The sequence below is a fragment of the Oncorhynchus mykiss genome, chromosome 23 (assembly GCF_057628025.1).
Source record: "Oncorhynchus mykiss isolate SJ-2025 chromosome 23, ASM5762802v1, whole genome shotgun sequence".
NCBI lineage: Eukaryota > Metazoa > Chordata > Actinopteri > Salmoniformes > Salmonidae > Oncorhynchus > Oncorhynchus mykiss.
In genome coordinates, this window is record NC_143044.1 from 53,030,896 (window position 1) to 53,175,074 (window position 144,179).

A 144,179-nucleotide genomic window follows, 5' to 3' on the forward strand; every position below is an offset into this window, starting at 1 on the left:
AAACCCTGGGCCAACATGTCGACTCAAGCATAAAATACCTTTTAAAAGTCTGTCATCTGTGTTATAACACGCCTTGAATTGAATCCCGGCCCTTGTCTCATACCACTGTTCCAACATCAGAAGGAACAACTAGGGCCAATCAGAAGCTGAAACAATAACAAAGTGTGATCCCTGTTGTCTTGGTAATAAGCTGAGGGAGGGGCTGACCATCCATGATATCAACTTAGAGTTTTGTATATGTTTTAGACTGTATAGTGTTACTTACATTTACTTAGTTTACAAACATTGAGATAAAAAAGGTTAAATTTGGGGTTCTGATGGGGTACAACCGTTAAACTACGCTCTTTAATAATTAATAAGTTATATTCTTCAGGAATCAATGGGTAGATATAATTCATACGTGTACAAAAATGAATGTAGCAACTACCGGTTGCCCGTTTGTGCTCAGCAAAAAAATAACCATAAAATGGTTGACATAAATCTAGTAAAGTGATGATCGGAAGACACCCACCCCTCTCTTACTTGAGGACATCTATACATATGTAGAATAGATGGAAGACAGTGAGAACATCATTAACATGAACACTAGAAAATGTTGTCTCTCTCTGAGACTCCTTGTCTCATGTCATTTTTCCAACATCAGATAAAAGTCAGGAAATATTAATATGAACAACGTGATGTGTTTTCTACTTTCTCTTTCAGAATAGATATTGGTTCTAATAATGTTAGCAAAGTGATGATCTTTAGGCACTACTTACTCCTCTCCTCCCTGATGTCATCTGTAAACATGTAGAGTAGAAGGAAGACAGTGAGAACATCATTAACATGAACACTGTGTCACGTCTACTCCTGCTCCTCCCCTCCGGCGTGCGGTGTCTTCGGAATACTAACCACCGGTCCTGGGAATCGTCATCATGCACACCTGGCACTCATCATTATGCTCACCTGGCACTCATCATTATGCCACCTGGCACTCATCATTATGCACACCTGGCACTCATCATTATGCACACCTGGCACTCATCATTATGCTCACCTGGCACTCATCATTATGCTCACCTGGCACTCATCATTATGCACACCTGGCACTCATCATTATGCTCACCTGGCACTCATCATTATGCACACCTGGCACTCATCATTATGCTCACCTGGCACTCATCATTATGCACACCTGGCGCTCATCATTATGCACACCTGGCACTCATCATTATGCTCACCTGGCACTCATCATTATGCACACCTGGCACTCATCATTATGCTCACCTGGCACTCATCATTATGCTCACCTGGCACTCATCATTATGCTCAACTGGCACTCATCATTATGCTCACCTGGCACTCATCATTATGCCCACCTGGCACTCATCATTATGTTCACCTGGCACTCATCATTATGCTCACCTGGCACTCATCATTATGCTCACCTGGCACTCATCATTATGCTCACCTGGCACTCATCATTATGTCCACCTGGCACTCATCATTATCCTCACCTGGCACTCATCATTATGCACACCTGGCACTCATCATTATGCTCACCTGGCACTCATCATTATGCTCACCTGGCACTCATCATTATGCCCACCTGGCACTTTTCATTATGCTCACCTGGCACTCATCGTTATGATTCACACCTGGACCTCTTTACCTCCCCTTTATAGGTCCCTTCTTTTTGTTCATTCCTCAGTTGGTATTGCACCTGTGTTCAGTTTACCTCACTTCTGTTATACTGTCTTGTTGCATGTTTGTTGTTTTCATTAAACCTTTTACCTGCTTCTTGACTCACGGCGTCATCGTTACAAAATACCAACTCCAACAATGGAAGCAGCAGGAAAATCGGATATCTCTCAGACGATCAACGAACAGGGCTACCTTCTGCGTCAGAACCATGGCCAGCTGGCACAACTAGGGACGGCCATGGAAGAGGTCCTTCACAGTTTGCAGCGTCACTAACATTCCCGGGAGGCGCAGCATCCTACTCGTGGAGGATACTGTAGAACCAGCCTACCCAGTGAGCCAGCCCAACAGCCCATTCAGCAACCCTCTCAGGTCCTCCGATGCCCATTTATCACTCCCTGAAAAATATGACGGTACCCCATCCAAATGCTGTGGTTTTCCACTTCAGTGCACCCTTTACTTTACACACCAGATGGGAGCCCCACCACCGAAAGGGTCTAAGGTTGCCATGGTTATTTCTCTGCTGACGGGGCGGGCATTGGAATGGGCTACGGCCATCTGGGAGAGAGGAGAGGAGGAGCTAAATTCATATGAAGGGTTCATGGCTCTGTTCAAATGTATCTTTGATCAACCCCCGGAGGGCAGAGAGGGAGGTGAGCGTCTACTTCAACTATGGCAGGGGGATCAGACGGCTGCTGAGTACGCACTCACCTGCCGGACAGTAGCAGCATCCAATGGATGGAATTATCCGGCGCTTCGCACGCTATTTAGAAGAGGTCTGCTCGAGGAGGTCCAGACGGAATTGGCCTATCGAGACGACAACCTTACCCTGGACACACTCATTGCGATAGCCATCCATCTGGATAACCTTCTCCAGTAGTGTCGGAATTCTCATTGCTTCTCTCCCCCCTTCGGCGAACACTCGGAATCAGAGCCTGAACCCATGGAGGTAGGGGTCACACACCTCCCCGCGGTAGAGCGCTGCAGACGGATACAACCGGGGCTCTGTATGTACTGTGGTCAAGGAATGTCCGAATCCGGGATCTACTAGAACAGAAGGACAGTCACATGATCTGCCGTCGCCTGGGCCAGGAGTGAGTATTCCATCTTCATCACTTCCTGTTAGGCACTTTTTGGTGTCCATCTCGTTGGTTGACTGTCCCTCATGTCCTGTGTCAACAGCTTTAGTGGATTCTGGTGCCGCGGGGAATTTTATGGATCAGACCCTTGCCTCCTCTCTCAATATTACTTCATACCCACTCTCCTCTCCTTTTCCGGAACCATTACACACATCACTCAACTGCTCACCCTCACCGTGGAGTCCAATCATCAGGAGAATATCCCCTTCTTCATCACCAGTGCACCAGTTCACAAGATCATCCTTGCCTTCAACACCATAACCCCACCATTTCATGGTTGAGGATGAGAATCACAGACTGGTCACCTGAATGCCGGAGGACCTGCTTCCCTGTGATTCCATGTCGCTTGAGTCCTTTGGTTGCCCTTCAGCCCAACATCCCGGAGGTGTACCAGGATCTGAGGGAGGTATTCTCCAAGACCCAGGCCACCTGTCTCCCTCCTCATTGCCCCTGGGACTGTGCCATTAACCTGCTTTCTGATGCAACACCCCCTCGCAGACGCATCTACCCTCTGTCTGTAGCTGAGACCCAGGCTATGGAGGGTTACATTCAGGAGGCGCTCCAACAGGGGTTAATCTGCACGCCCACTTCCCCTGCATCGGCTGGTTTCTTCTTTGTGGCCAAGAAGGATGGAGGATTACGGCCTTGCATTTATTACAGAGGACTCAAATGAAGTTACGAAGAAGTATTGCTACCCCCTCCCGTTGGTGCCGTCTGCCATCGAGCAGCTCCGTGGGGCCTGGTTCTTCACGAAACTGTACCTGCGGACTGCCTACAATCTCATCCGCATTTGGGAGGGGGATGAGTGGAAGATGGCGTTCAGCACAATTTCTGGTCACTCCGAGTACTTGGTGATGCCCTTTAGCTTAGCCAATGCTCCATCAGTGGTCCAGGCATTCATCAACGAGGTGTTCAGGGACATGCTCAGACGACAGGTGAATGTATATATTGATGACATCTTAATCTACTCGGTTAATCTGGTGGATCCCATCACACACGTCCCAGCAGTCCTGGAACGCCTCCTTGCTCATCTCGTGTTCGTCAAGGCTGAGAAGTGTCAATTCCATCAGAGGGCGGTCTCCTTCTTGGGTTACCAAATCAGCCCGCAGGGAGTGAAGATGAACGACGAGAAGGTAGATACAGTCAGGTCATGGCCAGTCCCAACCACCATTAAAGGGATACAACGTTTTTGGGGGTTTGCCAACATCTGCCATTGTTTCATCAGGAATTTCAGCTCTGTTGCCGCTCCTCTCACCTCTCTCCTTAAAGGAGGCATCCGTAGGTTAGTGTGAGGTCCAGCAGCTTATGAAGCCTTCCGTCTTATGGGACGTTTCACCTCGGCCCCAGTGCTGAGATCCAGATCCCACAATATCCTGTGTGGTGGAGGTGGACGCTTTCGAGGTAGGCGTGGGGGCAGTTTTGTCTCAACAACAGGGGAACCCACAGAAGTTGTACCCATGTCAACTATCAACTCCTGTTCCTATGTGGCCAAACCAAGTCTCCCCGGAATGCTCCAGCAGGGAAGCTCCTACCGCTTCCTGTGCCTCTGCGACCCTGGTCTCCTCTATCCATTGTCTTTGTAACCAATCTCCCCTTCTCTGATCATTTCACCACCATTCTGGTGGTGGTGGATCAATTTGCGAAGTAATTTTGTTTAATTCCTCTTCCTGGTCTTGTCACTACTCTCCTGGTCGATGAGGCACTCTTCCAGCAGGTCTTCTGGCATTATGGCCTTCCGGAGGACATCATCTCCAACCGTGGCCCCCAATTCACATCACGAGAATGGAGGGCCTTCATGGAGAAGCTCGGGGTCACAGTCAGCCTCACTTCCGGGTATAGGCCTCAGTCCAACGGGCAGGTGGAGAGGATGAACCAGGACCTGGGGATGTTCCTGAGGAGTAACTGTCTGGACCGGCAGGGTGAGTGGGCACGATTCCTTCCCTGGGCAGAGTACACCCAGAATTTGCTGCGACACTCCTCCACTGGGTTGACCCCCTTCCAGTGTGTTCTGGGTTTTCAGCTGACCCTGGCTCTGTGGACTCCTGCGGTTGATGCAAGAAACTGAGCCCCCGGTTTGTGGGGCCGTTCAAGGTTCTCCGGAGTGTCAACGAGGTGACGTATACACTACCGTTCAAATGTTTGGGGTCACATAGAAATGTCCTTGTTTTTTAAAGAAAAGCATATTTTTTTGTCCATTAAAATAACATCAAATTGATCAGAAATACAGTGTAGACATTGTTATTGTTAAATGACTATTGTAGCTGAAAACGGCAGATTTTTTATGTAACATCTACATAGGCGTACAGAGGCCCATTATCAGCAACCATCACTCCTGTGTTCCAATGGCACGTTGTGTTAGTTAATCCCAGTTTATCATTCTAATTGATCATTAGAAAACTCTTCTGCAATTATGTTAGCACAGCTGAAAACTGTTGTTCTGATTAAAGAAGAAATAAAACTGGCCTTCTTTAGACTAGTTGAGTATCTAGAGCATCAGCAGTCAGAGCAGCTCACAGATCACTGCACTTGCACATAGCCCATCTGTAAATAGCCCATCCAACTACCTCATCCCCATACTGTTATTTATTTTGCTCTTTTGCACCCCAGTATCTGTATTTGCACATTCATCTTCTGCACATCTATCACTCCAGTGTTGAATTGCTGTGTTGTAATAACTTCAACCACTATGGCCTATTTATTGCCTTTACCTCCCTTATCTTACCTCATTTGCACACACTGTATATATACTTTTCTATTGTATGTTTGTTTATTCCATGTGTTACTCTGTGTTGTTGTTTGTGTCGCACTGCTTTGCTTTATCTTGGCCAGGTCGCAGTTGTAAATGAGAACTTGTTCTCAACTAGCCTACCTGGTTAAATAAAGGTGAAATAAAAAAATAAAAATCAGCATCTGTGGGTTCAATTATAGGCTCAAAATGGCCAGAAACAAAGACTTTTCCTCTGAAACTCGTCAGTCTATTCTTGTTCTGAGAAATTAAGGCTATTCCATGTGAGAAATTGCCAAGAAACTGAAGATCTCGTACAACGCTGTGTTTTACTCCCTTCACATAACAGAGCAAACTGGCTCTAACCAGAATAGAAAGAGGAGTGGGAGGCTAGTTTGAGAAACAGACACCTCACAAGTCCTCAACTGTTTCATTCAATAGTACCCGCAAAACACCATTCTCAAAATCAACAGTGAAGAGGAGACTCCGGGATGCTGGACTTCTAGGCAGAGTTGCAAAGAAAAAGCCATATCTCAGACTGGACAAAAAAAAGGATTAAGATGGGCAAAAGAACACAGACAATGGACAGAGGAACTCTGGTAATCTGGCAGTGGCTTCTGATTAAATAACATTTTCACAGAACCGCTTGTTGCAATTTTAATTAAGCTCTCTTGTTCAGATTTTGGTAAGTGAACTGGAGGCAGGGCATGGAGGAAGGTCCTTGTTAATGCAGACAGAGAGGAGCTCCAAATTCTAAATCACAGCCTCAATTGCATTAATCACATTTGCATTTGGCGTACCCCTGATGGCATTGCGCCGTATCCCCCAGTTTGGGAATATCTGCTGTAGATAGATAAATTCTCCACTAGGAGGTGCTGGTCAGCCTGTTGTTTTTTTCTTCTGATAATGGATATAACTTTGAAAATCTGACCTTGTTTTCATGGTAAAAATGTTGTCTATGTTAAAATTTGGTTACCAAGATGACATAATCCTGCGGTTGAAATTTCACCCTCAAAACAGTTGACTGTCTAATGTATTTTCTACGTAGATTCCACGTCACAACACATTGGCAAATTATGTTGAATTCATATCCCAAATGGATACCTCTCTCTAGTCTAATGGAACTCTACAGCCTCAACACATCCTCTTTAAGAACATAATTATATGGCCTGAATACACTGGGATATGAAGGACACTACTTACCCAGTTGTCCAGTGAGATCTCATCTGTAGACATAGATGGTGCCTATAGAGCAGGACAGCAGCAGAGAATGTCCTCTCCACACTTGCAGAGCCACTGGGGATGCGAAATAGCTTTTTGGCCCCTCTTGCCAGGCTGGGCAGAGATGAAGTGTTATTGTTGTTTATTTTTCTATGGGTAGGTCTAAAGGCTTTTAGGCTGAATAACCCAATCAAGGTGGGGGAATATAGGAATATGCCAGGCTTATTAATCCAAAATCTTTTATGACCTATTGTATAGATAATAGAACAACTTGATTTAGCACCTGTGTGTTTTATCAGTTTCTTTATGAACATATTCAGTGAACTCCATAACCGTAAGCAAGGCGCTATAGGTAGCAGCACACGAGTAGACTACAAATGCATGCTGGGCCGGGCCCTGAGCTACTGAAGTGAGTTCTACTGGAGTGAAATTGGAGCTGGCTAAAAGACAGATGCTCCAGCCTTTGGGAATCTAGTTCTCCACACTCCAGTCAAATTGTTCACGCTACGTTCCTCTCTCCAGTCCACTCATGCTCTGATTTAGCCCATCCATGCTACATACAGTGTGCGGTGCTGTTCCGTTCCTGTGCATCTCCAGCGTTATTAAACCACCTCAACTGGAATCCTACCTGTCTGACATCTGTGTCCTTACTAGTGTAACAGTATAACTTTAGACCGTCCCCTCGCCCATACCCGGGCACGAACCAGGGACCCTCTGCACACATCAACAACAGTCACCCTCGAAGCATCGTTACCCATCGCTCCACAAAAGCCTCGGCTTCAAGGTCAAGGTCTCAGAGAAAGTGACGTCACCGATTGAAATGCTATTTAGCGCGCACCGCTAACTAAGCTAGCCGTTTCACATCCGTTACACTAGCACACGGGAGAGAACACATGAAGTCAAATCTAACCTAAAGAATACACAGTCCACCAAGTCCTCACTTACAACTCATAACAACCTAAGCATTACGAAACTTCAAATAAGCCTCACGTGTAACAAAATAGCAATTGATGTTTATCTTGACTAGCCTGCAATCGACACTCTCGTATCGCCCATATACAAAACTCATCACCTCCTTAATAATTAAGTATCTGCTTAACATAAACAGATTTTGTCCATAGATAGTTCTGAAAGAGCGGCATGGCCCATTGGAGCTACCACATCACAAAGTCCAAACCCAAGCGTATTTCTACAATTTGTCTTCTTAAAATGTGATTTTAAACCAAACCTAAACCTCACTTCATAACCTTATGCCTAACTCTAATCTCGAATTAAGACCAAAAAGCAATTTGTTGTTGTTGTTGTAATACATTTTCAAGACAGACCACTTTGTGGCTGTGCTATCTAGTGGAAACCCATAGGCTATGTTACACCGTGCTTCGAGGACTGAAAGGCTCATTTAATTTTCACTCTCCACACCTTTTTCTTTTCCCACGCGCTGTAAAGACAGTGAAGATATTTGTAAATACAGTTAAAAGTGGTTTATGTTAAGGATTTCCTTGTCAGTAATCCTTAAAAAAATACAAAAATAAAGCAGAGCTCTATAGCATAGTTAGGCCAATCATAGTGAATCATGAAACGTTGAACATCCTGTGAAATGGAAAACTGTAAATTGCCATGTTGTATTTTCTAAGGTATTAATTTGATAATAAAAAAAAGTACTATCAAACCACTTCAAATGTTTTTATTTTATTATAGACAAAGAAATGTTAATTGGAATTAAGCTACTGTATAATCACTCTTATCTGTTGATTTTCAAATTAAATGGACCATAGTACTGTAGTCAAGTTTACTGGTTAACATCTGTTCTTGAACCATCAACCATAACAAAGAACCCTTGAAGAAACCTCTTTTATAACTGTATAATGTTACAGTTGGTGGCCAACCTGTAAAAACAAAGGCTGTCCTTCTCCTCTCTACCTAACTTCCCCTGACAATCTTACCTGAGTTTTCCCTCAGAGCCCTGCCATTTCCAACCAATCAGAGCGTTTGGAAATGTATATATGAACACTGCACCAGCCCACTCAGGTCAGAGCGTTATCGTCGTCTGATGGGAGAGGACGCGTGTTTCTGAGGACTTTTTATTGTCGATAGTAACAAAAAAACGTCTGAACATTGCGCGTGCATCGAATTGTAAGTTGTAGGGTGGGGGAGTTATTGTTTTTTTTACATGCTGTGTAATAAGAGGTCATTACCACTAATTACTTCATGTTACTTTGATTGGTTTCAGCCAAATCAAAATCCGATTTGTATTGTTCACATACACATATTTAGCTGATGTTATTGCATCTGTAGTGAAATTATTGTGTTCCAACAGTATCTACAACAGTGAAGTAGTATATAACAACAGTTCACCACAATACACACACATCTAAAAGTAAAATAATGGAATTAAGAAATATATAAATATTAGGATGAGCAATGTCGGAGTTGCATCGACTAAAATACAGTAGATTAGAATACAGTACATACATATGAAATGAGTAAAGCAGTACGTAAACATCATTGAAGTGACTAGTGTTCCATTGTTAAATTGACCTGTGATTCCATGTCTATGTATATGGGGCAGCAGCCTCTAAGGTGCAGGGTTGAGTAACCGGGTGGTAGCCAGCTAGTGATGGCTATTTAACAGTCTGATGACCTTGAGATAGAAGCTGTTTTTCAGTCTTTCGGTCTCAGCTTTGATGCACCTGTACTGACCTTGTCTTCTGGATGGTAGCGGGGTGAACAGGCCGTAGCTCGGGTGGTTGTTGTGCTTGATGATCTTTTTGGCCTTCCTGTGACATCGGGTGCTGTAGGTGTCTTGGAGGGCAGGCAGTGTGCCCCCGGTGATGCTTTGGGCAGACCTCACCACCCTCTGGAGAGCCACTGTGGTTGCGGGCGGTGCAGTTGCCGTACCAGGCGGTGATACAGCCCGACAGGATGCTCTCAATTGTGCATCTGTAAAAGTTTGTGAGGGTCTTAGGGGCCAAGATTAATTTCTTCAGCCTCCTGAGGTTGACGAGGCGCAGTTGCACCTTCTTCACCACACTATCTGTTAGGGATGCCCTATTCCCTATATATAGTGCACTACTATGGGCCCTGGTCAAAAGTAGTGCACAAAATAGGGGATAGGGTACCATTTGGGATAGGGATGCACGATATATCGGTAAGCACATCGGAATCGGACGATATTAGCTAAAAATGCCAACATCGGCATCGGCTTGATGTATAGTTCAACGTCGATGTGAAAAACCGATGTCAAAGCTGGAGTGCATACCTACAGTATATAACGTAGGTAGATGACGTACATACCTACAGTATATAACGTAGGTAGATGATGTACATACCTACAGTATATAACGTAGGTAGATGACGTACATACCTATATAACGTAGGTAGATGATGTACATACCTACAGTATATAACATAGGTAGATGACGTACATACCTATATAACGTAGGTAGATGATGTACATACCTACAGTATATAACGTAGGTAGATGATGTACATACCTACAGTATATAACGTAGGTAGATGACGTACATACCTACAGTATATAACGTAGGTAGATGATGTACATACCTACAGTATATAACGTAGGTAGATGACGTACATACCTATATAACGTAGGTAGATGACGTACATACCTATATAACGTAGGTAGATGACGTACATACCTACAGTATATAACGTAGGTAGATGATGTACATACCTACAGTATATAACGTAGGTAGATGATGTACATACCTACAGTATATAACGTAGGTAGATGACGTACATACCTACAGTATATAACGTAGGTAGATGATGTACATACCTACAGTATATAACGTAGGTAGATGACGTACATACCTACAGTATATAACGTAGGTAGATGACGTACATACCTATATAACGTAGGTAGATGACGTACATACCTATATAACGTAGGTAGATGATGTACATACCTACATAACGTAGGTAGATGATGTACATACCTACAGTATATAACGTAGGTAGATGACGTACATACCTACAGTATATAACGTAGGTAGATGACGTACATACCTATATAACGTAGGTAGATGACGTACATACCTATATAACGTAGGTAGATGATGTACATACCTACATAACGTAGGTAGATGATGTACATACCTACAGTATATAACGTAGGTAGATGATGTACATACCTACAGTATATAACGTAGGTAGATGACGTACATACCTACAGTATATAACGTAGGTAGATGACGTACATACCTACAGTATATAACGTAGGTAGATGAGGTGCATACCTACAGTATATAACGTAGGTAGATGATGTACATACCTACAGTATATAACGTAGGTAGATGAGGTGCATACCTACAGTATATAACGTAGGTAGAACGTACATACCTACAGTATATAACGTAGGTAGATGAGGTGCATACCTATATAACGTAGGTAGATGATGTACATACCTACAGTATATAACGTAGGTAGATGATGTACATACCTACAGTACATAACGTAGGTAGATGAGGTGCATACCTACAGTATATAACGTAGGTAGATGACGTACATACCTATATAACGTAGGTAGATGATGTACATACCTACAGTATATAACGTAGGTAGATGATGTACATACCTACAGTATATAACGTAGGTAGATGATGTACATACCTACAGTATATAACGTAGGTAGATGACGTACATACCTACAGTATATAACGTAGGTAGATGACGTACATACCTATATAACGTAGGTAGATGACGTACATACCTAGAGTATATAACGTAGGTAGATGATGTGCATACCTACAGTATATAACGTAGGTAGATGATGTACATACCTACAGTATATAACGTAGGTAGATGACGTACATACCTACAGTATATAACGTAGGTAGATGACGTACATACCTATATAACGTAGGTAGATGACGTACATACCTAGAGTTTATAACGTAGGTAGATGATGTACATACCTATATAACGTAGGTAGATGATGTACATACCTACAGTATATAACGTAGGTAGATGACGTACATACCTATATAACGTAGGTAGATGACGTACATACCTAGAGTATATAACGTAGGTAGATGATGTACATACCTATATAACGTAGGTAGATGACGTACATACCTATATAACGTAGGTAGATGATGTACATACCTACAGTATATAACGTAGGTAGATGACGTACATACCTATATAACGTAGGTAGATGACGTACATACCTATATAACGTAGGTAGATGACGTACATACCTAGAGTATATAACGTAGGTAGATGATGTACATACCTACAGTATATAACGTAGGTAGATGACGTACATACCTACAGTATATAACGTAGGTAGATGACGTACATACCTACAGTATATAACGTAGGTAGATGATGTACATACCTACAGTATATAACGTAGGTAGATGACGTACATACCTACAGTATATAACGTAGGTAGATGACGTACATACCTACAGTATATAACGTAGGTAGATGATGTACATACCTACAGTATATAACGTAGGTAGATGACGTACATACCTACAGTATATAACGTAGGTAGATGATGTACATACCTACAGTATATAACGTAGGTAGATGATGTACATACCTACAGTATATAACGTAGGTAGATGACGTACATACCTATATAACGTAGGTAGATGATGTACATACCTACAGTATATAACGTAGGTAGATGACGTACATACCTACAGTATATAACGTAGGTAGATGATGTACATACCTACAGTATATAACGTAGGTAGATGACGTACATACCTACAGTATATAACGTAGGTAGATGACGTACATACCTATATAACGTAGGTAGATGATGTGCATACCTACAGTATATAACGTAGGTAGATGATGTACATACCTACAGTATATAACGTAGGTAGATGACGTACATACCTACAGTATATAACGTAGGTAGATGATGTACATACCTACAGTATATAACGTAGGTAGATGATGTACATACCTACAGTATATAACGTAGGTAGATGATGTACATACCTACATAACGTAGGTAGATGATGTACATACCTACAGTATATAACGTAGGTAGATGACGTACATACCTACAGTATATAACGTAGGTAGATGACGTACATACCTACAGTATATAACGTAGGTAGATGATGTACATACCTACAGTATATAACGTAGGTAGATGATGTACATACCTACAGTATATAACGTAGGTAGATGACGTACATACCTATATAACGTAGGTAGATGATGTACATACCTACAGTATATAACGTAGGTAGATGACGTACATACCTACAGTATATAACGTAGGTAGATGATGTACATACCTACAGTATATAACGTAGGTAGATGATGTACATACCTACAGTATATAACGTAGGTAGATGATGTACATACCTACAGTATATAACGTAGGTAGATGATGTACATACCTACAGTATATAACGTAGGTAGATGACGTACATACCTACAGTATATAACGTAGGTAGATGATGTACATACCTACATAACGTAGGTAGATGATGTACATACCTACAGTATATAACGTAGGTAGATGACGTACATACCTACAGTATATAACGTAGGTAGATGACGTACATACCTACAGTATATAACGTAGGTAGATGATGTACATACCTACAGTATATAACGTAGGTAGATGATGTACATACCTACAGTATATAACGTAGGTAGATGACGTACATACCTATATAACGTAGGTAGATGATGTACATACCTACAGTATATAACGTAGGTAGATGACGTACATACCTACAGTATATAACGTAGGTAGATGACGTACATACCTACAGTATATAACGTCGGTAGATGATGTACATACCTACAGTATATAACGTAGGTAGATGATGTACATACCTATATAACGTAGGTAGATGACGTACATACCTATATAACGTAGGTAGATGATGTACATACCTACAGTATATAACGTAGGTAGATGATGTACATACCTACAGTATATAACGTAGGTAGATGATGTACATACCTACAGTATATAACGTAGGTAGATGACGTACATACCTACAGTATATAACGTAGGTAGATGACGTACATACCTACAGTATATAACGTAGGTAGATGATGTACATACCTATATAATGTAGATAGATGATGTACATACCTACAGTATATAACGTAGGTAGATGACGTACATACCTACATAACGTAGGTAGATGATGTACATACCTATATAACGTAGGTAGATGATGTACATACCTACAGTATATAACGTAGGTAGATGACGTACATACCTATATAACGTAGGTAGAACGTACATACCTTTATAACGTAGGTAGATGATGTGCATACCTACAGTATATAACGTAGGTAGATGACGTGCATACCTACAGTATATAACGTAGGTAGATGAGGTACATACCTATATAACATCAGGTAGATGACGTACATACCTACAGTATATAACGTAGGTAGATGACGTACATACCTATATAACGTAGGTAGATGATGTACATACCTACAGTATATAACGTAGGTAGATGATGTACATACCTACAGTATATAACGTAGGTAGATGACGTACATACCTACAGTATATAACGTAGGTAGATGATGTACATACCTACAGTATATAACGTAGGTAGATGATGTACATACCTATATAACGTAGGTAGATGACGTGCATACCTACAGTATATAACGTAGGTAGATGATGTACATACCTACAGTATATAACGTAGGTAGATGATGTACATACCTATATAACGTAGGTAGATGATGTACATTCCTACAGTATATAACGTAGGTAGATGACGTACATACCTACAGTATATAACGTAGGTAGATGATGTACATACCTACAGTATATAACGTAGGTAGATGACGTACATACCTACAGTATATAACGTAGGTAGATGATGTACATACCTACAGTATATAACGTAGGTAGATGATGTACATACCTACAGTATATAACGTAGGTAGATGACGTACATACCTACAGTATATAACGTAGGTAGATGATGTACATACCTACAGTATATAACGTAGGTAGATGACGTACATACCTATATAACGTAGGTAGATGATGTACATACCTACAGTATATAACGTAGGTAGATGACGTACATACCTACAGTATATAACGTAGGTAGATGATGTACATACCTACAGTATATAACGTAGGTAGATGATGTACATACCTACAGTATATAACGTAGGTAGATGACGTACATACCTATATAACGTAGGTAGATGATGTACATACCTACAGTATATAACGTAGGTAGATGACGTACATACCTACAGTATATAACGTAGGTAGATGATGTACATACCTACAGTATATAACGTAGGTAGATGACGTACATACCTACAGTATATAACGTAGGTAGATGATGTACATACCTACAGTATATAACGTAGGTAGATGATGTACATACCTACAGTATATAACGTAGGTAGATGATGTACATACCTACAGTATATAACGTAGGTAGATGATGTACATACCTACAGTATATAACGTAGGTAGATGATGTACATACCTACAGTATATAATGTAGGTAGATGACGTACATACCTACAGTATATAACGTAGGTAGATGACGTACATACCTACAGTATATAACGTAGGTAGATGATGTACATACCTACAGTATATAACGTAGGTAGATGATGTACATACCTACAGTTTATAACGTAGGTAGATGACGTACATACCTATATAACGTAGGTAGATGATGTACATACCTACAGTATATAACGTAGGTAGATGACGTACATACCTACAGTATATAACGTAGGTAGATGACGTACATACCTACAGTATATAACGTAGGTAGATGATGTACATACCTACAGTATATAACGTAGGTAGATGATGTACATACCTACAGTATATAACGTAGGTAGATGATGTACATACCTACAGTATATAACGTAGGTAGATGATGTACATACCTACAGTATATAACGTAGGTAGATGACGTACATACCTATATAACGTAGGTAGATGACGTACATACCTATATAACGTAGGTAGATGATGTACATACCTACAGTATATAACGTAGGTAGATGATGTACATACCTACAGTATATAACGTAGGTAGATGATGTACATACCTACAGTATATAACGTAGGTAGATGATGTACATACCTACAGTATATAACGTAGGTAGATGACGTACATACCTATATAACGTAGGTAGATGATGTACATACCTACAGTATATAACGTAGGTAGATGATGTACATACCTATATAACGTAGGTAGATGACGTACATACCTACAGTATATAACGTAGGTAGATGATGTACATACCTACAGTATATAACGTAGGTAGATGATGTACATACCTATATAACGTAGGTAGATGACGTGCATACCTACAGTATATAACGTAGGTAGATGACGTACATACCTATATAACGTGAGGTAGATGACATACATACCTATATAACGTAGGTAGATGATGTGCATACCTACAGTATATAACGTAGGTAGATGACGTACATACCTATATAACGTAGGTAGATGATGTACATACCTATATAACGTAGGTAGATGATGTACATACCTATATAACGTAGGTAGATGATGTACATACCTATATAACGTAGGTAGATGATGTACATACCTATATAACGTAGGTAGATGACGTACATACCTATATAACGTAGGTAGATGACCTACATACCTATATAACGTAGGTAGATGATGTACATACCTATATAACGTAGGTAGATGACGTGCATACCTATATAACGTAGGTAGATGATGTACATACCTATATAACGTAGGTAGATGATGTGCATACCTATATAACATAGGTAGATGACGTGCATACCTACAGTATATAACGTAGGTAGATGACGTACATACCTATATAACGTAGGTAGATGACGTACATACCTATATAACGTAGGTAGATGACGTGCATACCTACAGTATATAACGTAGGTAGATGACGTACATACCTATATAACGTAGGTAGATAATGTACATACCTATATAACGTAGGTAGATGATGTGCATACCTATATAACGTAGGTAGATGATGTACATACCTATATAACGTAGGTAGATGATGTACATACCTATATAACGTAGGTAGATGATGTACATACCTATATAACGTAGGTAGATGATGTGCATACCTATATAATGGAGGTAGATGATGTACATACCTATATAACGTAGGTAGATGATGTACATACCTATATAACGTAGGTAGATGATGTACATACCTATATAACGTAGGTAGATGATGTACATACCTACATAACGTAGGTAGATGATGTACATACCTATATAACGTAGGTAGATGACGTGCATACCTACAGTATATAATGTAGGTATGTACATCATCTACCTACGTTATATAGGTATGTACGTCATCTACCTACGTTATATAGGTATGTACATCATTTTCAAAAAAGTTAATTTTCAAAATGACATGCTGTTGGTTTCCTCTCCTTTCACCTTCAATGTGGACAACGCTCCCACTGACCTGCAACTTGAGCTTATCGATCTTCAGTCTGATGCGGTGATTGGAGGACTATTCAAAACAATGTCACTGACGAGGTTCTATGCATCTCTCAAAACTTTCCAAAGATTAAGAGTCATGCTCAGAAGATGTTTGTACTGTTTGAGTCAACGTGTGTATGTGAACAGACATTTTTAGTGGTAAAATATAACAAGTCAAGGCACAGATCATCTCTTACTGACTGTCACCTCTCAACAATCCTATGCATAGCAACATCAGAAACTATACCTAACTTCACTGCTCTAGTCAATGCCTATCAGAGACTTCACTCCTCACACTGATTGAGTGGTTAAATGTAATGTTGAGCTCTCTCTCTTTGTTGTGTTTTTGTGCAGCCTCATTAACAAGAGTTCTGTCCGTGGTACTGAATGCACAGTGTACCTCTGTGTAGTTCATTTCATGTTTAGTAATGAAAATACCTCCCAAAAGGAGAACATGGATGTGGTTTATTTCTGTGCATGTTAAACAAGTAAAATAAGTAGCATACCTGGATGTGATTTACAGTAGATATATCTGTCAACACAGTCATACACATGATGTATCATCCTGTAATACGATTCTGGCCCGCGATGGAAAAAAAATATGTTCTAATGTGGCCCTCCATGGAAAATAATTGCCCAGGCCTGTTCTAGAGTCATCCCAGGCAGTTCTTGGACCTAGCTCATGCACAGAGTAATATGTGATGCCAGGGCAGATCGGATAAGATCTCAGCCTGGCAGATTCTCACACACAGCTGTAGAGAGAGGATGACATAAATCTTGACACTGTCAATCCAAGTAATTTGTTTTTCTCTTTCTCCAAGAGGTGAATATTTATGTTTATATTGATGCTGTGTTTATAGCCCTGTTATAAGTTTAATGCCATTTGTCATCTATTCATGTTTATACAACAGGTGTGTCTAATCCTGAATGCTGATTGATTAAAATTGCATTCCAGCCAGTGTCTATTCCACATGTTGCCACCAGCTAAATATATGACGTTAAAAGCCTACTCCACTGTCTCATCATCTCAGCCAGACAGTGTTGTTGGCTAGCTCCTCTGAACAACAGTGTTGTCTCCATGTTGTCTCCCTTTTTGTTGTGTCGGTTTGTGGCAGCAGGTGTATATATAGTATATAGCAGGTGAGGGCTTTCACAGCAAACCTCTCAGATGGGTGAGAGCAAACCAGCCAACAGTTTTTACATGGTCCGTCATTTCTCTGGATTTAGAGACCAATAGTTTTTACACTACCAATAATCAGTAGGCCTATAGTGTAATCTATTGGTTTTATCTGAAAGGAGCCATAGTAAGATACTGAAGGTCTACTGGTTTTATCTGAAAGGGGCCATAGTAAGATACTGAAGGTCTACTGGTTGATATCTGGTTCAGATCTTTATAATTGATGTTTATTTGTTAGACCTATTGTCTCTTTCAGGAATAATGGAGTCTGGACCAGACAGTCTGTTTGTGACTCTCCTGCTTCTCCTCCACAGTTCACACTCTGAGTCTGGTAACTACACTGCTAATTCCCTCTGAGTCTGGTAACTACACTGATAATTCCCTCTGTGTCTGGTAACTACACTGCTAATTCCCTCTGTGTCTGGTAACTACACTGCTAATTCCCTTTGTCTGGTAACTACACTGCTAATTCACTCTGAGTCTGGTAACTACACTGATAATTCTCTCTGTCTGGTAACTACACTGCTAATTCCCTCTGTGTCTGGTAACTACACTGCTAATTCCCTCTGTGTGTGTGTGGTGACCCATGCAGCAACTATTGCTTCCTCTTTGTGTGTGTGCATTATTACGTATATTTTGAATGGCACGTTTCTATGAATTACATTTGACTGTCTGTGTGTCTTTAGTGGTGGGTAATGTCCTAAATACTCCTTCATTTCTGTCTGTTCTCTTCAGAGAGGTTTGAGGTTCTTGGTCCAACCGATACCATTCTTGCTGTGGCTGGTGATGACATCATTCTGCCCTGCTACCTCAAACCCAACATCAGCGCTGAGGACATGACAGTGGACTGGCTGAACCTGGACTTCAAAGATGGTCGTGTCTATCGTTACCAAAACAGAAAAATCATACGAGAGGATCAGATTCCCTCCTACATTGGAAGAACGTCACTGTTTGAAGAGGAACTATGGAGGGGCAACACCTCTTTAAAACTGTCCAGGGTACAAGGCACTGATGAGGGACATTACAAATGCTTTATTAAGGCAAAGAGCTGGGATCATGATCTCATTATTCAAGTCCTCGTTAAAGGTGAGGTTTATTTTCATGTTAATGTGATAATCTAACTACAGTACAATGACATCACCTCTTTCCTTCATATTACTGGACACAGTATGTGTCTGTTTGTTCACAACCTGTCACCAGTTAACATCCAGTCTCTCTGTGTGTCTGTAGCTGTAGGATCCAAGCCAGTGGTGTCCATCGAGGGACACAGAGAGGGAGGGATGGGTCTGCTGTGTGAATCAGAAGGCTGGCACCCTGAGCCTGAGCTGGTGTGGCTGAACAGTAAAGGAGTCCATCTCTTTGCTGGTCCTCCTGAGATACATAGAGACTTCAAGGGATTCTACACAGTCAAACAACATGTCATTGTCCAGGAGACTGACACCAACCGCTTTACCTGCAGAGTCCAACAGAGCCAGATCAATGAGAAGATGGAGACAGAGGTTCACCTCCCTAGTGAGTAACACAACAAAATATTCTTTAGACATTGTTAGATATTACTACACTGTTGGAACTAGAAACACAAGCAATTCGCTACACACGCTTTAATATGTGACCAACAGTTTTTTACATGGTCCGTCATTTCCCCCGGATTTAGTGACCAATAGTTTTTACACTACCAATATTCAGGAGGCCTATAGTGTTATCTATTGGTTTTATCTGAAAGGAGCCAAAGTAAGATACTGAAGGTCTATTGGTTTTGTCTGAAAGGAGCCATAGTAAGATACTGAAGGTCTGTTGGTTTTGTCTGAAAGGAGCCATAGTAAGATACTGAAGGTCTATTGGTTTTGTCTGAAAGGAGCCATAGTAAGATACTGAAGGTTATTGGTTTTAACTGAAAGGGGCCATAGTAAGATACTGAAGGTCTATTGGTTTTAACTGAACCGGGCCATAGTAAGATACTGAAGGTCTATTGGTTTTAGCTGAAAGGAGCCATAGTAAGATACTGAATGTCTATTGGTTTTAGCTGAAAGGAGCCATAGTAAGATACTGAAGGTCTATTGGTTTTAACTGAACCGGGCCATAGTAAGATACTGAAGGTCTATTGGTTTTAGCTGAAAGGGGCCATAGTAAGATACTGAAGGTCTATTGGTTTTAGCTGAAAGGAGCCATAGTAAGATACTGAAGGTCTATTGGTTTTAGCTGAAAGGAGCCATGTGATTTGATTTGACATGAAAAGCTGGAGAAATTTATGTGTTAATGTCCAGTATGTGTTTTAACCAAAGGCTTTGAGACGACAATACAGAAGGATAGTGTTTATTATGATACACTCCACTGCTGTGTGGTAGTATTAGTACCAAACCCTGTTGTTGATGTGTAATGATGTGTGGTAGTATTAGTACCAAACCCTGTTGTTGATGTGTAATGATGTGTGGTAGTATTAGCACCAAACCCTGTTGTTGATGTGTAATGTTGTGTGGTAGTATTAGTACCAAACCCTGTTGTTGATGTGTGGTAGTATTTGTACCAAACCCTGTTGTTGATGTGTGGTAGTATTAGTACCAAACCCTGTTGTTGATGTGTGTAGTATGAGTACCAAACTCTGTTGTTGATGTGTGGTAGTATTAGTACCAAACCCTGTTGTTGATGTGTTATATGTGTGTGGTAGTATTAGTACCAAACCCTGTTGTTGATGTGTAATATGTGTGTGGTAGTATTAGTACCAAACCCTGTTGTTGATGTGTGTGATAGTGTTAGTACCAAACCCTGTTGTTGATGTGTGGTAGTATTAGTACCAAACCCTGTTGTTGATGTGTAATGATGTGTGGTAGTATTAGTACCAAACCCTGTTGTTGATGTGTAATGTTGTGTGGTAGTATTAGTACCAAACCCTGTTGTTGATGTGTGGTAGTATTTGTACCAAACCCTGTTGTTGATGTGTGGTAGTATTAGTACCAACCCCTGTTGTTGATGTGTGGTAGTATTAGTACCAAACCCTGTTGTTGATGTGTGTAGTATGAGTACCAAACTCTGTTGTTGATGTGTAATGATGTGTGGTAGTATTAGTACCAAACCCTGTTGTTGATGTGTAATGATGTGTGGTAGTATTAGTACCAAACCCTGTTGTTGATGTGTGGTAGTATTAGTACCAAACCCTGTTGTTGATGTGTGACAGTATTAGTACCAAACCCTGTTGTTGATGTGTAATGATGTGTGGTAGTATTAGTACCAAACCCTGTTGTTGATGTGTAATGATGTGTGGTAGTATTAGTACCAAACCCTGTTGTTGATGTGTAATATGTGTGTGGTAGTATTAGTACCAAACCCTGTTGTTGATGTGTAATGATGTGTGGTAGTATTAGTACCAAACCCTGTTGTTGATGTGTGTGATAGTATTAGTACCAAACCCTGTTGGTGATGTGTGGTAGTATTAGTACCAAACCCTGTTGTTGATGTGTAATGATGTGTGGTAGTATTAGTACCAAACCCTGTTGTTGATGTGTAATGTTGTGTGGTAGTATTAGTACCAAACCCTGTTGTTGATGTGTGGTAGTATTTGTACCAAACCCTGTTGTTGATGTGTGGTAGTATTAGTACCAACCCCTGTTGTTGATGTGTGGTAGTATTAGTACCAAACCCTGTTGTTGATGTGTGTAGTATGAGTACCAAACTCTGTTGTTGATGTGTAATGATGTGTGGTAGTATTAGTACCAAACCCTGTTGTTGATGTGTAATGATGTGTGGTAGTATTAGTACCAACCCCTGTTGTTGATGTGTGGTATTATTAGTACCAAACCCTGTTGTTGATGTGTGGTAGTATTAGTACCAAACCCTGTTGTTGATGTGTAATGATGTGTGGTAGTATTAGTACCAAACCCTGTTGTTGATGTGTAATGATGTGTGGTAGTATTAGTACCAAACCCTGTTGTTGATGTGTAATATGTGTGTGGTAGTATTACTACCAAACCCTGTTGTTGATGTGTAATATGTGTGTGGTAGTATTAGTACCAAACCCTGTTGTTGATGTGTGATAGTTTTAGTACCAAACCCTGTTGTTGATGTGTGGTAGTATTAGTACCAAACCCTGTTGTTGATGTGTGTAGTATGAGTACCAAACTCTGTTGTTGATGTGTGGTAGTATTAGTACCAAACCCTGTTGTTGATGTGTTATATGTGTGTGGTAGTATTAGTACCAAACCCTGTTGTTGATTTGTAATATGTGTGGTAGTATTAGTACCAAACCCTGTTGTTGATGTGTAATGATGTGTGGTAGTATTAGTACCAAACCCTGTTGTTGATGTGTGGTAGTATTAGTACCAAACCCTGTTGTTGATGTGTAATGATGTGTGGTAGTATTAGTACCAAACCCTGTTGTTGATGTGTAATGATGTGTGGTAGTATTAGTACCAAACCCTGTTGTTGATGTGTAATGATGTGTGGTAGTATTAGTACCAAACCCTGTTGTTGATGTATAATTGTGTGTGGTAGTATTAGTACCAAACCCTGTTGTTGATGTGTAATGATGTTTGGTAGTATTAGTACCAACCCCTGTTGATGATGTTAGGTAGTATTAGTACCAAACCCTGTTGTTGGTGTGTAATGATGTTTGGTAGTATTAGTACCAAGCCCTGTTGTTGATGTGTGGTAGTATTAGTACCAAACCCTGTTGATGATGTGTGGTAGTATTAGTACCAAACCCTGTTGTTGGTGTGTAATGATGTTTGGTAGTATTAGTACCAAGCCCTGTTGTTGATGTGTGGTAGTATTAGTACCAAACCCTGTTGTTGATGTGTAATGATGTGTGGTAGTATTAGTACCAAACCCTGTTGTTGATGTGTGGTAGTTTTAGTACCAAACCCTGTTGTTGATGTGTGGTAGTATTAGTACCAAACCCTGTTGTTGATGTGTAATGATGTGTGGTAGTATTAGTACCAAACCCTATTGTTGATGTGTGGTAGTATTAGTACCAAACCCTGTTGTTGATGTGTGGTAGTATTAGTACCAAACCCTGTTGTTGATGTGTAATGATGTGTGGTAGTATTAGTACCAAACCCTGTTGTTGATGTGTGGTAGTATTAGTACCAAACCCTGTTGTTGATGTGTAATGATGTGTGGTAGTATTAGTACCAAACCCTGTTGTTGATGTGTAATGATGTGTGGTAGTATTAGTACCAAACCCTGTTGTTGATGTATAATTATGTGTGGTAGTATTAGTACCAAACCCTGTTGTTGATGTGTAATATGTGTGTGGTAGTATTAGTACCAAACCCTGTTGTTGATGTGTAATGATGTGTGGTAGTATTAGTACCAAACCCTGTTGTTGATGTGTAATGATGTGTGGTAGTATTAGTACCAAACCCTGTTGTTGATGTATAATTATGTGTGGTAGTATTAGTACCAAACCCTGTTGTTGATGTGTAATGATGTTTGGTAGTATTAGTACCAAACCCTGTTGATGATGTTTGGTAGTATTAGTACCAAACCCTGTTGTTGGCGTGTAATGATGTTTGGTAGTATTAGTACCAAGCCCTGTTGTTGATGTGTGGTAGTATTAGTACCAAACCCTGTTGATGATGTGTGGTAGTATTAGTACCAAACCCTGTTGTTGGTGTGTAATGATGTTTGGTAGTATTAGTACCAAGCCCTGTTGTTGATGTGTGGTAGTATTAGTACCAAACCCTGTTGTTGATGTGTAATGATGTGTGGTAGTATTAGTACCAAACCCTGTTGTTGATGTGTGGTAGTTTTAGTACCAAACCCTGTTGTTGATGTGTGGTAGTATTAGTACCAAACCCTGTTGTTGATGTGTAATGATGTGTGGTAGTATTAGTACCAAACCCTATTGTTGATGTGTGGTAGTATTAGTACCAAACCCTGTTGTTGATGTGTGGTAGTATTAGTACCAAACCCTGTTGTTGATGTGTAATGATGTGTGGTAGTATTAGTACCAAACCCTGTTGTTGATGTGTGGTAGTATTAGTACCAAACCCTGTTGTTGATGTGTGGTAGTATTAGTACCAAACCCTGTTGTTGATGTGTAATGATGTGTGGTAGTATTAGTACCAAACCCTGTTGATGATGTATAATTATGTGTGGTAGTATTAGTACCAAACCCTGTTGTTGATGTGTAATATGTGTGTGGTAGTATTAGTACCAAACCCTGTTGTTGATGTGTAATGATGTGTGGTAGTATTAGTACCAAACCCTGTTGTTGATGTGTAATATGTGTGTGGTAGTATTAGTACCAAACCCTGTTGTTGATGTGTAATGATGTGTGGTAGTATTAGTACCAAACCCTGTTGTTGATGTGTAATGATGTGTGGTAGTATTAGTACCAAACCCTGTTGTTGATGTATAATTATGTGTGGTAGTATTAGTACCAAACCCTGTTGTTGATGTGTAATGATGTTTGGTAGTATTAGTACCAAACCCTGTTGATGATGTTTGGTAGTATTAGTACCAAACCCTGTTGTTGGCGTGTAATGATGTTTGGTAGTATTAGTACCAAGCCCTGTTGTTGATGTGTGGTAGTATTAGTACCAAACCCTGTTGATGATGTTTGGTAGTATTAGTACCAAACCCTGTTGTTGGTGTGTAATGATGTTTGGTAGTATTAGTACCAAGCCCTGTTGTTGATGTGTGGTAGTATTAGTACCAAACCCTGTTGTTGATGTGTAATGATGTGTGGTAGTATTAGTACCAAACCCTGTTGTTGATGTGTGGTAGTTTTAGTACCAAACCCTGTTGTTGATGTGTGGTAGTATTAGTACCAAACCCTGTTGTTGATGTGTAATGATGTGTGGTAGTATTAGTACCAAACCCTATTGTTGATGTGTGGTAGTATTAGTACCAAACCCTGTTGTTGATGTGTGGTAGTATTAGTACCAAACCCTGTTGTTGATGTGTAATGATGTGTGGTAGTATTAGTACCAAACCCTGTTGTTGATGTGTGGTAGTATTAGTACCAAACCCTGTTGTTGATGTGTGGTAGTATTAGTACCAAACCCTGTTGTTGATGTGTAATGATGTGTGGTAGTATTAGTACCAAACCCTGTTGATGATGTTTGTGTTTTAGGTGAGTTATTTGATACAACCCCATTGAGAATGGCCTTCATTGTGTTATGCTGTCTGGGAGCCATCATTGGGATTGGGTTATCTCTGGCTATCTGCTGGATATCTTATAAGAAAGGTAATGGAGAGATGATATGAATGTTTCCTTGTTAGAAATAAATGTCCGCAATGCTTTTTTCAACCTCAACACATTCACAGTGGTTGTATTCTATGGATACATGATAATATACTACACCTGCAGGTGATTAATATGTTATCACTGATGAATGATTTTAACCTGCAGGTGATTAACATTGTCATCTCTTTACTATCATTAAATTGAACACTTAGTTTTATCAAAGATTCTCTGTAATTAGTATTACGCGATCAAACTTGTTAATCATGTAACTGTAATTAACTAGGAAGTTGGGGCACCAAGGACAATATTCAGATTACAAAGTTATCATTTCCTAAAATAACTTTTCAGATATTTTATATATGATCAAATAGTCTTCTGATTAATGAATTATTTACTTTACTTCACGTTAGTCTCATTCCAAACGTCGTAAATTGTTGGTTATCTGCACGAACCCAGTCTTCACTATGAGTCATCCATACATCAATTGTCTTAAATCATTTATTTATTATTAACTAAGTAATTCACAGAAATGCATAAACAAACAAACAAAGTCAATATGGTTACAAGAAATGATAAGGGAATGTGCCCTAGTGGGCTAAACCGGCATTGCGGCTTGTTAGACAAAAGGGGAAGTGGGGGTCAACTGAGATGAGACACTACAAAGTTGATAATTATAACAATTGAAATGCTAATCCTTTGCACATGAACACTCACTCATTTGGGAACAATTGCAATCAATATATATACTTACGCTCAGTGTGTTGTCGGGATCTTTGTTGAAAAGTTTGTTTCTGTTGGAGAGTTTTGTCCGTCTCTCTCTCTCTGTATTGGTTAGAGGGGATAGTTCAGAGCGACATTCAGTCATGTTGTAGAATGGATGTTTCGGCGGTTGTCGTTCTTCGCGTTCAATGATACCGAATTCCTAGCTGCAGACTAGTAATTAATATCAAAGACTTGTTCTTATTCTGTCTGTATCGATAGTCTAAGAGTTTAACCACGTGGTATGATTAAAATATTCAGCAAAGGTCTATAACCTTTGTCCTCCCGTGATTGAGAGAAACATGGTCTGGTGATAATTTCTCAAAGTTGGGTTTTATTCGGGAATTGCAGAAAAGGGGCTGTCCCAGGATGCCTGACCCTAACTGGGCTCAGGGGCGGTCCTCTGATTTAGTTCAACTCAAAAGGGAAATGGGGTTTCCTTCATTAAACAGTCCAAAATCACATTGTAAAATTGTGTAAACAGTATCATCCTCACTCATTCATCTTATACAACAATTAGATGTAAACCTCATATCTGAGGCTATTATGTAAACAGCGTTATGGTAATGTGGCCACACCGTCTCCCATGAGCTTCCCCAAGTTGTAACAAACAGACCAGTTCGTAGCTGGATTCTTCACCGATCTTTTATACTTTCTCCGGAACATGAAATTTGTTCAGACCTCCAGTTCTGTGAGGTGGAAGAAATTCCTTTGTTCTCTATGAAACTTCACTCTGTCTCTATACTGTGTGACCCTGAGGCAGGGTCTTCTCAGGAATTTACGACCTCTCTCTGACCACAGCAGCCTAGTTGAAGGAGGCAGGGGGAGGCAGGGAGAGGGGGATGGGGCTTGCTGTACCCAAAGAGGGCAACGTCATGACAACATGATGACACTGATGACTGATTTTAACCGGCAGGTGATTCACATGTTAACACTGGTGACTCACTTTTCTTTTTATCTGCAGGTGTGATAATAGATGAACTCAAACTGCAGCCTGTTAACTTGATGACGCTACCCATCCCGGTAGCGGGATAATTGTCATCAGCAACCGCTGAATAGCATAGCGCCACAGTCAAATAATATTACTAAAAAATATTCATATTCATGAAATCACAAGTGCAATATTGCAAAACACAGCTTAGCCTTTTGTTAATCCACCTGTCGTCTCAGATTTTGAAATTATGCTTTACAGCGAAAGCGTTTGTGTAAGTTTATCGATAGCATAACATAACATTATGTACACTAAGCATTAAGTAGCTAGGTCACGAAAATCAGAAAAGCAATCAAATTAATTGTTTACCTTTGATGATCTTCAGATGTTTTCACTCACGAGACTCCCAGGTACACAACAAATGTTCCTTTTGTTCCATAAAGATTATTTTTATACCCAAAATACCTCCGTTTGTTTGTCGCATTATGTTCAGAAATCCACAGGAAAGTGTGCTCACGACAACGCAGACGTATATTCCAAATAATATCCATAATGTCCACAGAAACATGTCAAACGTTTTTTATAATCAATCCTCAGGTTGTTTTTAAAATATATATTCGATAATATATCAACCGGGTGTGTAGATTTTTCAATAACACCGGGAGAAACAATGGCCGCTTTACTCTGTAGTGCAAAACTCACTCTGAGAGCCCCCACCTATCCACTTACGCAATGTGATCTTTCACGCTCATTTTTCAAAATAAAAGCTTGAAACTATGTCTAAAGACTGTTGACACCTTAGGGAAGCCATAGAAAAATGAATTTAGTTGATATCCCTTTAAATGGAGGATAGGCATGCATAGGAACAGAGGAACAGGAACAGTGCCTCAAAATAAGAGGCACTTCCTGATTGGATTTTCTTCAGGTTTTCGCCTACAATATCAGTTCTGTTAAACTCACAGACAATATTTTTACAGTTTTGGAAACTTTAGAGTGTTTTCTATCCTAATCTGACAATTATATGCATATTCTAGCTTCTGGGGATGTTTCAAATGGGTACGTTTTTAGCCAAAAACAAAAATACTGCCCCCAACATGCAAAAGGTTAAGTAGTGGTTTTATTGTTCCTGACCCAGATTACACACATGAATGTAAAGATTCACAACGCAGACTAAACCATTTAATTGACATGTTTATTGAATGAAATTAAGAGGTGGTAGGGTAGAATATCTTTATTGGGGAATTTGTCTCAAAGGTACGCTGGACTCATTTAGGTGGTGGAACTCAGTTAGGATTTGTGCCATTAGTGAAGTGATATGAGACAAGGAGTCCCAGAGAGAGACTACATCTTCTAGTGTTCAGGTTAATGATGTTCTCACTGTCTTGCATCTACTCGACATGTTCACAGATGACCTCACTAGGAAGCTAGGTAAGTAGTGGTTTTATTGTCCCTAACCCAGATTACACACGACTGTAAAGATTCACTAAGCAGGCCACAGCTTCCAATTGACATATTCATTGTTATTGCATTGTTAAACCTGCAAGTAAGCATGGACAGTGAATACCATGTGTATCCCGTACATACATCAAATGAAACTGGAAACTTGAAGTGGTATATCCCAGTGCCTTATTAGTGTCAGTATCTTCAGACCATAGATTGATGTTCTAGAACAGGATGTGTTGAGGCTGTAGAGGACCACTAGACTAGAGAGAGGTAGTCTCTGATACACCTGGATCACTGATACCTGTCACATGTATTGAGTGAATTTAAGAGGTAAATGATAATGTTGTAGATCTCTATTGGAGAGAGGATGTCTCACACACAGAGGTAAGCTAGACTCATTTAGGTGTGTGGAACTCAATTTAGATGTATCCCATAGTATGATATTAAAGAAGTGATATGAGACAAGGAGTCCCAGAGAGAGACTACATCTTATAGTGTTCATGTTAATGATGTTCTCACTGTCTTCCATCTACTCTACATGTTCACAGATGACCTCACTAGGAAGCTAGGTAAGTAGTGGTTTTATTGTCCCTAACCCAGATTACACACGACTGTAAAGATTCACTAAGCAGGCCACAGCTTCCAATTGACATATTCATTGTTATTGCATTGTTAAACCCGCAAGTAAGCATGGACAGTGAATACCATGTGTATCCCGTACATACATCAAATGAAACTGGAAACTTGAAGTGGTATATCCCAGTGCCTTATTAGTGTCAGTATCTTCAGACCATAGATTGATGTTCTAGAACAGGATGTGTTGAGGCTGTAGAGGACCACTAGACTAGAGAGAGGTAGTCTCTGATACACCTGGATCACTGATACCTGTCACATGTATTGAGTGAATTTAAGAGGTAAATGATAATGTTGTAGATCTCTATTGGAGAGAGGATGTCTCACACACAGAGGTAAGCTAGACTCATTTAGGTGTGTGGAACTCAATTTAGATTTATCCCATAGTATGATATTAAAGAAGTGATATGAGACAAGGAGTCCCAGAGAGAGACTACATCTTATAGTGTTCATGTTGATGATGTTCTCACTGTCTTCCATCTACTCTACATATTTGCAGATGAACTCAAGGCAGAAAAGGGTAAGTAGTGGTTTTATTTTCCCTAACCCAGATTGCATATTTAACCAGGTAGGCTAGCTGAGAACACCTTTATTTAACCAGGTAGGCTAGCTGAGAACACCTTTATTTAACCAGGTAGGCTAGCTGAGAACAAGTTCTCATTTTCAACTGTGACCTGGCCAAGATAAAGCATAGCAGTTCGACACATACAACAACACAGAGTTACACATGGAATAAAGAAAACATACAGTCAATAATACAGTAGAAAATAGAAAACAAAAAAGTCTATATACAGTGAGTGCAAATGAGGTAAGATAAGGGAGTTAAGGCAATAAATAGGCCATGGTGGCGAAGTAATTACAATATAGCAATTAAACATTGGAATGGTAGATAATGGTAGATGTGCAGAAGATGAATATGCAAGTAGAGATACTGGGATGCCAAGGAGCAAGGTAAATATATAAGTACAGTATGGGGATGAGGTAGATAGATAGATGGGCTGTTTACAGATGGGCTATGTACAGCTGCAGTGATCTGTGAGCTGCTCTGACAGCTGGTGCTTAAAGCTAGTGAGGGAGATATCAGTCTCCAGCTTCAGTGATTTTTGCAGTTCGTTCCAGTCATTGGCAGCAGAGAACTGGAAGGAAAGGCGAACAAAGGAATAATTGGCTTTGGGGGTGACCAGTGAGATATACAGTGCCTTGCGAAAGTATTCGGCCCCCTTGAACTTTGCGACCTTTTGCTACATTTCATGCTTCAAACATAAAGATATAAAACTGTATTTTTTTGTGAAGAATCAACAACAAGTGGGACACAATCATGAAGTGGAACGACATTTATTGGATATTTCAAACTTTTTTAACAAATCAAAAACTGAAAAATTGGGCGTGCAAAATTATTCAGCCCCCTTAAGTTAATACTTTGTAGCGCCACCTTTTGCTGCGATTACAGCTGTAAGTCGCTTGGGGTATGTCTCTATCAGTTTTGCACATCGAGAGACTGACATTTTTTCCCATTCCTCCTTGCAAAACAGCTCGAGCTCAGTGAGGTTGGATGGAGAGCATTTGTGAACAGCAGTTTTCAGTTCTTTCCACAGATTCTCGATTGGATTCAGGTCTGGACTTTGACTTGGCCATTCTAACACCTGGATATGTTTATTTTTGAACCATTCCATTGTAGATTTTGCTTTATGTTTTGGATCATTGTCTTGTTGGAAGACAAATCTCCGTCCCAGTCTCAGGTCTTTTGCAGACTCCATCAGGTTTTCTTCCAGAATGGTCCTGTATTTGGCTCCATCCATCTTCCCATCAATTTTAACCATCTTCCCTGTCCCTGCTGAAGAAAAGCAGGCCCAAACCATGATGCTGCCACCACCATGTTTGACAGTGGGGATGGTGTGTTCAGCTGTGTTGCTTTTACGCCAAACATAACGTTTTGCATTGTTGCCAAAAAGTTCAATTTTGGTTTCATCTGACCAGAGCACCTTCTTCCACCTGTTTGGTGTGTCTCCCAGGTGGCTTGTGGCAAACTTTAAACTACACTTTTTATGGATATCTTTAAGAAATGGCTTTCTTCTTGCCACTCTTCCATAAAGGCCAGATTTGTGCAATATACGACTGATTGTTGTCCTATGGACAGAGTCTCTCACCTCAGCTGTAGATCTCTGCAGTTCATCCAGAGTGATAATGGGCCTCTTGGCTGCATCTCTGATCAGTCTTCTCCTTGTATGAGCTGAAAGTTTAGAGGAACGGCCAGGTCTTGGTAGATTTGCAGTGGTCTGATACTCCTTCCATTTCAATATTATCGCTTGCACAGTGCTCCTTGGGATGTTTAAAGCTTGGGAAATCTCTTTGTATCCAAATCCGGCTTTAAACTTCTTCACAACAGTATCTCGGACCTGCCTGGTGTGTTCCTTGTTCTTCATGATGCTCTCTGCGCTTTTAACGGACCTCTGAGACTATCACAGTGCAGGTGCATTTATACGGAGACTTGATTACACACAGGTGGATTGTATTTATCATCATTAGTCATTTAGGCCAACATTGGATCATTCAGAGATCCTCACTGAACTTCTGGAGAGAGTTTGCTGCACTGAAAGTAAAGGGGCTGAATAATTTTGCACGCCCAATTTTTCAGTTTTTGATGTGTTAAAAAAGTTTGAAATATCCAATAAATGTCGTTCCACTTCATGATTGTGCCCTACTTGTTGTTGATTCTTCACAAAAAAATACAGTTTTATATCTTTATGTTTGAAGCCTGAAATGTGGCAAAAGGTCGCAAAGTTCAAGGGGGCCGAATACTTTCGCAAGGCACTGTACCTGCTGGAGCGCGTGCTACGAGTGGCTGCTGCTATGGTGAGATAAGGCAGGGCGTTACCTAGCAGAGACTTGTAGATATCCTGTAGCCAGTGGGTTTAGCGACGAGGGCCAAGCAAAACAAAACGGATGGCACTGTGATAGACTGCATCCAATTTGTTGAGTAGAGTGTTGGAGGCTATTTTATAAATGACATCGCCGAAGTCTAGGATCGGTAGGATGGTCAGTTTTACGAGGGTATGTTTGGCAGCATGAGTGAAGGATGCTTTGTTGCGATATAGGAAGCCGATTCTAGATTTAATTTTGGATTGGAGATGCTTAATGTGAGTCTGGAAGGAGAGTTTACAGTCTAACCAGACACCTAGGTATTTGTAGTTGTCCATGTATTCTAAGTCAGAGCCGTCCGGTGTAGTGATGCTGGACGGGCGGGCAGGTGCGGGCAGTGATCGATTGAATAGCATGCATTTAGTTTTACTTGCATTTAAGAGCAGTTGGAGGCCACGGAAGGAGAGTTGTATGGCATTGAAGCTCGTCTTGAGGTTAGTTAACACAGTGTCCAAAAAGGGGCCAGAGGTAAACAGAATAGTGTCGTCTGCATTAGAGGTGGATCAGAGAATCACAAGCAGCAAGAGCGACATCATTGATGTATACAGAGAAGAGAGTCGGCCCGAGAATTGAACCCTGTGGCACCCCCATAGAGACTGCCAGAGGTCCGGACAACAGGTTCTCCGATTTGACACACTGAACTCTGTCAGAGAAGTAGTTGGTAAACCAGGCGAGGCAATCATTTGAGAAACTAGGGCTGTCGAGTCTGTCAATAAGAATGTGGTGATTGACAGAGTCGAAAGCCTTGGCCAGGTCGATGAATAAGGAGTCCCAGAGAGAGACTACATCTTCTAGTGTTCATGTTAATGATGTTCTCACTGTCTTCCATCTACTCTACATATTTACAGAGGTCCTCAGGATGGAGAATGGTAAGTAATGTCTTCAGATCATCACTGCTAGATTTACGTAATCCATTTTATGTTTATTTTTTGTTGTTGAGCACAAAGAGGTAATTGGTAATTGATACATCAATTTTTGGACTAATAAATTAATTATATGTACACATTGATTCTTGAAGAATATAACTTATACATTATTAAAGAGCTTAGTTAAACTCCAACATATAACCTTGTTTTATCTCAATGCTTGTAAACAAAGTAAATATATGAAACACTATACAGTCTAAAACCTATTTAAAACTATAATTTTGTTGTCATGAATGGTCAGTCCTTGCATCCATAGCTCTGTCTATGAATTTGAGAGTGATGTTAGTTCTCCAGCCCCTCCCTCAGCTTTTTACCAAAACAACAGTGGCTGGGTTCACACTTTGTTATTGTTTCAACTTCTGATTGGCCCTAGATGTTCCTTCTGATGTTGGAACAGTGGTATGAAAAAGGGTCGGGATTCAATTCAAGTCACATTACAACACAGCACACTATAACAGACTTTTACAGGTATTTTACACTTGAGACGACATGTGCAGTGTTTACCATAAATGTGATCTCTGTGAATGCCGGTGGAAAATGCATTTAAAAACTGAATTTTCAGCTGTGAAGTACCCTGCAGTATAGCTGTTGAAGGAATTTAATTCCTCTGTTTTAATTCCCAATCAAAATTAAACACTCTGTCAATGCATAAGGGTTTGTAAGACCCTTATTTTATAAGAGCCCCGGTCTTAAAAGTCAAGTAACAGCCTTTACTCAAGAGAGTACTGAGTACTTACACATTTTACCACAGGTTATAAACTGAAAATGACGTCAGCGTTTTCTAAATGTTCTGTCTCTTCTTGACACTGGTAGAAAGGCCCTATAGTTCTCAAGCCTTCCCTCCTCGCCTAGAGCCAAGGTCAGTCAGTGTAGATAAGCATTCTAGACAGTCTGGAGATAGTTCATTCATTTGTACAAAGGAACAGACCGTCATTGTTCTAACTTTTGCCCACGTTCACACACACACACACACTATTTTCAGCACTGGGATCAAGAATGAAAACTCATACATATACAGTAACATTTAGTATTCTGATTAGTACATGTATAGTAACATAATAGTATTCGGATTAGTCAGTCCTGATTGAAATGTATACATAATTAGTCATCATTGATAAAAATTCCCTTAACAATAGCGCACATTGGCTTGAATCCCGACCCAGGAGTCCCAGAGAGAGACTACATCTTCTAGTGTTCATGTTCATGATGTTCTCACTGTCTTCCATCTACTCTACATATTTACAGAGGACTTCAAGAAGAAGTGTAAGTAGTGTCTTCAGATCAGCACTTTTATATATATACATCTTCTAGTGTTCATGTTAATGATGTTCTCACTGTCTTCCATCTACTCTACATATTTACAGTTAACTTCGAGAACCTCTGGAACCAGAATAGTAAGTACTGTCTTCAAATTATTACTTTATGTAAACCACAAAAATACAATTTTCCATAATTTACAGACTTTAAGTAAGAAAACATTTAAAGAAGGCTATTCTTAGCATATATAAGATGCTCCTTCTGATGTTGGATCATTGATATGAGACAAGGAGTCCCAGAGAGAGACTACATCTACTAGTGCTCATGTTAATGATGTTCTCACTGTCTTCCATCTACTCTACATGTTTAAAGATGACATCACTAAGAAGCTAGGTAAGTAGTGTCTTCTGATCATCACTTTGCTGGAATTATGTCAAACAATTATGCTAATTTTATTTATGTAATCTCAACTGTAATCCAGGTAATTTGGTTCTGCTATTAGATATAGCACAGGGATATTCACATTAATCTGTTGTATAAATAAACAACATATCTGACATTGTATTCCCATTTCAACTTGTTTGTGCTTTAAATTAGTTGAAAGATAGATATTTTTAAAAAAATCCAACATTTGTTTTTCCACTGGAATTTGGTTTTAGATGGTTGAAAGGATAAAGATAACACATTAGAAATTAAACTAATGTTTGGCTCTTTTTGAGTGGGTGAACATACTGTAGGTTGTAATATCATTGATCAATGTCTCAACCAAATACCACAATTATCCACGGTGAAATTACGTAGTGTGCCCAGTGGTTAATTTCTGATATACCTGGATCACTGATAGACCAGTCCCATTTATTTAATGAAATTAAGAAGTGGTGGCAGAGTAGAATATCTTTATTGGAGATGTTGTCTCACAGAGGTACTCTGGACTCATTTAGGTGGTGGAAGTCAACTAGGATTTGTGCCATTAGAGAAGTGATATGAGTCAAGGAGTCCCAGAGAGAGACTATATATTCTAGTGTTCATGTTGATGATGTTCTCACTGTCTTCCATCTACTCTACATATTTACAGATGAACTCATTAGGAAGTTAGGTAAGTAGTGTCTTCAGATCATCACTTTGTTAGAATTAAGGTCAACCATTTTATGTTTATTTATTTGTATTTAATCTCAACTACAATCCAGATCCTTTGATTCTGCTATTAGATGAAGCACAGGGATATTCACATTAATCTGTTGTATAAATAAACAAAATATCTGACCTTGTATTCCCATTAGAACTTTTCTGTGCTTTAGTTGAAAGCGCAGTGACAGACATTTGGGTGACAACAAAACCATAAATCCAACGTTGTTTTTCCACTGGAATTTGGTTGTTCATTTAGATAGTTGAAAGGATAGGGAAAACACATTGGGAATTCAACTAACTTCTGGCTGTCTTTTTGAGTGGGTGAATATACTGTAGGTTGTAATCTCATTGATCAACGTCTCAACCAAATATTACCCAGTTATCCACGTTGAAATGATGTAATATGCACAGAGGGTAGTTTCTGATACACCTGGATCACTGATGGACCAGTCACATTTATTTCATGAAATAAGAAGTGGTGGTAGGTAGAATATCTTCATTGTAGAAGTTGTCTCACAGAGGTAGTTGTCTCACAGAGGTAGTTGTCTCACAGAGGTACTCTGGACTCATTTAGGTGGTGGAACTCAATTAGGATTTGTGACATTAATGAAGTGATATGAGTCAAGGAGTCCCAGAGAGAGACTACATCTTCTAGTGTTCATGTTGATGATGTTCTCACTGTCTTCCATCTATTCTACATGTTTACAGATAACAACAAGAAGGAGAGCAGTAAGTAGTGTCTCCAGATCATCACTTTACTAAAATTATGTCAACCATTTCATGTTTTAACTTTTTTCCAGAGCACGTTAAAGAGGTTCTTTCTGATGTTAGAACAGAAAACTAACTTTTGGCTGTCTTTTTGAGTGGGTGAATATACTGTAGGTTGTAATCTCATTGATCAAAATCTCAACCAAATATTACCCAATTATCCACGTTAAAATTACCGGGTGTGCCCAGTGGGGGCGGCAGGTAGCCTAGTGGGCCAGTAACCGAAAGGTTGCTGGCTCAAATCCCCGAGCTGACAAGGTAAAAATCTGTTGTTCAGCCCTTGAGCAAGGCAGGTTCCCCGGGTGCTGAAGACATGTATGTCAATTAAGGCAGTCCCCTGCACCTCTCTGATTCAGAGGAGTTGGGGTAAATGCGGAAAACACATTTCGGTTGGAAACTCACTAGGCATCCCCCTTTCACCTGTGGGTTGTTTCTGACACACCTGAATCACTGATGGACCAGTCACATTAATGTTGATGTGCTAGAACAGGATGTGTTGAGGCTGTAGAGGCCCACTAGACTAGAGAGAGGTAGAATCTGATACACCTGGATCACTGATGGACCGTTCACATTAATGTTGATGTGCTAGAACAGGATGTGTTGAGGCTGTAGAGGACCACTAGACTAGCGAGAGGTAGAATCTGATACACCTGGATCACTGATGGACCAGTCACATTAATGTTGATGTTCTAGAACAGGATGTGTTGAGGCTGTAGAGGACCACTAGACTGGAGAGAGGTAGAATCTGATACACCTGGATCACTGATGGACCAGTCACATTAATGTTGATGTGTGTGTTGAGGCTGTAGAGGACCACTAGACTAGAGAGAGGTAGAATGTGATATACCTGGATCACTGATGGACCAGTCACATTAATGTTGATGTTCTAGAACAGGATGTGTTGAGCCTGTAGAGGCCCACTAGACTAGAGAGAGGTAGAATCTGATATACCTGGATCACTGATGGACCAGTCACATTAATGTTGATGTTCTAGAACAGGATGTGTTGAAGTTGTAGAGGCCCACTAGACTAGAGAGAGGTAGTCTCTGATACACCTGGATCACTGATGGACCAGTCACATTAATGTTGATGTTCTAGAACAGGATGTGTTGAAGTTGTAGAGGCCCACTAGACTAGAGAGAGGTAGTATCTGATACACATGAAACACTGATGGACCAGTCACATTAATGTTGATGTGTGTGTTGAGTCTGTAGAGGCCCACTAGACTAGAGAGAGGTAGTATCTGATACACCTGGATCACTGATGGACCAGTCACATTTAATGAATGAAATTAAAAAGGGGTGGTGGGTAGAATATATTTTGGAGAAATTGTCTCTCAGAGGTACGCTGGACTCATTTAGGTGGTGGAACTCAATTAGGATTTGTGACATTAGACAAGTGATATGAGACAAGGAGTCCCAGAGAGAGACTACATCTTCTAGTGTTCATGTTAATGATGTTCTCACTGTCTTCCATCTACTCTACATATTTACAGATGACCTCACTGAGAAGATAGGTAAGTAGTGTCTTCTGATCATCACTTTGATAACATCATGTATACCAATATCGATTATATGTAACTTCTAAAGAAGTAGAAAACACAATGTTGTACACATTAATGTTCCCTGGCTTTTATCTTCTTATCTATGTCTACAGATGTGGTTGAGGAGGATCTCATTCGTAATCTGGGTAAGTAGTGTCCTTCATATCCCAGTTTTTTCAGACCATAGAATGATGTTCTAGAACAGGATGTGTTGAGACTGTAGAGGACCACTAGGCTAGAGAGAGATAGTCTCTGATACACCTGGATCACTGATGGACCAGTCACATTTATTTAATGAAATTAAGAGGTCGTGGTAGGGTGGAATATCTTCAGTGGAGAAGTTGTCTCACAGAGGTACGCTGGACTCATTTAGGTGGTGGAACTCTATTTGGATTTCTGACATTAGAGAAGTGATATGAGACAAGGAGTCCCAGAGAGAGACGACATCTTCTAGTGTTCATGTTAATGATGTTCTCACTGTCTTCCATCTACTCCACATATTTAGAGGGGCCTCGGGAAGGAGAGGGGTAAGTACAGTACATACATACAAACATGATATCCCACTGTCTTATCATTGTCAATGTCCTTAGACCATATTAGAACAGGATGTGTTGAGTATGTAGAGGCCCACTAGACTGTAATAATGTTTCCTGGAGGCACCTTTAGGGGTGATTACTCAGATTGCAACAATGGCAACAAGGTGCTTCCAGGAAACTTATCCATATGGATCCTTTTAAAAGGGGTGTTACGTTTCCTGTAGGAACCTTTTATGTCCCATGTTCTATGTTAATAATAATAATAATATTAATAGATGGTAACTTAACAAGTAAAGTTTTGGGCATGCTAAAGCTCTTTTTTTGTGGTAGTCTTAGAAGTTTAAACATTTTACTTGACTATGTAAAGCAAAAAAGTATTTATGGTTTTGAAAAACTCTATAGTCGTGGTAGTGTCTGCAGTAGTAATTGAAAAACTCTATCGTCGTGGTAGTGTCTGCAGTAGTAATTGAAAAACTCTATCGTCGTGGTAGTGTCTGCAGTAGTAATTGTGGTGTCTGGTTATAGTTGAAATAGTAGGTAGATGTGTCACGTTCTGACCTTTATTTCCTTTGTTTTGTCTTTATTTAGTATGGTCAGGGCGTGAGTTGGGGTGGGCAGTCTATGTGTGTTTTTCTATGTTGGGGTTTTGAGTTCTGTCTAGTATGGTTCTCAATCAGAGGCAGCTGTCTATCGTTGTCCCTGATTGAGAATCATACTTAGGTAGCCTGGGTTTCACTTTTGAATTGTGGGTGTTTGTCTTCCGTGTCAGTGTTTGTCGCCACACGGGACTGTTTAGTTTTTTCGCGTTTATTGTTTTGTTCCAGTGTTCCGTTGTGTTTTGTTATTAAATCAATATGAACACTTACCACGCTGCATTTTGGTCCGATCCCTGCTACACCTCCTCAGATGAAGAGGAGGAAATCCGTTACAAGATAAAGTTAGAATAGTCTGAGAAAATGAATGTTAGTTTGCTATATCTATCTTGAATGGTTCAAGACTAACTCTTGGTGGGTTGCCTTTTGCTCATTTATGGTAATGTGGAGTTATTTGTTAATAAAAGTTTTAATGAATTTGAAGTTAGCATAGTCTGAACATATGAAAGATGGTTTTGTTTTAACTAGCTTGAACGGTTCAAGAGTTAAAATTATTGTTGGTACTATTTCAGTAGTTATAATTAATCTATCTAGCTCGAGTGCAAGCCAGAGCTAGATAGCTACAACCAGGACAAGAGCGAGCTAGCTACACCCAGGACCAGCGCGAACTAGCTACACCCAGGACAAGAGCGAGCTAGCTACACCCATTACAAGAGAGAGCTAGCTACACCCAGGACCAGAGCGAGCTAGCTACACCCAGGACAAGAGTGAGCTAGCTACACCCAGGACAAGAGCGAGCTAGCTACACCCAAGACCAGAGCGAGCTAGCTACACCCAGGACCAGAGCGAGCTAGCTACACCCAGGACCAGAGCGAGCTAGCTACACCCAGGACCAGAGCGAGCTAGCTACACCCAGGTCCAGGGCTAGATAGCTACATCCAGGACCAGAGCTAGATAGCTACACCCAGGACCAGAGCTAGATAGCTACACCCAGGACCAGAGCTAGATAGCTACACCCAGGACCAGAGCGAGCTAGCTACACCCAGGACCAGAGCGAGCTAGCTACACCCAGGACAAGAGCGAGCTAGCTACACCCAGGACAAGAGCAAGCTAGCTACACCCAGGACAAGAGCGAGCTAGCTACACCCTTGACCAGAGCTGGACCAGAGCTAGTGCAGACCAGAAGAGTAGTTGTGGTCAGTCGTTATGATCAGTTGTTGTGTGGTTCCCGGTCAGTAGTTTTGAGGTCGTGGTCAGTAATTGTGGTCAGCAGTTGTTTTCTTGTGGTCTTTAGTTGTATTCATTAGTTTTGGTCAGTAGATGTGGTTTGTAGTTGTGTTCAGTAGTGGTCAGTAGTTTTGGTCAGTAGATGTGGTTTGTAGTTTGTAGTTGTGGTCAGTAGTTTTGAGGTTGGGGTGAGTAGTTTTGTGGTCGTGGTCAGCTGTTCTGGTCAAAAGTTGCGTGGTTATGGTCAGTAGTTAGATATGTGATCCGTAGTTGTGTGGCCAGACATTGTGTGGTTGTGGTCAGTGGTTGTGGTCAACATTTCTGTAGTTGTGGTCAGTAGTTCTGGTCAACAGTTGTGGTTGTGGTCGGTAGTTGTGTGGTCAGAAGTTGTGTGGTTGTGTTCAGTAGTTGTGTTGTTGTGGCCAGACATTGTGTGGTTGTGGTCAGTAGATGTGGTCAGAGTGAGGCAAATACACGTTTATTCAATAGAGGATGTTGACAGGGTTCTATTAAGGTATGGATGGCTGTCTTCTGACTTATAAAATGGTGGGAAATCAATTAAATAAATCATGTAAGCATATACATATTCTTTTTTCAGTAATTTTAGTGCCCGATTACAGGGACTGTCAGCATATTTAAGGAGAACAACAGGCACAAGTAAAGATGTTACAGCTGCTGTATTTGAAGCACAACTCCCTTCTGCCCAGTTTCACTGATGTTGCTACGGCAACTCGAGCTGTTTTTACCATCAATGTAACTGTTCAATGTAACTGTTGCTTCTGCAGAGAGATTATTTTCTAAACTAAAACACATAAAGAACTACCAAAGAAGCATTAGTCTCTCGGTCTGATATGAGCTTTTGAACACCTCAGTAAGCTCCACTCATTACACTGGCGCTGTCGTAGCCTTGACAACAGCATCTGTTCAATGATTTATCCCCTCATACTATCAATCAGTTTCTTTTTGTTCTTTTTTACTTTTTCAGTCACATTCCTGAAACCCAGGAAACAAATATTTAGCTTCTTAGTACATATGGAAATTAAAAAGGTTTGTGAATTACTTTTTGGAGGGTTACTGTCAAAATGATGCATTACATATACAGTACCAGTCAAACGTTTGGACACACCTACTCATTCAAGGGTTTTTCTTTATTTTTACTATTTCTATATTGTAGAATAGTTGGTGCTATAATGTTTTGTTATATCCATCAGTATGTTGCTAATTTTCACAACCAACAGTCTCTCACTCTATATTTCAGATGTTGAAACCATCAGAAGACATGCAGGTGTGTTTTATACTATGTGACTCTAGCTGTATTTTAGGGAGGAATTAGTGTCCTCACTGTCCTGTTGGTCCAAACTCATCAATACTCTACATCCAGAGTATTAGTCTGGGATAACTATCATGTATGTACTGTGATCTCCAGCCATGTGTCTTTGACAGCTGTAAGCATGGGCAAGTAAGGCTAAATCATGTATTAATATTAGTTTAGAGGTTGTCACACATGACCTAATGAGAAGTGCTATAGGATCTCCTGTTATCTCTACCTCAGTTACACATGGACCACTAATAGTGAAGACCGTATGATGTGTCAGAGATCAATACAGTAACATGTTGTCCTCCACTTGTATTATACCCTCTGATGTCATTGTGTTTACCATAGTGTATTATACCCACTGATGATGATGTCATTGTGTTTACCATAGTGTATTATACCCACTGATGATGATGTCATTGTGTTTACCATAGTGTATTATACCCACTGATGTCATGATGTCATTGTGTTTACCATAGTGTATTATACGACTGATGATGATGTCATTGTGTTTACCATAGCGTATTATACCCACTGATGATGATGTCATTGTGTTTACCATAGTGTATTATACCCACTGATGTCATGATGTCATTGTGTTTACCATAGTGTATTATACGACTGATGATGATGTCATTGTGTTTACCATAGCGTATTATACCCACTGATGATGATGTCATTGTGTTTACCATAGTGTATTATACCCTCTGATGTCATGATGTCATTGTGTTTACCATAGTGTATTATACCCTCTGATGTCATGATGTCATTGTGTTTACTATAGTGTATTATACCCACTGATGTCATGATGTCATTGTGTTTACCGTAGTTTATTATACCCTCTGATGTCATGATGTCATTGTGTTTACCATAGTGTATTATACCCTCTGATGTCATGATGTCATTGTGTTTACTATAGTGTATTATACCCACTGATGATGATGTCATTGTGTTTACTATAGTGTATTATACCCTCTGATGTCATGATGTCATTGTGTTTACCATAGCGTATTATACCCTCTGATGTCATGATGTCATTGTGTTTACCATAGCGTATTATACCCACAGATGATGATGTCATTGTGTTTACCATAGTGTATTATACCCTCTGATGTCATGATGTCATTGTGTTTACCATAGTGTATTATACCCTCTGATGTCATGATGTCATTGTGTTTACTATAGTGTATTATACCCACTGATGTCATGATGTCATTGTGTTTACCATAGTGTATTATACCCATTGATGATGATGTCATTGTGTTTACCATAGTGTATTATACCACTGATGTTGATGTCATGATGTCATTGTGTTTACCATAGTATATTATACCACTGATGTTGATGTCATGATGTCATTGTGTTTACCATAGTGTATTATACCACTGATGTTGATGTCATGATGTCATTGTGTTTACCATAGTGTATTATACCCACTGATGATGATGTCATTGTGTTTACCATAGTGTATTATACCCACTGATGATGATGTCATTGTGTTTACCATAGTGTATTATACCCACTGATGATGATGTCATTGTGTTTACCATAGTGTATTATACCCACTGATGATGATGTCATTGTGTTTACCATAGTGTATTATACCCATTGATGATGATGATGTCATTGTGTTTACCATAGTGTATTATACCCACTGATGTCATGATGTCATTGTGTTTACCATAGTGTATTATACGACTGAAATTGATGTCATTGTGTTTACCATAGTGTATTATACCACTGAAATTGATGTCATTATGTCATTGTGTTTTGCAATAATATATGTTTCTCTCCACAGTGGATGTGACTCTAGACCAGGAGTGCTCAAGTACTATTTGAGACGGTCCGGTGACACACATTTCCTAGGTGGCAAAGGATCAGATTTATTTAGCTGTTTTATAGCTCATTTGCTGCAATTCTCCACATTCCTCCATGTCTTATGTGTGTTTATATGATACCAGGGGTCAAAGCCCGACCTTGTAAAATAAAAGAGCCCATTCTGCTCCTTCACTGAGAAACTGTCCGTTCTTCATCCCTGGTATTATTGATAGTATCTCAGTGATCATCTGTCCTGTAGATGTCACTGTCTGACTGTTTTAAAACAAACAATGCAGGTATAAACAGTCAGCAAAAGCATGTAATAGGAGAGTTCATGTACATGAGTCCTCAGATTTCCTGTCAATCTTTGTTGTTGTTGTAGAGTCGGCCAGTTGATTGTTTATTGGATTGGACAGAGAGGTAAAGGTAGGAATGTTGAAAGATAAATTGGATGGTTCTGAACGCCTGCTGGTACTGGACCATCCCAGACCACTGATTTCTTGTTAATGTTTGACGAATCTTTGACGTGTCTTTCACCCGTCCCTTGGACTGTTCTGTCTTGAGGAGAATGTGCTACATATTTTTATTCTCTGTGTTTTCTAACAGTATTTGTTGTGTATCCATTCTGCTGTGTGCTTCTATATTTAAATAAGAATGTATTTGATTATAACATTTTCAAATAAAGTGTGTTTAAAATAGTTTTATCTCTATCATTGCCATCAGATAGACTCGTGTACTACCGCATCCCTAGTCTCTAGTCTCTAGTGGCCATCCTTCCTAATCCCATCTCATTCACTATTGAAGTATGAAGAACTTCAGTTTTGCATTTTGAGTTTCAATGGGAGTGTCGGCATTCAACATTGGCATTTTGATTGGCTCTAAGTATTTTACTTGTTACCTATGCAGCATTCATTTGGTCTGTTATGCATGCTAACGTGTTACAAGTTTGAAACTCCAACGATGCAAGATACTTGATTGGTTTGATAAGTGGCCACTCGTCACTAGTTTCCATCTAGACTCTGCTCTACTCCACCCTTTTGATCTTCTTTTTTTCCCAGGTTTCCAAAGGTACACTACATGACCAAATGTATATGGACACCTGCCCGTTGAACATCTCATTCCAAAATCATGGGCATTAATACAGAGTTAGTCCCCCCCGTTGCTGCTATAACAGCCTCCACTCTTCTGGGAAGGCTTTCCACTAGATGTCGGAACATTGCTGTGGGGGCTTGCTTCCATTGAGCCACGAGCTTTAGTGAGATTGGGCTATGATGTTGGGCAATTAGGCCTGGCTCGCAGTCGGCGTTCCAATTCATCCCAAAGGTGTTTGATGGGGTTGAGGTCAGGGCTCTGTGAAGGCCAGTCAAGTTCTTCCACACCACTCGACAAACCATTTCTGTATGGACCTCGCTTTGTGCACGTGGCATTGTCATGCTGAAACAGCAAAGGGCCTTCCCCAAACTGTTGCCACAAAGTTGGAAGCACAGAATCATCTAGAATGTCAATGTACGCTGTAGAGTTAAGATTTCCCTTCACTGGAACTAATGGGTTTCATGAACCATGAAAATCAGCCCCAGACCATTATTCCTCCGCCACCTAACTTTACCGTTGGCACTAGGCATTCGGGCAGGCAGCATTCTCCTGGCATGCGCCAAACCCAGATTTGTCTGTCGGACTACCAGATGGTAAGTGTGATTCATCACTCCAGAGAATGCATTTCCACTGCTCCAGAGTCCAATGGTGACAAGCTTTACACCACTCCAGCCATTGTGCATGGTGATGTTAGGCTTGTGTGTGGCTGCTCGGCCATGGAAACCCATTTCATGAAGCTCCCAACGAACAGTTATTGTGCTGACGTTACTTCCAGAGGCAGTTTGGAACTCGGTAGTGAGTGTTACAACCGAGGACAGACGATTGTTACGCGCTTCATCACTCGGCGGCCCCATTCTGTGAGCTTGTGGCCTACCACTTCGCGGCTGAGCCGTTGTTGCTCCTAGAAGTTCACAATAACAGCACTTACAGTTGACTGACTTGTTTGAAAGGTGACATCCTATGACGGTGCCGTGTTGAAAGTCACCAAGCTCTTCAGTAAGGCCATTCTACTGACAGTGTTTGTCAATGGAGATTGAATGGCTGTGTGCTCGATTTTTATACACCTGTCAGCAACGGGTGTGACTGAAATAGCTGAATCCCCTAATTTTGGCCATGTAGTGTCTGTGAGAAGCCTGGTCTTCCAAGGCTATTGCATCCTCTGTCACCTCTGTCTAGCCACACTACGGCCTGACGCTGCCCATCATTCGACTGTGTCTCCTAATAATATCTCCTGAAGTGGCCACTCGTTCACTACTCCCCAGATATTTAAAAGCCTTTGGATTGGTGTAGGCATGAGGGCTAGAGGGAGTTTACATATACCAGTAACTTCCTTTCATTTCTATAAAGGGAAGTGAACAAGTGCACACTTTAGGAGAAAGAGATTATTGGGATGCAACAAGAGTTTAAGTTCTCAGATTCCAGTCAGAAGAGGGCATCAGTGTGGGTGGTTACAGCAGTGTGGTGTTATGGCAGTGTGGGTGTTACATTAATGTGCGTAGCGATAGAGGACTAATTTCTTTGTTTTGTTTTATCTGTGCCATTATCGCACCTATGACAGCATGGGCAGCACTCTAGAGGCTATCTCCATTTTAAACTGGTCAATTTTCTTCTTCACGATTGGCTGATCCTTCCTGATGATCCGGTTAGACATGAATCCAACGGGGTCACTAGGAGGTATCAGCCAATGTAGTTGAAAATCCCACCAAGTTGACTACTTCTCAACACATGCTTTTTTGGCTTTTTGGCCACTAGAGGTCTCCATCATGCTCTATGGTAGCACTGGGCATTTGGTCGACGAGGAGAGGGTGTGTCTATGTTCTCTGTGCAGCAGACCTGGGTTCAGATACTGTTTGAAATCATTTTAAAATACTTTTTCCTGTGCTTGCCTGGCAAAATGGAGTGTCATGACTGGCCTGTGAGGATCAGGTTACAATGGATCACAATTCTACAGAGATCTCTCTCCCGCAGAGGGGGAGAGGTGTATTTAAAAAAACATTTTTAACTAGGAAAGTCAGTTAAGAACAAATTCTTATTTACAATGACAGCCAAGGAACAGTGGGTTAACTGCCTTGTTCAGGGGCCAAACAACAGATTTTTACCTTGTCAGCTCGGGGATTCAATCTAGCAACCTTTTGGTCACTGGCCCAACACTCTAACCACTAGGCTACCTGCCACCACTAGGCTACCTGCCACCACTACTAGGCTACCTGCCACTACTACTAGGATACCTGCCACCACTACTAGGCTACCTGCCACCACTACTAGGCTACCTGCCACTACTACTAGGATACCTGCCACCACTACTAGGCTACCTGCCACCACTACTAGGCTACCTGCCACCACTACTAGGCTACCTGCCACCACTACTAGGCTACCTGCCACCACTACTAGGATACCTGCCACCACTACTAGGATACCTGCCACCACTACTAGGCTACCTGCCACCACTACTAGGCTACCTGCCACTACTACTAGGCTACCTGCCACCACTACTAGGCTACCTGCCACCACTACTAGGCTACCTGCCACCACTACTAGGCTACCTGCCACCACTACTAGGCTACCTGCCACCACTACTAGGATACCTGCCACCACTACTAGGATCCCTGCCACCACTAGGCTACCTGCCACCACTACTAGGCTACCTGCCACTGTAACAGATGTGAAACGGCTAGCTTAGTTAGCGGTGGTGCGTGCTAAATAGCATTTCAATCGGTGACGTCACTTGCTCTGAGACCTTGAAGTAGTAGTTCCCCTTGCTCTGCAAGGGCCGCGGCTTTTGTGGAGCGATGGGTAACGATGCTTCGTGGGTGACTGTTTTTAACTAGGAAAGTCAGTTAAGAACAAATTCTTATTTACAATGACAGCCAAGGAACAGTGGGTTAACTGCCTTGTTCAGGGGCCAAACAACAGATTTTTACCTTGTCAGCTCGGGGATTCAATCTAGCAACCTTTTGGTCACTGGCCCAACACTCTAACCACTAGGCTACCTGCCACCACTAGGCTACCTGTCACTACTACTAGGCTACCTGCCACCACTACTAGGCTACCTGCCACCACTACTAGGCTACCTGCCACTACTACTAGGATACCTGCCACCACTACTAGGCTACCTGCCACCACTACTAGGCTACCTGCCACTACTACTAGGATACCTGCCACCACTACTAGGCTACCTGCCACCACTACTAGGCTACCTGCCACCACTACTAGGCTACCTGCCACCACTACTAGGCTACCTGCCACCACTACTAGGCTACCTGCCACTACTACTAGGCTACCTGCCACCACTACTAGGATACCTGCCACCACTACTAGGCTACCTGCCACCACTACTAGGCTACCTGCCACCACTACTAGGATACCTGCCACCACTACTAGGCTACCTGCCACCACTACTAGGCTACCTGCCACCACTACTAGGCTACCTGCCACCACTACTAGGCTACCTGCCACCACTACTAGGCTACTTGCCACCACTACTAGGCTACTTGCCACCACTACTAGGCTACCTGCCACTACTACTAGGCTACCTGCCACCACTACTAGGCTACCTGCCACCACTACTAGGCTACCTGCCACCACTACTAGGCTACCTGCCACCACTACTAGGCTACCTGCCACCACTACTAGGCTACCTGCCACCACTACTAGGCTACCTGCCACCACTTCTAGGCTACCTGCCACCACTACTAGGCTACCTGCCACTACTACTAGGCTACCTGCCACCTCTACTAGGCTACCTGCCACCACTACTAGGCTACCTGCCACCACTACTAGGCTACCTGCCACCACTACTAGGCTACCTGCCACCACTACTAGGCTACCTGCCACTACTACTAGGCTACCTGCCACCTCTACTAGGCTACCTGCCACCACTACTAGGCTACCTGCCACCACTACTAGGCTACCTGCCACCACTACTAGGATACCTGCCACCACTACTAGGATACCTGCCACCACTACTAGGATACCTGCCACCACTACTAGGTTACCTGCCACCACTACTAGGATCCCTGCCACCACTACTAGGCTACCTGCCACCACTACTAGGCTACCTGCCACTGTAACAGATGTGAAACGGCTAGCTTAGTTAGCGGTGGTGCGTGCTAAATAGCGTTTCAATCGGTGACGTCACTTGCTCTGAGACCTTGAAGTAGTAGTTCCCCTTGCTCTGCAAGGGCCGCGGCTTTTGTGGAGCGATGGGTAACGATGCTTCGTGGGTGACTGTTGTTGATGTGTGCAGAGGGTCCCTGGTTCGCGCCCGGGTATGGGCGAGGGGACGGTCTAAAGTTATACTGTTACACCACCACTACTAGGCTACCTGCCACCACTACTAGGCTACCTGCCACCACTACTAGGCTACTTGCCACCACTACTAGGCTACTTGCCACCACTACTAGGATACCTGCCACCACTACTAGGATACCTGCCACCACTACTAGGCTACCTGCCACCACTACTAGGCTACCTGCCACTACTACTAGGCTACCTGCCACCACTACTAGGCTACCTGCCACCACTACTAGGCTACCTGCCACCACTACTAGGCTACCTGCCACCACTACTAGGCTACCTGCCACCACTACTAGGATCCCTGCCACCACTACTAGGCTACCTGACACCACTACTAGGCTACCTGCCACTGTAACAGATGTGAAACGGCTAGCTTAGTTAGCGGTGGTGCGTGCTAAATAGCATTTCAATCGGTGACGTCACTTGCTCTGAGACCTTGAAGTAGTAGTTCCCCTTGCTCTGCAAGGGCCGCGGCTTTTGTGGAGCGATGGGTAACGATGCTTCGTGGGTGACTGTTTTTAACTAGGAAAGTCAGTTAAGAACAAATTCTTATTTACAATGACAGCCAAGGAACAGTGGGTTAACTGCCTTGTTCAGGGGCCAAACAACAGATTTTTACCTTGTCAGCTCGGGGATTCAATCTAGCAACCTTTTGGTCACTGGCCCAACACTCTAACCACTAGGCTACCTGCCACCACTAGGCTACCTGTCACTACTACTAGGCTACCTGCCACCACTACTAGGCTACCTGCCACCACTACTAGGCTACCTGCCACTACTACTAGGATACCTGCCACCACTACTAGGCTACCTGCCACCACTACTAGGCTACCTGCCACTACTACTAGGATACCTGCCACCACTACTAGGCTACCTGCCACCACTACTAGGCTACCTGCCACCACTACTAGGCTACCTGCCACCACTACTAGGCTACCTGCCACCACTACTAGGCTACCTGCCACTACTACTAGGCTACCTGCCACCACTACTAGGATACCTGCCACCACTACTAGGCTACCTGCCACCACTACTAGGCTACCTGCCACCACTACTAGGATACCTGCCACCACTACTAGGCTACCTGCCACCACTACTAGGCTACTTGCCACCACTACTAGGCTACCTGCCACCACTACTAGGCTACCTGCCACCACTACTAGGCTACTTGCCACCACTACTAGGCTACTTGCCACCACTACTAGGCTACCTGCCACCACTACTAGGCTACCTGCCACCACTACTAGGCTACCTGCCACCACTACTAGGCTACCTGCCACCACTACTAGGCTACCTGCCACCACTACTAGGCTACCTGCCACCACTACTAGGCTACCTGCCACCACTACTAGGCTACCTGCCACCACTACTAGGCTACCTGCCACTACTACTAGGCTACCTGCCACCTCTACTAGGCTATCTGCCACCACTACTAGGCTACCTGCCACCACTACTAGGCTACCTGCCACCACTACTAGGCTACCTGCCACCACTACTAGGCTACCTGCCACTACTACTAGGCTACCTGCCACCTCTACTAGGCTACCTGCCACCACTACTAGGCTACCTGCCACCACTACTAGGCTACCTGCCACCACTACTAGGATACCTGCCACCACTACTAGGATACCTGCCACCACTACTAGGATACCTGCCACCACTACTAGGCTACCTGCCACCACTACTAGGATCCCTGCCACCACTACTAGGCTACCTGCCACCACTACTAGGCTACCTGCCACTGTAACAGATGTGAAACGGCTAGCTTAGTTAGCGGTGGTGCGTGCTAAATAGCGTTTCAATCGGTGACGTCACTTGCTCTGAGACCTTGAAGTAGTAGTTCCCCTTGCTCTGCAAGGGCCGCGGCTTTTGTGGAGCGATGGGTAACGATGCTTCGTGGGTGACTGTTGTTGATGTGTGCAGAGGGTCCCTGGTTCGCGCCCGGGTATGGGCGAGGGGACGGTCTAAAGTTATACTGTTACACCACCACTACTAGGCTACCTGCCACCACTACTAGGCTACCTGCCACCACTACTAGGCTACTTGCCACCACTACTAGGCTACTTGCCACCACTACTAGGCTACTTGCCACCACTACTAGGCTACCTGCCGGTATAGAGGGGGCGCACCTCATGCCCATTGTAAATCTTAAGGCAGCAGACGAGTCCTTGTTCCTTTAGTTTTCGGGACTGGAATGTCTGTGTGGTCCTTATGGAGAATCTACCTAACTGTTTGTAACGAGAATTTCTATCCCAATGTTCTAACTGAATTACTTTATATCTCTGTCTAATTCCTGAAGGCTGTAAAGCTCCAGTTCAAAGAAATAGACAGAGTCTCAGCCTGCAAGAGATCAATTCTTTATTCAGAGAGCACTCTCCCCCCCCCCCCCCCCCCTTTTGAAATTTGAAAGAACGAGCATCTGCGATATCGTCCAATTGATCAGTGACAAATCTGCGTCACGGAAGAAAGTTCCTTGTTAGTTTTCGCATCCCACATCCTGTTGACAGACACCACAATATCAGTTACGTAACATGTGTCTGTGTACGGGAGATTAGAAATACAATTTTTCCCAGTTTGAGATCTATGACGATGGTTTACACTGTCCTAAACTGAACTGGGGAGAGGACTAGGGACCAGTGATGGAGTCTGTGTCCCATATGACACCCTATTCCCTATGTAATACACTACTTTTGACCAAAGCCCTCCTCAGTCAAAGGTGAGGAGCGATATCAAGAATAAGGTGCCATTTTGGGATGTACCTAGATTATCTTGTTATCTTGTCTCTTCTTAGTGACAGTTTGATAGTCTCTATGACTTGGTTCATACAGGTGGTACCCAGAGTCTCCTGTTATCTTGTCTCTTCTTAGTGACAGTTTGATAGTCTCTATGACTTGGTTCATACAGGTGGTACCCAGAGTCTCCTGTTATCTTGTCTCTTCTTAGTGACAGGTTGATAGTCTCTGTGACTTGGTTCATACAGGTGGTACCCAGAGTCTCCTGTTATCTTGTCTCTTCTTAGTGACAGGTTGATAGTCTCTGTGACTTGGTTCATACAGGTGGTACAGATGTACAACACATCTGACACTTCAGTTGTGACACAAATAATACTTTTTAGTATTTAAAAAATGTTGAGTTTGTATGCATTTGTTTTGTCTCCACAAAAAAAGTGCAGATAAAAAAATGGTGATCTTTGTATCAAGACTGTGTGTGTGTGTTGTACCACCTGGGTGAACCTGGCCTATAAGGTCAATGTATCATTTTGACTGGTCCACCTATCCATTGTTCTTGTCAGTAACCTCCAGTATAGTGATTGACATTGTATTCTATAGCTATCTCTGTCACTACTTTGGTAATTTTCCAGTACCCATGTTGGAGAGTCTCCAGTCACCTGGTACTATTTCCTTTGAAGTAGGAAGAAGAAGCAATATGAGGTTAAACATTAGACATGTGTAAGTAGAATAAAGGTTGAAACCATGTGAATGTGCAGGAGTGGTCCAAGAGTTAACCATTAGACATGAAGAAACATGACTAAGAAGTATCTATGTGAATAAGCTAAGCTGAACTAACCTAGACCAGACTGTCTGGGGCCACATAGAATCTAGTCAAGGCTACTAGACAGGTACATGAGTTAATCATTTCCAAGTGACACAGACCTGAACTGGTGTGGGACAGTGACTATGCATTTTTACCAACTAATACAGGGGCCACAAGCTATGTATATGTATTGGGAAGACATGGTTGTATTCGTTAAAAACTATTGGAAATGCACTTATAATGGGAACATATATATGTAATAAATGTATTATTTTATATAGTAAACCTGTGGTGGCGCCACCAATATAATCTAAACTGAGTCAGATGTGGGCGTAAACAAGCCAGAATTAAAACAGAAAGATAATGGTGGCGCAAGGCCAAGTGGAGTTAATCATTTACATAGAAAGGAGGGGACATGTCTGGTGGAAACGTATTAATAATGATGTTTTGAACAAAATGGAATTTCTCGGCTTCTGTTACTCTTGTAATAAAGTATTTTTGAATTTACAAGTTCCGGTCTCTGAGAAATATTTGATTCAATATTTCCATGACAAATTGCATCCGGCCCTTGTCTCATACCACTGTTCCAACATCAGAAGGAACACCTAGGGCCAGTCAGAAGTTGAAACAATGACAAAAGGTGATCCCCACCACTGTTGTTTGGGTAGCTGAGGGAGGGGCTGGACAAATAATATCACTCTCAAATTCATAGACAGAACTATGGATGCAAGGACTGACAATCCGTGGTATTAAAATTATAGTTAATTTTAAACTGCCTGTTACTCAGGCCCAGAAGCCTACTTGTATGTTCATGAATGTTTAATATTATGATTATTTATCCAATTTCACCGGATGTCGTCGATTGGTGTCCAGCTAGCGGGATGACAAGCCTTAATTAATCTCAACTCTTTAAGAATGTATATGTTTATTCTTCAAGAATCAATGGGTACATATAATTCAAACATGTCCAAAAATGAATTAATGTAGCATACTGGTTGCCACCAAAAAAGAAACACAAAATGTTTGACATAAATCTAGCAAAGTGATGATCTGAATACACCCCTCTATTTCATGAGGACATCTGAAGATATGTAGAGTATATGGAAGACAGTGAGAACATCATTAACATGAACACTAGAAGATATAGTCTCTCTTTGGGAGTCCTCAAATGACTACTTTAATGTCGCAAATCCTAATTGACTTCCATGCACCTAAATGAGTCCAGCGTACCTCTGTGAGACAACTTCTCCAATTAAGATGTCCACCCTAGCACCACTTCTTAATTTCATTAAATTAATGTGACTGGTCCATCAGTGATCCAGGTGTATCAGAGACTACCTCTCTCTAGTCTAGTGGGCCTCTACAGGCTCAACACATCCTGTTCTAGAACATCAACATTAATGTGACTGATCCATCAGTGATCCAGGTGTATCAGAGACTACCTCTCTCTCCTCTAGTGGGCCTCTATAGTCTCAACACATCCTTTTCTAGAACATAATGGGCTCTATGTTAGGCTGGTGTTAAGGCAGCGATAGTGTCAAATGCACATTAGTTTGCAATTTCGTCATGTAAAAACTGACGCACTGGCATTTTCCAGCCCTAATGGCAGGTTCGGGCAGGTTATACAGTAAGGTTGCGCTCAGATGGGCGGAGTGAAAATATTTGAAGTGTGTCCTTAAAAACATGATCCAGAGTGCTAATTTCAGGCAGCGCTGATAGGGATATTAAGACCAACCAAAAGCTGTTATTAGCGGTAAAACAGTTGGTTATGCCATGAATTTTGCGGAAACGCAGCTTATCCAGCCGTGACACATACTGCCCATATGTGCATGGAACAAGAGTAATGTGCTTTTGGTGCCTGTATACTTCGGTTTTTAGAAACATTTCGTTCTATTTAATTAAAAACTAAGCTTAGCCTACTATCCTCTCAATTAAGCCATTTTTGTTGTCTTCCCATTGCAATCGCAAAGTAGTCAAGACTGTCGATAAAGGGTATGGCACCTGAAACCTCTTGGAAATACATCTTAAATCACCAAAGCTTTATTAAAATATGAAGTTTGAGAGGAGTAAAACAGTGAGCTGAAATTCCCTTTTCATCTATGCATTGTAGGCAGACACACATAATTTTAGCCATGCTGGTCCCGTTTTGGACGTGCGTAAAACCCCCTCCACGATGTAGGCTACGTGTCCTAACCCATCATGAAATGAGAGATGAGAACCTCTGTGAATACCAGTGAACCTCATATTTAGTGATCTGTAACATGTAAAAATCGCTTGTTTTCCATTTCATATGTTCAAAACCTAAAACCTCCCTTAGGTTCAACAGCTATGCGTGTCTTTTTTTAAATCCTGGCCGTTTTATGATATCATTACATTTTGCATTTATTTATTGTTGTTGATGTACTTTAAAAACCGATAGCTTGTTTTTCGTTTGTTTTTACTACAACCAGACTTTTTAGAATGATTCACCTGCCTGGTATTATGGTGAAATCGTTAGTGGTGCGCTTGCAATGCAACTTCTGGAGATGTGGGAATTAGAAAACTGTTTGGATGTGCGTAAAAACCTCCATAGTCTGCGTTGTTTTAATATTACATGCCCACGGGGAGACATTATGGAGCCAGTAACTGTGACATAGCCTATTTAAAATAAGTTGTTGTTTCGTTTTGTTTAGAATTTGATTAGAATTGTTTATCTTTTTAGGCCTTATTAATAATGAATTTAATCTTGCTTATTGCCAATGTTTGGCATTTCCATGCTCAGCCATAATGTAATGTACAGTAGGCCTAACCCCTATATCAGTGTGAATGCTATTGAAGACATGCAGTTTCTTAGAATAAAGTGGACTGGAAATGGGTTCAAGTTCACGTATTTACAAAGATACAGCAGGTCTACATTTAGTTATTTTGTTTCTGTTAGCCATTTAACTACCTATGATGACTAACATTGGAGTTGGAGTTGATTCCAAGGCAAAACATTAAAGACTGTAAATACACAAGTTGAAACAACCACATATTTAACCATGGAGCACGTTCTGATTGGCCAGTGAGGGGCCAAACCTTGACACACCAACAACTTGTTAATTAATCCAAACCCAGGCCTTTGGCGCCAACACCAGCCAGTGCTCTGATAATTGTGATGGTGAAAATAGTAAAAATATTTCTGACACACCCCTCAACCTGTAGCGCTACTGCCTGCGCTGAGATGGACCATTGCGGTAGGTTTGTTAAATAGAGTCCAATGTGTTTTTCTTCTTCTCTTGAAGTTAGTGCCTTCAGAAAGCATTGTGTTACAGCCTGAATGTATTTTGTGTCACTGGCCTACACACAATACCCCATAATGTCAAAGTGTAATCATGTTTTCAGAATTTTTTACTAATTATTTTAAAATGTCTTTAGTCAAATAGGTATTCAACCCAAGCCTACATACTTTCAGGAGTACTTAACAAATCACATAATAAGTTGCATGGACTCACTCTGTGTGCAATAATAATGTTTCATTTTTGAAGGACTTCCTCTTCTCTGTACCCCACACATTCAGTGCATTCAGAAAGTATTCAGACCCCTTGACTTTTTCCACATTTTGTTGCATTACAGCCTTATTCTAAAATGGATTAAATTGTTTTTTTCTCTCATCAATCATCACACAATAACCTATAATGAAAAATAAAAAACGGTTATTTTTTTCTTCTCTGCAGATCCTCTCAAGCTCTGTCAGGTTGGATGTGAAGCTTCACTGCACAGCTATTTTCAGGTCTCTCCAGAGATGTTCGATCCAGGCTCTGGCCCACTCAAGGACATTCCGAGACTTGTCACAAAGCCACTCATGTGTTGTCTTGGCTGTGTGCTTAGGGTCATTGTCCTGTTGGAAGGTGAACCTTCACCCCAGTCTCAGGTCCTGAGTGCCCTGGAGCAGGTTTTCATCAAGGATCTTTCACTCATCACCACCGTAATAATGAAGTATCAGCTTAACATAGAGAGATTTTGGGCAGAGCTAGTTCTGAAAGAGCGGCGCGGCCCATTGGAGCGGTTGTTACTAGTTACCACAGCCACAAAGTCAAAACCCACGCACCCCGACGCGCTGTAAAGACAGTCAGAATATTTGTAAATACAGTTCAAATTAGGTTATGTTAAGGCTTTCCTCGTCAATAATCCTTATAACAAAATCAATCATAGTTGATCATGAAAAGTTAAACATCCTGTTAAATGGCAACCTGTAAATTACCATGTTATGTATTTTCTAAGTTATTCATTTTATCATAAAAGAAAGTACTACCAAAGTACCACTTCAAATGTTTTTATTTTATTATAGACAAAGAAATGTTAATTGGAATTAGGCTACTGTATAATCACTCTTATCTGTTGATTTTCAAATTAAATGAACCATAGTACTGTAGTCAAGTTTACTGGTTAACATCTGTTCTTGGAACATCAACCATAACAAAGAACCCTTGAAGAAACCTCTTTTATAACTGTATAATGTCACAGTTGGTGGCCAACCTGTAAAAAAGGCTGTCTTTCTCCTCTCCTCTCTACATAACTTCCCCTCACAGTCTTACCTGAGTGTTCTCAGAGCCCTGCCATTCCCAACCAATCAGAGCACTTGGAAATACATATCTGAACACTGCACTCGCCCACTCAGGTCAGAGCCTTATCATCGTCTGATGGGAGAGGACGCATGTTTCTGAGGAATTTTTATTGTTGATCGTAGCACTGAACATTGTGCGTGCATCGAAATGTAAGTTGTAGGGTTGGGGAGTTATTGGGTTTCTTACATGCTGTGTAATGGTATTTTATTTTACTAGGCAAGTCAGTCAAGAACAAATTCTTATTTTCAATGAGGCCTAGGAACAGTGGGTTCCAGTGTTCAGGGGCAGAACGATAGATCTTGTCAGCTCAGGGATTTGATCTTGCAAACTTTCGGTTACTAGTCCAACACTCTAACCACTAGGCTACGCTGCCATAATAATAGGGAATTGCCACTAATTACTTCCTGTTACTTTGATTAGTTTCAGCCAAATCAAAATCAAATTGTATTGGTTACATACACATATTTAGCTGATGTTATTGCATCTGTAGTGGAATTATTGTGTTCCAACAGTATCTACAACAGTGCAGTAGTATATAACAGTTCACCACAATACACACACATCTAAAAGTAAAATGATGGAATTAAGAAATATATAAATATTAGGATTAGCAATGTCGGAGTTGCATCGACTAAAATACAGTAGATTAGAATACAGTACATACATATGAAATGAGTAAAGCAGTACATAAACATCATTGAAGTGACTAGTGTTCCATTGTTAAATTGACCTGTGATTCCATGTCTATGTACATGGGGCAGCAGCCTCTAAGGTGCAGGGTTGAGTAACCGGGTGGTAGCTAGTGATGGCTATTTAACAGTCTGATGACCTTGAGATAGAAGCTGTTTTTCAGTCTTTCGGTCTCAGCTTTGATGCACCTGTACTGACCTTGTCTTCTGGATGGTAGAGGGGTGAACAGGCAGTGGCTCGGGTGGTTGATGTCCTTGATGATCTTTTTGGCCTTCCTGTGACATCGGGTGCTGTAGGTGTCTTGGAGGGCAGGCAGTGTGCCCCCGGTGATGCGTTGGGCAGACCACACCACCCTCTGGAGAGCCACTGTGGTTGCGGGCGTTGCAGTTGCCGTACCAGGCGGTGAAACAGCCCGACAGGATGCTCTCATTTGTCCATCTGTAAAACTTTGTGAGGGTCTTAGGGTCCAGGATTAATTTCTTCAGCCTTCTGAGGTTGAAGAGGCGCAGTTGCACCTTCTTCACCACACTATCTGTTAGGGATGCCCTATTCCCTATATATAGTGCACTACTATCGGCCCTGGTCAAAAGTAGTGCACAAAATAGGTACAAGGACCGCTACTTCAATGCAGACAAGAAACAGGGTTTATGTGAAATGTTACTTACACAGCTGGACAAGATGGAAATGGACACAGTTACAGTGTGCACCAAGGAAGAGAGGCCACGGACAGACAGAGCTGAAACTTCACTGTTTGACATGTGTGATGAAATCCGGCCAATTCCGGCCAAATCCAGACGGCGCTGTGGGAGTCCCAATAATGGTCGGATGTGATACGGCCTGGATTTGAACCAGTGACTGTAGTGACGCCTCTTGCTGCGTCCATGTATGTGTGTGTGTGGTAACTATTTAACTGTACTAGAATTCTTAAAAGGAAGCAGAAATTGTAAATATCGGTATTGGTATCTGTTTTTTTGGGGCAAGGAAAACATTGGATATTCATGGCCCTCATGAATGAACTGAATTACAAACTACAAGGGAAGGGCCTTGTTGCACATCAGATGTACAGCCTTGTTATTAAGGCCTTCAAGGGAAAATTACTCCTCCTGATCCGCCAAGTAGAAACCAACGATCTCACCCACCTTCTGACACTACTAGTCTGTTCCCTATCAGATGACAACAATCTCACCCACCTTCCGACACTACTAGTCTGTTCCCTATCAGATGACAACAATCTCACCCACCTTCCGACACCACTAGTCTGTTCCCTATCAGATGACAACAATCTCACCCACCTTCCGACACCACTAGTCTGTTCCCTATCAGATGACAACAATCTCACCCACCTTCCGACACCACTAGTCTGTTCCCTATCAGATGACAACAATCTCACCCACCTTCCGACACTACTAGTCTGTTCCCTATCAGATGACATTACTAGTCTGTTCCCTATCAGATGACACTACTAGTCTGTTCCCTATCAGATGACATTACTAGTCTGTTCCCTATCAGATGACACTACTAGTCTGTTCCCTATCAGATGAAATTACTAGTCTGTTCCCTATCAGATGACACTACTAGTCTGTTCCCTATCAGATGACACTACTAGTCTGTTCCCTATCAGATGACACTACTAGTCTGTTCCCTATCAGATGACACTACTAGTCTGTTCCCTATCAGATGACACTACTAGTCTGTTCCCTATCAGATGACACTACTAGTCTGTTCCCTATCAGATGACAACAATCTCACCCACCTTCCGACACTACTAGTCTGTTCCCTATCAGATGACAACAATCTCACCCACCTTCCGACACTACTAGTCTGTTCCCTATCAGATGACAACAATCTCACCCACCTTCCGACACTACTAGTCTGTTCCCTATCAGATGACCTTCCGACACTACTAGTCTGTTCCCTATCAGATGACCTTCCGACACTACTAGTCTGTTCCCTATCAGATGACCTTCCGACACTACTAGTCTGTTCCCTATCAGATGACCTTCTGACACTACTAGTCTGTTCCCTATCAGATGACCTTCTGACACTACTAGTCTGTTCCCTATCAGATGACCTTCTGACACTACTAGTCTGTTCCCTATCAGATGACCTTCTGACACTACTAGGCTGTTCCCTATCAGATGACCTTCCTACACTACTAGTCTGTTCCCTATCAGATGACCTTCTGACACTACTAGTCTGTTCCCTATCAGATGACCTTCTGACACTACTAGTCTGTTCCCTATCAGATGACCAGATGGAGAAGTATACATCACTGCTGCGTGCTTTGAACTGTGCGTTTTCTCGTCGTTTTGAGGATTTCAAAGTGTTGGGAAATGACATGCTGTTGGTTTCCTCTCCTTTCACCTTCAATGTGGACAACGCTCCCACTGACCTGCAACTTGAACTTATCGATCTTCAGTCTGATGCAGTGATTGGAGAACTATTCAAAACACTGTCACTGACGAGGTTCTATGCATCTCTCGATGAACAAAACTTTCCAAAGATTAAGAGTTATGCTCAGAAGATGTTTGTACTGTTTAGGTCAACCTATGTATGTGAACAGACATTTTCAGTGGTGAAATATAACAAGTCAAGGCACAGATCGTCTTTTACTGACTGTCACCTCTCAACAATTCTGCGCATAGCAACATCAGAAACTCTACCTGACTTCACTGCTCTAGTCAATGCCCATCAGAGACTTCACTCCTCACACTGATTGAGTGGTTAAATGTAATGTTGAGCTCTCTCTCTCTTTCTTGTGTTTTTGTGCATCCCCGTTAACAAGAGTTCTGTCCGTGGTACTGAATGCACAGTGTACCTCTGTGTAGTTCATTGAATGTTTAATAATTAAAATACCTCCCAAAAGGAGAACATGGATGTGGTTTATTTCTGTGCATGTTAAACAAGTAAAATAAGTAGCATATCTGGACGTGATTTACAGTAGATATACAGTGCCTTGCGAAAGTATTCGGCCCCCTTGAACTTTGCGACCTTTTGCCACATTTCAGGCTTCAAACATAAAGATATAAAACTGTATTTTTTTGTGAAGAATCAACAACAAGTGGGACACAATCATGAAGTGGAACGACATTTATTGGATATTTCAAACTTTTTTAACAAATCAAAAACTGAAAAATTGGGCGTGCAAAATTATTCAGCCCCCTTAAGTTAATACTTTGTAGCGCCACCTTTTGCTGTGATTACAGCTGTAAGTCGCTTGGGGTATGTCTCTATCAGTTTTGCACATCGAGAGACTGAATTTTTTTTCCCATTCCTCCTTGCAAAACAGCTCGAGCTCAGTGAGGTTGGATGGAGAGCATTTGTGAACAGCAGTTTTCAGTTCTTTCCACAGATTCTCGATTGGATTCAGGTCTGGACTTTGACTTGGCCATTCTAACACCTGGATATGTTTATTTTTGAACCATTCCATTGTAGATTTTGCTTTATGTTTTGGATCATTGTCTTGTTGGAAGACAAATCTCCGTCCCAGTCTCAGGTCTTTTGCAGACTCCATCAGGTTTTCTTCCAGAATGGTCCTGTATTTGGCTCCATCCATCTTCCCATCAATTTGAACCATTTTCCCTGTCCCTGCTGAAGAAAAGCAGGCCCAAACCATGATGCTGCCACCACCATGTTTGACAGTGGGGATGGTGTGTTCAGCTGTGTTGCTTTTACGCCAAACATAACGTTTTGCATTGTTGCCAAAAAGTTCAATTTTGGTTTCATCTGACCAGAGCACCTTCTTCCACATGTTTGGTGTGTCTCCCAGGTGGCTTGTGGCAAACTTTAAACGACACTTTTTATGGATATCTTTAAGAAATGGCTTTCTTCTTGCCACTCTTCCATAAAGGCCAGATTTGTGCAATATACGACTGATTGTTGTCCTATGGACAGAGTCTCCCACCTCAGCTGTAGATCTCTGCAGTTCATCCAGAGTGATCATGGGCCTCTTGGCTGCATCTCTGATCAGTCTTCTCCTTGTATGAGCTGAAAGTTTAGAGGGACGGCCAGGTCTTGGTAGATTTGCAGTGGTCTGATACTCCTTCCATTTCAATATTATCGCTTGCACAGTGCTCCTTGGGATGTTTGAAGCTTGGGAAATCTTTTTGTATCCAAATCCGGCTTTAAACTTCTTCACAACAGTATCTCGGACCTGCCTGGTGTGTTCCTTGTTCTTCATGATGCTCTCTGCGCTTTTAACAGACCTCCGAGACTATCACAGTGCAGGTGCATTTATACGGAGACTTGACTACACACAGGTGGATTGTATTTATCATCATTAGTCATTTAGGTCAACATTGGATCATTCAGAGATCCTCACTGAACTTCTGGAGAGAGTTTGCTGCCCTGAAAGGAAAGGGGCTGAATAATTTTGCACGCCCAATTTTTCAGTTTTTTATTTGTTAAAAAAGTTTGAAATATCCAATAAATGTCGTTCCACTTCATGATTGTGTCCCACTTGTTGTTGATTCTTCACCAAAAAATACAGTTTTATATCTTTATGTTTGAAGCCTGAAATGTGGCAAAAGGTCGCAAAGTTCAAGGGGGCCGAATACTTTCGCAAGGCACTGTATCTGTCAACACAGTCATACATTTGATGTATCATCCTGTAATATGATTCTGGCCCGCGATGGCAAAAATATGTTCTAATGTGGCCCTCCATAGAAAATAATTGCCCAGGCCTGTTCTAGAATCATCCCAGACAGTTGTTGGACCTTGCTCATGCACAGAGTAATTTACGACCCTGCGACACCAGGGCAGATCTGATAAGATCTCAGCCTGGCAGATTCTCACACAAGGCTGTAGAGAGAGGATGACATAAATCTTGACACTTTGTCAATCCAAGTAATTAATGTATCTCTTTCTCCAGGTGAAGGTGAATGAGAGGTGAATGTTTATGTACATATTGATGCTGTGTTTATAGCCCTGTTATACGTTTAATGCCATTTGCCATTTATTCATGTTCATACATGTTTATACAACAGGTGTGTCTAATCCTGAATGCTGATTGGTTAAAATTGCATTCCAGCTGGTGTCTATTCCACATGATGCCACCAGCTAAATATATGATAGATAGATAGATACAGAACAAACAGACTGAACGACTGGGTTGAGTACATTGATACAGAACAAAAAGACTGATTGAATGTGTCGAGTTTACCAAAATCAGATGACCAAAATCAGATGACCAAAATCATATAAACATTCTCAAATGGAAACAGCTGTGTCTGTGTGTGGTGGTGACTTTCAAGAGTATAGTGATGGACCTGAACATCATGTTCTAACTGGTCAGCACTACAGAGGACAGAACCAAACCAATAAGTTATAAGTATATACAGTAGCGAGCGGGTGAGGGCATTCACAGTAGACCTCTCAGACGGGTGAGGCTATACCAGCCAACAGTTTTTACATGGTCCTTCTAGCCTTATTTAGTGACCAATAGTTTTTACATGGTCATTCTAGCCATACTTAGTGACCAATAGTTTTTACATGGTCCTTCTAGCCATACTTAGTGACCAATAGTTTTTACATGGTCCTTCTAGCCATACTTAGTGACCAATAGTTTTTACATGGTCCTTCTAGCCATACTTAGTGACCAATAGTTTTTACATAGTCCTTCTAGCCATACTTAGTGACCAATAGTTTTTACATGGTCATTCTAGCCATACTTAGTGACCAATAGTTTTTACATGGTCATTCTAGCCATACTTAGTGACCAATAGTTTTTACATGGTCATTCTAGCCTTACTTAGTGACCAATAGTTTTTACATGGTCCGTCATTTCTCTGGATTTAGAGACCAATAGTTTTTACACTATCAATAATCAGTAGGCCTATAGTGTAATCTATTGGTTTTATCTGAAAGGGGCCATAGTAAGATACTGAATGTCTATTGGTTTTATCTGAAAGGGGCCATAGTAAGATACTGAAGGTCTAATGGTTTTATCTGAAAGGAGCCACAGTAAGATACTGAAGGTCTATTGACTTTATCTGAAAGGAGCCACAGTAAGATACTGAAGGTCTATTGGTTTTAGCTGAAAGGGGCCACAGTAAGATACTGAAGGTCTATTGACTTTATCTGAAAGGAGCCACAGTAAGATACTGAAGGTCTACTGGTTGATATCTGGTTCTGATCTTTATAATTTATGTTTATTTGTTAGATCAAATGTCTCTTTCAGGAATAATGGAGACTGGACCAGACAGTCTGTTTGTGACTCTCCTGTTTCTCCTCCACAGTTCACTCTCTGAGTCAGGTAACTACAGTGTTAATTCCCTCTGTGTGTGTTTGGTGTCTCATGCAACAGCAAATGCTCCACATTTGTGTGTGTGCATTATTGCATAGATTTTTAGATGTTTTGAATAAGACGTTTCTCTCAATTACATTTGACTGTCTGTTTGTCTTTAGTGGTGGGTAATGTCCTAAATACTCCTTCATTTCTGTCTGTTCTTTTCAGAGAGGTTTGAGGTTCTTGGTCCAACTGATCCCATTGTTGCTGTAGCTGGTGATGACATCATTCTGCCCTGTCACCTCAAACCCAACATCAGCGCTGAGGACATGACAGTGGACTGGCTGAACCTGGACTTCAAAGATGGTCGTGTCTTTCGTTACCAAAACAGAAAAATCATACGAGAGGATCAGATTCCCTCCTACAAAGAAAGAACTTCACTGTTTCAAGAAGAACTCTGGAGGGGAAACACCTCTTTGAAACTGACCAGGGTACAAGGCACTGATGAGGGACATTACAAATGTTTTATTAAGGCAAAGAGCTGGTATGATGATTTCACTGTTCAAGTCCTCGTTAAAGGTGAGGTTTATTTTCATGTTAATGTAATAATCTAACTACAGTACAATGACATCACCTCTTTCCTTCATATTCAAATCAAATCAAATTTTATTTGTCACATACACATGGTTAGCAGATGTTAATGCGAGTGTAGCGAAAATGCTTGTGCTTCTAGTTCCGACAATGCAGTAATAACCAACAAGTAATCTAACTAACAATTCCAAAACTACTGTCTTATACACAGTGTAAGGGGATAAAGAATATGTACATAAGAATATATGAATGAGTGATGGTACAGAGCAGCATAGGCAGGATACAGTAGATGGTATCGAGTACAGTATATACATGAGGTGAGTATGTAAACAAAGTGGCATAGTTAAAGTGGCTAGTGATACATGTATTACATAAGGATGCAGTCGATGATATAGAGTACAGTATATACGTATGCATATAAGATGAATAATGTAGGGTAAGTAACATTATATAAGGTAGCATTGTTTAAAGTGGCTAGTGATATATTTACATCATTTTCCATCAATTCCCATTATTAAAGTGGCTGGAGTTGAGTCAGTGTCAGTGTCAGTGTGTTGGCAGCAGCCCCTCAATGTTAGTGGTGGCTGTTTAACAGTCTGATGGCCTTGAGATAGAAGCTGTTTTTCAGTCTCTCGGCCCCAGATGCACCTGTACTGACCTCGCCTTCTGGATGATAGCGGGGTGAACAGGCAGTGGCTCGTGTGGTTGATGTCCTTGATGATCTTTATGGCCTTCCTGTAACATCGGGTGGTGTAGGTGTCCTGGAGGGCAGGTAGTTTGCCCCCGGTGATGCGTTGTGCAGACCTCACCACCCTCTGGAGAGCCTTACGGTTGTGGGCGGAGCAGTTGCCGTACCAGGCGGTGATACAGCCCGCCAGGATGCTCTCGATTGTGCATCTGTAGAAGTTTGTGAGTGCTTTTGGTGACAAACCGAATTTCTTCAGCCTCCTGAGGTTGAAGAGGCGCTGCTGCGCCTTCTTCACAATGCTGTCTGTGTGAGTGGACCAATTCAGTTTGTCTGTGATGTGTATGCTGAGGAACTTAAAACTTGCTACCCTCTCCACTACTGTTCCATCGATGTGGATAGGGGGGTGTTCCCTCTGCTGTTTCCTGAAGTCCACAATCATCTCCTTAGTTTTGTTGACGTTGAGTGTGAGGTTATTTTCCTGACACCACACTCCGAGGGCCCTCACCTCCTCCCTGTAGGCCGTCTCGTCGTTGTTGGTAATCAAGCCTACCACTGTTGTGTCATCCGCAAACTTGATGATTGAGTTGGAGGCGTGCGTGGCCACGCAGTCGTGGGTGAACAGGGAGTACAGGAGAGGGCTCAGAACGCACCCTTGTGGGGCCCCAGTGTTGAGGATCAGCGGGGTGGAAATGTTGTTGCCTACCCTCACCACCTGGGGGCGGCCCGACAGGAAGTCCAGTACCCAGTTGCACAGGCCGGGGTCGAGACCCAGGGTCTCGAGCTTGATGACGAGCTTGGAGGGTACTATGGTGTTGAATGCCGAGCTGTAGTCGATGAACAGCATTCTCACATAGGTATTCCTCTTGTCCAGATGGGTTAGGGCAGTGTGCAGTGTGGTTGAGATGGCATCGTCTGTGGACCTATTTGGGCGGTAAGCAAATTGGAGTGGGTCTAGGGTGTCGGGTATTACTATATTACTGGATACAGTATGTGTCTATTTGTTCACAGCCTGTCATCAGGTAACATTCAGTCTATCTGTGTGTCTGTAGCTGTAGGATCCAAGCCAGTGGTGTCCTTTGAGGGACACAGAGAGGGAGGGATGGGTCTGCTGTGTGAAACAGAAGGCTGGCACCCTCAGCCTGAGCTGGTGTGGTGGGACAGTAAAGGAGTCCATCTCTCTGCTGGTCCTCCTGAGATAGATAAAGACTTCAAGGGATTCTACAGAGTCAAACAACATGTCATTGTCCAGGAGACTGACACCAACCGCTTTACCTGCAGAGTCCAACAGAGCAGGATCAATGAGAAGATGGAGACAGAGATTCACCTCCCTAGTGAGTAGCAACATCATATTATTTAGACATGAAACACTGGAGATATTGATGTGTTAATGTCCAGTATGTGTTTTAACCAAAGGCTTTGAGACGACAACACAGAAGGATAGTGTTTATTATGAGACAATCCACTGCTGTGTGGTAGTATTAGTACCAAACCCTGTTGTTGATGTGTGGTAGTATTAGTACCAAACCCTGTTGTTGATGTGTGGTAGTATTAGTACCAAACCCTGTTGTTGATGTGTGGTAGTATTAGTACCAAACCCTGTTGTTGATGTGTGGTAGTATTAGTACCAAACCCTGTTGTTGATATGTGTGGTAGTATTAGTACCAAACCCTGTTGTTGATATGTGTGGTAGTATTAGTACCAAACCCTGTTGTTGATGTGTGGTAGTATTAGTACCAAACCCTGTTGTTGATGTGTGGTAGTATTAGTACCAAACCCTGTTGTTGATGTGTGGTAGTAGTAGTACCAAACCCTGTTGTTGATGTGTGGTAGTATTAGTACCAAACCCTGTTATTGATGTGTAATGATGTGTGGTAGTATTAGTACCAAACCCTGTTGTTGATGTGTGGTAGTATTAGTACCAAACCCTGTTGTTGATGTGTAATGATGTGTGGTAGTATTAGTACCAAACCCTGTTGTTGATGTGTGGTAGTATTAGTACCAAACCCTGTCGTTGATGTGTGGTAGTATTAGTACCAAACCCTGTTGTTGATGTGTGGTAGTATTAGTACCAAACCCTGTTATTGATGTGTAATGATGTGTGGTAGTATTAGTACCAAACCCTGTCGTTGATGTGTGGTAGTATTAGTACCAAACCCTGTTGTTGATGTGTGGTAGTATTAGTACCAAACCCTGTTATTGATGTGTAATGATGTGTGGTAGTATTAGTACCAAACCCTGTTGTTGATGTGTGGTAGTATTAGTACCAAACCCTGTTGTTGATGTGTAAATATGTGTGGTAGTATTAGTACCAAACCCTGTTGTTGATGTGTGGTAGTATTAGTACCAAACCCTGTCGTTGATGTGTGGTAGTATTAGTACCAAACCCTGTTGTTGATGTGTGGTAGTATTAGTACCAAACCCTGTCGTTGATGTGTGGTAGTATTAGTACCAAACCCTGTTGTTGATGTGTAATGATGTGTGGTAGTATTAGTACCAAACCCTGTTGTTGATGTGTGGTAGTATTAGTACCAAACCCTGTTGTTGATGTGTGGTAGTATTAGTACCAAACCCTGTTATTGATGTGTAATGATGTGTGGTAGTATTAGTACCAAACCCTGTTGTTGATGTGTGGTAGTATTTGTACCAAACCCTGTTGTTGATGTGTGGTAGTATTAGTACCAAACTCTGTTGTTGATGTCTTATGATGTGTGTTTTAGGTGAGTTGTTTCATCACACTAGCCCATGGAGAATGGCCTTCATTGTGTTATGCTGTGTGGGAGCCTTCACTGTGATTGGGTTATCTCTGGCTATCTTCTGGATAAACAGTAAGAAAGGTAATGGAGAGATGAATGTTGATGAATGAATGTTTCATTGTTAAAAATAAATGTCTGCAATTTTTTCAACCTCAACACATTCACAGTGGTTGTATTCTATGGATACATGATAATATATATTTTAATCTGCAGGTGATTAACATGTTGACACTGATGACTGATTTTAATCTGCAGGTGATTAACATGTTGACACTGATGACTGATTTTAACCTGCAGGTGATTAACATGTTGACACTGATGACTGATTTTAATCTGCAGGTGATTAACATGTTGACACTGATGACTGATTTTAACCTGCAGGTGATTAACATGTTAACACTGATGACTGATTTTAATCTGCAGGTGATTAACATGTTAACACTGATGACTGATGTTAATCTACAGGTGATTAACATGTTGACACTGATGACTGATTTTAACCTGCAGGTGATTAACATGTTGACACTGATGACTGATTTTAATCTGCAGGTGATTAACATGTTAACACTGATGACTGATTTTAATCTGCAGGTGATTAACATGTTGACACTGATGACTGATTTTAATCTGCAGGTGATTAACATGTTAACACTGATGACTGATTTTAATCTGCAGGTGATTAACATGTTAACACTGATGACTGATTTTAATCTGCAGGTGATTAACATGTTGACACTGATGACTGATTTTAATCTGCACGTGATTAACATGTTAACACTGATGACTGATTTTAATCTGCAGGTGATTAACATGTTGACACTGATGACTGATTTTAATCTGCAGGTGATTAACATGTTGACACTGATGACTGATTTTAACCTGCAGGTGATTAACATGTTGACACTGATGACTGATTTTAACCTGCAGGTGATTAACATGTTAACACTGATGACTGATTTTAACCTGCAGGTGATTAACATGTTAACACTGATGACTGATTTTAATCTGCAGGTGATTAACATATTAACACTGATGACTGATTTTAATCTGCAGGTGATTAACATGTTAACACTGATGACTGATTTTAATCTGCAGGTGATTAACATGTTAACACTGATGACTGATTTTAATCTACAGGTGATTAAGATGTTAACACTGATGACTGATTTTAACCTGCAGGTGATTAACATGTTAACACTGATGACTGATTTTAATCTGCAGGTGATTAACATGTTAACACTGATGACTGATTTTAATCTGCAGGTGATTAACATGTTAACACTGATGACTGATTTTAATCTACAGGTGATTAACATGTTGACACTGATGACTGATTTTAACCTGCAGGTGATTAACATGTAAACACTGATGACTGATGTTAATCTACAGGTGTGATAATAGATCAACTCAAACTACAGTGGGGTAAATAGGGGTTTTATTGTCCCTAACTCAGATTATACACACGACTGTAAAGATTCACTATGCAGACTACACCTTGTAATTCTAATTAACATGTTTATTGAATGAAATGAAGAGGTGGTGGTGGTGATAGGATAGTAGATTTTTATTGAAGATACTCCTTCTGATGTTGGAACATTGATCACCACATTGTTAACATTATGTAAACCAATGTCTCTTCTATAGATGTACCTTCTTGTGAAGTAGAAAACACTTCATGTTGTTTATATTAATGTTCCCTGACTTTTATCTGATGTTGGAACATTGATATGAGACAAGGAGTCCCAGAGAGAGACTACATCTTCTAGTGTTCATGTTAATGATGTTCTCACTGTCTTCCATCTACTCTACATGTTTACAGTTGACCTCACTGAGAATGAGGATGGTAAGTCGTGTCTTCAGATCATCACCGCTAGATTTATGTAAACCATTTTATGTTTGTTGATGAGCACAAAAAGGCAATTGGTAGTTGCTACATTCATTTTTTGGACTTAACTATACAGTGGGGCAAAAAAGTATTTAGTCAGACACCAATTGTGCAAGTTCTCCCACTTAAAAAGATGAGAGAGGCCTGTAATGTATCATAGGTACACTTCAACTATGACAGACAAAATGAGAAATAAAATATAGAAAATCACATTGTAGGATTTTTAATGAATTTCTTTGCAAATTATGGTGGAAAATAAGTATTTGGTCAATAACAAAAGTTTATCTCAATACTTTGTCATATACCCTTTGTTGGCAATGACAGAGGTCAAACGTTTTCTGTAAGTCTTCACAAGGTTTTCACACACTGTTGCTGGTATTTTTGCCCATTCCTCCATGCAGATCTCCTCTAGAGCAGTGATGTTTTGGGGATGTTGCTGGGCAACACGGAATTTCAACTCCCTCCAAAGATTTTCTATGGGGTTGAGATCTGGAGACTGGCTAGGCCACTCCAGGACCTTGAAATGCTTCTTGCGAAGCCACACCTTCATTGTGTTTGGGATCATTGTCATGCTGAAAGACCCAGTCACGTTTCATCTTCAATGCCCTTGCTGATGGAAGGAGGTTTTCACTCAAAATCTCACGATACATGGCCAGGGGGTCGGAGCTGTTGGCCGAGGTAGGAGTAGCCAGGAGGAAGGCATGACCAGCCGTTGAGAAATGCTTGTTGAAGTTATCGTGTTACCTAGCTTCAGTGAAGTTTGGCAGCTGGGAGGAGGTGCCGTTGTTCTCCATGGACTTTACAGTGTCCCAGAACCTTTTTGAGTTAGAGCTACAGGATGCAAATTTCTGCTTGAAAAAGCTGGCCTTTGCTTTCCTGACTGACTGTGTGTATTGGTTCCTGACTTCCCTGAACAGTTGCATGATGTTTCCACCTCCATGCTTCACAGGAGGTATGGTGTTCTTTGGATGCAACTCAGCATTCTTTGTCCTCCAAACACGACGAGTTCAGTTTTTACCAAAAAGTTATATTTTGGTTTCATCTGACCATATGACATTCTCCCAATCTTCTTCTGGATCATCCAAATGCTCTCTAGCAAACTTCAGACGGGCCTGGACATGTACTGGCTTAAGCATTGGGACACGTCTGGCACTGCAGGATTTGAGTCCCTGGCGGCGTAGTGTGTTACTGAAGGTAGGCTTTGTTACTTTGGTCCCAGCTCTCTGCAGGTCATTCACTAGGTCCACCCGTGTGGTTCTGTGATTTTTGCTCACCGTTCTTGTGATCATTTTGACCCCACGGGGTGAGATCTTGCGTGGAGCCCCAGATCGAGGGAGATTATCAGTGGTCTTGTATGTCTTCCATTTCCTAATAACTGCTCCCACAGTTGATTTCTTCAAACCAAGCTGCTTACCTATTGCAGATTCCGTCTTCCCAGCCTGGTGCAGGTCTACAATTTTGTTTCTGGTGTCCTTTGACAGCTCTTTGGTTTTGGCCATAGGGGAGTTTGGAGTGTGACTGTTTGAGGTTGTGGACAGGTGTTTTATACTGATAACAAGTTCAAACAGGTGCCATTAATACAGGTAACGAGTGGAGGACAGAGGAGCCTCTTAAAGAAGAAATTACAGGTCTGTGAGAGCCAGAAATCTTGCTTGTTTGTAGGTGACCAAATACTTATTTTCCACCATAATTTGCAAATAAATTAATTAAAAATCCTACAATGTGATTTTCTGGATTTTTTTTCTCATTTTGTCTGTCATAGCTGAAGTGTACCTATGATGAAAATTACAGGCCTCTCTCATCTTTTTAAGTGGGAGAACTTGCACAACTGGTGGCTGACTAAATACTTTTTTTGCCCCACTGTATGTACCCATTAATTCTTGAAGAATATATCATATAAGTGATTAAAGAGCTTAGTTTAACATTCATACCCCATCAGAACTCAAAATATAACCTTGTTTTACCTTAATGTTTGTAAACAATGTGTAAGCAAACACTATAGGCCTCAAAACACATGTATAACTATAATGTTGATACAGTATCACGGATGGTCAGTCCTTGCATTCATAGTTCTGTCTATGAATTTGAGAGTGATATTATTTCTCCAGCCCCTCCCTCAGCTTTTTACCAAAACAACAGTGGCTGGGATCACACTTTGTTATTGTTTCAACTTCTGATTGGCCCTAGTTGTTCCTTCTGATGTTGGAACAGTGGTATGAGACAAGGAGTCCCAGAGAGAGACTACATCTTCTAGTGTTCATGTTAATGATGTTCTCACTGTCTTCCATCTACTCTACATATTTACAGTTAACCTCAGTAGGATGCTAGGTAAGTAGTGTCTTCAGATCATCACTTTGCTAACAATATATAAACCAATGTCTCTTCTATAGAAATGTTCCCTGACTTTTATCTGATGTTGGAATATTGTTATGAGACAAGGAGTCCCAGAGAGAGACTACATCTTCTAGTGTTCATGTTAATGATGTTCTCACTGTCTTCCATCTACTCTACATGTTTACAGATGTCCTCAGGAAGGAGAAGGGTAAGTCGTGTCTTTAAATCACCACATTGCTAACATTATGTAAACCAATGTCTCTTCTATATATGTACCTTCTAGTGAAGTAGAACACTTCATGTTGTTTATATTAATGTTCCCTGACTTTTATCTGATGTTGGAACATTGATATGAGACAAGGAGTCCCAGAAATAGACTACATCTTCTAGTGTTCATGTTAATGATGTTCTCACTGTCTTCCATCTACTCTACATGTTTACAGTTAACCTCAAGAAACTCTGGGAGCAGAATGGTAAGTACTGTCTTCAGATTATTTCTTTGCGAACAATATGTAAACCACAAAAGTTAAATGTTCTCTAATTTACAGACTTTAAGTAAGAAAACATTTTAAGAAGGCTATTCTTAGCATATGTAAGATGTTCCTTCTGATGTTGGAACATTGATATGAGACAAGGAGTCCCAGAGAGAGACTACATCTTCTAGTGTTCATGTTAATGATGTTCTCACTGTCTTCCATCTACTCTACATGTTTACAGATGACATCAAAAATAAGCTAGGTAAGTAGTGTCTTCAGATCATCACTTTGCTGGAATTATGTCAAACAATTATGCTTATTTTATTTATATAATCTCAACTGACATCCATGTCATTTGGTTCTGCTGTTAGATGAAGCACAGGGATATTGAACATGAATCTGTTATAATTATATATAAATAAACAACATATCTGACATTGTATTCTCATTTGAACTTTGCTGGGCTTTAAATTAGTTGAAAGCGCAGGTATAGATATTAGATGGGTGACGACAAAACCAAAAATCAAACATTGTTTTTCCACTGGATTTTGGTTGTGCATTTAGATGGTTGAAAGGACAGGGAAAACACATTGGAAATTCAACTAACTTTTTGTCTTTTTGAGTGGGTGAATATACTGTAGGTTGTAATCTCACTGATCAACTTCTCAACCAAATATTACCCAATTATCCACGTTGAAATGACGTAGTCAAATCAAATCAAATCAAATTTTATTTGTCACATACACATGGTTAGCAGATGTTAATGCGAGTATAGCGAAATGCTTGTGCTTCTAGTTCCGACAATGCAGTAATAACCAACAAGTAATCTAGCTAACAATTCCAAAACTACTACCTTATAGACACAAGTGTAAGGGGATAAATAATATGTACATAAAGATATATGAATGAGTGATGGTACAGAGCGGCATAGGCAAGATACAGTAGATGGTATTGAGTGCAGTATATACATATGAGATGAGTATATAAACAAAGTGGCATAGTTTAAAGTGGATAGTGATACATGTATTACATAAAGATGCAGTCGATGATATAGAGTACAGTATATACATATACATATGAGATGAATAATGTAGGGTATGTAATATTATATTAGGTAGCATTGTTTAAAGTGTCTAGTGATATATTTTACATCATTTCCCATCAATTCCCATTATTAAAGTGGCTGGAGTCGAGTCAGTGTGTTGGCAGCAGCCACTCAATGTTAGTGGTGGATGTTTAACAGTCTGATGGCCTTGAGATAGAAGCTGTTTTTCAGTCTCTCGGTCCCAGCTTTGATGCACCTGTACTGACCTCGCCTTCTGGATGATAGCGGGGTGAACAGGCAGTGGCTCGGGTGGTTGTTGTCCTTGATGATCTTTATGGCCTTCCTGTGACATCGGGTGGTGTAGGTTTCCTGGAGGGCAGGTAGTTTGCCCCCGGTGATGCGTTGTGCAGACCTCACTACCCTCTGGAGAGCCTTACGGTTGTGGGCGGAGCAGTTGCCGTACCAGGCGGTGATACAGCCCGCCAGGATGCTCTCGATTGTGCATCTGTAGAAGTTTGTGAGTGCTTTAGGTGACAAGCCAAATTTCTTCAGCCTCCTGAGGTTGAAGAGGCGCTGCTGCGTCTTCTTCATGATGCTGTCTGTGTAGGTGGACCAATTCAGTTTGTCTGTGATGTGTACGCCGAGGAACTTAAAACTTACTACCCTCTCCACTACTGTTCCATCAATGTGGATAGGGGGGTGTTCCCTCTGCTGTTTCCTGAAGTCCACAATCATCTCCTTAGTTTTGTTGACGTTGAGTGTGAGGTTATTTTCCTGACACCACACTCCGAGGGCCCTCACCTCCTCCCTGTAGGCCGTCTCATCATTGTTGGTAATCAAGCCTACCACTGTTGTGTCGTCCGCAAACTTGATGATTGAGTTGGAGGCGTGCGTGGCCACGCAGTCGTGGGTGAACAGGGAGTACAGGAGAGGGCTCAGAACGCACCCTTGTGGGGCCCCAGTGTTGAGGATCAGCGGGAGCAATGTTGTTGCCTACCCTCACCACCTGGGGGCGGCCCGTCAGGAAGTCCAGTACCCAGTTGCACAGGGCGGGGTCGAGACCCAGGGTCTCGAGCTTGATGACGAGCTTGGAGGGCACTATGGTGTTAAATGCCGAGCTGTAGTCGATGAACAGCATTCTCACATAGTATCCCTCTTGTCCAGATGGGTTAGGGCAGTGTGGTTGAGATTGCATCGTCTGTGGACCTATTTGGGCGGTAAGCAAATTGGAGTGGGTCTAGGGTGTCAGGTAGGGTGGAGGTGATATGGTCCTTGACTAGTCTCTCAAAGCACTTCATGATGACGGAAGTGAGTGCTACGGGGCGGTAGTCGTTTAGCTCAGTTACCTTAGCTTTCTTGGGAACAGGAACAATGGTGGCCCTCTTGAAGCATGTGGGAACAACAGACTGGGATAGGGATTGATTGAATATGTCTGTAAACACACCAGCCAGCTGGTCTGCGCATGCTCTGAGGGCGCGGCTGGGGATGCCGTCTGGGCCTGCAGCCTTGCGAGGGTTGACACGTTTAAATGTTTTCCGCACGACGTCGGCTGCAGTGAAGGATAGTCCGCATGTTTTAGTTGCGGGCCGTGTCAGTGGCACTGTATTGTCCTCAAAGCGGGCAAAAAAGTTATTTAGTCTGCCTGGGAGCAAGACATCCTGGTCCGTGACTGGGCTGGTTTTCTTTTTGTAATCCGTGATTGACTGTAGACCCTGCCACATACCTCGTGTCTGAGCCGTTGAATTGAGATTCTACTTTGTCTCTATACTGACGCTTAGCTTGTTTGATTGCCTTGCGGAGGGAAGAGTTACACTGTTTGTATTCGGTCATGTTTCCGGTCACCTTGCCCTGATTAAAAGCAGTGGTTCGGGCTTTCATTTTCACACGAATGCTGCCATCAATCCACGGTTTCTGGTTTGGGAATGTTTTAATCGTTGCTATGGGAACGACATCTTCAACGCACGTTCTAATGAACTCGCTCACCGAATCAGCGTATTCGTCAATGTTGTTGTCTGACGCAATACGAAACATATCCCAGTCCACGTGATGGAAGCAATCTTGGAGTGTGGAATCAGATTGGTCGGACCAGCGTTGAACATACCTCAGCGCGGGAGCTTCTTGTTTTAGTTTCTGTCTGTAGGCAGGGATCAACAAAATGGAGTCGTGGTCAGCTTTTCCGAAAGGAGGGCGGGGCAGGGCCTTATATGCGTCACAGAAGTTAGAGTAGCAGTGATCCAAGGTTTTTACAGCCCTGGTTGCGCAATCGATATGCTGATAAAATTTAGGGAGTCTTGTTTTCAGATTAGCCTTGTTAAAATCCCCAGCTACAATGAATGCAGCCTCCGGATAAATGGATTCCAGTTAGCAAAGAGTCAAATAAAGGTCATTCAGAGCCATCGATGTGTCTGCTCGGGGGGGAATATATACGGCTGTGATTATAATCGAAGAGAATTCCCTTGGTAGATAATGCGGTCGACATTTGATTGTGAGGAATTCTAAATCAGGTGAACAGTAGGACTTGAGTACCTGTATGTTGTTATGATCACACCACGTCACGTTAACCATGAAGCATACGCCCCCGCCCCTCTTCTTACCAGAAAGATGTTTGTTTCTGTCTGCGCGATGCGTGGAGAAACCAGCTGGCTGCACTGATTCCGATAGTGTCTCTCCAGTGAGCCATGTTTCCGTGAAGCAAAGAACGTTACAGTCTCTGATGTCCCTCTGGAATGCTACCCTTGCTCGGATTTCATCAACCTTGTTGTCAAGAGACTGGACATTGGCGAGAAGAATGCTAGGGAGTGGTGCACGATGTGCCTGTCTCCGGAGTCTGACCAGAAGACCACTCCGTTTCCCCCTTTTATGAAGTCGTTTTTTTGGGTCGGCGGCTGGGATCCATTCCGTTGTCCTGGGTGAAAGGCAGAACACAGGATCCGCTTCGCGAAAGTCATATTCTTGGTCGTACTGATGGTGAGTTGACGCTGCTCTTATGTTCAGTAGTTCTTCCCGACTGTATGTAATGAAACCTAAGATGACCTGGGGTACCAATGTAAGAAATAACACGTAAAAAAAAACAAAAAACTGCATAGTGTGCCCAGTGGTTCGTTTCTGATACACCAGGATCACTGATGGACCTGTCCCATTTGTTTAATGAAATTAAGAAGTGGTGGTAGGGTAGAATATCTTTATTGGAGAAGTTGTCTCAGAGGTACGCTGGACTCATTTAGGTGGTGGAACTCAATTTAGATTTGTGATGTTAGAGAAGTGATATGAGACAAGGAGTCCCAGAGAGAGACTACATCTTCTAGTGTTCATGTTAATGATGTTCTCACTGTCTTCCATCTACTCTACATGTTTACAGATGAACACAAGGATAAGTTAGGTAAGTAGTGTCTTCAGATCATCACTTTGCTGGAATTATGTCAACCATTTTATTTATGTTTTCTCTGAGAACATTAGATGTTCCTTTTGATGTTGTAACAGTGATATGAGACAAGGTCCGGGATTCACTGCAGGGCGCATTATAACACAGCACACTATAACAGACCTTTAAAAGTATTTTACACTTGAGTCGACATGTGCAGTGTTGGTGGAAAAAGGCTTTTAAATAGTGAATTGTCATCTGTGAAGGACCTGTGTGGTATACTGCACATGAATCCCGACCAAGGAGTCCCAGAGAGAGACTACATCTTCTAGTGTTCATGTTAATGATGTTCTCACTGTCTTCCATCTACTCTACATGTTTACAGATGACCTCACTAAGATGCTAGGTAAGTAGTGTCTTCTGATGTTGTAACATTGAAATGAGACAAGGAGTCCCAGAGAGAGATTCCATTTTCTAGTGTTAATGATGTTCTCACTGTCTTCCATCTACTCTACATGTATACAGATGTCCTCATGAAGGAGAGGGGTAAGTAGTGTCTTCAGATCATCACTTAATTAGGTCAAACATTTTATGTTTATTGATATTTCAACTGTAATCCATGTCATTTGATTCTGCCATTAGATTGAGACAGGGATATTAACATTAATCTGTTGGTTAAAAAAACATTGTGTTGGGCCTCCCGGGTGGCGCAGTGGTTAAGGGCGCTGTACTGCAGCGCCAGCTGTGCCATCGGAGTCCCTGGGTTCGCGCCCAGGCTCTGTCATAACTGGCCGCGACCGGGAGGTCCGTGGGGCGATGCACAATTGGCCTAGCGTCATCCGGGTTAGGGAGTGTTAGCTACTACAACAATTGGATACCATGAAAAAGGGGTAAAATAAAAAACATTGTGTCACTTTCGTTATATGAATCGGACCAAGGCGCAGCGTTGTATTATGACATTCTATATTTATTAAAAGAATCAACACTGAACAAACTAACAAGACAACAAAACGAACCGTGAAGCTAATATGAATAGTGCAGACAGGCAACAAAACATAGAACACACGAACACAAAAGGGGAAATGGCTACCTAAATATGATCCCCAATCAGAGACAACGATAAACAGCTGCCTCTGATTGGGAACCATATCAGGCCAACATAGACATACAAATGACCTAGACCTACAAAACCCCTAGACATACAAAAACCCTAGACAATACAAAAACTAACATACCCACCTTCGTCACACCCTGACCTAACCAAAATATAAAGAAAACAGAGATATCTAAGGTCAGAGCGTGACACATTCTGACAATCTGACATTGTGTTCCTATTTGTACTTTGCTGTGCTTTAAATTAGTTGAAAGCCCAGGTGTTGACATTTTTACAACAACAAAATCAAAAATAAAACATTGTTTTTCCAATGGAGATTGGATGTGCTTTTAGATGGTTGAAAACATAGCTACTAATTCAACTAACTTCTGGCTGTCTTTTTGAGTGGGTGAATATACTGTCGGTTGTAATCTCATTGGTCAACGTCTCAACCAAATATTACTCAGTTATATCCACGTTGAAATTATGTAATGTGCCCAGTGGGTAGTTTCTGATACACCTGGATCACTGATGGACCAGTCACAATTATTAAATTAAATTAAGAAGTGGTAGAAAGCACATAATATCAAGGAGTCCCAGATCATCACTTTGAAAGGTTTATGTGAACCAGTTTATATAGGCAATATGTAATCCAATTCAAAACTTACCTTGAGGCCACAGGTATGTGATGCCGACGTCAGACACACTTCCAACCACAAAACAGGGAACCCAAAGCTCCGATAATCTGTAAAATACATTTGTTTTTACACTAAGGCTCCACGTTTCCAAAACACAGGTAATTTCATAGGCTACAGAGTCTTTCCATGATCAAACCAAAGATGATCGGATTTAAACATAAAACAAAAGGGTATATAGTAGCAGCTTTCTTACTTCATGTACAAGTGATACAAATAAAAATGATGATAACTCCATACCTGAGTCCCAGCTGACCCATAATGTATGGTAACTCCATACCTGAGTCCTAGCTGACCCATAATGTGTGGTAACTCCATACCTGAGTCCTAGCTGACCCATAATGTGTGGTAACTCCATACCTGTCCTTAGTTTGCCCATAATTTATGGTAACTCCATACCTGAGTCCTAGCTGACCCATAATGTATGGTAACTCCATACCTGAGTCCTTGCTCACCCATAATGTGTGGTAACTCCATACCTGAGTCTTAGTTGACCCATAATTTATGGTAACTCCATACCTGAGTCCTTGCTCACCCATAATGTGTGGTAACTCCATACCTGAGTCTTAGTTGACCCATAATTTATGGTAACTCCATACCTGAGACCTAGCTCACTCATAATGTGTGGTAACACCATACCTGAGACCTAGCTGCCAAAACTATAAATAGGTATAGGAAAGGGGAACATGGGGAAAAGGGGGTGTGTCCAAAAGGGTGTGTGTCCAGGTGAGGCTCCATTTTGTTTTCAAATACCCATGATACCATAATAGAAAACCAAAAACATGATTTCGTCAACCAATCTCCATAATGCAATATTCATCCTTATATTTTATAAGGCAATATTTCCTGATTCTAATTACTGTTGGGGAATAATCAGAATTAGTCGGTAACATAGATGTTTTATATTCATCATATGTTTGTAAGTTACTTCTCATCAGAATGTTTATTTTTGTATAATACTGTGGCCGGGTTTGCAGTCATCTGTTCTCTGTCAAGACTAAGTTACTTGGGTCGCAGAGAGGGGAGAGGTCAAGCAGCGTGTAGCTCTTGGCTCCACAATGTCTGTGTGCTACTCAATGTGTCTCTGTGATCTTGTCAAGGACGGGTGTATTTGATATATGCCTGTTGATATGAGGATTTGGTTTATGGTTCTGAGAGCGAGAAAAGAACATAGTTTTGGAGACAAAGCTGAACGATAAATTATGGCCAATGCTGTCTGGCTATATGTGTCTTTGCTATAAAGGATCTCAGTTGCAATGTGTAAGGGACTCTCAGAGAATTCATTTATAGACACTGAATTGATCTGAGAGTCACAGGGTTGTGATGGAGCTCATAATTAAAGATGGACTTTGTGATAACTCTGACTTGTGTGTGGTTTGCTCTCATGATTTGGTAAATACAGGAAATTTCCACGACATTACGCAAAACATAAACATTTGTAATGAGACGGAAACAAATGTCCTTATTTTCAAACACATTTTATGGGTTTTTTTTGGAGCACATTAAAGCGTCAATCAGCAGTTGCTATATCCATTTTTGGACTTAGAAATGAATATGTACCCATTGATTCTTGAAGAATATAACCTATAAATGCTTTTTTTTTACCTTAATATTTGTAAACAAAGTAAATGTAAACAAACACAGTATAGTGTCAAAACATTTCTAAAACTATTATTTTGATATCATGAATGGTCAGTCCTTGCATCCATAGTTCTGTCTATGAATTTGAGTGATATTATCTCTCCAGCCCCTCCCTCAGCTTTTTACCAAAACAGTGGCAGGGATCACTCTTTTTTTATTGTTTCAGGTGCTGATTGGCCATTTAAAGGTGTTACATCTGATGTTGGAACAGTGGTATGAGACAAGGGCTGGGATTCATTTCAAGGTGCATTATAGCACAGCACACTATAACAGACTTTTAAAGGTATTTTAAGCTTGATTCGACATGTTTACTATGAATGTGATCTCGGTGAAGGCCGGTGGAAAATGCCTTTAAAAAGTGCTTTGTCAGCTGTGAAGTGTCCTGCTGTATACTGCACATTGGATTGAGTCACGACCAAGAAGTCCAAAATATAAACTACATCTTCTAGTGTTGAATTCTCTCTAATATTCCCACTTTATTAAGTAGGAAAACATTTTAAGAAGGTTATTTTGAGCTCATTGAAGATGCTCTTTCTGATGTTGGAACAGTGTTATGATACAAGGAGTCCCAGAGAGAGACTACATTTTCTAGTGTTCATGTTAGTGATGTTCTCACTGTCTTCCATCTACTCTGCATGTTTACAGATGAAACCGAGGGACTCTGTAACCAGAGTGGTGAGTACTGTCTTCCGATTATTACTTTGCTAACATTATTATAACCACAAAAGTTACATTTTCTCTAATTTACAGACCATTTTAAGACGGCTATTCTTAGCATATATAAGATGTTCCTTTTTATGTTGGAACATTGATATGAGAAGGAGTCCCAAAAGAGCAATCAGTAGTTTTTGGACTTGAATGATTAATGATATGTACCCATTGATTCTTGAATAATTTCACTTATAAATGATTAATGAGCTTAGTTTAACTGTTGTACCCCATCAGAACTCAAAATATAAGCTTGTATAACCTTAATGTTTGTCAACAAAGTGTAAGTGTAAAACATATTTAAAACTATAATGATGATACAGTATTAGTATCAGTCCTTACATCCATAACTCTGTCTATGAATTTGAGAGTGATGTTATTTCTCCAGCCCCTCCCTCAGCTTATTAACAAAACAACAGTGGCTGGGTTCACACTTTGTTATTGTTTCAACTTCTGATTGGCCCTAGATGTTACTTCTGATGTTGGAACATTGATATGAGACAAGGAGTCCCAGAGAGAGACTACATCTTCTAGTGTTCATGTTAATGATGTTCTCACTGTCTTCCATCTACTCTACATATTTAGAGGGAACTCGTTAAGGTGAAGGGTAAGTAAGGTACTGTCGTGTCTTTGGCTATGCCGGATTAAGTGATATGACATGCTATTCTATAAAATCATTTCTCCGTAATTAATATTACCTGATTGAGCTAATCATGTAAATTTAATTAACTAGAGAGTTGGGCACCACAAAATAATATTTATAGAGCTGTTATCTTCCGAATAAACTCTTAAAGACCTTGTAATATTTTACATCAATAGCAGTCAATATTAATCGGCATCTTAATTCAGTCTCATCTGAAAGTTGTACATTCTTGGTTATCTTCACAACCCTGGCTAACAAGTTGAATCAGAAATACAAAATTGGGTTTAATTATTTATTTACTAAATACCTAACTAATCACACAGAATCACACATACAAATCATTAATCATGACTTGATTACAAATTACGTCATAAAGGAAAACGTCCCTAGCGGGCAGAACAGATTTGACAGCTGGTTACACAAAGAAAAGGGTCTGGGTTTGAGTGAAAGAGCAGGAAGACTGAGTAACAAAGGGAGAAGCTGTGCTATCGTAAATACAGTATCTTATGCATTCTAAATTACCGCCCATTTGGAATAAGAAAATGCAATAAATATTTACTCTGAGATGCGCTTCGGTAGGTTGATGGTAGATGGAAGGCCGTGTTGCCAAACCGAGTCCTTTGTCCTTTGAAGAATGTCTCTGGTGGTCAATTGGATACGTTGTAGTAACGTCGTTGTGTGATAGACGGGATACTCTGTCTGTTCCTTCGTAACCCTCGTTTGCAGCTGCTGTTGCTAACCCAACGGCTAGGAGGTATCACTCTGCAGTGAGTAAGAGGTCAAAGTTCATACCATTCGCAACCAAAGCTCACGCTGAGGTTGGCTTAGTTCTGTAGTTGACATGTTCGTCCTTTTAAACGCAGAGGCTGCAGACCTCGGGTACTTGGAAAAGGTTACATACTCGTCAAGGCTTTATATAGTGGATCTGGATCACTGATGGACCAGTCACATTAATGTTGATGTTCTAGAACAGGATGTGTTGAGGCTCTAGAGGACCACTAGACTAGAGAGAGGTAGTCTCTGATACACCTGGATCACTGATACCTGGATCACTATACTATTTAAAGCGAAACAGTTTTAAAGTATGTATGGTTATGAAAAACTTCATAGTGGTGTCTGCAGTAGTAATTGTGTAGACTGATTATAGTTGAAAAAGTGGGTAGATGAAAGTTAGAATAGCCTGAGAAGATTAAATTTGGTTTGCTATATCTAGCTTGAACGGTTCTGTTGGTGGGTTATTTTATGCTGATGTATGGTCATGTGGAGTGATTGGTTAATTTGAAGTTAGCATAGCCCGAACATGTGAACATTGGTTTTAGTTTCTCTTGCTTGAATGGTTCAAGAGTTACTGTTGGTGGGTTGTTTTATGGAAATCTATGCAACATTATATAGGATAGGCGGGTATATGTAGCTAATTTATGCACATTTATAAGTTATTACTTTATAAAAGTTTAAGAATTTGAACTTAGGATAGCCTGAACATGTGAACGTTGGTTTTGTGGATCTAGCTTGAACGGTTCAACAGTTACAGTTATTGTTTGTAGGAATTATATATATATATATATATATATATATATATATATATTGTCATGTACTGTCATGTTGTGTCTTGTCTCTGTCCTTTCCCTTCACCCTGTCTCCCTCTGCTGGTCGTTGTTAGGTTACCTTTTCTCCCCCGCTTTCCCCCAGCTGTTCCTTGTCTCCTCTGACTACCCATTCACCCCGTTTCCCACCTGTTCCCTTTTTCCCTCTGATTAGGTCCCTATATCTCTCTCTGTTTCTGTTCCTGTCCTTGTCGGATTCTTGTTTGTTGTGTTTCATGCCTGAGCCAGACTATCGTCATGTTTGCTGTAACCTTGTCCTGTCCTGTCGGAATCTGCCGGTCTATCTGAGCCTACCTATGTTTGGTTATTAAAGAAGCTCTGTTTAAGTTAGTTCGCTTTTGGGTCCTCATTCACTCACCATAACAGAAGAATCCGACCAAGAATGGACCCAGCGACTTCGGATCCTCTCCACTCAGCCGTCGGGATCCAGGGAGCAATGCTAGGCAGACACGAGCAGGAAGTGTCTGCTGCTCGACATGCCGTTGAGACCCTGGCCACCCAAGTCTCCAACCTCACAGAACAGGTTCACCATCTCCGCCTCGATCCACCGGCCACTTCCAGGGCTTTCGAATCTCCGGAGCCCAGAATCAATAACCCGCCGTGTTACTCTGGGGAGCCCACTGAATGCCGCTCGTTCCTCACCCAGTGTGATATTGTGTTTTCTCTCCAGCCCAACACTTACTCCAGGAGCACTGCTCGTGTCGCCTACGTCATATCTCTCCTTATTGGACGGGCTCGTGAGTGGGGCACGGCAATCTGGGAGGCAAGGGCTGAGTGTACTAACCAGTATCAGGACTTTAAGGAGGAGATGATACGGGTTTTTGATCGATCTGTTTTTGGGGAGGAGGCTTCCAGGGCCCTGTCTTCCCTATGTCAAGGCAATCGATCCATAACAGACTACTCTATTGAGTTTCGCACTCTTGCTGTCTCCAGTGGCTGGAACGAGCCGGCCTTGCTCGCTCGTCTTCTGGAGGGTTTCCACGCAGAGGTAAAGGATGAGATTCTCTCCCGGGAGGTTCCTTCCAGCGTGGATTCCTTGATTGAACTCGCTATTCGCATTGAGCGACGGGTTGATCTTCGTCACCGAGCTCGTGGAAAGGAGCTCGCGCTCTCCGTCGCCTCCCTCTCCGCATCACTACCATCTTCCTCTGCCGGCTCGGGTGCTGAGCCCATGCAGCTGGGAGGTATCCGCATCTCGACTAAGGAGAGGGAACGGAGAATCACCAACCGCCTCTGTCTCTATTGCGGTTCCGCTGGTCATTTTGTCACTTCATGTCCAGTAAAAGGCCAGAGCTCGTCAGTAAGCGGAGGGCTACTGGTGAGCGCTACTACTCCTGTCTCTCCTTCAAGATCCTGCACTACCTTGTCGGTCCATCTACGCTGGACCGGTTCGTCAGCTTCCTGCAGTGCCTTAATAGACTCTGGGGCGGAGGGCTGTTTTATGGACGAGACCTGGGCTCGGGAACATGACATTCCTCTCAGACAGTTAAAGGAGCCCACGGCCTTGTTCGCCCTGGATGGTAGTCCTCTCCCCAGGATTCAGCGTGAGACGCTACCTTTAACCCTCACTGTTTCTGGTAATCATAGTGAAACCATTTCTTTTTAAATTTTTCGTTCACCTTTTACACCTGTTGTTTTGGGCCATCCCTGGCTAGTTTGTCATAATCCTTCCATTAATTGGTCTAGTAATTCTATCCTCTCCTGGAACGTCTCTTGTCATGTGAAATGTTTAATGTCTGCTATCCCTCCTGTTTCCTCTGTCTCTTCTTCACAGGAGGAGCCTGGTGATTTGACAGGGGTGCCGGAGGAATATCACGATCTGCGCACGGTGTTCAGTCGGTCCAGGGCCACCTCTCTTCCTCCACACCGGTCGTATGATTGTAGTATTGATCTCCTTCCGGGAACCACCCCCCCCCCGGGGTAGACTATACTCTCTGTCGGCTCCCGAACGTAAGGCTCTCGAAGATTATTTGTCTGTAGCTCTTGACGCCGGTACCATAGTCCCCTCCTCCTCTCCCGCCGGAGCGGGGTTTTTTTTTGTCAAGAAGAAGGACGGGTCTCTGCGCCCCTGCATAGATTATCGAGGGCTGAATGACATAACAGTGAAGAATCGTTATCCGCTTCCTCTTATGTCTTCAGCCTTCGAGATCCTGCAGGGAGCCAGGTTTTTCACTAAGTTGGACCTTCGTAACGCTTACCATCTCGTGCGCATCAGGGAGGGGGACGAGTGGAAGACGGCGTTTAACACTCCGTTAGGGCACTTTGAATACCGGGTTCTTCCTTTCGGCCTCGCTAACGCTCCAGCTGTCTTTCAGGCATTAGTCAATGATGTCCTGAGAGACATGCTGAACATCTTTGTTTTCGTTTACCTTGACGATATCCTGATTTTTTCACCGTCACTCCAGATTCATGTTCAGCACGTTCGACGTGTCCTCCAGCGCCTTTTAGAGAATTGTCTTTTTGTGAAGGCTGAGAAGTGCACTTTTCATGCCTCCTCCGTCACATTTCTCGGTTCTGTTATTTCCGCTGAAGGCATTAAGATGGATCCCGCTAAGGTCCAAGCTGTCATTGATTGGCCCGTCCCTAAGTCACGCGTCGAGCTGCAGCGCTTTCTCGGCTTCGCGAACTTCTATCGTCGTTTCATCCGTAATTTCGGTCAGGTGGCAGCTCCTCTCACAGCCCTTACTTCTGTCAAGACGTGCTTTAAGTGGTCCGTTTCCGCCCAGGGAGCTTTTGATCTCCTCAAGAATCGTTTTACATCCGCTCCTATCCTTGTTACACCTGACGTCTCTAGACAGTTCGTTGTCGAGGTTGACGCGTCAGAGGTGGGCGTGGGAGCCATCCTTTCTCAGCGCTCCCTCTCTGACGACAAGGTCCACCCATGCGCGTATTTTTCTCATTGCCTGTCGCCTTCGGAACGTAACTATGATGTGGGTAACCGCGAACTGCTCGCCATCCGGTTAGCCCTAGGCGAATGGCGACAGTGGTTGGAGGGGGCGACCGTTCCTTTTGTCGTTTGGACTGACCATAGGAACCTTGAGTACATCCGTTCTGCCAAACGACTTAATGCGCGTCAGGCGCGTTGGGCGCTGTTTTTCGCTCGTTTCGAGTTCGTGATTTCTTATCGTCCGGGCTCTAAGAACACCAAGCCTGATGCTTTGTCTCGTCTCTTCAGTTCTTCAGTAGCCTCCACTGACCCCGAGGGGATTCTCCCTGAGGGGCGTGTTGTCGGGTTGACTGTCTGGGGAATTGAGAGGCAGGTAAAACAAGCGTTCACTCACACTCCGTCGCCGCGCGCTTGTCCTAGGAACCTTCTTTTCGTTCCCGTTCCTACTCGTCTGTCCGTTCTTCAGTGGGCTCACTCTGCCAAGTTAGCCGGCCACCCTGGCGTTCGGGGTACGCTTGCTTCCATTCGCCAGCGTTTTTGGTGGCCCACCCGGGAGCATGACACGCGTCGTTTCGTGGCTGCTTGTTCGGTCTGCGCGCAGACTAAGTCCGGTAACTCTCCTCCTGCCGGCCGTCTCAGGCCGCTTCCTATTCCCTCTCGACCGTGGTCTCACATCGCCTTAGATTTTGTCACCGGACTGCCTTCGTCAGCGGGGAAGACTGTTATTCTTACGGTTGTCGATAGGTTCTCTAAGGCGGCTCATTTCATTCCCCTTGCTAAGCTTCCTTCTGCTAAAGAGACGGCACAAATCATCATCGAGAATGTTTTCAGAATTCATGGCCTTCCGTCAGACGTCGTTTCGGACAGAGGTCCGCAATTCACGTCTCAATTTTGGAGGGAGTTTTGCCGTTTGATTGGGGCTTCCGTCAGTCTCTCTTCCGGCTTTCACCCCCAGTCTAACGGTCAAGCAGAACGGGCCAATCAGACTATTGGTCGCATCTTACGCAGTCTTTCTTTTCGTAACCCTGCGTCTTGGTCAGAACAGCTCCCCTGGGCAGAATACGCCCACAACTCGCTTCCTTCGTCTGCGACCGGGCTATCTCCTTTTCAGAGTAGCCTCGGGTACCAGCCTCCGCTGTTCTCATCTCAGTTCGCCGAGTCCAGCGTCCCCTCCGCTCAGGCTTTTGTCCAACGTTGCGAGCGCACCTGGAAGAGGGTCAGGTCTGCACTTTGCCGTTATAGGACGCAGACTGTGAGGGCTGCTAATAAGCGTAGAACTAAGAGTCCTAGATATTGTCGCGGTCAGAGAGTTTGGCTCTCCACTCAGAACCTTCCCCTTAAGACGGCTTCTCGCAAGTTGACCCCGCGGTTCATTGGTCCGTTCCGTATTTCTCGGGTCATTAATCCTGTCGCAGTTCGACTTCTTCTTCCGCGATACCTTCGTCGCGTCCACCCAGTCTTCCATGTCTCCTGCATCAAGCCCGTCCTTCGCGCCCCCGCTCGTCTTCCCCCCCCCCCCCCATCCTTGTCGAGGGCGCACCCATCTACAGGGTCCGTAGAATTTTGGACATGCGTCCTCGGGGCCGTGGTCACCAGTACCTCGTAGATTGGGAGGGGTACGGTCCTGAGGAGAGGAGTTGGGTTCCCTCTCGGGACGTGCTGGACCGTGCGCTGATCGAGGATTTCCTCCGTTGCCGCCAGGTTTCCTCCTCGAGTGCGCCAGGAGGCGCTCGGTGAGTGGGGGGGTACTGTCATGTACTGTCATGTTGTGTCTTGTCTCTGTCCTTTCCCTTCACCCTGTCTCCCTCTGCTGGTCGTTGTTAGGTTACCTTTTCTCCCCCGCTTTCCCCCAGCTGTTCCTTGTCTCCTCTGACTACCCATTCACCCCGTTTCCCACCTGTTCCCTTTTTCCCTCTGATTAGGTCCCTATATCTCTCTCTGTTTCTGTTCCTGTCCTTGTCGGATTCTTGTTTGTTGTGTTTCATGCCTGAGCCAGACTATCGTCATGTTTGCTGTAACCTTGTCCTGTCCTGTCGGAATCTGCCGGTCTATCTGAGCCTACCTATGTTTGGTTATTAAAGAAGCTCTGTTTAAGTTAGTTCGCTTTTGGGTCCTCATTCACTCACCATAACATATATATATATATATATATATATATATACAGTGCCTTGCGAAAGTATTCGGCCCCCTTGAACTTTGCGACCTTTTGCCACATTTCAGGCTTCAAACATAAAGATATAAAACTGTATTTTTTTTGTGAAGAATCAACAACAAGTGGGACACAATCATGAAGTGGAATGACATTTATTGGATATTTCAAACTCTTTTAACAAATCAAAAACTGAAAAATTGGGCGTGTAAAATTATTCAGCCCCCTTAAGTTAATTCTTTGTAGCGCCACCTTTTGCTGCGATTACAGCTGTAAGTCGCTTGGGGTATGTCTCTGAAATGTTTTCCCATTCCTCCTTGCAAAACAGCTCGAGCTCAGTGAGGTTGGATGGAGAGCATTTGTGAACAGCAGTTTTCAGTTCTTTCCACAGATTCTCGATTGGATTCAGGTCTGGACTTTGACTTGGCCATTCTAACACCTGGATATGTTTATTTTTGAACCATTCCATTGTAGATTTTGCTTTATGTTTTGGATCATTGTCTTGTTGGAAGACAAATCTCCGTCCCAGTCTCAGGTCTTTTGCAGACTCCATCAGGTTTTCTTCCAGAATGGTCCTGTATTTGGCTCCATCCATCTTCCCATCAATTTTAACCATCTTCCCTGTCCCTGCTGAAGAAAAGCAGGCCCAAACCATGATGCTGCCACCACCATGTTTGACAGTGGGGATGGTGTGTTCAGCTGTGTTGCTTTTACGCCAAACATAACGTTTTGCATTGTTGCCAAAAAGTTCAATTTTGGTTTCATCTGACCAGAGCACCTTCTTCCACATGTTTGGTGTGTCTCCCAGGTGGCTTGTGGCAAACTTTAAACGACACTTTTTATGGATATCTTTAAGAAATGGCTTTCTTCTTGCCACTCTTCCATAAAGGCCAGATTTGTGCAATATATGACTGATTGTTGTCCTATGGACAGAGTCTCCCACCTCAGCTGTAGATCTCTGCAGTTCATCCAGAGTGATCATGGGCCTCTTGGCTGCATCTCTGATCAGTCTTCTCCTTGTATGAGCTGAAAGTTTAGAGGGACGGCCAGGTCTTGGTAGATTTGCAGTGGTCTGATACTCCTTCCATTTCAATATTATCGCTTGCACAGTGCTCCTTGGGATGTTTAAAGCTTGGGAAATCTTTTGTATCCAAATCCGGCTTTAAACTTCTTCACAACAGTATCTCGGACCTGCCTGGTGTGTTCCTTGTTCTTCATGATGCTCTCTGCGCTTTTAACGGACCTCTGAGACTATCACAGTGCAGGTGCATTTATACGGAGACTTGATTACACACAGGTGGATTGTATTTATCATCATTAGTCATTTAGGTCAACATTGGGTCATTCAGAGATCCTCACTGAACTTCTGGAGAGAGTTTGCTGCACTGAAAGTAAAGGGGCTGAATAATTTTGCACGCCCAATTTTTCAGTTTTTGATTTGTTAAAAAAGTTTGAAATATCCAATAAATGTCGTTCTACTTCATGATTGTGTCCCACTTGTTGTTGATTCTTCACAAAAAAATACAGTTTTATATCTTTATGTTTGAAGCCTGAAATGTGGCAAAAGGTCGCAAAGTTCAAGGGGGCCGAATACTTTCGCAAGGCACTGTATATATATGCTAATCATTTTTGGTTCAAATGCCAGATTTGAGGAGCAGAGAAGTAAACAAAGATGTAAACCCTAACTCTGTCTAAGTTGTTGCAAAGTGGTCAAAGTATCAGATTTGTCAAAAGTTGCATTATTGCATTTACAGTGAATACTAGTTTCACGTTTTAATGTTTGTAGCTTAAACGATGTTAGAGAAGTAGTTATTTTGTGCTTTTTGCTTAATAAATCAATGAATGGCGGAGTGGGATGGACACACATGTCCTTGTCAGAGGATTCATGTATTGGTGCGCAACGGGTTCTTGTACCCTCTTTTATTTATTATGTACTTTGGTTTTGGAGTTTTATTTTACGTTATTAAACTACTCCATTTATACCAAGTTCGATTCTCCTGCGCCTGACTTACCTGCCACCTATACACATGACATTGATACTACCTCAGTCATATGACTTAATGAAAAGTGCTATATGATGTCCTGTTATCTCTAACTCAGTCACACATGGACCACTAATAGTGAAGCATGATGTGTCAGATATCAATACAGTAACATGTTGTCCTGCACTTGTATAAAAAATACCCACTGATGTCATGATGTCATTGTGTTTACCATAGTGTATTATACCACTGATGTTGATGTCATGATGTCATTGTGTTTACCATAGTGTATTATACCACTGATGTTGATGTCATTGTGTTTACCATAGTGTATTATACCACTGATGTTGATGTCATTGTGTTTACCATAGTGTTTTATACCACTGATGTTGATGTCATTGTGTTTACCATAGTGTATTATACCACTGATGTTGATGTCATTGTGTTTACCATAGTGTATTATACCCACTGATGTCATGATGTCATTGTGTTTACCATAGTGTATTGTACCACTGATGTTGATGTCATTGTGTTTACCATAGTGTATTGTACCACTGATGTTGATGTCATTGTGTTTACCATAGTGTATTATACCCACTGATGATGATGTCATGATGTCATTGTGTTTACCATAGTGTATTATACCCCTGATGATGATGTCATTGTGTTTACCATAGTGTATTATACCCCTGATGATGATGTCATTGTGTTTACCATAGTGTATTATACCACTGATGTTGATGTCATTGTGTTTACCATAGTGTATTATACCACTGATGTTGATGTCATTGTGTTTACCATAGTGTATCATACCACTGATGTTGATGTCATGATGTCATTGTGTTTACCATAGTGTATTATACCACTGATGATGATGTCATTGTGTTTACCTTAGTGTATTATACCCACTGATGTCATGACGTCATTGTGTTTACCATAGCGTAATACACCACTGATGATGATAATGTCATTGTGATTACCATAGTGTATTATACCACTGATGTTGATGTCATGATGTCATTGTGTTTACCATAGTGTATTATACCACTGATGTTGATGTCATGATGTCATTGTGTTTACCATAGTGTATTATGCCACTGATGTTGATGTCATTGTGTTTATCGTAGTTTATTATACCACTATTGTTGATGTCATTGTGTTTACCATAGTGTATTATACCACTGATGTTGATGTCATTGTGTTTACCATAGTGTATTATACCACTGATGTTGATGTCATGATGTCATTGTGTTTACCATAGTGTATTATACCACTGATGTTGATGTCATGATGTCATTGTGTTTACCATAGTGTATTATACCACTGATGTTGATGTCATGATGTCATTGTGTTTACCATAGTGTATTATACCACTGATGTTGATGTCATTGTGTTTACCATAGTGTATTATACCACTGATGTTGATGTCATGATGTCATTGTGTTTACCATAGTGTATTATGCCACTGATGTTGATGTCATTGTGTTTACCGTAGTTTATTATACCACTATTGTTGATGTCATTGTGTTTACCATAGTGTATTATACCCACTGATGTCATGATGTCATTGTGTTTACCATAGTGTATTATACCACTGATGTTGATGTCATTGTGTTTACCATAGTGTATTATACCACTGATGTTGATGTCATGATGTCATTGTGTTTACCATAGTGTATTATGCCACTGATGTTGATGTCATTGTGTTTACCGTAGTTTATTATACCACTATTGTTGATGTCATTGTGTTTACCATAGTGTATTATACCACTGATGTTGATGTCATTGTGTTTACCATAGTGTATTATACCACTGATGTTGATGTCATGATGTCATTGTGTTTACCATAGTGTATTATACCACTGATGTTGATGTCATTGTGTTTACCATAGTGTATTATACCCACTGATGATGATGTCATTGTGTTTACCATAGTGTATTATACCCCTGATGATGATGTCATTGTGTTTTCCATAGTGTATTATACCACTGATGTTGATGTCATGATGTCATAGTGTTTACCATAGTGTATTATACCACAGATGTTGATGTCATGATGTCATAGTGTTTACCATAGTGTATTATACCACTGATGTTGATGTCATGATGTCATTGTGTTTACCATAGTGTATTATACCACTGATGTTGATGTCATGATGTCATTGTGTTTAACATAGTGTATTATACCACTGATGTTGATGTCATGATGTCATTGTGTTTACCATAGTGTATTATGCCACTGATGTTGATGTCATTGTGTTTATCGTAGTTTATTATACCACTATTGTTGATGTCATTGTGTTTACCATAGTGTATTATACCACTGATGTTGATGTCATTGTGTTTACCATAGTGTATTATACCACTGATGTTGATGTCATGATGTCATTGTGTTTACCATAGTGTATTATACCACTGATGTTGATGTCATGATGTCATTGTGTTTACCATAGTGTATTATGCCACTGATGTTGATGTCATTGTGTTTATCGTAGTTTATTATACCACTATTGTTGATGTCATTGTGTTTACCATAGTGTATTATACCACTGATGTTGATGTCATTGTGTTTACCATAGTGTATTATACCACTGATGTTGATGTCATGATGTCATTGTGTTTACCATAGTGTATCATACCACTGATGTTGATGTCATGATGTCATTGTGTTTACCATAGTGTATTATGCCACTGATGTTGATGTCATTGTGTTTATCGTAGTTTATTATACCACTATTGTTGATGTCATTGTGTTTACCATAGTGTATTATACCACTGATGTTGATGTCATTGTGTTTACCATAGTGTATTATACCCACTGATGATGATGTCATTGTGTTTACCATAGTGTATTATACCCCTGATGATGATGTCATTGTGTTTACCATAGTGTATTGTACCACTGATGTTGATGTCATTGTGTTTACCATAGTGTATTATACCACTGATGTTGATGTCATTGTGTTTACCATAGTGTATCATACCACTGATGTTGATGTCATGATGTCATTGTGTTTACCATAGTGTATTATACCCACTGATGTCATGACGTCATTGTGTTTACCATAGCGTAATACACCACTGATGATGATAATGTCATTGTGATTACCATAGTGTATTATACCACTGATGTTGATGTCATGATGTCATTGAGTTTACCATAGTGTATTATACCCTCTGATGTCATGATGTCATGATGTCATTGTGTTTACCATAGTGTATTACACCACTGATGTTGATGTCATGATGTCATTGTGTTTACCATAGTGCATTATACCACTATTGTTGATGTCATTGTGTTTACCATAGTGTATCATACACCTGATGTTGATATCATGATGTCATTGTGTTTACAATAGTGTATTATACCACTGATGTCGATGTCATGATGTCATTGTGTTTACCATAGTGTATTATACCACTGATGTTGATGTCATTGTGTTTACCATAGTGTATTATACCACTGATGTTGATGTCATTGTGTTTACCATAGTGTATTATACCACTGATGTTGATGTCATGATGTCATTGTGTTTACCATAGTGTATTATACCACTGATGTTGATGTCATGATGTCATTGTGTTTACCATAGTGTATTACACCACTGATGTTGATGTCATGATGTCATTGTGTTTACCACAGTGTATTATACCACTGATGTTGATGTCATTGTGTTTACCATAGTGTATTATACCACTGATGTTGATGTCATGATGTCATTGTGTTTACCATAGTGTATTATGCCACTGATGTTGATGTCATTGTGTTTACCGTAGTTTATTATACCACTATTGTTGATGTCATTGTGTTTACCATAGTGTATTATACCACTGATGTTGATGTCATTGTGTTTACCATAGTGTATTATACCGCTGATGTTGATGTCGTGATGTCATTGTGTTTACCATAGTGTATTATACCACTGATGTTGATGTCATTGTGTTTACCATAGTGTATTATACCCACTGATGATGATGTCATTGTGTTTACCATAGTGTATTATACCCCTGATGATGATGTCATTGTGTTTTCCATAGTGTATTATACCACTGATGTTGATGTCATGATGTCATAGTGTTTACCATAGTGTATTATACCACTGATGTTGATGTCATGATGTCATTGTGTTTACCATAGTGTATTATACCACTGATGTTGATGTCATGATGTCATTGTGTTTACCATAGTGTATTATACCACTGATGTTGATGTCATGATGTCATTGTGTTTACCATAGTGTATTATACCCCTGATGATGATGTCATTGTGTTTTCCATAGTGTATTATACCACTGATGTTGATGTCATGATGTCATTGTGTTTACCATAGTGTATTATACCACTGATGTTGATGTCATGATGTCATTGTGTTTACCATAGTGTATTATACCACTGATGTTGATGTCATGATGTCATTGTGTTTACCATAGTGTATTATACCACTGATGTTGATGTCATGATGTCATTGTGTTTACCATAGTGTATTATACCACTGATGTTGATGTCATGATGTCATTGTGTTTACCATAGTGTATTATGCCACTGATGTTGATGTCATTGTGTTTATCGTAGTTTATTATACCACTATTGTTGATGTCATTGTGTTTACCATAGTGTATTATACCACTGATGTTGATGTCATTGTGTTTACCATAGTGTATTATACCACTGATGTTGATGTCATGATGTCATTGTGTTTACCATAGTGTATTATACCACTGATGTTGATGTCATTGTGTTTACCATAGTGTATTATACCCACTGATGATGATGTCATTGTGTTTACCATAGTGTATTATACCCCTGATGATGATGTCATTGTGTTTTCCATAGTGTATTATACCACTGATGTTGATGTCATGATGTCATAGTGTTTACCATAGTGTATTATACCACTGATGTTGATGTCATGATGTCATTGTGTTTACCATAGTGTATTATACCACTGATGTTGATGTCACGATGTCATTGTGTTTACCATAGTGTATTATACCACTGATGTTGATGTCATGATGTCATTGTGTTTACCATAGTGTATTATACCACTGATGTTGATGTCATGATGTCATTGTGTTTACCATAGTGTATTATGCCACTGATGTTGATGTCATTGTGTTTATCGTAGTTTATTATACCACTATTGTTGATGTCATTGTGTTTACCATAGTGTATTATACCACTGATGTTGATGTCATTGTGTTTACCATAGTGTATTATACCACTGATGTTGATGTCATGATGTCATTGTGTTTACCATAGTGTATTATACCACTGATGTTGATGTCATGATGTCATTGTGTTTACCATAGTGTATTATGCCACTGATGTTGATGTCATTGTGTTTATCGTAGTTTATTATACCACTATTGTTGATGTCATTGTGTTTACCATAGTGTATTATACGCCTGATGTTGATGTCATTGTGTTTACCATAGTGTAGTATACCACTGATGTTGATGTCATGATGTCATTGTGTTTACCATAGTGTATCATACCACTGATGTTGATGTCATGATGTCATTGTGTTTACCATAGTGTATTATGCCACTGATGTTGATGTCATTGTGTTTATCGTAGTTTATTATACCACTATTGTTGATGTCATTGTGTTTTCCATAGTGTATTATACCACTGATGTTGATGTCATTGTGTTTACCATAGTGTATTATACCCACTGATGATGATGTCATTGTGTTTACCATAGTGTATTATACCCCTGATGATGATGTCATTGTGTTTACCATAGTGTATTGTACCACTGATGTTGATGTCATTGTGTTTACCATAGTGTATTATACCACTGATGTTGATGTCATTGTGTTTACCATAGTGTATCATACCACTGATGTTGATGTCATGATGTCATTGTGTTTACCATAGTGTATTATACCCACTGATGTCATGACGTCATTGTGTTTACCATAGCGTAATACACCACTGATGATGATAATGTCATTGTGATTACCATAGTGTATTATACCACTGATGTTGATGTCATGATGTCATTGTGTTTACCATAGTGTATTATACCCTCTGATGTCATGATGTCATGATGTCATTGTGTTTACCATAGTGTATTACACCACTGATGTTGATGTCATGATGTCATTGTGTTTACCATAGTGCATTATACCACTATTGTTGATGTCATTGTGTTTACCATAGTGTATCATACACCTGATGTTGATATCATGATGTCATTGTGTTTACCATAGTGTATTATACCACTGATGTCGATGTCATGATGTCATTGTGTTTACCATAGTGTATTATACCACTGATGTTGATGTCATTGTGTTTACCATAGTGTATTATACCCACTGATGTCATGATGTCATTGTGTTTACCATAGTGTATTATACCACTGATGTTGATGTCATTGTGTTTACCATAGTGTATTATACCACTGATGTTGATGTCATTGTGTTTACCATAGTGTATTATACCACTGATGTTGATGTCATGATGTCATTGTGTTTACCATAGTGTATTATACCACTGATGTTGATGTCATTGTGTTTACCATAGTGTATTATATCACTGATGTTGATGTCATGATGTCATTGTGTTTACCATAGTGTATTATACCACTGATGTTGATGTCATGATGTCATTGTGTTTACCATAGTGTATTATACCACTGATGTTGATGTCATGATGTCATTGTGTTTACCATAGTGTATTATACCACTGATGTTGATGTCATTGTGTTTACCATAGTGTATTATACCACTGATGTTGATGTCATGATGTCATTGTGTTTACCATAGTGTATTATGCCACTGATGTTGATGTCATTGTGTTTACCGTAGTTTATTATACCACTATTGTTGATGTCATTGTGTTTACCATAGTGTATTATACCCACTGATGTCATGATGTCATTGTGTTTACCATAGTGTATTATACCACTGATGTTGATGTCATTGTGTTTACCATAGTGTATTATACCACTGATGTTGATGTCATGATGTCATTGTGTTTACCATAGTGTATTATGCCACTGATGTTGATGTCATTGTGTTTACCGTAGTTTATTATACCACTATTGTTGATGTCATTGTGTTTACCATAGTGTATTATACCACTGATGTTGATGTCATTGTGTTTACCATAGTGTATTATACCACTGATGTTGATGTCATGATGTCATTGTGTTTACCATAGTGTATTATACCACTGATGTTGATGTCATTGTGTTTACCATAGTGTATTATACCCACTGATGATGATGTCATTGTGTTTACCATAGTGTATTATACCCCTGATGATGATGTCATTGTGTTTTCCATAGTGTATTATACCACTGATGTTGATGTCATGATGTCATAGTGTTTACCATAGTGTATTATACCACAGATGTTGATGTCATGATGTCATAGTGTTTACCATAGTGTATTATACCACTGATGTTGATGTCATGATGTCATTGTGTTTACCATAGTGTATTATACCACTGATGTTGATGTCATGATGTCATTGTGTTTAACATAGTGTATTATACCACTGATGTTGATGTCATGATGTCATTGTGTTTACCATAGTGTATTATGCCACTGATGTTGATGTCATTGTGTTTATCGTAGTTTATTATACCACTATTGTTGATGTCATTGTGTTTACCATAGTGTATTATACCACTGATGTTGATGTCATTGTGTTTACCATAGTGTATTATACCACTGATGTTGATGTCATGATGTCATTGTGTTTACCATAGTGTATTATACCACTGATGTTGATGTCATGATGTCATTGTGTTTACCATAGTGTATTATGCCACTGATGTTGATGTCATGATGTCATTGTGTTTACCATAGTGTATTATACCACTGATGTTGATGTCATGATGTCATTGTGTTTAACATAGTGTATTATACCACTGATGTTGATGTCATGATGTCATTGTGTTTACCATAGTGTATTATGCCACTGATGTTGATGTCATTGTGTTTATCGTAGTTTATTATACCACTATTGTTGATGTCATTGTGTTTACCATAGTGTATTATACCACTGATGTTGATGTCATTGTGTTTACCATAGTGTATTATACCACTGATGTTGATGTCATGATGTCATTGTGTTTACCATAGTGTATTATACCACTGATGTTGATGTCATGATGTCATTGTGTTTACCATAGTGTATTATGCCACTGATGTTGATGTCATTGTGTTTATCGTAGTTTATTATACCACTATTGTTGATGTCATTGTGTTTACCATAGTGTATTATACCACTGATGTTGATGTCATTGTGTTTACCATAGTGTATTATACCACTGATGTTGATGTCATGATGTCATTGTGTTTACCATAGTGTATCATACCACTGATGTTGATGTCATGATGTCATTGTGTTTACCATAGTGTATTATGCCACTGATGTTGATGTCATTGTGTTTATCGTAGTTTATTATACCACTATTGTTGATGTCATTGTGTTTACCATAGTGTATTATACCACTGATGTTGATGTCATTGTGTTTACCATAGTGTATTATACCCACTGATGATGATGTCATTGTGTTTACCATAGTGTATTATACCCCTGATGATGATGTCATTGTGTTTACCATAGTGTATTGTACCACTGATGTTGATGTCATTGTGTTTACCATAGTGTATTATACCACTGATGTTGATGTCATTGTGTTTACCATAGTGTATCATACCACTGATGTTGATGTCATGAAGTCATTGTGTTTACCATAGTGTATTATACCCACTGATGTCATGACGTCATTGTGTTTACCATAGCGTAATACACCACTGATGATGATAATGTCATTGTGATTACCATAGTGTATTATACCACTGATGTTGATGTCATGATGTCATTGTGTTTACCATAGTGTATTATACCCTCTGATGTCATGATGTCATGATGTCATTGTGTTTACCATAGTGTATTACACCACTGATGTTGATGTCATGATGTCATTGTGTTTACCATAGTGCATTATACCACTATTGTTGATGTCATTGTGTTTACCATAGTGTATCATACACCTGATGTTGATATCATGATGTCATTGTGTTTACAATAGTGTATTATACCACTGATGTCGATGTCATGATGTCATTGTGTTTACCATAGTGTATTATACCACTGATGTTGATGTCATTGTGTTTACCATAGTGTATTATACCACTGATGTTGATGTCATTGTGTTTACCATAGTGTATTATACCACTGATGTTGATGTCATTGTGTTTACCATAGTGTATTATACCACTGATGTTGATGTCATGATGTCATTGTGTTTACCATAGTGTATTATACCACTGATGTTGATGTCATGATGTCATTGTGTTTACCATAGTGTATTACACCACTGATGTTGATGTCATGATGTCATTGTGTTTACCACAGTGTATTATACCACTGATGTTGATGTCATTGTGTTTACCATAGTGTATTATACCACTGATGTTGATGTCATTGTGTTTACCATAGTGTATTATGCCACTGATGTTGATGTCATTGTGTTTACCGTAGTTTATTATACCACTATTGTTGATGTCATTGTGTTTACCATAGTGTATTATACCACTGATGTTGATGTCATTGTGTTTACCATAGTGTATTATACCGCTGATGTTGATGTCATGATGTCATTGTGTTTACCATAGTGTATTATACCACTGATGTTGATGTCATTGTGTTTACCATAGTGTATTATACCCACTGATGATGATGTCATTGTGTTTACCATAGTGTATTATACCCCTGATGATGATGTCATTGTGTTTTCCATAGTGTATTATACCACTGATGTTGATGTCATGATGTCATAGTGTTTACCATAGTGTATTATACCACTGATGTTGATGTCATGATGTCATTGTGTTTACCATAGTGTATTATACCACTGATGTTGATGTCATGATGTCATTGTGTTTACCATAGTGTATTATACCACTGATGTTGATGTCATGATGTCATTGTGTTTACCATAGTGTATTATACCACTGATGTTGATGTCATGATGTCATTGTGTTTACCATAGTGTATTATACCACTGATGTTGATGTCATGATGTCATTGTGTTTACCATAGTGTATTATGCCACTGATGTTGATGTCATTGTGTTTATCGTAGTTTATTATACCACTATTGTTGATGTCATTGTGTTTACCATAGTGTATTATACCACTGATGTTGATGTCATTGTGTTTACCATAGTGTATTATACCACTGATGTTGATGTCATGATGTCATTGTGTTTACCATAGTGTATTATACCACTGATGTTGATGTCATTGTGTTTACCATAGTGTATTATACCCACTGATGATGATGTCATTGTGTTTACCATAGTGTATTATACCCCTGATGATGATGTCATTGTGTTTTCCATAGTGTATTATACCACTGATGTTGATGTCATGATGTCATAGTGTTTACCATAGTGTATTATACCACTGATGTTGATGTCATGATGTCATTGTGTTTACCATAGTGTATTATACCACTGATGTTGATGTCACGATGTCATTGTGTTTACCATAGTGTATTATACCACTGATGTTGATGTCATGATGTCATTGTGTTTACCATAGTGTATTATACCACTGATGTTGATGTCATGATGTCATTGTGTTTACCATAGTGTATTATGCCACTGATGTTGATGTCATTGTGTTTATCGTAGTTTATTATACCACTATTGTTGATGTCATTGTGTTTACCATAGTGTATTATACCACTGATGTTGATGTCATTGTGTTTACCATAGTGTATTATACCACTGATGTTGATGTCATGATGTCATTGTGTTTACCATAGTGTATTATACCACTGATGTTGATGTCATGATGTCATTGTGTTTACCATAGTGTATTATGCCACTGATGTTGATGTCATTGTGTTTATCGTAGTTTATTATACCACTATTGTTGATGTCATTGTGTTTTCCATAGTGTATTATACCACTGATGTTGATGTCATTGTGTTTACCATAGTGTATTATACCCACTGATGATGATGTCATTGTGTTTACCATAGTGTATTATACCCCTGATGATGATGTCATTGTGTTTACCATAGTGTATTGTACCACTGATGTTGATGTCATTGTGTTTACCATAGTGTATTATACCACTGATGTTGATGTCATTGTGTTTACCATAGTGTATCATACCACTGATGTTGATGTCATGATGTCATTGTGTTTACCATAGTGTATTATACCCACTGATGTCATGACGTCATTGTGTTTACCATAGCGTAATACACCACTGATGATGATAATGTCATTGTGATTACCATAGTGTATTATACCACTGATGTTGATGTCATGATGTCATTGTGTTTACCATAGTGTATTATACCCTCTGATGTCATGATGTCATGATGTCATTGTGTTTACCATAGTGTATTACACCACTGATGTTGATGTCATGATGTCATTGTGTTTACCATAGTGCATTATACCACTATTGTTGATGTCATTGTGTTTACCATAGTGTATCATACACCTGATGTTGATATCATGATGTCATTGTGTTTACCATAGTGTATTATACCACTGATGTCGATGTCATGATGTCATTGTGTTTACCATAGTGTATTATACCACTGATGTTGATGTCATTGTGTTTACCATAGTGTATTATACCCACTGATGTCATGATGTCATTGTGTTTACCATAGTGTATTATACCACTGATGTTGATGTCATTGTGTTTACCATAGTGTATTATACCACTGATGTTGATGTCATTGTGTTTACCATAGTGTATTATACCACTGATGTTGATGTCATGATGTCATTGTGTTTACCATAGTGTATTATACCACTGATGTTGATGTCATGATGTCATTGTGTTTACCATAGTGTATTACACCACTGATGTTGATGTCATGATGTCATTGTGTTTACCATAGTGTATTATACCACTGATGTTGATGTCATTGTGTTTACCATAGTGTATTATACCACTGATGTTGATGTCATGATGTCATTGTGTTTACCATAGTGTATTATGCCACTGATGTTGATGTCATTGTGTTTACCATAGTGTATTATACCCACTGATGATGATGTCATTGTGTTTACCATAGTGTATTATACCCCTGATGATGATGTCATTGTGTTTTCCATAGTGTATTATACCACTGATGTTGATGTCATGATGTCATAGTGTTTACCATAGTGTATTATACCACTGATGTTGATGTCATGATGTCATTGTGTTTACCATAGTGTATTATACCACTGATGTTGATGTCATGATGTCATTGTGTTTACCATAGTGTATTATACCACTGATGTTGATGTCATGATGTCATTGTGTTTACCATAGTGTATTATGCCACTGATGTTGATGTCATTGTGTTTATCGTAGTTTATTATACCACTATTGTTGACGTCATTGTGTTTACCATAGTGTATTATACCACTGATGTTGATGTCATTGTGTTTACCATAGTGTATTATACCACTGATGTTGATGTCATGATGTCATTGTGTTTACCATAGTGTATTATACCACTGATGTTGATGTCATTGTGTTTACCATAGTGTATTATACCCACTGATGATGATGTCATTGTGTTTACCATTGTGTATTATACCCCTGATGATGATGTCATTGTGTTTACCATAGTGTATTGTACCACTGATGTTGATGTCATTGTGTTTACCATAGTGTATTATACCACTGATGTTGATGTCATTGTGTTTACCATAGTGTATCATACCACTGATGTTGATGTCATGATGTCATTGTGTTTACCATAGTGTATTATACCCACTGATGTCATGACGTCATTGTGTTTACCATAGCGTAATACACCACTGATGATGATAATGTCATTGTGATTACCATAGTGTATTATACCACTGATGTTGATGTCATGATGTCATTGTGTTTACCATAGTGTATTATACCCTCTGATGTCATGATGTCATGATGTCATTGTGTTTACCATAGTGTATTACACCACTGATGTTGATGTCATGATGTCATTGTGTTTACCATAGTGCATTATACCACTATTGTTGATGTCATTGTGTTTACCATAGTGTATTATACCACTGATGTCGATGTCATGATGTCATTGTGTTTACCATAGTGTATTATACCACTGATGTTGATGTCATTGTGTTTACCTTAGTGTATTATACCCACTGATGTCATGATGTCATTGTGTTTACCATAGTGTATTATACCACTGATGTTGATGTCATTGTGTTTACCATAGTGTATTATACCACTGATGTTGATGTCATTGTGTTTACCATAGTGTATTATACCACTGATGTTGATGTCATAGTGTTTACCATAGTGTATTATACCACTGATGTTGATGTCATGATGTCATTGTGTTTACCATAGTGTATTATACCACTGATGTTGATGTCATGATGTCATTGTGTTTACCATAGTGTATTATACCACTGATGTTGATGTCATGATGTCATTGTGTTTACCATAGTGTATTATACCACTGATGTTGATGTCATGATGTCATTGTGTTTACCATAGTGTATTATACCACTGATATTGATGTCATGATGTCATTGTGTTTACCATAGTGTATTATACCACTGATGTTGATGTCATTGTGTTTACCATAGTGTATTATACCACTGATGTTGATGTCATGATGTCATTGTGTTTACCATAGTGTATTATGCCACTGATGTTGATGTCATTGTGTTTACCGTAGTTTATTATACCACTATTGTTGATGTCATTGTGTTTACCATAGTGTATTATACCACTGATGTTGATGTCATTGTGTTTACCATAGTGTATTATACCCACTGATGATGATGTCATTGTGTTTACCATAGTGTATTATACCCCTGATGATGATGTCATTGTGTTTTCCATAGTGTATTATACCACTGATGTTGATGTCATGATGTCATAGTGTTTACCATAGTGTATTATACCACTGATGTTGATGTCATGATGTCATTGTGTTTACCATAGTGTATTATACCACTGATGTTGATGTCATGATGTCATTGTGTTTACCATAGTGTATTATACCACTGATGTTGATGTCATGATGTCATTGTGTTTACCATAGTGTATTATACCACTGATGTTGATGTCATGATGTCATTGTCTTTACCATAGTGTATTATGCCACTGATGTTGATGTCATTGTGTTTATCGTAGTTTATTATACCACTATTGTTGATGTCATTGTGTTTACCATAGTGTATTATACCACTGATGTTGATGTCATTGTGTTTACCATAGTGTATTATACGACTGATGTTGATGTCATTGTGTTAATAATGTATGTTTCTCTCCACAGAGGATGTGACTCTAGACCAGGGATACTCAAGTCCTATTTGAGACGGACCGGTGACACACATTTCCTAGGTGACAAAGGATCAGATGGAGAATCAGCGTAGTATCAACCCCCCAACTCACAACCCCACGCAAACTGTTCACACCCCTCTTGTTGGCGACGAGAACATGTTGCAGTTTTAAAGCTGATTTCCTGCAATTCTACACATTTTGCATGGGGGCAGAGATTTCTTTAGCTGTTTTATAGCTGATTTCCTGCAATTCTCCACATTCCTCCATGTCTTATGTGTGTTTATATGATACCAGGGGTCAAAGCCCGACCTATTAAAAAAATAAAGAGCACATTCTGCTCCTTCACTGAGAAACGCTCCATTCTTCATCCCTGGTATTATTGATAGTCTCTCAGTGGTCATCTGTCCTGTAGACGTCACTGACTGACTGTTTTAAAACAAACCAGGCTGGTATAAACAGTTAGCAATAGGAGAGAGTTTATTTAACCTTTATTTAACTAGGCAAGTCAGTTAAGAACAAATTCTTATTTTCAATGAAGGCCTAGGAACAGTGGGTTAACTGTATTGTTCAAGGGCAGAACGACAGATTTTTACAGCTCAGGGATTCAGCTCAGGGATTCAATCTTGCAACCTTCTGGTTACTAGTCCAACACTCTAACCACTAGGCTACCTGCCTCTAACCACTAGGCTACCTGTACATGAGTCCTCAGATTTCCTGTCAGTCTTTGTTGTTGTTGTAGACTGGGCCAGTTGATTGTTTATTGGATAGGACAGAGAGGTAAAGGTAGGAATGTTGAAAGATAAATTGGATGGTTCTGAACGCCTGCTGGTACTGGACTATCCCAGACCACTGATTTCTTGTCAATGTTTGACGAATCTTTGACGTGTCTTTCACCCGTCCCTTGGACTGTTCTGTCTTGAGGAGAATGTGCTACATATTTTTATTCTCTGTGTTTTCTAACAGTATTTGTTATGTATCCATTCTGCTGTGTGCTTCAATATTTAGGTAAGAATTTAGCAGCAACACAAAATACATGTGTATGAATGTATCATTTGATTATAACATTTTCCAAATAAAGTGTGATTAAAAGAGTTTTATCTCCATCATTGTCAACAGATAGACTAGTGTACTACCGCATCCCTAGTCTAAAATGGCCATCCCAAGTCTCAAATGGCTGCCCCAAGTCTCAGGTGGCTGTCACCTAGTCTCAGGTGGCTATCCCTAGTCTCAAGTGGCCATCCCTAGTCTCAAGTGGCCATCCAAAGTCTCAAGTAGCCATCCCAAGTGGCCGTCCCTAGTCTCAAGTGGCCGTCCCTAGTCTCAAGTGGCCGTCCCTAGTCTCAAGTGGCCGTATCTAGTCTCAAGTGGCTGTCCCTAGTCTCAAGTGGCCGTCCCTAGTCTCAAGTGGCCGTCTCAAGTAGTCGTCCCAAGTCTCAAGTTTAATTTTATCTCATACGCAGGAATCAGGAGGATAGAATTATGGTCAGATTTAGCAAATGGAGGGCGAGGGAGAGCTTTGTACGCATCTCTGTGTGTGGAGTAAAGGTGGTTCAGAGTTTTTTCCCTCTGGTTGCACATTTAACATGCTGATAGAAATTTGGTAAAACGGATTTAAGTTTCCCTGCATTAAAGTCCCCGGCTACTAGGAGCGCCGCCTCTGGGTGTCACGACTTCCGCGGAAGTTGGCTCCCCTGCCTGTTCGGGCGGTGCTCGGCGGTCGTCGTCACCGGCCTACTAGAAGTTGGCTCCCCTGCCTGTTCGGGCGGTGCTCGGCGGTCGTCGTCACCGGCCTACTAGAAGTTGGCTCCCCTGCCTGTTCGGGCGGTGCTCGGCGGTCGTCGTCACCGGCCTACTAGAAGTTGGCTCCCCTGCCTGTTCGGGCGGTGCTCGGCGGTCGTCGTCACCGGCCTACTAGAAGTTGGCTCCCCTGCCTGTTCGGGCGGTGCTCGGCGGTCGTCGTCACCGGCCTACTAGAAGTTGGCTCCCCTGCCTGTTCGGGCGGTGCTCGGCGGTCGTCGTCACCGGCCTACTAGAAGTTGGCTCCCCTGCCTGTTCGGGCGGTGCTCGGCGGTCGTCGTCACCGGCCTACTAGAAGTTGGCTCCCCTGCCTGTTCGGGCGGTGCTCGGCGGTCGTCGTCACCGGCCTACTAGAAGTTGGCTCCCCTGCCTGTTCGGGCGGTGCTCGGCGGTCGTCGTCACCGGCCTACTAGAAGTTGGCTCCCCTGCCTGTTCGGGCGGTGCTCGGCGGTCGTCGTCACCGGCCTACTAGAAGTTGGCTCCCCTGCCTGTTCGGGCGGTGCTCGGCGGTCGTCGTCACCGGCCTACTAGAAGTTGGCTCCCCTGCCTGTTCGGGCGGTGCTCGGCGGTCGTCGTCACCGGCCTACTAGAAGTTGGCTCCCCTGCCTGTTCGGGCGGTGCTCGGCGGTCGTCGTCACCGGCCTACTAGAAGTTGGCTCCCCTGCCTGTTCGGGCGGTGCTCGGCGGTCGTCGTCACCGGCCTACTAGAAGTTGGCTCCCCTGCCTGTTCGGGCGGTGCTCGGCGGTCGACGTCACCGGGCCTACTAGAAGTTGGCTCCCCTGCCTGTTCGGGCGGTGCTCGGCGGTCGTCGTCACCGGCCTACTAGAAGTTGGCTCCCCTGCCTGTTCGGGCGGTGCTCGGCGGTTGTCGTCACCGGCCTACTAGCCGCCACCGATCCCTTTTCCTTTTTCTGTTTGTTTTGTCTTATTAGTTGCACCTGTGTCTAATTATGTTTTTCTGATGGGCTTCCTTATTTAAGGTTAGTGAACCCGCCCTTGTTTTGTGCGGGATTGATTTTGTGTTACGTGTTGTTGTCGTTGGGTGTGTTCGTACTCCAGACCGTGTACCCTGTGTTTTGGGTTGGTCAGTATTTTTCGCGCCCTGTGTTTTGGGCATTGGATTTTGGTGCCATATTAAAGTGCACTTTTTCCCTGTGGAACTCTCTGCGCCTGATTCTTACATCACAAACCCAGTCTCGTGACACTGGGTGAGTGTTTTCTTGTTTGCTTATGGCGTAATATAGCTCATTCAATGCTGTCTTAGTCCCAGCCTCTGACTGTGATAGTATGTAAACAGCTACAAAAAATACAGATGAAAACTCTCTCGGTAGGTAGTGAGGTCTACAGGTTATCATGAGATACTCTACCTCAGGCGAGCAATAGCTCGAAACTTCCTTAGATATCGTGCACCAGCTGCTATTCACCAAAATACATAGTCCTCCACCACCAGACGCAGCTGGTATCCTGCCGGTACAGCGTATAACCAGACAGCTGTATGTTGATAGTGTCGTCGTTCAGCCACGACTCCGTGAAGCATAAGATGTTACAGTTTTGAATGTCCCGTTGATAGTTTAATCTTCCGCGTAGGTCATCTATTTTATTTTCCAAAGATAAAGGAAACCACACACTGCTCTTGATAGTATCACTGATCTTTAATAAGCTTACGTATCGGCCTCACCGCCTTCATCACAGCTTTTGTGATTTAATGATTTTTTTTGCACCCTTATGTAGACCTAACCCTAACCCTAACCCTAACCCAAACCTAACCCTAACCCTAACCCTAACCCTAACCCTAACCCTAACCCTAACCTTAACCTAACCCTAACCCTAACCCTAACCTAACCTAACCCTAACCCTAACCCTTATGCAGACCTAACCCTAACCCTAACCCTAACCCTTATGCAGACCTAACCCTAACCCTAACCCTAACCCTAACCCTAACCTAACCTAACCTAACCCTAACCCTAACCCTAACCCTAACCCTTATGCAGACCTAACCCTAACCCTAACCCTAGCCTAACCCTAACCCTAACCTAACCCTAACCCTTATGCAGACCTAACCCTAACCCTAACCCTTATGCAGACCTAACCCTAACCCTAACCCTAACCCTAACCCTTATGCCGACCTAACCCTAACCCTAACCCTAACCCTAACCCTTATGCAGACCTAACCCTAACCCTAACCCTAACCCTTATGCAGACCTAACCCTAACCCTAACCCTAACCCTTATGCAGACCTAACCCTAACCCTAACCCTAACCCTAACCCTAACCCTTATGCAGAACTAACCCTAACCCTAACCCTAACCCTAACCCTAACCCTTATGCAGACCTAACCCTAACCCTAACCCTAACCCTTATGCAGACCTAACCCTAACCCTTATGCAGACCTAACCCTAACCCTAACCCTAACCCTTATGCTGACCTAGCCCTAACCCTAACCCTTATGCAGACCTAACCCTAACCCTAACCCTAACCCTTATGCAGACCTAACCCTAACCCTAACCCTAACCCTAACCCTTATGCAGACCTAACCCTAACCCTAACCCTAACCCTAATGCAGACCTAACCCTAACCCTAACCCTAACCCTAATGCAGACCTAACCCTAACCCTAACCCTTATGCAGAACTAACCCTAACCCTAACCCTAACCCTAACCCTAACCCTTATGCAGACCTAACCCTAACCCTAACCCTAACCCTTATGCAGACCTAACCCTAACCCTTATGCAGACCTAACCCTAACCCTAACCCTAACCCTTATGCAGACCTAACCCTAACCCTAACCCTAACCCTAATGCAGACCTAACCCTAACCCTAACCCTAACCCTAACCCTTATGCAGATCTAGCCCCACCCACATCCGTTCCACGCATCGAAAGGGGTTGAGGTGAAGGAAAAACAAGTGCTACCAAATATAACAATATACATTTCATAAATATTTGAATAAAGTGTGTAAATAAGACGTGTTAAACACGTCTGTAAAACCACAATGAGGACATAGACCTACCGAGCAAGTTTTCATGAATCATTGGTTACATCATACGAAAAACAGAGTAATCTTAAATAGGAGCATGTTCAAATTCACGACATAACATACATAGGTATTTCATCATTAAGACCTTTAGGAAATAATGTCTGGAGGGTGAATATCCCAAAACATTCTCTTTTACTCAGAGTATTATTAATATCTCCTCCCCTGTCTGATATCTTAACTTTCAAAATATAAAGGTAGAAATGTCATGCCTTAGGTCATTAAAATGTACTGCGACTGGATAATGTCGTTTCTCCTGATTGAACTTTTATGTTCATTGATTCTCTGTTTTAGAGAACGAGAGGTTTTACCTAAATAGCACAGCCCACATGGACATTGCATAATGTCCATTGGGAAATACCGGGACTTCTACAAGCAACAACGATCAAGAAATGTCAGCGAGACACAGAGGACTGACTACCTGCTCAACCAGGTGTAGACATGGGAAGGCATGGGATTCTGTTGAATCTGACAATTAATCTTAATGGTTGTACAGTCGTCTCAAATAAAACTGTGAAGGACCTCTGCGTTACTCTGGACCCTGATCTCTCTTTTGAAGAACATATCAAGACTGCTTTTTTCCATCTACGTAACATTGCAAAAATCAGAAACTTTCTGTCCAAAAATTATGCAGAAAAATGTATCCATGCTTTTGTCACTTCTAGGTTAGACTACTGCAATGCTCTACTTTCCGGCTACCCGGATAAAGCACTAAATAAACTTCAGTTAGTGCTAAATACGGCTGCTAGAATCCTGACTAGAACCCCAAAATTTGATCATATTACTCCAGTGCTAGCCTCCCTACACTGGCTTCCTGTCAAGGCAAGGGCTGATTTCAAGGTTTTACTGCTAACCTACAAAGCATTACATGGGCTTGCTCCTACCTATCGCTCTGATTTGGTCCTGCCGTACATACCTACATGTACGCTACGGTCACAAGACGCAGGCCTCCTAATTGTCCCTAGAATTTCTAAGCAAACAGCTGGAGGCAGGGCTTTCTCCTATAGAGCTCCATTTTTATGGAATGGTCTGCCTACCCATGTGAGAGGCGCAAACTAGGTCTCAACCTTTAAGTCTTTACTGAAGACTCATCTCTTCAGTGGGTCATATGATTGAGTGCAGTCTGGCCCAGGAGTGTGAAGGTGAACGGAAAGGCTCTGGAGCAACAAACCACCCTTGCTGTCTCTGCCTGGCCGGTTCCCCTCTTTCCACTGGGATTCTCTGCCTCTAACCCTATAACAGGGGCTGAGTCGCTGGCTTACTAGGGCTCTTTCATACCGTCCCTAGGAGGGGTGCGTCACTTGAGTGGGTTGAGTCACTGATGTGATCTTCCTGTCTGGGTTGGCGCCCCCCCTTGGGTTGTGCCGTAGCGGAGATCGTTGTGGGCTATACTCGGCCTTGTCTCAGGATGGTACGTTGGTGGTTGAAGATATCCCTCTAGTGGTGTGGGGGCTGTGCTTTGGCAAAGTGGGTGGGGTTATATCCTTCCTGTTTGGCCCTGTCCGGGGGTGTCATCGGATGGGGCCACAGTGTCTCCTGACCCCTCCTGTCTCAGCCTCCAGTATTTATGCTGCAGTAGTTTGTGTTGTGGGGCTAGGGTCAGTTTGTTATATCTGGAGTACTTCTCCTGTCCTATCCGGTGTCCTGTGTGAATTTAAGTATGCTCTCTCTAATTCTCTCTTTCTCTCTCTCTCACTGAGGACCTGAGCCCTAGGACCATGCCTCAGGACTACCTGACATGATGACTCCTTGCTGTACCCAGTCCACCTGGCTGTGCTGCTGCTCCAGTTTCAACTGTTCTGCCTGTGGTTATTATTATTTGACCAATACTGGTAATTTATGAACATTTGAACATCTTGGCCATGTTCTGTTATAATCTCCACCCGGCACAGCCAGAAGAGGACTGGCCACCCCACATAGCCTGGTTCCTCTCTAGGTTTCTTCCTAGGTTTTGGCCTTTCTAGGGAGTTTTTCTTAGCCACCGTGCTTCTACACCTGCATTGCTTGCTGTTTGGGGTGTCACAAAGTGCTATACAGAAACCCAGCCTAAAACCCCAAACAGCAAGCAATGCAGATGTAGAAGCACAGTAGTCTGTCTGATATAATAGTATGTCTGATACAGTAGTCTGATGGTTAGTCTGTCGTATACAGTAGTCTGACTGATAGACTACTCTATCAGACTACTCTGTCTGACACATTAGTCTTTCTGATACAGTAGTCTGATGGGGTAGTCTGTCGTATACAGTAGTCTTTTCTGATGGCAATGATGGAGATTTTTTAAACCCTCTTTCAGAACATTTAATTATCAAATGATCAATATATAAAACACATTTATTTGGTGCTGCTGCTATATTGTTACCTAAATGTAGGAGCACACAGCAGAAAGGTTACACAACCAGTTGCAATTTTAGCATGTAAATCTTGTGCATTCCAGCAACGCCACTACACAACACAACACTAAACAATACATGAATTGCACGGTAACGGTTACAAACGGTGCCCACAAACTATCAGGACCTACATTAAGCTGTCCCATCAGCAGAGTCCCAACAGCAGAATCCCATCAGCAGAGTCCCAACAGCAGAGTCCCATCAGCAGAGTCCCAACAGCAGAGTCCCAAAAGCAGAATCCCAACAGCAGAGTCCCAACAGCAGAGTCCCAACAGCAGAGTCCCAACAGCAGAGTCCCAACAGCAGAGTCCCATCAGCAGAGTCCCATCAGCAGAGTCCCAACAGCAGAGTCCCAACAGCAGAGTCCCATCAGCAGTCCCAACAGCAGAGTCCCATCAGCAGAGTCCCAACAGCAGAGTCCCAACAGCAGAGTCCCATCAGCAGAGTCCCAACAGCAGAGTCCCATCAGCAGAGTCCCAACACCTTACCACTACACCTGGCTATCAGCGGAGCCATGTCTGGCAGTGAAACAGTTCATTCATGGGGCGGCAGGGTAGCCTAGTGGTTAGAGCGTTGGACTAGTAACCGAAAGGTTGCAAGTTCAAACCCCTGAGCTGACAAGGTACAAATCTGTCGGTCTGTACCTGAACAGGCAGTTAACCCACTAGGCCGTCATTGGAAATAAGAATTAGTTCTTAACTGACTTGCCTAGCTAAATAAAAGGTAAAAAAAAAATCAGCCTCATTTACTGCCTTCTTAAAAAATATAGCTCATATGGCTGACTTGTTTAAACAAATGTGGTTTCTACTGACAATTGAGATGTACAAACTATGGCATAAGGGAACGAGGAGCGGATAAGAGACAATCCATAATTTCGATTAAGACATAAATGAGCGAGCTAGGACGGACGTTGTCAACTACTTGTTCAGCACTTTTTTTAAATGATATACAGTATATTTACTGCACATTAGCAGAGTAACAAGCATTTCACAAATAACAATTGCACCTTGTTTGATAAAACAGTCAGTCAGTGGCATCCACAGGACAGACGACCAGTGAAATACTATCTGAACCACCAGGGTTGAAGAATGGATGGAGTTTCTCAGTGAAGGTGCAGCCAGTGAAAGAGTAGATATGACACCTGTCCTCCACATTGTAGAAGGAGACCTGTCCCTTCTCATAATCCACAAACACCCCCACTTTCAGGGGCTTCTCTCTCAGTAAGAGGGTGAGAGGGGAATCTGCATTAGCTGTGTACTCTCCATCCTTCAGCTTCACAGTCCAGTATCCATTATTAGGCATTGGTATAAAACTCTCATTCCTATTGATGGACTGTATGACCACCCCCAAAGTCCACTCAGTCTTCCCCTCCACCTTCACCTCATAGTAGAACTTCCCTGAGAAGCCCACATTTCCCAGGACACAGGACCAATTTGTAAACCTCTTCCCGTTGTCAGAGAGAACCTGATCTAGTTCTCCATGTCTCACTTGTTTCCCGTCATCAGACAGGATAAGTTTACAATGTGCAGTATCAGGGTCTAGAGTCACATCCACTGTGGAGAGAAACATACACTATGGTAAACACAATGACATCAACACCAGTGGTATAATATACTATGGTAAATACAATGACATCATGACATCAACATCAGTGGTATAATATACTATGGTAAACACGATGACATAATGACATCATCATCTGTGGTATAATACACTATGGTAAACACAATGACATCATGACATCAACATCAGTGGTATAATACACTATGGTAAACACAATGACATCATGACATCAACATCAGTGGTATAATACACTATGGTAAACACAATGACATCAACACCAGTGGTATAATACACTATGGTAAACACAATGACATCATGACATCAACATCAGTGGTATAATACACTATGATAAACACAATGACATCATGACATCAACATCAGTGGTATAATACACTATGGTAAACACAATGAAATCGTGACATCACTGGTTTAAAACCCTATGGTAAACACGATGACATCATCATCAGTGATATAATACACTATGGTAAACACAATGACATCATCATCAGTGATATAATACACTATGGTAAACACAATGACATCATCATCAGTGGTATAATACACTATAGTAAACCCAATGACATCACTACTATTATTCTGTAAGTAAATCCTAGACACTCTATTTGGTATATTATGTTACGTTTCATATGGTATGTATTAATTTGTGGATGTCACAGAGCATAAAACACACCTGCATGTCTTCTGATGGTTTCAAAGTCTGAAATATAGAGTAAGAGACTGTTGGTTATGAAAATGAGCAACATACTGATGGATATCACAAACAACTGTAAGTGTTAACTTGTGTTGTTCAACCCAGACCTCAAACTATGAAGACCTATAATAATTTGAATCTTAGTGAACATATGGGGAGAAACACTGGCATATCTGACACCCCATACAGTGCCAGGAAGGTGGGGAGACCAAGAGCCAATTTGTTATACAGTATACGCACAGTATATATAATAAATCATTTTGACAGTAACCCTCCATAAATTCATTCATAAACCTTTTTCTTTTCAATATGTGATAGGAAGCTAAATGTGTTTTTTTTGGCTACAGGAATGTGACTGAAGAAGTGAAAAAGTGAAAAAGAAACTGATTGATAGTTTGATGGGATAGTCAGGGATGGTAGAAACAGCTTGAGTTGCCGTAGCAACATCATTGAAACTGGGCAGAAGGGAGTTGTACTTCAAATACAGCAGTTCAGTAACATCAATAATTAACTAATATTTGTTTTATTTAACTTCTATTTAACTATGCAATTCAGTTAAGAAACAAATTCTTATTTTACAATGAGGACCTACCCCGGCCAAAACCTCCCCTAACCCGGACGACGCTAGGCCAACTGTGTGCCGCCCTATGGGACTCCCGATCACAGCCAGTTGGGATACAGCCCGGGATCAAACCACGTAGTGACGCCTCTAGCACTGAGATGCAGTGCCTTAGACCGCTGCGTCACTCGGGAGCCCACAAGCTGACAGTCCCCGAAAACAGGCACTAGAATTAGTTTACATGACTTATTTGTTTATGTTTACATGACTTCTTTGTTTATGTTTACATGACTTCTTTGTTTATGTTTACATGACTTCTTTGTTTATGTTTACATGACGTCTTTGTTTATGTTTACATGAATTCTTTGTTTATGTTTACATGACTTCTTTGTTTATGTTTACATGACGTCTTTGTTTATGTTTACATGACTTCTTTGTTTATGTTTACATGACTTCTTTGTTTATGTTTACATGACTTATTTGTTTATGTTTACATGACTTCTTTGTTTATGTTTACATGACTTCTTTGTTTATGTTTACATGACGTCTTTGTTTATGTTTACATGACGTCTTTGTTTATGTTTACATGACTTCTTTGTTTATGTTTACATGACTTCTTTGTTTATGTTTACATGACGTCTTTGTTTATGTTTACATGACTTCTTTGTTTATGTTTACATGACTTCTTTGTTTATGTTTACATGACTTCTTTGTTTATGTTTACATGACTTCTTTGTTTGATTTCCCACCGTTTTATAAGTCAGAAGACCATCCAGACCTTACTAGGACCATGTCAACATCCTCAGTAAAATAAACTTGTATTTGCCTCCCTCTGGTGGTAGAAAGTATCACTACATCCATTTATTTTACTTCACTGCAATGTTACTTCAAAGGGGCAGTCCTTGGAAAAACATTGTTTAATTCATAGTTCTTTATTAAACATTTTAGTCTAGGTGTTCACTGCCAAATGTTTTTTTTTTTTTTTAAATCAGCCGTGCAATGATGGGCTGCTCCTTCACACAACAACTCCTTTGGCAGAGGTCCCCTAAAATGCTACTTTAATGAACTACAGATTTCAGCAAACAAAGAAAGTCACACAATTACACAGGACAAACAGGTTCACGGTAAGAGTTTAAGAATGGACATTTTTACAAGTATCGATTGATAGTCGGAGGTACAGTCTACACACACTCATCACCACTCAACTCCATTGACAAAGCTAACATTTATAAGCCATCATATACAGTAGGTAACAAAGCCTTAATACTTACCCAGCTGAGAAGTCAGGATTTCTACAGAGAAACAGATACATATAGTCAATTAGACACATCAATGGTGTCCAAGGGGGAATCAACATGTGTTAGCTACCTCTCTAGTCTACACTATATAAATAAAAGGTTCCTGTATGATCTTTTAGGATAATATAAGGTTTTAAAAAAACTAAAAAACCTTACGGTTAATTTAAGAACCTATACTCTGCCATCAGGTCGTATTTTATTTTGTGTATTTTACCCCTTTTTCTCCCCAGTTGGTAGTTACAGTCTAGTCTCCTCGCTGCAATTTTTTCATTTGTTCCGAAACACAACCCAACCAAATCACACTGCTTCCTGACACAATGCCCACTTAACCAGGAAGCCAGCCGAACCAATGTGTCGGAGGAACCACCACCGTAGAGCTAGCGACGGTGTCAGCGTGCACTGCGCCCGGCCCGCCACAGGAGTCGCTGGTGCGCGATGGGACAAGGACATCCCTGCCGGCCAAACCCTCCCCTACCCGGACGATGCTGGGCCCCATTGGTCTCCCGGTCGCGGCCAGCTGCGACAGTGCCTGGACTCAAACCCAGAATCTCTAGCGGCACAGCTAGCCTGATGCAGTGCCTTAGATCACTGCGCCACTTGGGAGGCCCGTCAGTTCATTTTGAACCTTTGTAGACTTAAGGGGTGCTTTGAAGAACCTTTTCAAAAGAGGGGTTTCGTTTTGGAACCAGTAAGTGAGTAAAGGGCACTCGTGTGTATAATTAAAATTGAGAACATTGGCATTATGTGTCAGCTAGGACTCAGGTAATGTGTTACAATACAGTTTTTTAATCACTATTACATGAACTAAGAAACCTTCTACTATATACTCTTTTGTTTTCTAGCCTATGAAATTACCTGTGGGGCCTTTGTCTGGCAAATACATTTCTGTTGTTACACTATAGAAGTGTTGGATTCCCTGTTTTGTAGTTACTTTGGAAGCGCGTCTGATGGCGACATCACATGACTGGATTACGAATTGCCGTTATATTTGACAAAAAACGTTGCTGAATGGAACGCTGACGAAAGGTTTATGAACGTCATCCCTCATCAGACCGGAGGTAAAGAGGCGAACATTTCATCGGACCGGAGGTAGAACTAGTGGCGCTCCTCAACTGTAAATGAATGTTCCCTGTGACAGTGTTAGCGGTGGCTAAGATGAATGTATTCCATGAGTAGGAAGCCACTCAAGGAATGGGGAAACATATCAGATGATTTAATGAACGATACCTGAATGCAATGGGAAGGCCTGAAGATACCATGGGGAAGGTTACTCAAAGCAAATTGGTGCCCACCACCACTCAGGTTGTCACAGGTCTCCATACCACACAGTCACACATCATGGCTGACCTGGGATCCCCATTGTTCACCACGTCTGTTCATACTGCACAGGGCCAGGGTCAATATACTATGTTATAACTAAGGACTACCCCCACATACAGCTCTGTTTATACTGCACATGGCCAGGGTCAAAGTACTATGTTATAACTACCCCCACATACAGCTCTGTTCATACTGCACATGGCCAGGGTCCAAGTACTATGTTATAACTACCACCACATACAGCTATGTTTATACTGCACAGGGCCAGGGTCAAAGTACTATGTTATAACTACCCCCACATACAGCTATGTTTATACTGCACAGGGCCAGGGTCAAAGTACTATGTTATAACTACCCCCACATACAGCTCTGTTTATACTGCACATGGCCAGGGTCAAAGTACTATGTTATAACTACCACCACATACAGCACTGTCCATCATAGGTCAACTCACAAGGCAACAAAGTTTGTCCTAATTACCACCTCTTAGTGTACCACTGGGTGACCCACCACACTACAGGTTCTTTGTACCCGTGTTTAAGGGTGACCCACTAGACTACATATCTTTGTACCAGTGTTTAAGGGTGACCCACTAGACTACCGGTTCTGTGTGCATGGCTTTGAACATGCTATCGAAGACCGGACCGAGAACAGCAAAGACAGGCTGTACCTTTTGGAGAAATTCACCATGGGGCAACCCAAATCAAATCTTGGCTCAGCTCCTTTGTCTTACTGACGTTGAGGGAGAGGTTGTTGTCCTGTCATCACACTGCCAGGTATCTGACCTCCTCCCCAAGGCTGTCTCATTGTTTTCAGTGATCAGGCATACCACCGTCTGCAAACTTAATGATGGTGTTGGAGTTCTAAGTGGCCATGCAGTCATGGGTGAACAGGGAGTACCCGAGAGGACTAAGTACGCACCCCTGAGGGGCCCCCATGTTGAAGGTCAGCATGGCGGATGTATTGTTGTCTACCCTCACCACCTTGGGGCGACCCGTCAGCAAGTCCAGGATCCAGTTGCAGAGGGAGGTGTTCAGTCCCAGGGTCCTGAGCTTAGTGATGAACTTGGAGGGCACCATGGTGTTGAATGCTGAGCTGTAGTCAATGAACAGCATTCTCACGTAGGTGTTCCTTTTGTCCAGGTGGGAAAGGGTAGTGTAGAGTGCAATAGAGATTGTGTCATCTGTGGATCTGTTGGGGTGGTATGCGAATTGGGGTGAGTCCAGGGTGTCTTGAATGATGGTGTTGATGTGAGCCATCAGCCTTTCAAAGCATTTCAAGGATATTGATGTGAGTGCTAAGCGGCAATAGTCATTTAGACAGGTGGCGTTGTTGGACACAGGGACTATGGTGGTCTGCTTGAAATATGAAGGTATTACAGACTGGGTCAGGGAAAGGTTGAAAATATCAGTAAAGACACTTGCCAGCTGGTCAGCGCATGCTCTGAGTACGAGTCCTGCAAATCCGTCTGACCCTGCAGCCTTGTGAGTGAAAAACCTGTTTAAAGGTCTCACACACATTGGCTACTGAGAGCATGATCACACAGCCGCCCGGAACTCATGGTTTAGTGTTTCTTCCCTCGACAGGAGCGTAGAAGGCATTTAGCTCATCTGCTAGGCTCGTGTCACTGGGCAGCTTGTGGCTGCGTTTCCCTTTCAAATCTGTGATAGATGTGAGCCCTGCTACATCCGACAAGTGTCAGAGCTTGTGTAGTAGGATTTGATCTTACTCCTGTATTGATGCTTTGCCTGTTTGATGATTCATCGGAGGGAATAACATGATTTAGTCTAAGCGTCTGGGTTTGTGTCCTGCTCCTTGAAAGCGGCAGCCTTTAGCTCAGTGCGGATGCTGCCTGTAATCCATGGCTTCTGGTTGGGACATGTATGTACGGCCACTGTGGGGACGATGTCATCGATGCACTTTAATGAAGCAGGTGACTGATGTGGTAAACTCCTCACCACTTCCGAATTGAGCGTGTCACTGGTACTTCCTGTTTTGAGTTTCTACTTGTAAACAGGATTAAGGAGGATAGTTATGGTCAAATTAGCCAGAGATCTAGTCCACATTTACCAACATATGGAGGCTGACAGAGGGTATGCAGAGGCCAAAAGACTTCTGAAAAAAGTACTTTGGAGACTAGTATAGAATCATCACAGCTTATATTGAGAAAGCTCTCAGCTGGTCGTCCAACAAGACTGAAGATTCTGAATCCTCACAGAATGCTACAACACTATGGATAATGTTCAATATATGGAGGAAATGGACAGCCAATCAAATATGAGAGCCATAGTCTCAAAGCTGCCATAAAAGTTTAAAGAAAATGTACAGTCGGTTTATGACCTACAAGAGAGAAATGGAAGGTTTGCTCATCTGGTTACTAAGCCAGGATAGCCTCATAAGGTCAACCAATCTTTAAAAGCTTAACCTTCAACTTGATAACTTCACCCATACTTATTGATACACTGTAGCCAAGAGTGGTAATATGCCTACGAGACAAAAAAAATGCATAGGAAGAACCGAAACAGAGCAAGAAACGACAGAGCAAGAACCTCTGACCATGGCCTCCTTGGAAACCCAAGATGTCACTTTAGGAAGAAGTTAGGCTAGCTCACATCCTCAAAGTGATCAAAGAAGGCCATAACTCCCTCACAGCACAATTTAACTTGAAACCGTCTGAGTTCAGCTGCTCCATCTCAGCACAGTTGGCTGAAATCAAAAACGCCAACTAAGGTTTGACAACGATTATCAACACGCTAGGATCACAGATGGAAGAAGCTGAAGAGCTGCTGAGGACAAGCTAGAGGGAATGGGGACAGAACTACAGAAACTGAGCAAAACCAACAATACCTGATGAATAAGGTGAACCATTTAGAAAACTACAGCAGGCCAAGTAACATTAGAATTATCGGCCTCCGCGAGGCTTGTGAGGGGACCGACCCCATTGATTTCTCTACTGCCATTATCCCCTCCCTACAGGGCAAAGAACATTTGGAGGAACCCCTGGTTATCAAAAGGGAACACAGGTCACTCGCCCTTCACCCATCCCCTGATCAGAACCCACAACCCTTCCTTGTTCGGTTCCTGAGGTACCAGGACAGAGAGAAAGTTTTCAGAACCGTGGCCAAACATTTCAAGGAGAAAGGAGTGATCCTATACAACGGGGAGGCGATTAAATTATTTCCAGACATGAGTCCCGGGATAATCAAACACAGGAAGGAATTCGACCAGGTGAAAAAATAACTTTACTTCCAAGAACATTCCCTTTGCGCCGCTTCAACCTGCAACGATGAGAATCATCCATGGCGGACAGAGAGGATTCTTCAAATCGCCCCCAAAGAAGCAGCGGACTGGAGGCGAGTGGCTCAGGACATGGTTGATTGGATAGCGGACCACGTTCATTTCACTGCTAGCTGGGCTGTGTCCCACTAGCCTGCCTTATTACTTGCATAACTGGTAGGACTGCTTTGCAGTAGCTTACTGACAGATCAATGACATCCCAAGAAGATTCTGACATTCCAATGTCCATGTACACAAACAATAAAACATTTTATCAGAGTGACATTGTTTTAAGTTGTTATTTGGGACAGGCATGGTCCTCAGAGGCATCAATATGATTTTAGACCTTTTTATACGACTAAGCCATGAAGTCTTATATTTGTATTTTGCTCCTTGTCATGGTATGTGTGTTGGGATCAGGACACCCATTATTGGTTTTGTTTTTGACTTGCATCATATAAGGATGGGTGAAGAATTATCTCTGTTTGTTAATTTACTGGCCTTGTGCTCCAGGTTCATGTTTGCCTTTATGTTAGAAATGTAATTTAGGAATAGTGACCCTGGGAGCGTAGCTCCACTACAGGTGGGATTTGTGGTGGGCACATTCAAGAACAGCACTGGGGGAGGAGGGGAATTGTTTGTTCTGTTTACTTTATATTACAATACTGTTTTGTGAGAGACCTTCACTTTATAATATGTGTTTGACTACAGGCTCTCTGAAAATAGGCAATAGAATATCCCACACCCTTATTGGAAATAATCATGACATTTGCGTTCATATATTAAGTGAACAATATGGCTAAGATAGTAAATCATACATCATTAAACATTAATGGACTGAACGGTCCTCTTAAACGAAGTCCTTATGTCCTTGAAAAAGCTAAAGACTGATGTTGCGTTTATTCAAGAAACACATCTAACATGGGCAGAACATAAAACGTTAGAGGGAATTGTAGCGTCTGCTTCCAACGCACACTCTCAAACACGTAGATCCCCTGAACACAGCTCACTTTCCAGCACACTTTCCAGCTCACACTCTCAAACACGTAGATCCCCTAAACGCAGCTCACTTTCCAGCTCACTTTCCAGCCCACTTTCCAGCTCACACTCTCAAACACGTAGATACCCTGAACACAGCTCACTTTCCAGCCCACTTTCCAGCTCACATTCTCAAACACGTAGATCCCCTGAACACAGCTCACTTTCCAGCCCACTTTCCAGCTCACACTCTCAAACACGTAGATCCCCTGAACACAGCTCACTTTCCAGCCCACTTTCCAGCTCACACTCTCAAACACGTAGATCCCCTGAACACAGCTCATTCTCCAGATCCCAATCACCTGAATTCTGATCACACACCTGTATGTCATTATCACACCTATTTAGTTCAGTTCTTTGCACCCCATCATTGTGAGGTATTGGTTGTTTTGTGACACACATCTTTTCGAAGCGTTGGTTTTCCCGTAATTTACTCCTCCCATGTATGATAGTTTTTGCCTGCCTCACTAACGATGCCTTTTGCCTATTCCCTGCCTGTACTTTAGCCTATTGGATTTCCTGTTATCAACCTATTGTCTGATCTCCCAGACTACATCATTAGCCTTTTCCCTGCCTGTACTTTAGCCTATTGGATTTCCTGTTATCAACCTATTGCCTGATCTCCCAGACTACATCATTAGCCTTTTCCCTGCCTGTACTTTAGCCTATTGGTGGGAGGGCCAAGAGACCAGAGGTGGCAGAACGGGGTGTAGGGTTTGCTCATAGCCTGAAAGAAGGGAGGGGCAGTTCTTCTTGCTGCTACGTAGGCAAGCACCATGATCTTGTAGTGGATGCAAGATTTGACTGGAAGCCAGTGGATTGTGCAAAGGAGCGGGTTGACATGAGAGAACTTGGGAAGGTTGAAAACCAGGCGGGCTGTAGCATTCTGGATAAATTGCAGAGGTTTCATGGCACAAGCAGAGAGCCCAGCCAACAGAGATTTATATTAGTCAAGACTGGAGATGACAAGTGCCTGGATTAGGACCTGTTCTGCTTCCTGTGTGAGGTATGGTCATATGGATGTTGTAGAGCATGAACCTGCGGTAGCGAGACGCTGCTTTGATGTTTTCAGAGAACGACAGGCTGTTGTCCAGGTTCACGCCAAGGTTCTTTGCACTCTGGGTGTGCGACACTGTGGAGTTGTCAATTGTGATGGAGAGGTGTGAGGATATGAATGAGCCAAGTGACTTGGTGTATAGAGAGAAGAGGAGAGAAACTAGAACAGAACCCTGGGGGACACCAGTAGTGAGAGAACATGGTGCAGACCCAGATCCTCTCTACTGATGGTTCCCAGTGTCGAAGGCAGTGGATAGATCTAGGAGGATGAGAATAGATGAGAGAGAGTCTGCTTTGTCAGTACGGAGAGCCTCCGTGACACAAAGAAGAGCAGTCTCGGTTGAGTGACCCGGCCTGAAGCCTGACTGGTTAGGGTCAAGAAGATTGTTCTGAGAGCAATAACGAGAGAGTTGATCAGAGATAGCACGCTCAATTGTTTTGGAAAAAAAGAAAAGGATACAGGTCTATAGCTTGACGTCAGATGAGTCAAGTGTTGGTTTCTCAACAGTTTTCTGTGTGCATCAAGAATGGTCCACCACCAAAGGATATCCAGCCAACTTGACACATCTGTGGGAAGCATTGGAGTCAACATGGACTGGTATCCCTTGGGAATGCTTTCAACACCTTGTAAAGTCCATGCCCTAACAAATTGAGGCAAAAGGGGTTGCAACACAATATTAGGAAGGTGTTACTAATGGTTTGTACTCTCAGCGTATGTCAGACTTGTTCTGGAAGAGGTGGACCAAAGAGTATCTTCCTGAGTTGCAGGAGCAACAAAAATTAACACGAGAGGAAAATGTGTCTCTGGGGATATGGTTCTCAGCAATATCTGAATGACTCTTGTCTCTGTACAAAGTGTTGATGGGTTAAAGGTTCCAAACTGTCTGTTCATCACGTACCTGTGGCCTCAAGGTAAGTTTTGAATTGGTTTACGAATAGCCTTTATAAAATGGTTCACATAATTCTTGCAAAGAGATGATCTGAAGACACTACTTACCCTTCTCCTTCCTGAGGACATCTGTAAATATGTAGAGTAGATGGGAGACAGTGAGAACCTCATCAACATGAACACTAGAAGATGTCGTCTCTCTCTGGGACTCCTTGTCTCATATCAATGTTCCAACATCAGAAGGAACATCTTCAATGAGCTCAAAATAACCTTCTTAAAACGTTTTCGTACTTGAAGTCGGTAAATTAAAGAGAATGTTACTTTTGTAGTTCTAATAACGTTATCAAAGTGATGATTTGAAGACACTACTTACCTCGATTCTCAGTGAGGTAATCTGTAAACATATAGAGTAGATGGAAGACAGAGAGAACATCATTAACATGAACACTAGAAGATGTCGTCTCTCTCTGGGACTCCTTGGTCGGGATTCAATCCAATGTGCGCTATACTGCAGGGCACTTCACATCTGACAAAGCACTTTTAAAGGCATTTTCCACTGGCCTTCATTTCACATTCATGGTAAACATGTCGACTCAAACTACCTTTAAAAGTCTGTTATAGTGTGCTGTGTTATAATGCGTCTTGAAATGAATCCCGGACCTTGTCTCATAACACTGTTCCAACATCAGAAGAAACATTTTTAATGTGCTCAGCCACAAAAAAAGACTTTACATGCTTCATATAATTCTAGTAAAGTGAAGATCTGAAGACACTACTTACATTTCTGTTCACAGAGTTCATCTGTAAACATGTAGAGTAGATGGAAGACAGTGAGAACATGATTAACATGAACACTAAAAGATGTAGTCTCTCTCTGGGACTCCTTGTCTCATATCAATGTTCCAACATCAGAAGGAACATCTTCAATGAGCTGAAAATAACCTTCTTAAAACGTTTTCCTACTTGAAGTCAGTAAATTAAAGAGAATGTTACTTTTGTGGTTCTAATAATGTTATCAAAGTGATGATCTGAAGACAGTACTTACAATTCTGGTCCCCGAGGTTAACTGTAAATATGTAGAGTAGATGGAAGACAGTGAGAACATCATTAACATGAACACTAGAAGATGTCGTCTCTCTCTGGGACTCCTTGGTCAGGATTCAATCCAATGTGCAGTATACCACAGGGCACTTCACATCTGACAATTCACTTTTTAAAGACATTTTCCACCAGCAATCATGGAGATTGTATTCATGGTAAACACTGCACATGTCGACTCAAAACTAAAATACCTTTAAAAGTATAGTGTGTTGTGTTATAATGCGCCTTGAATTAAATTCCTGGCCCTTGTCTCATACCACTGTTCCAACATCAGAAGGAACAACTAGGGCCAATCAGAAGTTAAAACAATAACAAAGCGTGAACCCAGCCACTGTTGTTTTGGTAAGAAGCTGAGGGAGGGTCTGGAGAAATAATATCACTCTCAAATTCATAGACAGATCTATGGACGTAAGGACTGACCATCCATTATACTGTATATACATTATAGTTTTAAATATGTTTGGAGGCTGTATAGTGTTTGCTTGCATTTACTTTGTTTACAAACATTGAGATAAAACAAGGTTATATTTTGAGTTCTGATGGGGTACAACGGTTAAACTAAGCTCTTTAATAATTTATAAGTTATATTCTTCAAGAATCAGTGGGTACATATAATTCATTTATAAGTCAAAAAATGTATGTAGCAACAAACCGATTGTTCCTTTGTGCTAAAAAAAAACTGTGTTTAATTAAATTTAGCAAAGTGATCATCTGAAGACACTACTTACCTAGCTTCCTAGTGAGGTCATCTGTAAACATGTAGAGTAGATGGAAGACAGTGAGAACATCATTAACATGAACACTAGAAGATGTAGTCTCTCTCTGGGACTCCTTGTCTCATATCAATGATCCAACATCAGATAAAAGTCAGGGAACATTAATATAAACAACATGAAGTGTTCTACTTCACTAGAAGTTACATCTATAGAAGAGACATTGGTGTATTTGTTATCAATGTGGTGATTTAAAGATACTACTTACTCCTCTCCTTCCTGAGGTCATCTGTAAACATGTAGAGTAGATGGAAGACAGTGAGAACATCGTGAACATGAACATCAACATCAACATTAATGTGACTGGTCCATCAGTGATCCAGGTGTATCAGATTCTACCTCTCTCTAGTCTAGTGGGCCTCTACAGCCTCAACACATCCTGTTCTAGAACATCAACATTAATGTGACTGGTCCATCAGTGATCCAGGTGTATCAGATTCTACCTCTCTCTAGTCTAGTGGTCCTCTACAGCCTCAACACATCCTGTTCTAGAACATCAACATTAATGTGACTGGTCCATCAGTGATCCAGGTATATCAGAGACTACCTCTCTCTAGTCTAGTGGGCCTCTACAGCCTCAACACATCCTGTTCTAGAACATCAACATTAATGTGACTGGTCCATCAGTGATCCAGGTGTATCAGATTCTACCTCTCTCTAGTCTAGTGGTCCTCTACAGCCTCAACACATCCTGTTCTAGAACATCAACATTAATGTGACTGGTCCATCAGTGATCCAGGTGTATCAGATACTACCTCTCTCTAGTCTAGTGGGCCTCTACAACTTCAACACATCCTGTTCTAGAACATCAACATTAATGTGACTGGTCCATCAGTGATCCAGGTGTATCAGATTCTACCTCTCTCTAGTCTAGTGGGCCTCTACAACTTCAACACATCCTGTTCTAGAACATCAACATTAATGTGACCGGTCCATCAGTGATCCAGGTGTATCAGATTCTACCTCTCTCTAGTCTAGTGGTCCTCTACAGCCTCAACACATCCTGTTCTAGAACATCAACATTAATGTGACTGGTCCATCAGTGATCCAGGTGTATCAGATTCTACCTCTCTCTAGTCTAGTGGTCCTCTACAGCCTCAACACACACATCAACATTTATGTGACTGGTCCATCAGTGATCTAGGTGTATCAGATACTACCTCTCTCTAGTCTAGTGGGCCTCTACAACTTCAACACATCCTGTTCTAGAACATCAACATTAATGTGACTGGTCCATCAGTGATCCAGGTGTATCAGATTCTACCTCTCTCTAGTCTAGTGGGCCTCTACAACTTCAACACATCCTGTTCTAGAACATCAACATTAATGTGACTGGTCCATCAGTGATCCAAGTGTATCAGATTCTATCTCTCTCTAGTCTAGTGGTCCTCTACAGTCTCAACACATCCTGTTCTAGAACATCAACATTAATGTGACTGGTCCATCAGTGATCCAGGTGTATTAGATTCTATCTCTCTCTAGTCTAGTGGTCCTCTACAGTCTCAACACATCCTGTTCTAGAACATCAACATTAATGTGACTGGTCCATCAGTGATCCAGGTATATCAGATTCTACCTCTCTCTAGTCTAGTGGGCCTCTACAGCTTCAACACATCCTGTTCTAGAACATCAACATTAATGTGACCGGTCCATCAGTGATCCAGGTGTATCAGAGTTAAGGACAATAAAAGCATTACTTTCCACTCTGCAGTTTGAGTTGATCTATTATCACACCTGGTTAACATGTTAATCACATGTAGATTAAAATCAGTCATCTGTGTCAACATGTTAATCACCTGCAGGTTAAAATCATTCATCAGTGATAACATATTAATCACCTGCAGGTTTAGTATATTATCATGTATCCATAGAATACAACCACTGTGAATGTGTTGAGGTTGAAAAAAGCATTGCGGACATTTATTTCTAACAATGAAACATTCATATCATCTCTCCATTACCTTTCTTATAAGATATCCAGCAGATAGCCAGAGATAACCCAATCACAGTGATGGCTCCCAGACAGCATAACACAATGAAGGCCATTCTCCATGGGGTTGTATCAAATAACTCACCTAAAACACAAACATCATTACACATCAACAACAGGGTTTGGTACTAATACTACCACACATCAACAACAGGGTTTGGTGTTAATACTACCACACATCATTACACATCAACAACAGGGTTTGGTACTAATACTACCACACATCAACAACAGGGTTTGGTACTAATACTACCACACATCAACAACAGGGTTTGGTACTAATACTACCACACATCATTACACATCAACAACAGGGTTTGGTACTAATACTACCACACATTATTACACATCAACAATAGGGTTTGGTACTAATACTACCACACATCAACAACAGGGTTTGGTACTAATACTACCACACACATCATTACACATCAACAACAGGGTTTGGTACTAATACTACCACACATTATTACACATCAACAACAGGGTTTAGTACTAATACTACCACACATCATTACACATCAACAATAGGGTTTGGTACTAATACTACCACACACATCATTACACATCAACAACAGGGTTTAGTACTAATACTACCACACATCATTACACATCAACAATAGGGTTTGGTACTAATACTACCACACATCAACAACAGGGTTTGGTACTAATACTACCACACATCATTACACATCAACAATAGGGTTTGGCACTAATACTACCACACATCAACATCAGGGTTTGGTACTAATACTACCACACACATCATTACACATCAACAACAGGGTTTGGTACTAATACTACCACACATCATTACACATCAACAACAGGGTTTAGTACTAATACTACCACACATCATTACACATCAACAATAGGGTTTGGTACTAATACTACCACACATCAACAACAGGGTTTGGTACTAATACTACCACACATCAACATCAGGGTTTGGTACTAATACTACCACACATCAACATCAGGGTTTGGTACTAATACTACCACACACATCATTGCACATCAACAACAGGGTTTGGTACTAATACTACCACACATCATTACACATCAACAACAGGGTTTGGTACTAATACTACCACACACATCATTACACATCAACAACAGGGTTTGGTACTAATACTACCAAACACATCAACAACAGGGTTTGGTACTAATACTACCACACACATCATTACACATCAACAACAGGGTTTAGTACTAATACTACCACACACATCATTACACATCAACAACAGGGTTTGGTACTAGTACTACCACACCCATCAACAACAGGGTTTGGTACAAATACTACCACATATCATTACACATCAACAACAGGGTTTGGTACTAATACTACCACACATCATTACACATCAACAACAGTGTTTGGTACTAATACTACCACACATCAACAACAGGGTTTGGTACTAAAACTATCACACATCAACAACAGGGTTGGGTACTAATACTACCACACATCAACAACAGGGTTGGGTACTAATACTACCACACATCAACAACAGGGTTGGGTACTAATACTACCACACATCATTACACATCAACAACATGGTTTGGTACTACTACTACCACACATCAACAACAGGGTTGGGTACTAATACTACCACACATCATTACACATCAACAACAGGGTTTGGTACTACTACTACCACACATCAACTACAGGGTTGGGTACTAATACTACCACACACCAACAACAGGGGTTTGGTACTACTACTACCACACATCAACTACAGGGTTGGGTACTAATACTACCACACATCAACAACAGGGTTTGTTACTAATACTACCACACATCAACAACAGGGTTGGGTACTAATACTACCACACATCATTACACATCAACAACAGGGTTTGGTACTACTACTACCACACATCAACAACAGGGTTTGGTACTAATACTACCACACATCAACAACAGGGTTTGGTACTAATACTACCACACATCAACAACAGGGTTGGGTACTAGTACTACCACACATCATTACACATCAACAGCAGGGTTTGGTACTACTACTACCACACATCAACAACAGGGTTTGGTACTAATACTACCACACATCAACAACAGGGTTTGGTACTAATACTACCACACATCATTCAACAACAGGGTTTGGTACTAATACTACCACACATCAACAACAGGGTTTGGTACTAATACTACCACACATCAACAACAGGGTTTGGTACTAATACTACCACACATCAACAACAGGGTTGGGTACTAATACTACCACACATCATTACACATCAACAACAGGGTTTGGTACAATATCTCCAGTGTTTCATGTCTAAATAATATTGTGTTGTTACTCACTAGGGAGGTGAATCTCTGTCTCCATCTTCTCATTGATCCTGCTCTGTTGGACTCTGCAGGTAAAGCGGTTGGTGTCAGTCTCCTGGACAATGACATGTCGTTTGACTGTGTAGAATCCATCTAAGTCTCTATGTATCTCAGGAGGACCAGCAGAGAGATGGACTCCTTTACTGTCCAGCCACACCAGCTCAGGGTCAGGGTGCCAGCCTTCTGATTCACACAGCAGACCCATCCCTCCCTCTCTGTGTCCCTCAATGGACACCACTGGCTTGGATCCTACAGCTACAGACACACAGACAGACTGGATGTTAACTGGTGACAGGCTGTGAACAAATAGACACATACTGTGTCCAGTAATATGAAGGAAAGAGGTGATGTCATTGTACTGTAGTGAGATTATTACATTAACATGAAAATAAACCTCACCTTTAACGAGGACTTGAACAGTGAAATCATCATACCAGCTCTTTGACTGAATTAAGCATTTGTAACGTCCCTCATCAGTGCCTTGTACCCTGGTCAGTTTCAATGAGGTGTTGCCCCTCCATAGTTCCTCTTCATACAGTGAAGTTCTTCCACTATAGAAGAGAATCTGATCCTCTCGTATGATTCTGTGGTTTTGGTAACGAAAGACACGACCGTCTAAGAAGTCCAGGTTCAGCCAGTCCACTGTCATGTCCTCAGCGCTGATGTTGGGTTTGAGGTAACAGGGCAGAATGATGTCATCACCAGCCACAGCAACAATGGAATCAGATGGACCAAGAACCTCAAACCTCTCTGAAGAGAACAGACAGAAATTAAGGAGCATTTAGATACATCACCCAGAACTAAAGACAGACTGTCAAATGTAATTCAGAGATTTCAAAACATCAAAAATCTAAGTAATAATGCAACCTCGCACGCGCATGCACACACACACACACACACACACACACACACACACACACACACACACACACACACACACAGAGGAAGCCCTGTAGTTACTGCATGAGTCAAAACACACAATAAGATGAAGTGAGCATAATAATTACCAGATACAGAGTGTGAACTGTGGAGGAGAAGCAGGAGAGTCAAAAACAGACTGTCTGGTCCAGTCTCCATTATTCCTGAAAGAGACAATAGGTCTAACATAGAAACATCAATTATAAAGATCAAAACTAGAAATCAACCTGTAGATCTTCAGTATCTTACTATGGCCCCTTTCAGATATAACCAATAGACCTTCAGTATCTTGCTATGGCTCCTTTCAGATAAAACCAAGAGACTGATCAATAACTACAGGAAGCATTTTGTTGCAGTCATTGCATCTAAAGGTGACACAACCACTTATTGAGTTTAAGGGGGACATAACTTTTTCACACAGCGGAATTGGATGTTGCATAACTGTCAATTAAATGAATATAATATATAATTATTTTTTTATTATTTCTAAACTCAGGTTAATTTTATGTTTTGATTGAAGATCTGATTACTTTCACTCTCAAAAATATGCAAAAATAGACAAAATCAGAAAGGGGGCAAATACGTTTTCACGGCACTGTGTACATACAGTGGGGCAAAAAAGTATTTAGTCAGCCACCAATCTTGTAATTTTCATCATAGGTACACTTCAACTATGACAGACAAAATGAGAAGATAAAAAAATCCAGAAAATCACATTGTATGATTTATAATGAATTTATTTGCAAATTATGGTGGAAAATAAGTATTTGGTCAATAACAAAAGTGTATCTCAATACTTTGTTATATACCCTTTGTTGGCAATGACAGAGATCAAACGTTTTCTGTTAGTCTTCACAAGGTTTTCACACACTGTTGCTGGTATTTTGGCCCATTCCTCCATGCAGATCTCCTCTAGAGCAGTGATGTTTTGGGGCTGTTGCTGGGCAACACGGACTTTCACCTCCCTCCAAAGATTTTCTATGGGGTTGAGATCTGGAGACTGGCTAGGCCACTCCAGGACCTTGAAATGCTTCTTACGAAGCCACTCCTTCATTGCCCGGGTGGTGTGTTTGGGATCATTGTCATGCTGAAAGACCCAGACACGTTTCATCTTCAATGCCCTTGCTGGTTTTCACTCAAAATCTCACAATACATGGCCCCATTCATTCTTTCCATTACACGGATCAGTCGTCCTGGTCCCTTTGCAGAAAAACAGCCCCAAAGCATGATGTTTGAACCCACATGCTTCACAGTAGGTATGGTGTTCTTTGGATGCAACTCAGCATTCTTTGTCCTCCAAACACGACGAGTTGAGTTTTTACCAAAAAGTTATATTTTGGTTTCATCTGACCATATGACATTCTCCCAATCTTCTTCTGGATCATCCAAATGCTCTCTAGCAAACTTCAGACGGGCCTGGACATGTACTGGCTTAAGCAGGGGGACACGTCTGGCACTGCAGGATTTGAGTCCTGGCGGCATAGTGTGTTACTGATGGTAGGCTTTGTTACTTTGGTCCCAGCTCTCTGCAGGTCATTCACTAGGTCCCCCCGTGTGGTTCTGGGATTTTTGCTCACCGTTCTTGTGATCATTTTGACCCCACGGGGTGAGATCTTGCGTGGAGCCCCAGATCGAGGGAGATTATCAGTGGTCTTTTATGTCAACCATTTCCTAATAATTGCTCCCACAGTTGATTTCTTCAAACCAAGCTGCTTACCTATTGCAGATTCAGTCTTCCCAGCCTGGTGCAGGTCTACAATTTTGTTTCTGGTGTCCTTTGACAGCTCTTTGGTCTTGGCCATAGTGGAGTTTGGAGTGTGACTGTTTGAGGTTGTAGACAGGTGTCTTTTATACTGATAACAAGTTCAAACAGGTGCCATTAATACAGGTAACGAGTGGAGGACAGAGGAGCCTCTTAAAGAATAAGTTACAGGTCTGTGAGAGCCAGAAATCTTGCTTGTTTGTAGGTGACCAAATACTTATTTTCCACCATAATTTGCAAATAAATTCATTAAAAATCCTACAAGGTGATTTTCTGGATTTGTTTTCTCCTCATTTTGTCTGTCATAGTTGAAGTGTACCTTTGATGACAATTACAGGCCTCTCTCATATTTTTAAGTGGGAAAACTTGCACAACTGGTGGCTGACTAAATATTTTTTTGCCCCACTGTATATACAGATGAAGTCGGAAGTGTACATACAATTAGGTTGGAGTCATTAAAACTTGTTTTTCAACCACTCCATTAATGTCTTGTTAACAAAATATAGTTTTGTCAAGTTGGTTAGGACATCTACTTTGTGCATGACACAAGTAATTTTTACAGCAATTGTTTAAAGACAGATTATTTCACTTATAATTCACTGTATCGCAATTCCAGTGGTTCAGAAGTTTACATACACTAAGTTGACTGTGCCTTTAAACAGCTTGGAATATTCCTGAAAATTTTGTAATGGCTTTAGAAGCTTCTGATAGTCTAATTGACATCATTTGAGTCAATTGGAGGTGTACCTGTGGATGTATAGCAAGCCGAAGAACACCATCCCAACCGTGAAGCACGGGAGTGGCAGCATCTTTTAAAAATATATATATATTTTAACCTTTATTTAACTCGTATTTACAATGACGGCCTACCCCGGCCAAACCCGGACGACGCTGGGCCAATTGTGTGCGGCCCTACCATGTTGGGGGGGGTGCTTTGCTGCAGGAGGGACTGGTGCACAAAATAGACGTCATCATGAGGAAGGAAAATTATGGACAATAATAATTGTCCAAATGGACAATGACCCCAAGCATACTTCCAAAGTTCTGGCAAAATGGCTTAAGGACAACAAAGTCAAGGTATTGGAGTGGACATCACAAAGCCCTGACCTCAATCCTATAGAAACTTTGTGGGCAGAACTGAAAAAGCGTGTGCGAGCAAGGAGATCTACAAACCTGACTCAGTTACACCAGCTCTGTCAGGAGGAATGGGCCAAAATTCACCCAACTTATTGTGGTAAGCTTGTGGAAGGCTACCCGAAACGTTTGACCCAAGTTAAACAATTTATAAGGCAATTCTACCAAATACTAATTGAGTGTATGTAAACTTCTGACCCACTGGGAATGTGATGAAAGAATAAAATCTGAAAGAAATCATTCTCTCTACTATTATTCTAACATTTCACATTCTTAAAATAAAGTGGTGATCCTATATATACAGTGCCTTGCAAAGGTAATCATCCCCCTTGGCGTTTTTCCTATTTTGTTGCATTACAACGTGTAATTTAAATAGATTTTTATTTGGATTTCAAGTATTAGACATACAAAAAATTGTCCGAATTGGTGAAGTGAAATTATAAAAATAACTTGTTTAAAAAAATTCTAAAAAATAAATAACGGAAAAGTGGTGCGTGCATATGTATTCACCCCCTTTGGTCTGAAGCCCCTAAATAAGATCTCGTGCAACCAAATACCTTCAGAAGTCACATAATTAGTTAAATAGTCACTTGTGTGCAATTTAAGTGTCACATGATCTGTCACATGAAATGCCCCGGAGTCTGCAACACCACAAAGCAAGGGTCACCATGAAGACCAAGGAGCTCTCCAAACAAGTCAGGGACAACGTTGTGGTGAAGTACAGATTAGGGTTGGGTTATATACACTGCTCAAAAAAATAAAGGGAACACTTAAACAACACAATGTAACTCCAAGTCAATCACACTTCTGTGAAATCAACATCCTCCAGCATGACCGGTTTGGCGGTGGGTCAGTCATGGTGTGGGGTGGCATTTCTTTGGGGGGCCCGCACAGCCCTCCATGTGCTCGCCAGAGGTAGCCTGACTGCCATTAGGTACCGAGATGAGATCCTCAGACCCCTTGTGAGACCATATGCTGGTGTGGTTGGCCCTGGGTTCCTCATAATGCAAGACAATGCTAGACCTCATGTGGCTGGAGTGTGTCAGCAGTTCCTGCAAGAGGAAGGCATTGATGCTATGGACTGGCCCGCCCGTTCCCCAGACCTGAATCCAATTGAGCACATCTGGGACATCATGTCTCGCTCCATCCACCAACGCCACGTTGCACCACAGACTGTCCAGGAGTTGGCGGATGCTTTAGTCCAGGTCTGGGAGGAGATCCCTCAGGAGACCATCCGCCACCTCATCAGGAACATGCCCAGGCGTTGTAGGGAGGTCATACAGGCACATGGAGGCCACACACACTACTGAGCCTCATTTTGACTTGTTTTAAGGACATTACATCAAAGTTGGATCAGCCTGTAGTGTGGTTTTCCACTTTAATTTTGAGTGTGACTCCAAATCCAGACCTCCGTGGGTTGTTAAATTTGATTTCCATTGATAATTTTTGTGTGATTTTGTTGTCAGCACATTCAACTATGTAAAGAAAAAAGTATTTAATAAGAATATTTAATTCATTCAGATCTAGGATGTGTTATTTTAGTGTTCCCTTTATTTTTTTGAGCAGTGTATATCTGAAACTTTGAACATCCCACAGAGGACCATTATATCCATTATTAAAAAATGGAAAGAATATGGCACCACAACAAACCTGCCAAGAGAGGGCCGCCCAGCAAAACTCACAGATCAGGCAAGGAGGGCATTAATCAGTGAGGCAACAAAGATACCAAAGATAACCCTGAAGGAGCTGCAAAGCTCCACAGCGGAGATTGGAGTATCTGTCCATAGGACCACTTTAAGCCGTACACTCCACAGACCTGGGCTTTAGGGAAGTGTGGCCAGAAAAAAGCCATTGCTTAAAGAAAAGAATAAACAAACACGTCTGGTGTTCTCCAAAAGGCATGTGGGAGACTCCCTAAACATATGGAAGAAGGTACTCTGGTCAGATGAGACTAAAATTGAGCTTTTTAGCCATCATGGAAAATGCTATGTCTGGCGCAAACCCAACACCCCTCATCACCCCGAGAATACCATCCCATCCCATGTTTTTCCTCGGCGGGTACTGGGATACTGATCAGAATTGAAGGAATGATGGATGGCGCTAAATACAGGGAAATTCTTGAGGGAAACCTGTTTCAGTGTTCCAGAGATTTGAGACTGGGATGGAGGTTCACCTTCTAGCAGGACAATGACCCTAAGCATACTGCTAAAGCAACACTAGAGTGGTTTAAGGGGAAACATTTAAATGTCTTGGAATGGCCAGAGTCAAAGCCCAGACCTCAATTCAATTGAGAATCTGTGGTACGACTTAAAGATTGCTGTACACCAGCAGAACCCATCCAACTTGAAGGAGCTGGAGCATTCTTCTTTGCCTTGAAGAATGGGCAAAAATCCCAGTATATTTTGCATCTTCAAAGTGGTAGGCACGTTGTGTAAATCAAATGATACAAACCCCCCCAAAATCAATTTGAATTCCAGATTGTAAGGCAAAAAAAATGAAAAATTCACCCCAAGGGGGGTGAATACTTTCGCAAGCCACTGTACATACACACCCACAGACCAGCTGGTTTGGTCAAGATGTGTACACAGATCAGAAACAGACAGAATGTTATGCCTGGTACTGAGCACGACTATACGTGAGTAACCTCTCTTTCCATTCCCCTCATATGTATTAAAAATAAACTGAAATATCACATTTACATAAGTTTTCAGACCTTTTACTCAGTACTTTCTTGAAGCACCTTTGGCACTGATAACATCCGAGTCTTCTTGGGTATGACGCTACAAGCTTGGCACACCTGCATTTTGGGAGTTTCTCCCATTCTGCTCAAGCTCTGTCAGGTTGGATGCGGAGCGTCGCTGCACAGCTATTTTTAGGTGTCTCCAGAGATGTTCTATCGGGTTCAAGTCCGGGCTCTGGCTGGGCCACTCAAGGACATTCAGAGACTTGCCCCTCGAAACAACTCCTGCGTTGTTTTGGCTGTGTGCTTAGGGTCATTGTCATGTTGGAAGGTGAACAGGTTTTCATCAGGGATCTCTCTGTACTTTTCTCTGTTGATCTTTCTCTCGATACTGACTGGTCTCCCAGTCCCTGCCACTGAAAAACATCCCCACAGCATGATGCTGCCACCACCATGCTTCACCGTAGGGATGGTGCTAGGTTTCCTCCAGATGAGACGCTTGGCATTCAGGCCAAAGAGTTCAATCTTGGTTATCAGACCAGAGAATCTTGTTTCTCATAGTCTTAGAGTCCGTTAGGTGCCTTTTAGCAAATTCTAAGCAGGCTGTCATGTGCCTTTTACTGAGGAGTGGCTTATGTCTGGTCACTCTACCATAAAGGCCTAATTGGTGGAGTGCTGCAGAGATGGTTGTCCTTCTATAAGGTTCTCTCATCTCCACAGAGGAACTCTGGAGCTCTGTCAGCTCTAGGAAGAGTCTTGGTGGTTCCAACCTTCTTCCATTTAAGATGGAGGCCACGGTGTTTTTGCAGAAATGTTTTGGTACCCTTCCCCAGATCTGCGCCTTGAAACAATCCTGTCTCGCTCTAAGGACAATTCCTTCGACCTCATGGCTTGTTTTTTTTGTCTGACATGCACTGTCAACTGTGGGACCTTATATAGACAGGTGTGCCTTTCCAAATCATGTCCAATCAATTGAATTTACCAGGGCCGCAACTTTGGTTTTAGAAGTGGGGGGGACATAACATTTTATTTAATGTTTTTTTTTTCTTCAGATAAACACTCCAAACAGCCTACCCTACCGCTCGGAGGTGTCCGCATGGTCCTACAGCACACCGTCGCCTCGATTTGAATCACATTCCAATGATAAAACAGAAATACAGCTGCATGTTAGTTTTATTAGCTATGTTGGCTACGACATTACTTTAGCTAATATTGTGACAATGATGTAGGCCGTATGTAGCAGTTAGGATATGGTTTGGAAAGTTTTTTTTCTCGCCTGGTTACATACAGCTGATGTGTTGTCCATTGAAGTCCATAAAGGAAGGGAAAAGGTGATAGGAAGAGAGCACATAGATGTGAAAAGGAATACAACGTGACTGCTATGAATGTGAATTGTTTTTAGGGGTGACCAGGGGTGCATTCATACCGCCGATTCTGTTTGAGGAAAAAATCTGAAACGGAGGCAAACGGAAATGGGATAAACATACCTGAATTTGTCCACTATGACCTCTCATTTGCAACTGTTGGACTAATGATTAAACCCTAGATCAGCTAGACGCTTGCAAGAGTGTGCAAGGCGGTTTTGAATGTGTCACGGGTACAGTACATTGTAAACTTTCATTCACAGGCTAGGTTGTAGCCATCTCATGATGGGTATAGGGAACATTTGAGTTTCATGTAGTAGCCTAAACCGATCGCTGTTACATTGAACTGGGTGAATGGAATATGAATGATATTCATCAAATATGCTGTAATAGAAATAAGGCCACGCTAACGAAAAAACAACATCTTAAATGGCACTGACCACCACTGAAATAGACTATAGACTCAAGTTAAAATTCTAATTTCCCTAACATTTGTCTTTAGAAAATGTAAACTTTTGGATGTGGTTTAGTAGTATTTGTATAATCTAATAAATACATATGAATAATGAAATAACATGGCAATTTACAGTTTGCCATTTCACAGGATGTTTAACTTTTCATGATCAACTATGATTGGCCTAACTATGCTATAGAGCTCTGCTTTAGGTTTTAGTTTCTTAAGCATAGCTGACAAAGAAATCCTTAACATAACCCAGTTTTAATTATATTGAGAAATATTCTTACCGTCTTTTACAGCCCGTCGGAAAAGAAAAGGGTGTGGAGTGAAAATGAAAGTATTCTTACTTTGGTGAAGTGCGAAACTGAAAGTAGGCTACAGCACGCTGTAACTCACTTATTTATATTTTTAGATGTCTAAGGATTTATTGAACAAAACTTACGAAACTTTACAAAAAAGGAACAAAAGCCCAGCTTCATCCAAAGGGATGAGGCCAGCTGTAGAATAATACATAAGTGAACTGAGTTTTATTGGCTCAGTAGTGGCTCACTGTTCCTTAGCCAGACACTGCAGCAACATACATTGAAATCCTCACTGGACCAGCCTGTAGGGGATGTCGTCCAGCAGTCTCACTGGGTCTGGTAATCTTTACTACCTGGCCTCTTTTCAATCCAAAATACAGAGGTGAAACCAATTATTTATAAACCATGGGATTGCTGATGCTATTGCGTTTGCGAGGCTTTGAAGCGACCGGTCTGACATATTGGCACACCATATTCTAGTGTATTTAAATTAAATGTATTTAAATTAAAAGGACAAAATTACATGTATTTAAGTATTTTTTGTTGTTGTATTGCGGACATTAACATTAGTACTCTCAACAACAACCAAGAATACTTGAAGGAAAATGTTTTTACGTGTTAAAAATAAATATATGTATATGTGTATGTTTGGCACATAATAACATTTAAAAGTGTGTATTAAGGTGTCTGTAATAGAATAAACGTGGCAATAACGAATGTAGACATTAATACATGCATTTAGATTGCATCCTAAATATATTTTGCAATTGAGGAGGAGCAATGACGGACTGGCTGCCATCTAGAGCACCGGAGTTTTCCGGGTGAGCTGGGGCGGATGCAACGCAAAATATAAATAACCCCCCGCTTAAAAAAAATAACCAAGTGCTGTGTGTCTGACTGGCCCAGGCGAGTGGACTGCGGCCCACTGCCACTGTGGTTGGGTATTACATCTGACAGCCTCTCTCTCCCAGCCAAATACTTTTGGTCCAGTCCATTCTAACTTACCTGGGCCCGAGGAGACATTTGGATAAATAGTGGAGTGGAGCAAGATGGACAAACAAAAAGAGAAAAACGTAAAGGTTGTCCTGAGAAGCGGAGAGAGAAGAGGTTGAAGTCCCTTGAGGCTGATGCAGACAAATGTTTTAAAATAACAAATGATTCATTTGGCGCCGTAACAGTCAATCATCTCAGCCTAGTGAGCCTGAAGGCACTGGCAGTAGAGAGGAGAGAGAGCAGAGAGCAGCCCATTGAGCACAGTGATACCAAGGTTTTGCAGCTGAAGCGGTAACACAGCGCTCGTCAAAGCTTGTAACAAGCGCTCGTCAATGTCACTTTTCATGAACCGACCAATCACAGCCTGGATGAGGCGGGACATTAAATAAAGGTTGACGTGCTACAGCAAACTTTCAAAATGTTGAACTCATTGTTATGCATGAATGGTTATGATTATTGACAAGTTAATACTTAGCATTAACAAATTAGAGACAAACCACCAATGTAGACATTTTTCTTGCACAAGGATTTAATGACGGAACAAAACCTACAAAAATGATAAATGTTGGTTGTGTATTTCTTAAACTTATGGATTGTCCAATTGGAACTAATATTATACTAGTGGTATATAGTATACTATTATATAAAATTGTATGAATATACTAACATTATACAATTAATATATTAATATTATACTAACATTATACTATTATATTAACATTATACTTTTTATTTAATGTTGTAATATTATACTAATATATTCTAATTACTCATCCAGGTTGAGGATAGTGCATCTGCAGTGGACAGATGTACAGTCAGAAGTTTACATACACCTTAGCCAAATACATTTAAACTCAGTTTTTCACAATTCCTGACATTTAATCCGAGTACACATTCCCTGTCTTAGGTCAGTTAGGATCACCACTTTATTTTAAGAATGTGAAATGTCAGAATAATAGCAGAGAGAGTGATTTATTTCAGCTTATATTTCTTTCATTACATTCCCAGTGGGTCAGAAGTTTACATACACTCAATTAGTATTTGGTAGCATTGCCTTTAAATTGTTTAACTTGGGTCAAACGTTTCAGGTAGCCTTCCACAAGCTTCCCACAATAAGTTGGGTGAATTTTTGGCCCATTCCTCCTGACAGAGCTGGTGTAACTGTGCCAGGTTTTTAGGTCTCCTTGCTCGCACACGCTTTTTCAGTTCTGCCCACAAATTTTCTATGGGATTGAGGTCAGGGCTTTGTGATGGCCACTCCAATACCTTGACTTTGTTGTCCTTAAGCCATTTTGCCAGAACTTTGGAAGTATGCTTGGGGTCATTGTCCATTTGGAAGACCCATTTGCGACCAAGCTTTAACTTCCTGACTGATGTCTTGAGATGTTGCTTCAATATATCCACATAATTTTCCTGCCTCATGAGCCATCTATTTTGTGAAGTGCACCAGTCCCTCCTGCAGCAAAGCACCCCCACAACATGATGCTGCCACCCTCGTGCTTCACGGTTGGGATGGTGTTCTTCGCCTTGCAAGCCTCCCCCTTTCCCCTCCAAACATAACAATGGCCATTATGGCCAAACAGTTCTATATTTGTTTCATCAGACCAGAGGACATGTCTCCAAAAAGTACGATCTTTGTCCCCATGTACAGTTGCAAACCGTAGTCTGGCTTTATTATGGCGGTTTTGGAGCAGTGGCTTCTTCCTTGTTGAGCGGCCTTTCAGGTTGTGTCGATATAGGACTCGTTTTACTGTGGATATAGGCACTTTTGTACCTGTTTCCTCCAGCATCTTCACAAGGTCCTTTGCTGTTGTTCTGGGATTGATTTGCACTTTTCGCATCAAAGTACGTTCATCTCTAGGAGACAGAACGCATCTCCATGGTGTTTAAACCTGCGTACTATTGTTTGTACAGATAAACGTGGTACATTCTGCCGCTTGGAAACTGAGTTTGTAGGCCTTGAAATACATCCACAGGTTCACCTCCAATTGACTCAAATAATGTCAATTAGCCTATCAGAAGCTTCTAAAGCCATGACATCATTTTCTGGAATTTTCCAAGCTGTTTAAGGCACAGTCAACACTGTACCACTGGAATTGTGATACAGTGAATTAAAAGTGAAATAATCTGTCTGTAAACAATTGTTGGAAAAATTACTTGTGTCATGCACAAAGTAGATGTCCTAACCGACTTGCCAAAACTATAGTTTGTTAACAAGAAATTTGTGGAGTGGTTGAAAACGAGTTTTAACTTGACTCCAACCTAAGTGTATGTAAACTTCCGACTTCAACTGTATGTGCCAAATGTCCCCTCCCCTTTTGAAATTTAAAAGATACGAGCCCCTGTGATATCGTCCAAATGATCAGTGACGAAACATCCGCATCACGGAACAAAGTTCCTCGTTAGTTTTCGGATCCCACAGCCTGTTGACAGACGATATCAGTGATATTACATGTGTCTGTCCACGAGAGATTAGAAATATCATTGTTCCCAGTTTGAGATCTATGACGATGGTTTACCCTGTCCTAATCTGAACTGGGGAGAGGACTGGGGACCTGTGATGTCATCTTTGTCCCAAATGGCACCCTATTCCCTATGTAGTACACTACTTTTGACCAAAGCCCTCTCTGGTCAAAAGTAGGGAGCTATATATAGAATAGTGTGCCATTTTGTGACGTACCCAGAGTCTCTTGTTATCTTGTCTCTTCCTAGTGACTTGGTTCACATAAGTGGTACAGATGTACAAGCCATCTGACACTTCAGTTATGACACAAATAATACTTTTTTACCATTTTTATGTTGAGTTTGTATGCATTTCTTTGTCTCCACAAAAAAAAGTGCAGCTAAAAAATTGTGATCTTTGTATCAAGACTGTGTGTTAAATGTATTTTACCACCTGGGTGAACCTGGCCTATAAGGTCAATGTATCATTTCTAATTGGTCCACCTATCCATTGTTCTTGGCAGTAACCTCCAGTATAGTGATTGACATTGTATTCTATAGCTATCTCTGTCACTATCTCCTCTTATTGACCCGTATGGTCAAATGGAACACAAGCAAATCTATTTGCACACGTCTTCATGAAGACACCATTTAATTAAGTTCAGAAATCGTACATGTACAAAAACATCAGTTAAGCCGGCCAGAGCCAACTGCTGCCGGTGGGGTGGTTTGCTTTGCTGTTTTACATGAGAGCATGTGGACTTGATTGTGTGCATGAGGGTAGTGTTTTGGGATCTTGGACCCTTAGGTGGGCCAAGGAGAAGAAGGAGCATCAACAGAGTTTACAGTCTCTGGGGAACCAACGAGAAGAAGGAGCACCAACAGAGTTTACAGTCTCTGGGGAACCAAGGAGAAGAAGAAGCATCAACAGAGTTTACAGTCTCTGGGGAACCAAGGAGAAGAAGGAGCATCAACAGAGTTTACAGTCTCTGGAGTACCAAGGAGAAGAAGAGGCATCAATAGAGTTGACAGTCTCTGGAGGACCAAGGAGAAGAAGAGGCATCAATAGAGTTTACAGTCTCTGGGGAACCAAGGAGAAGAAGGAGCATCAACAGAGTTTACAGTCTCTGGGGAACCAAGGAGAAGAAGGAGCATCAACAGAGTTTACAGTCTCTGGAGTACCAAGGAGAAGAAGGAGCATCAACAGAGTTTACAGTCTCTGGAGTACCAAGGAGAAGAAGGAGCATCAACAGAGTTTACAGTCTCTGGAGGACCAAGGAGAAGAACAAGACCCGACCAGGACCTCCATAATGTAGTCCAGAGTCATGACCCGACCAGGACCTCCATAATGTAGTCCAGAGTCATGACCCGACCAGGACCTCCATAATGTAGTCCAGAGTCACGACCTGACCAGGACCTTGATAATGTAGTCCAGTTGTAGTCCAGAGTCACGACCCGACCAGGACCTCCATAATGTAGTCCAGAGTCATGACCTGACCAGGACCTCCATAATGTAGTCCAGAGTCACGACCTGACCAGGACCTCAATATTGTAGTCCAGAGTCATGACCCGACCAGGACCTCCATAATGTAGTCCAGAGTCATGACCCGACCAGGACCTCCATAATGTAGTCCAGAGTCACGACCTGACCAGGACCTCCATAATGTAGTCCAGAGTCACGACCTGACCAGGACCTTGATAATGTAGTCCAGTTGTAGTCCAGAGTCACGACCCGACCAGGACCTCCATAATGTAGTCCAGTTGTTGTCCAGAGTCACGACCTGACCAGGACCTCCATAATGTAGTCCAGTTGTAGTCCAGAGTCACGACCCGACCAGGACCTCCATAATGTAGTCCAGTTGTAGTCCAGAGTCACAACCCGACCAGGACCTCCATAATGTAGTCCAGAGTCACGACCCGACCAGGACCTCCATAATGTAGTCCAGAGTCACGACCTGACCAGGACCTCCATAATGTAGTCCAGAGTCACGACCCGACCAGGACCTCCATAATGTAGTCCAGAGTCACGACCCAACCAGGACCTCAATAATGTAGTCCAGAGTCACGACCCGACCAGGACCTCCATAATGTAGTCCAGAGTCACGACCCGACCAGGACCTCCATAATGTGGTCTAGTTCTGTCAGGTCCATGTTGAAAGGTTGGCTGGGCATGACTGAGGGGGTGGCAGGGGTCGTGCATGTGTCAAAGTCATACATGGAGGTGTCGATGTCTGCAAACAGGATCTCATCCATTGCCAGGTCAGTGAAGAAACCTGAGGAGGAAGAGGAGGAGAAGGAAGGGGAGGAGTTTAAATCCAAGCCACTAGGA

General features: G+C 41.4%; 3 protein-coding genes across 19 annotated transcripts; 2 read left to right on the forward strand and 1 right to left on the reverse strand.

Moving 5' to 3' along the window:
• Window positions 1-8,791: 8,791 nt before the first annotated feature.
• LOC110531647 (butyrophilin subfamily 2 member A1) lies at window positions 8,792-104,841 on the forward strand. 8 transcript variants are annotated; one of them, XR_016491172.1, is made up of 20 exons: window positions 8,792-8,898; window positions 18,671-18,745; window positions 19,150-19,500; window positions 19,645-19,926; window positions 25,487-25,600; window positions 28,698-28,718; window positions 29,282-29,302; window positions 29,866-29,886; window positions 33,134-33,154; window positions 34,457-34,474; window positions 34,576-34,605; window positions 34,841-34,861; window positions 35,544-35,564; window positions 36,305-36,325; window positions 37,860-37,880; window positions 38,021-38,053; window positions 38,413-38,434; window positions 41,249-41,310; window positions 41,522-41,548; window positions 104,642-104,841. XR_016491172.1 is itself a non-coding variant. In XM_090217651.1 (19 exons), the coding sequence occupies exons 2-18, from the start codon at window positions 18,676-18,678 to the stop codon at window positions 41,526-41,528; spliced, it is 1,095 nt and encodes a 364-aa protein (XP_090073777.1). In that variant the 5' UTR covers window positions 8,792-8,898; window positions 18,671-18,675; the 3' UTR covers window positions 41,529-41,548; window positions 43,377-44,094. The 8 variants fall into 8 exon arrangements, 6 of the variants coding, with proteins under 6 accessions (XP_090073777.1, XP_090073779.1, XP_090073778.1 ...); XR_016491171.1 differs by lacking the exon at window positions 104,642-104,841 and adding an exon at window positions 43,377-44,094; XM_090217651.1 differs by lacking the exons at window positions 41,249-41,310; window positions 104,642-104,841 and adding an exon at window positions 43,377-44,094.
• On the forward strand, window positions 56,848-105,738 carry LOC149972632 (butyrophilin subfamily 2 member A1-like). Of its 6 annotated transcripts, none has more exons than XM_090217657.1 (16): window positions 56,848-57,053; window positions 63,755-63,847; window positions 64,049-64,399; window positions 66,149-66,430; window positions 67,817-67,933; window positions 69,672-69,695; window positions 72,045-72,065; window positions 72,259-72,279; window positions 72,515-72,544; window positions 72,789-72,809; window positions 76,951-76,971; window positions 77,339-77,359; window positions 77,479-77,499; window positions 81,028-81,057; window positions 81,676-81,697; window positions 104,642-105,738. In XM_090217657.1, the coding sequence occupies exons 2-15, from the start codon at window positions 63,760-63,762 to the stop codon at window positions 81,687-81,689; spliced, it is 1,062 nt and encodes a 353-aa protein (XP_090073783.1). In that variant the 5' UTR covers window positions 56,848-57,053; window positions 63,755-63,759; the 3' UTR covers window positions 81,690-81,697; window positions 104,642-105,738. The 6 variants fall into 6 exon arrangements, with proteins under 6 accessions (XP_090073783.1, XP_090073785.1, XP_090073787.1 ...); XM_090217658.1 differs by having other exon boundaries at window positions 56,850-57,053; window positions 63,773-63,847; XM_090217656.1 differs by lacking the exon at window positions 81,676-81,697 and having other exon boundaries at window positions 56,850-57,053; window positions 63,773-63,847.
• Window positions 105,739-111,750: 6,012 nt separating this feature from the next.
• On the reverse strand, window positions 111,751-138,719 carry LOC118943934 (butyrophilin subfamily 2 member A1-like). 5 transcript variants are annotated; one of them, XM_090217663.1, is made up of 14 exons: window positions 138,401-138,719; window positions 130,806-130,880; window positions 130,198-130,548; window positions 129,772-130,053; window positions 127,414-127,527; window positions 125,661-125,681; window positions 125,408-125,428; window positions 124,624-124,644; window positions 124,359-124,379; window positions 123,952-123,972; window positions 123,687-123,707; window positions 115,973-115,993; window positions 114,122-114,148; window positions 111,751-113,420 (listed from the first exon to the last, which is right to left on the reverse strand). In XM_090217663.1, the coding sequence occupies exons 2-14, from the start codon at window positions 130,873-130,875 to the stop codon at window positions 112,891-112,893; spliced, it is 1,521 nt and encodes a 506-aa protein (XP_090073789.1). In that variant the 5' UTR covers window positions 130,876-130,880; window positions 138,401-138,719; the 3' UTR covers window positions 111,751-112,890. The 5 variants fall into 5 exon arrangements, with proteins under 5 accessions (XP_090073789.1, XP_090073788.1, XP_090073790.1 ...); XM_090217662.1 differs by having other exon boundaries at window positions 130,806-130,898; window positions 138,401-138,718; XM_090217664.1 differs by lacking the exon at window positions 125,661-125,681 and having other exon boundaries at window positions 130,806-130,898; window positions 138,401-138,718.
• Window positions 138,720-144,179: the final 5,460 nt, after the last annotated feature.

Excerpts from the sequence above, each read along its gene's own strand:
- LOC118943934 (XM_090217663.1), bottom strand. The coding sequence starts at position 130,875 with ATGGAGACTGGACCAGACAGTCTGTTTTTGACTCTCCTGCTTCTCCTC. Across the intron at positions 115,994-123,686 it reads TGTCCTCAGGAAGGAGAAGG|AAATCCTGACTTCTCAGCTG; the intron begins GTAAGTAGTGTC and ends GTTTCTCTGTAG. Across the intron at positions 113,421-114,121 it reads AACCATCAGAAGACATGCAG|TGGATGTGACTCTAGACCCT; the intron begins GTGTGTTTTATG and ends TTCTCTCCACAG.
- LOC149972632 (XM_090217656.1), top strand. The coding sequence starts at position 63,778 with ATGGAGACTGGACCAGACAGTCTGTTTGTGACTCTCCTGTTTCTCCTC. Across the intron at positions 76,972-77,338 it reads TGAACACAAGGATAAGTTAG|ATGACCTCACTAAGATGCTA; the intron begins GTAAGTAGTGTC and ends ACATGTTTACAG. Across the intron at positions 77,500-81,027 it reads TGTCCTCATGAAGGAGAGGG|ATGAAACCGAGGGACTCTGT; the intron begins GTAAGTAGTGTC and ends GCATGTTTACAG.
- LOC110531647 (XM_090217651.1), top strand. The coding sequence starts at position 18,676 with ATGGAGTCTGGACCAGACAGTCTGTTTGTGACTCTCCTGCTTCTCCTC. Across the intron at positions 25,601-28,697 it reads CTGGATATCTTATAAGAAAG|ATGACCTCACTAGGAAGCTA; the intron begins GTAATGGAGAGA and ends ACATGTTCACAG. Across the intron at positions 34,862-35,543 it reads TGACATCACTAAGAAGCTAG|ATGAACTCATTAGGAAGTTA; the intron begins GTAAGTAGTGTC and ends ACATATTTACAG.